At 36.5% G+C, this 144,179-nt stretch overlaps 1 protein-coding gene across 1 annotated transcript; it reads right to left on the bottom strand.

Annotated features, from left to right (window-relative positions):
- Positions 1-100,306: 100,306 nt before the first annotated feature.
- On the bottom strand, positions 100,307-102,402 carry LOC131875989 (uncharacterized). Its single transcript, XM_059220742.1, has 2 exons — positions 101,695-102,402; positions 100,307-101,434 (listed from the first exon to the last, which is right to left on the bottom strand). The coding sequence occupies exons 1-2, from the start codon at positions 102,400-102,402 to the stop codon at positions 100,307-100,309; spliced, it is 1,836 nt and encodes a 611-aa protein (XP_059076725.1).
- Positions 102,403-144,179: the final 41,777 nt, after the last annotated feature.

Genomic DNA, 144,179 nt, shown 5'->3' with positions numbered 1-144,179 from the left:
TCTAAGTTTGTAGATGAAAATGAATATAGATCATTGATTGAAAAATTACACTATGTTGTTCACAGTCGATCGGATATTGCCCGTGCAGTTGGTATAGTTGCTAGATTTTAGAAAAATCCAAAGGAAGCACATCTGATAGAAAATAAGAGAATTTTTAGATATCTGAAAGGTACAGTTGACTATGGGTTATGGTATCCATATGGAGGAAACTTTGATTTGAATCCATACACTGATGCTCATTGGGCAGGAAATATTGATGATTGGAAGAGTACTACTGGTGGAGCATTATTTATAGGAGGAAGGCTAGTTTCATGTAGTAAGAAGCAAAGTTGTACTTCATAATCTATTGCTGAAGCTGAGTATGTTGTAGCTTACATGAATTGCACACAAGCAATTTGGATGAGGTACATTTTGGAAGGTTTTAAGATGAAGATATCAAAACCTATAAAGATTTTTTGTGATAATACAAGTGCAATAAATATTTATAAGAATCCTATTTTGCATGCAAGGACTAAGCACATTGAATTGAAATATCACTTTTTGAGGGAAAAAGTTTAAAGTAAAGATGTTATCTTAGAGCATGTTTCTACCCAGGAGCAATTTGCATATATCTTTAACAAACCTCTGCCTAAGACCACTTTTGAGTAAATTAGAAGTCAGTTGGGGGTTGTCCCTCTTCATGAAGTCAGTTGAAAATGATGCTGATTGCATCAGTCCCTGAATTACTTGTAGAATCTTACATGGATTGATTATTTTGGAAGTGGACGTATTCCACAGGGGGAGCATCAAGTCGCATTATGTTGATGCATAGTGACAACTTGGAATTACATGTTTTACTTTCAATTTGGCGTTGTTGTCAAAGGGGGAGAAGAATTATGTGATTGAGGAGAAGAATTATGTGTCTGATTAACTGAACCAGTGACAGACAGAAGACAGAAAAAGCATGGTGAATACTTGGTAATGTAAACTAGGATCCCTATTCACCAATCCACAACAACAATTAGAGGTGTTGATATTTGTATTGCCATCAATGCCAAAGGGGGAGATTGTTGTCATTTTGCATATAGATTGCATTAATGATATATTGTCATTGATGTCAATTGAACCGGTAAATGATATTCATGATATTTCTAATGTTATTGTTGTTATTGTTATTGTCTTGTAACCGATATGATAAACTTTAAGGAAGATGTTGGAAACCGGTATATGGTAGTTTGTAAGTTGAACTGGTGTAAAGGGTTAAACCTTTCTATGTTATGTAACTGGTAAAACCTACCAGTTGTTTTTTGTTAAACCCTAACCGATCAAGTTTGTTGATTTAAGATCTAGTGTTGATCGATAATGACGGAGACATGTGTGATCATTGTATGAGGATTTGTTCATATTGTTTTGGCATGTTTGTTATCTTGGAAAGGAGTAAAGTGGACTGCATCTAATGCATAGAGTGTGATGAGTTACAAAGTCTGATGAAGTGGTGATCATGGAGTGGTTGGAATTTTCTTGATTAATATGAAGAGATTGTTATGATTTCTAATGGTCAGGATTGTACTGACTTGTTTGTAATCTCGATGATGAGAGTTAGGTTTTGGCTGTGTTATGGACCTAGTTGATTTGTATTTAATTTAGATGATATTGTTTTGTTAAGTGTTGGCAAAAACTAGTTGAGTGTGTGGTTGCCTAGCCAGTAGATGGATCTGCAATTTGAGTAAAGGCAGATTGAAGCTTAAGAAGGATCTGATCAAGCAGATGTAATGCTATTCAAACATATCAAGAAAAGTTGTTGTTTTCTCACAATTACAACAAAAATTGAAATCCCCTAACCGGGTAAGCTCTAACAAGATTGGTTACTTTCTAAATCCTCTAACACGGTAGTCCATTAGTTTGGATTCTCAAATCCTCCAACGAGGTTACTCCTAATAGGGTATTGTGCTTTTCATCAAGGCATATTTGTAAATCCCTTAACCGGGTGATTCCTAACTAAAATTAGTTCTTAACAAGACTTATTGTAAAAGCTTTAATAGGTTTGGCTCCTAATAGGGTGAACTTTAGAAGAGTTTAGATAGGTATCCTTGTGAGTCTAATCTCATCATGGTTTTTACCTATTTGTGTTTTCCACGTATAAATATTTGTGTCAAGTGGTGAATGCTTTCGTGGTTATGATATTATTTATTGATTTGATTAACTACTAAACTATTCTGATAGGGCATGATAATTGAAAGCATTGAGAGATGAATATGTTGACTTATGATTAAGCATTTTTTATGTTTACAAGATTGAAGTTGTTTACTATTTAGTTGTCATAATAGTCAAACCGGTTGATGTTGGTTGATGTTGAGTATTGATCTTGATAAGTGAAAGTTTACTTTGTGAGTTTAAATTTGAGTTTGGGAGTTTATATTAATTTTTAAGTATACTTATTCACCCCCCCCCCTCTTAGTATTCTACCAGATACTTATTCTTTCATCATACCATCAAGATCCAAGCAGGATAGTCTCCAACTGGGATACAATGTTGACATCAATGACAACACTTAACCAAATCCAGCATATTGCTAATAGTTCTTATCAGATACTGTCACTTGGTGTAATTTGGTAAGATGACTATGGACAAAAAATAATGTGATTGATATAATGGATGATGTAGATTGTGAAGGATCTCAAGTGTGAATTGAGAAGATGTTTTATGTCCATCCTATTAATGTGGATATCTAGCATACTATGGTGACATGTTGACAATACTAATACTCGGATACTATTTTGCCAGTTATGTATTATAAAAATCGATGCTCTGCAAAAAGGGTTAGAAAATCTGTTCGATGACAACACGCACACAAGAGAAAAACATTAGTGTTAGCAACAAAAGATTATTCTAAATAGGCATACCAAAAGAGATACCAAAAACATGAGAGAATATTTAACTAGGAAGGTAAATATGATGAGACATCTCCAAATGCCTCCTAACATTCTCTTAGCTCCTTCTCCTTTGTTCCTCTCCTCTCCAAGTTCCAAACTAGTGTAGCTCTCAACACCTTTTTGCACTATGGATGCTTATGGAGGTTTGAGAATGAAGTATTTACTCTAAATGTGAATAAAAAGCTAATACTAGATGCTATGATGCTAAAATGATTTATTTTAAACCAAAATGACAAGATATTAGTGATTTATGCTAAATGCTCTCTAAAATTCTCTATAACTTAGATGCATACAAGTTTTCAGGATCTGGATTATGAAGAAATGGGCTCTATTTATAGGAAAAATGGAGCAATGGATGGTTGAGATTGAGTAATCTCAACAAGGGTCAGGATTGAATGATATTCAATTCATGTGATGGCTTTCAACCCAATCCTAGGATGACAAATGTTAGTGTGAGATAGGTTGAGAGGAGAGGGAATAAGCATTAAATGCTTGACATGACCTGAGAGTTAACTTGGGAGTTAAGGTCAAGGTTGGGTTGAATGAATAAATTCTTTATTCAAAGAATAAAGCTTTTATCCAATGGATAAACTCTTGTGCAAAGGCAAAAGGGATAACCATGGTCAAAGCAATAAATGCTTGAGGAAACACATGAGTACAAGTTGAAATAATCATAAATGGTTATGTAAGAGCCATAAATGGTCATGTAAGAGCCATTAGTGGTTTTGGAAGACTTTGGAGGTTAAATTGTTGAACACACAAAGCATTTAATGCTTTTCAAAGACTTTGAAGTCTTTGAGAAGTGACTTCAAGTTGCTTAGGATTGTGACAATAATTAGGGGATGGATTGGGCTAATTAGGAAGGGGTTAGAAGAATCTAGAAGGGGATTTAGAAATGCAAGTGGATTTGGTGGGTGAGGGAAAGTAGGATTTTTATTTAAAATAAATTTTATTTATTTCAATAAATGTGTGTAAGTTGCATTTGTAGGAAAATACAAGTGGGGGGGATTTATGATTTAAATAAATGTTTTATTTAATTTATTTAAAAGAGGAAAAGGGGATTAAAATGAAATAAATATGATTTATTCATTTAATTGATTTGTGAATTTGGTATAATGAATGAATTAAAATAAATTGAATAATTTATTTAATTAATAAGAGAATGTTTGAAAGTGAATTAATTAAATATTAATTTAATTAACTGATGGCTAGTGGATTTTTAATCAAATAAATAGGGAATATTCATTTAATTAAATTGGACAGATTTATGTGACTACAAAAATAATTGATGAAGATACTTGTTCTTGTGATGATGAGTTTTGCCTTGTTTCTTATGTGGTAATATAGAGATAACAAAATACTATTTTTATTGATTGTTTACCATTAGTTTGGTGTATTATAAATCAATGATTGAAATTTTTGAGGTTGCGATAATGAGATTGTTGTAAGTTAAGTAGCAAAACAACTTTGTACACTAACCTTGAGAGGAGGGTAATGTAAAAACTTATAAATCTTTCCAATAGTTACTAAAACTTAACATAAATAAATATAAATAACATGCATACTACAACATAGTAACTTACATAGGGAAAACCCTTTCGAGAGAGAAAACTGCACACTCCAAAAACCACCCAATATATTATTCAGAAAACAACATATTATAATATACTTGTAGAGAAAGCTTCTCATAGGAGTATCACCAATAGATATCCAAAGGTAGCTCAACAACTATCAAACTCTTCAAATACATCACAATACATAGCCAAAATACAATGCCCCCATAAAATAGGGTTACCTTCTAGGACACACGAAGTGCTAAAAATAAACATAATTAGATCTATGATCTAATGACAAATGGTCAAGATTTACAATGATAAATTGTAAGTGAAATTTTGTTTTAGGGTATTGCCCCCAAAATTCCTTGTTGAGATGCACCAAACCTTGGAACGCTAGTTGATGACAAGACTGGAGCCAACAAAAAGGGAACTCCTTGCAACCCCTAAGTTGAGGGTGCTTCCCTGGAACCCCCATTGCTAACGTATCAACAATAACCTTTTATTATTGCATGGTTGAGACACCATTTTCCTAACAATTGTATTAATTACTAGTTGTCAATTGTCATCATGATTTGCATGACTGGTATGAAGAGGTTGATGTAAAGAACAAAAGGATATTGGTTGCAAATGATCTATGGATGTCCACCTTCTTGGTGTTTGATCTCTACAATAAATATGTTGTACTAATAATATTAATGTTGCTTACAATATGGTTAATGATAGTGATTACATGATTAAGTTTAGATGGTTTGAGATATTAAGATGAGGATTACATTAATGACAAAATAATGAGGATGATGTACCAATAGATAAGATGCTTTTTTCTGGATAGGTTGGTCCCTAGAAGACTGATAAGGAAAGTTGGTACATAAGTATATATTGATGCTTTTCTAGAAGAATTCTCCCTATTCGTCTACATCTATAGAAATGGTCTTACAAACTTGGATATAATTTTTATGTTTTGTGGATATTGCACTCTTATCTTTTTAGGTCCTTTATGTTGCAACTGATGTAATTAAGGATTGGAGTTGAGTGACAGTCTATTTCTCTATCAAAATTGGTTTAGAAAATTCTCTGCATTGATTTTTCATATGTTATGGCTTAGAGGACATGTTTACAATGTTTGTGTCTTGTCTCAGTTCAATAGTCAAATGCTAATGTCATCTACAAGTAGTGATATTGTGTTATGTGCTTGACTGGCTATTCAGAATGAAGTATTTAACATCGATTATGTTGTGCCAATATGAATTTGATGTGGAGAGGTGAAAGAAGGATTTGACAATGTTGTTGAATGTTCATGAAACATCATGATGTGCTTCACATGATGTTAGAAGTCCTATATGATGGTGCATTGTGATTGAAAAATTATATGTTCTTTTGGCTAAGTGCTCTAGTTCTATAGATTGGTATTGTTCCTTGAATTGCAATGAATCCTTGGATGTCTTGGCTTGCTTATAAGTTTGTATTAAATTGATTTTGGGTCCTATTCTAGTGTGTGAGTATCCACATTTGGATTTTTCATCTAAAAGACATGTTTTAAGACAACTTCTAGTGTGCTTCTTTGTGTATCTACATATTACCGTTTTGTTGACCTTTGGAAGATGTATGATAGCATGTGGATTGATTCTAACTTCTTAGAAAGAAATTTAATGTTATTTTTATGTCTGATCTATCTCCTAGATTGGACTATTTTAACCATAATTAAGTGTTGGTGGATGACTTGATAGGACTTCTGCTTGTCTCATGTTCTAGTTGACCTTATTGATGTTTACAATGATGAAGATGGTATATATAGAAGATCTTATTAATGTATATGATGTAGATGAGTGAGTGGATTAATGTGTGAACTATTCCTATATGATTATATTATTTACAAAATTTATTAATGCAAAGTTGTGATAGAGAAAGTTTGTGGTGACTATTATGAAGTTGGTTTCTTGAAGTAGAGATTCAAGGACAACTTCATATCAAGAGATTGTTGGAGGTAATTTTTTTAAGGCCTATTTGTTTTTTATTCATATATTCTTTGTATCTTGCTCTGAAGAAGTATTTTTTAGACTATAAGCATTGTATTTGACCCTAGAATAGTGTGCTCTAGCCTACAAGTCTTTCAAGGACTAGTGTGCTTCCTTGGTAATGAATCTAAAATAATATTGTAATCATTTCATATATTGCGAGCTGACTTTCACCGTGGTTTTTATTTATTTAGGTTTTTCATTTAAATCTGGTGTTCTCTTGTGCATGCTAATTCTTTGTTATATATTTCATTGTTGCTAAGAAGAATAAGGTTAAATAAATTATGGATTGAGCAATAAATTTCAAGTATTAGGTCTGGACTTCACCTTCCCCCTCTCAATCTTAAGGCAAGTTTAATAAAAGCATGTATGAAGGATTTGAGAAATGACTTGAAGTAGGAAAAATGTTTGGAACTCTCATATTGAAATACATTAAAGTTTGTATGAATGAATGCAAGCAACATTAAATGAAAACAAGATATTATTGAACACATGATTTTGATCAAAATAATCAACGAGTAATGTAATCACATGTGAAATTAAAAACCAATTAGATTTTTTGATTTCTATTATGAAAAATCAAGTCTAAAAAACCAAATCAGAAATATGTAAGATGTTGAAAGTGCTGGGTTCACCAAAATGTAAGGTGCTGAAATAGAGATTCACTAGTTTAGCTATTGTAAACAAGGAATGAACCTATTTCACACAATGATTGCCTTAAAGGGAGACAAAATTAGTATATTCACTCCCTAAGGATGAATGTTGATTGATTTCAGGTGGTCTCTTTATTTGAGTTGAATTGGATACTCTAAAAATGTAAAGTGAATGCTAGATCTAGAGCTAAAGATGGAAAATTGAGATAAATTTACAAAAATACATAGTTGTAGATTTGATAAGAGTATGTAAACACTTATATAGAGTGAGGAAGATGAACATAACCTATGATTGGAATTTGAGTCTGAAAAAGAAGGACAATGATGCTTTGGGTGACCCTTTCCTTGGAATGTCAAATGAAAATAAAATAAACCTTTCTAGAACTAAAATGCCACTCAAAATCTATCACAAAAGTTTTGCCAAAAAATTGTTAGACACAGGTGTGTGGGGTGGCCCTCTCCAACACTTTTTGTACTTGAAAAGTTGGATCTGGTCATTTCTATCTACTCTGCCTAATTCCAGATTTACAACTCCTTAACCTATAAATGGAATATGCAAAAGAGAGAAAGATGTAGGGATTTTCCTAGATCAAACCCCATGTTGGAATTTACCCTTGAAATGAATTAAAATATTGAATTAAATGATGAATATTATACCTCAAATATTTTGTAGACAATTGTAAGTTGATGTTACAATGCTCTTTGAATGTCATCACAAGTGTTGATGCAATAACATGATATTACATGACAAGAAATAAATGACCTAATCATAAACACATTGATTGCATGAAGATTGATGTAATTTTTATACTCCATGATGTGTAGATCTTGAAGAATGTTTGAATGATATAGTGAGATGAAAATTTTCCTTGATGCTCAATGAATGATTGATGATGATAGTGTTTGATAAGAATTCATGTGATTGATGAATTGTAGATGCCTTGTAATGTGAAAATAAATTATAAGAATGCTCTTATATAGGGTTTTGAAGGTATTTTATTGATTAGGCTGACCTCCAATGATCAAATTGAGACATTGTGGTCCAGAACCAACTAGTGGGAAATGTGCATTAGGATATTCAAATTTGTCCCTGGTTTGGGGTGTTTAGGGCACCCCAAGTGCCACTATCTAGGACAAGGGTGCCTCAGACGCTATTATCCACCAAAAACAAGGTGAACAAGCCAATGATTTGGTGTACATAACCCAAGACAGAGGTTCATACAACCATGTGAAAAAATGGGACTACTTTCAAGGTAAAAGGTTAGAAATAGGCTTGGATGAGAGATAAAATGGGTCACAGTAAGGTAGGGCATAAAAAGTGATGTAAATTGTATAGAGTTACAATTTACAATACTATAATAAGAAATAAAAATTTGAGCGTAGCTAGTCAGGACCCTTTGTCATTATATCTAGTTATGAATTTGGAGTTTATAGAATTTCTACACTTGAGGGGGAACCTTTGGATTATCCTATCAATAGTATCCATCTTAATAAATTTAATGTGTGAGCCTTAAGGTACCCTAGTAGCCTTGTACTTAGTAGGTTCACTCCATCTCCATAAAATAAATCACCCATTAGTAAAACCTTTCAAGTTTATTGCCAAGGGCTATCAAAAATAGACAAGCATGTAATCCAAGCTAATCCATTCCTTAATAAAAATCCCTTTTACAATTCAAAAGTCCTAAATCTAACACCATAATACACTTCATTGCCAATCAATCCCTCTCTAGAGAGTCTAGTTCAAAATATATTCCTATCATGCCAGTATGATAAAGATATTCATGAATCCTGCATACACATCTGAATTCATACCCCAAAATCAGAATTAAATCCTTTTAAAGAGGATAATCCAAATCATGAAGAAACAACTCCTTAAATGAGTCAAGATCAAGATACCAAAAATCTCCAATCCCATCCAGTTTTGAGAAAATCCCATCATTCTAAAATCTCATGATAATCCCATCATCCCTTTTCACTCCACTAAGATGATCCATTTCTATATGAAGAGAAACTTATCCCTTTAGGTCCCATTCAAATCAATATCATAAGAAAGATCATTATATTCCTTCTATTCCATTCAAAATCAAGAAAAACACACATTGTCCACTCTATCCAATAATTGCTTTCTAAGTCAAGATCAAATTATCCCTTCATATCCATATCATAACCCTCTATTTCCACCTCAATATCCTAACATCCCTCATAATACCCCTCATGATCCCAATCATCCTCAAAATCCCATCTCCTCTATTGAAGTTGTTCATGAACACCTTACTTATCAAATGCGTTCCTCCACTTTGATCCAATCTAATTTATTTCATTCCTTCCTTACCATAGCTCCTCAAAATATATTCAATGTTGGCATTGTGTTGTTATTGATGTCAACCGGTATAGGATGACAACAAATATGGGAGTTTGATGAGCAGTATTGTCATTGATGCATACCGAAAATGGTGTCATTGATGTCAACTAGCATAGAAGGTCACTAATAAGGAAGAGAATGTCATCCAGCATAATGGTCATTGGAGTCACCATTACACAAGTTAGTGTTCACTTGTGTTGAAGACATGTATTGGAGATCGGTATGGTATAACAACCGGTAAGTGATATGTTGGTAGTGCATTGTTGCCAACTGGCAAGTGACCAAGTAGGGTGAGCTAATGAAGAAGTGGCAACCGGTATGTTGTTGGATGTTTGGATGTGAAACATTAGGAGTCAGGACTCCCATCGCATAAAGATGCAGTCACCAAATGAAGAATATCATTGGAAGAAAAGAAGACTAACCAAGAGTGTGCCCAATAGGATTATATGTGGATGTTTGAAGATATCCCTACTCAAATAGAGAAGCCATATTGGTGCAATGTTAGATGCAGATGACAAGGATCCACCCCAACCGGTAAGTAGATCTTATCTCCTATTATGCATGGATTGCATCATAGTCCTTTGAGATAAGAGAGAAGAGTAGAAGGCAAGTGATTGAAGGCTTACACCGGATCAACCAGTGAAACACTAAGTTGCCTTACGTGCATGAAATTAGTGTTATGCACCAGATCAAGTAGGTAGGCATGTTGAGCTACCAGGACGAAGAAGGAAGAGTAAAGGAGTGATGGGTTTGTCATGTTGAAAAACCAGTTGAGATTATGTCTGAGCTGATGAAGATAAAGGCAATGGTGAACAACTTCAGATAAAAGAGGTTTCCAGAATGAAGATGTAGTTTGGTGCCACTGTTGTGCATGATATCTTACTAGTATATATGCATAAGATATTATCGATATAGTTGTCCACCGATAAAGCTAACAAAGATACCAATGAATATCTCTTGTCTGATGAAGTTGAGTATGTTGTTGTTTGGCATGTGAAGTGACCGGATTAGGTGTTCTATTGGAAGAGCAACAAAGTACAAGTTTGAAGGCAGACCAGTTAGGGTATAACCAGCAGGGTTCGAGAACCAGATAATGGACCCAGTTGTGTGGTTTCTCATTGATTTGGTCCAGACTGATACAAGACTTAGTAGAGGTGGATTCCAACAATATTGACATGCAAGAGACAGGTGTCATGCATGTTGTAGTTGGTGAAGTGTTGTCGGTGAGGTGGGTGGTGACTAGTCGACATTAATGTTGATAACATAAATCATGGGTCGAGAGAAAAAGGGTGTGGCTTAAGTGTTGCAAGGGAACTCAAAGGTGTGCTATCATCTTTTCACCATGTGTTTAAATGAAACATATTGTGTTTCCTTGAAGGTTTCTTGTGTAGGTCCTAAATGGATATGGTAGGTCCAATGCTATCAGTGCTATGTAATAAGCCCTAAGGCTCCAAAGTTGTATACTTGGTCACAAGTCTTGTATGGGCATTTTATTTATGTTTTTGGTGTTTAGAGGACCTAGAGATGTTGTGTGTCCACTTTGTAACCTTTGATATGAAGGAAAGTGTGTGATGCCATAATTTGTCAAAAGTTGTTATATTGTCATAGGCAATTTTGCAAATTTTTGAGTTGCAGTTGCCCAATGGCTAGTTGGTTGCATTTGTACATTGGGAAGTGGTTAGAAGGATTCCATGGCCTTATTCAAGCTCGAGGAATGATTCCCAAAGGTTAGATTGAGACTTTGAATGAAATTTATGCTTCCTAACAATCTGAAATTGTCATTTTTACTGCTTTTTCTTGTGTTCTTGGATTTGGTATGGATTTGTACAAACTATTGGAAGGTCTAATGCCTCAAATCAATTGTAGCAGTGAATCACCTTTCATTTGATGTAGGTTTGAGATCTTAAAGTTCTGTGGTCGAGGAGTAATTGGTTTTTCTTTCTCGCTGCTTGGTAAAACCCCAAAAATAAGGGTTTGGATGCAAAAGGAGCCACCATTCAACATTCCTCAATGGGAAAGGTTTGAAACCCTAGAGAATGTTGGATTACCATGTATACTAGGTGAATTTCTTAGTTTCAGGAGCAGAAGGTCTCGCCTTGTACTATTGGAGTGATGCCCTAGACTTGACATTTTCTATGTGGAAAGTCTGTGCAGTGAAGGATTGATTGAATCCTTGGAACATTGGACATAATGATTGTAAAAATATGCATGGAGGGGACCCTTAGACATGTGCAGACCCTCTCCAAGAGCCCTAAATTCATTTCCATCTGACTGGTGAAGGTTTTGAGGCCTAAAACCCTATACCAGCTAATTAGACCAAAATAGGCCCAATAGGGTTTGAACACTTGCATTCAAAACCCAGATACAGAAGTTTGAAATAGTTTAGAGTGTCTAAAAGGGTATTTGAATATAAATTTTTTTCAGGGGGTTGTTCAGATAATTTGGTAGATAATGTGGGAAAATTCCAAACGGAGACCTAATTTCTTTTAGCCCTATTTCCTAGGTCCCTAAGGACAAAAGGAACAAAGGACTTGTAAATACCAACCAAAGGGGTCAAGGTCAATGAAAATACCATGTAAAGCATGTATAAACACCCACAAATGATAAATTCCACCATTTGAGAAAAAGGACTTGTTGGCAAAGGGCTTGGGGTTGTGAGGTGTCTTGGTTTAGGGGTTGAGTACATAGGAGTAGGAGTCTCCTAGAGAAACTAAGTTGTCTTGAGTAGATTGATCCTTGGGAAGGATCAATGACAAGCTTAAGAACCTTTGGAAGGTTGGAGAGATGACCATTGGATGGTACCAAGTGTTGACCCTTAAAAAGAAACCAAATAATTTGCTCATTAACACTAAACCCTCTGCATCATAGTGGTATTAGAGCTATACCAAGGGTGGAATAGTGTATGTCAAACTCATAATTTGGAGAAGAGGCTAATACAATGCCTCCTAAGGCAATGAACCCAGAGGCCATCAAGAAGATGGTAGAGGAGTTGCTTGAAGAGAAACTCCAAGAGACTGGACAGACCAAGGGAAAGGACAAAACTTGTGATGATGAATCAGAGGAGGAGAATGAAGAGAAGGAGGCCATCCCTAAGAATATGACACCTGATCAAAGATGTTCTTGGATGCATTGAAATCAGTAAACAGGGACAATATGGAAATTTTACCTATTTATAGTGGTAGCTTGAATGGAGAAGAGGTTCTTGAATGGATAGAAGCACTCAATAACCACTTTAAGTACAAAGAAGTTCCGTGGGAGAAAAGAGTGAGTTTGGAAAAGTCTAGACTCAAGGGGTCTGCCTTGTTGTGGTGGACAGTGTTGCAAGAAGAAAGGATGAATATAGGGAAGAAGAAGATATCCTCTTGGGAGAGGATGAAGAGAAAAATCAAAGATCAATTCCTACCAATAGACTATGAGGTTCAAATGTACAAAAAGATGTAAAATCTCAGACAGAGGGAGTTGGATGTGAATGCATATACTAAATAATTTCACAAACTAAGTCGTAGGTCAAAGAATCATGAATAAGAGGTGGAGAAGGTGGCTAGATATCTGAATGGGTTAAGGCAAAACATTCAAGATGAGATCAGCATCATGGCTCTAGACACTATGCACAAATGTTTCCAATTGGCATTGAGAGTGGAAGATAAGATAAGGAGAAGAGGAGAGAAAAAAAATAGAGGAAGGGGAGGTAGGAATTTCAGAGGTAGAGGTGGCTATGGAGGAAGAAATACTCTTTTCAAAAATGGTGACACTAACCAACAAGAGTCCAATGGAGAGTTCAACAACAAGAATGGAGGATTTAGAGGAGGAATAAGACCTTTTGGTAGGGGTAGGCAAGGAAGTCAAGGCAGAGGTCCTTTTGTTTTCACTGGTAAATGTTACAATTGCAACCAAGTGGGTGACACCATGAGTAGATGCACGGAGAAAGCTTCTAGCTCACATGGACAAGAAAGAAGGAATCAACTTGTGCAAGAGAATGATGGACAAAGTGTCAATTCACCCATGGGAAATGCATGTCCCACCTTGGATGGAGAAAGCCTCATGCTAAGGAGGACATTTATTGAAGGTACCCCAATGCAAAGAACCACCACAAAGAAAGTCACTCTTCAAGACTACTTGTAAGTCTCATGGTAAGGTTTGTAAGGTGATTGTAGATTCTGGATCCACTGAGAATATTGTTTCTTTGGAAATGGTAGAGAAGTTAAAATTTAAAAGGCTACCACATGTGAGTCCTTATAGGGTGTCTTGGCTTAACAAGGGGCAACATGTAGTGGTAGATGAACAAACTTGGGTGGATTTTGAACTAGGAGACTATAAGGATAGGATCTTGTGTGAAATCCTTCCTATGGATGCTTGTCACTTGTTGTTAGGCTGCCCTTGGCAGTATGATGTTAAAGCCCAACATGATGGGGAAAAAAATGTGTATTTCATCTCTAAGAATGGTAAGCAATTTAGGATGGGACCCTTACCTGATTAAGGGGAATAGAAGATTGTTAGCCCAAGTGTCATGATGATTAGTGGGAAAGAGTTTTCAAATGTCCTTAAGCAAGAGGAGACCCAAGGCTATGCTTTAGTATTATACCCAAAGGATAGACCTCAACAAGAGAATGGTGCCAAGAGAGAGGTTCCTAGTGAACTACAAGCCATGTTGGATAGATATGGAGTTGTAGCCAAAGATATGCTTGATAACTTGCCTCCAATCAGAGAAATCTGTCATCAAATTGATTTGATCCCTGGTGTAACCTTACCCAACAAATCTTCCTACAAGATGACTCCCAAACAAAATGAGGAGATATAAAGACAAGTACAAGAACTATTGGACAAGGGTTTGATTAGGAAGATTTTAAGCCCATGTGATGTACCTATTATGTTGGCACCAAAAAAAGATGGAAAATGAAGAATGTGCACTGATTCTAGAGCCATTAACAAGATCACAATTAAGTACCAGTTTCCTATGCCTAGGATTGAAGACCTAATGGACTATCCTGGGGGATATTGTTACTTTTCAAAGATTTATTTGAAATCAGGTTACCATCATATTAGAATCAGACTTGTTGATGAGTGGAAGACTGTCTTTAAGACAAATGAGGGTTTATATGAATGGTTGTGTGTAGGGGAAAAGTGAGACTAGGTTAATCATGCCCTAATCCTACCTTTTGACACACATTACGGAATACGAAAGAGCCTAGAGATATCGCACAATTGGCTACTTCTTTTGGTGAAAGAGAGAGCCACGAGATATCTATTAGGATTTCTATTCCCTTGTTGAAATTATAAAATCAAGTAATGCAAGTTCAAACCCTAATCCCAAAATGCAAGTATGCACTAATAACAAGATTGCAGAATTGAGATTAAACAATGAACAACTGTAAGTACAAGGATGAAATAAATATGCAGATATGTACCCGAAGTCAAAATCGGACTGAAAATGTTTAGGATGGGGGCGTGGGCGCCACTGTCCTGAAAACTGCACCGAAAACCACTGTTCTGCACTCTGAAACACTGTATGGAAATTGTCTGTACACTGTCTGTCCGGAGGACTAGGGCACCCAGCGCCTATGTCCCAGGGACCAGGGTGCCCAGCGCCCCTGTCCTGATCTTCTGATCTACAATTTCACACAGGGTTCTCTCTCAGCTTTCTCTCTCCGAATCTGTATCCCGTGGCGTCGTCCGAATCTTGAAACCTGCAATAATATCTGAAAAGGGGGAGGGGCGGCTATATAGGGTTTTGCCTTAGTCAAACCCCTGCTTCGGTGATTTCCACCTCCACAAATAGCCAAGTTGTTTTGTAAAATGTATTGTGTGTGCAGACCTAGTGTGTGTGCAAGGTCCAAAATGCAAGAAAGCAAACTAGAGCAACCTAGAAAGTAAACCCTAATTGCTTGTAAATGATAATGTAAATGCTCTAAATCAAGATGCAATGTGATCTAAAGCATGAATAAATGATGTATCGAAGCTTATGCAAAGACATGAAAACAATACGAAATCATACCCAACCCTCAAGGGAGGAGTACAAGCCAATCTTCAGTCAGTAATCTCCTATCGTTCTTCAATGTCTTCCAAGCCCTAAGTGGATGAATGAATTTGATAGATGCTTGATAGAATGATGTTGAATGTTGTTGAAGTCCTCAAAGATCTGCTCTTTCACTGCATATGAAGTTCCTGGAAACAAAAATCCGATCCTTCCAAATGAAGAAAGAGAGCTCTTATGTATGAAACCCTAGGTCATAAATTCGTATTTTGGCTGACCTAGAGATTGAATATCCCGCCAATTTCTTGGGGTTAAGCCTTATTTTATGATTGGATCGCGCTCCTAAAATTTTGGGAAAAATGTTCGGGACCATGTGCACGGGCGCCATGGTCCCGACAACTTTTCACCAAATTTTCAGGGCCGTCGGATATGATGATTTTAGAGAGAATCTTGAAGTTACAGGTGATTTCGAGATGTTTTGGCCCCGAAACCAAGCCCCCAAGTTCGGAATAGGACTTAATTAGGGTTTTTGATTAAGTGATGTATTGGAGGAATAAAATGCGAAGGGCGCGCTTTAGTGAAAGGGCCCAACTTTATGATGTAGAGAATGATGAAATAGGAACCTTAGACCTAATTAATTTGATTAATTAAGTGCTTAAAGAGAAATGCAATGCAGAATGCAAAATGCACTAAGGCGGATGCTAAACTAGGTGTGAAATTGTACCACCCTAGCGAGTGCGTACAATTTACGACGCTACATTTAGCCCCCACTTTAGCGGTCATATGAGTACTACGTGCATATGCAAGCTAAAGTACAGAAAAGTAAACCTCATTTGAAAAAGGATATATCCATAAGTTGTCGGACGAAGCCCCCAGTGGTATCTGCAGTACACAGTTAGGAACCGCACCCTACAAAACAAACGTTAGATCACAAAATCACCTAATGCTTACTAGGGAAAGTGATGAAATTTGTGAGTAGCTGTATGCCCCCCCATGTTTCGACTTGCTTATTAGGGAGGTGAAACAGGGTAGCATGTTTACTTGCGACAAATTGTGTAATATAGTATTGATGAGGGGTGTTCACTAAATAGGCTTCAGCAGAGCACTTTTTGGAACATCCTGAAAGTAGGAGAAGGAAAATACAATTCCAACGCAACAAATCGTTCGAAAATCGCATCTCCCAAACTCAAGTTATGATAAAATGAATGATAGAGGAGAATTAGGTTTTCAAAAGGCAAGAATAAACAAACAAGAGTATATACTTTGAAAGTGACACTTGTATTCATCACTTTGTTGATTTCAAGATACTATTCAGTGCAGCGGAGCCCACATAGCCATCATCATGCCTTCATGACGATCGGAGCGTCCCACGAGGATCGAGATCCTGCGCCAGGCCGTGATCGACAACGAGCCACTGGACGAGGTGAGTTGACTGAATGTTTGACTTTTGATTTTTCGCATGTTTGACTTTTCCGTGATCGTATGCAGGCCTTGAAGGCTGACTAGGGCCCACCCAGGGCGCCATGGTCCCTGAGGGGCACCCTGGTCCCTGACAGAGCGCCATGGTCCCTAACAGGGGTGCCATGATCCCTGCAGGGCACCATGGTCCCCAATCAGGGCCTGGCGAGAGGTTCCGGGGCTAGCATACGATGTGCGACAGTTTGCATTTGCGATTTTGATGATCGAGTACTGATTATTGTCATGTTTTCATGTTACAGGGTCTCCCGTACATGAGAGAGCACACAGCGGGACATATTCTTCGCACTTTGCGAGATCAGATTCCGCAGCTGACCCAGTCAGAGAGAGACACACTATCGATTGTAGGACTGTGGTACGTGATTTTGATGTCGGCCATTCGATTTCATCCTGCGATGCTGATGGCATTGATGGAGCGATGGGATCCTGACACGTGCACCTTTCACCTTCCAGTAGGAGAGCTGACGGTCACACTCGAGGATGTGTACCGTATACTTCATCTTCCTATCAGAGGAGCGACAGTTACATACGCGACCGATCGGTCAGCAGAGGATCATCAGAGAGAGCAGGTGTATTGCATAGGGAGAGCCATGCCGAGCGAGACGAGAGGTCGCATCATGGTCAGCTGGCTCTTACATCCTACAGGGGAGATACCACTTCTGAGACACCTTATGATAGCCATCATAGCACTAGCCGTCTGCCCTAATGGGCGAGGGACACACATGCATGGGGGTCTCACATGGTGTATCAGAGTGATGGAGAGACACAAGAGAGTGTATGCTTGGGGTCAGAGTATGCTTGCGCATCTCTATCACGACCTTGAGGAGTATGTATTCGGACAGGGTTGTAGTTTGATGACATGCACACTTCTACAGGTGTGGATTTTAGAGCACTTCACATGCACCAGGCCCGTCGGCTTTCCACTGAGTACAGTGAGCGAGCGACCTAGGGTGTTCGCTTATCCACTTACCAGAGAGTGGAGATTTGGAGATTTATTGTATTGGAGAGTGATTATTGACAGACTGACATCCGAGGTGATAGTGTGGAGACCCTACCTACTGATGCACAGATGGGATGGTATGGAGAGACAGTTAGCATGTCTATAGAGGAACCGCCTATTGCGAGGACGATATGCACACATCATAGTCCCTTTCTACATTGACTGAGTACGGGGGCAGTTCGGACTAGAGCAGTGTGTTCCAGCCAATGTGCCCATCTATACTCAACACTCACGGGTCCTTCCCAGACCTGGAGCAGTAGCGAGACCGATGGTAGATGATATTGAGATGACATATTTAGAGGGATCTGATCAGGATGTAGTCACTGACTATTCTGCAGAGCCTGGAGTTTTCATGGTTCATGAGATCATATCCAGGTCCTATCTTTCCACCAGATCATCCGACAGGCTATCCAGGCCCATGGAGACATGGAGACCGAGACAAGGATGAGGGATCCAGGTCAGAGGAGCCAGAGGAGGGAGAGGATCATGAGGAGGTGGGAGATCCTGATCCACCTACAGGCGATCAGCCCAGTGACGAGGAGGAGGAGGACGAGGATGCAGATAGAGAGGAGGATGAGGAGGATGCAGGTGATGACGCGGATGAGGACGAGGATGATAGAGATGATGAGGAGGAGTCAGATGCAGCTCCCCATCATTCAGGAGATGATACCATAGCTCTAGATCCACCTCCTATTCTCCAACAGGGGGAACAGGAGGCGATACAAAGACCTGTCACGAGTACCATCCAGCCTACACCCATCGTGGATAGAGTATATGAGCGAGGGGAGCCTAGCGGTTCTCAGTCACAGATACTACCATATCATGATCCCTACTGGCACGAGGGAGATCCAGGTATAGTAGGTTTATATTGATTGATTAATGTTTTGATGATAAAGAATGGTACTAACAAAGATCTATTCCACTGCCACAGCTAATGTGCAGGAATGGCGTTCCTTGATTCAGCAGGCAATGACAGACATTTCCATGATAGCACAGATCCCTAGTTCCTCACAGATTGCCTATAGGCCTCAGGGGAACACAGGTCGGCATGAGAATTTGTTTTTCCCATTCCGAGTACAGGTAGATATATGGAGGGAGAGAGAGAGAGTCCTATCAGAGGACCTCCAGCAGGCGCGACAGAGAGAGAGAGTCCTATCAGAGGACCTCTAGCAGGCGTGGCAGAGAGAGAGAGTCCTATCAGAGGACCTCCAGCAGGTGCGGCGGGACCTAGTAGCATCTCAGACCGAGGCTACCACCTATTGTACGATCCTTATGGATAGGGATCGTAGGAGTTCCTCTCGGAGTCACTCACGATCTGTATCGCGCTACACACCCATGGGTCCACCTCCACAGCCAGATCAGGAGGGAGCATCCAGTCGACACTCTCCAGCCACTAGCCCTAGGGATAGGAGATGATTGTATGATGTAGGAGAGGTCACATTTTGGATATACAGTGACCTAGATTTGTATACGATCCACACATATATATGTATATATACATGCTTCTCTTTTGTCTCAAATGTGTTATCTCTAATGCTTAAAACAATGTATGTTTTGTTTTGATTAAATCTAATACATTTGGTAAATGTACATGTATGTTCAGAATTTAATTTCCATGTGATTGATTTCTCAATGCTCCATGATTAAATTGATACATGTGTGACTTAATTAAAATATTTAATCAAGTACGACATTGAGGATAAGGAAGAAATATGCATTAAGTCTAAGAATCATATAACTAATGTGATCTAATTTTGAACTTAAACACAACATGATACGATTCTACTTAACACATAAAGACATTGTATAATATGCTAGCATAATGAAAAAAAATGTAAATCTTTTACAATTTACATAAATGAATTCAAGACAAACTAAAAAGTAAGAAGACATGCTTGTCAGGAACGAAGCAATATAGATTAAACGACATAACATTTAATTCTTATTTTGCTTTAATTAAGAAATACTAACATATTATCCAATGTTGAAGAATTTGAAAAAGAAGATAGATAAGAAATGAAGAATTAAGCATAATATCTACGCAAGTGCATAGCATTGATAGGCTCTTTAAGAGGCGTACCGTCTACATCCGCTATTTTGTAAGCACCTGATCCATAATCCTCAATAACGATATATGGTCCAAGCCAATTAGGACTAAATTTTCCCTTTTCAGCAGGCAAGGCATTCACATTGCGCTGATTCTCATAAAGGACTAAGTCACCTACTGAGAAGGAACGTTGAATAACCTTGTCATTATAGCTTCGTTGTAGAGTTTTGTGATACGCTTGAATATGCTCAAGAGTGTTTATGCGTTGTTCATCAAGCATCTCTAGCTGTTGAAGTCGTTGTTCTCTATAAGAGTCATCATCTACTATAACTTTGAGAGAAACCCTAAGTGATGGAATCTCTAACTCTAAGGGCATAATAGCATTAGCACCATAAACAAGATTATAAGGATTAGTTCCCATAGCAATTCGTACACTCATTCGGTAGGCCCAAAGAGCATAGATCAGCTGGTTACTCCAATCCTTACCATGCTTATTCACGGTTTTATGAAGAATTTGTTCAATTATCTTATTGGATGATTCTGCTTGGCCATTTGATTGAGGATAATATGGCATAGAAAATCAATGTTTGATATGATACTTCTCAAGGAATTTCTTCACATCCTTGTTTTTAAACGATGTCCCATTATCTGAGATAATAGTGGAAGGTATCCCAAATCGAGAAATGATGTTTTCTAGAAGAAATTGACAAATCACTTCAGCAGTAGTAGAGCGAAGAGGAATAGCTTCTACCCACTTCGTAAAGTAATCTGTTGCAGTTATAATGAAGGTGTGTCCTTGAGATGAAGGAGGAGAAATTTTTCCAATAAGATCCAAACCCCATGCGGAGAAAGGCCAAGAAGCTACTTGAGAACGAAGTTCTTGGGCAGGAGCATGAATCAGATTATTATGTTGTTGACATTGATGACATTTTTTAACAAATGAAAAGGCATCCTTCTGCATAGTTTGCCAATAGTATCCCATACGGAGCAACCTATGAACCAGGGATTTGCCCCCAAAATGCCCCCCACAGGCACCTGAATGTGCCTCTTCAAGAGCAACGGGGATTTCCGACTTGTTAAGACAACGAAGGAGAAGACCATCATAACCCCTTCGATAAAGGACATTAGAAAGGATGATATATCTAGCAGACAGCTTGCGGATTCTAGCCCTAGTGTTCCTATTAGAGGAATTAGGAAAGGTACCATCGGTCAAATATCTTATGATATGCGAGAACCATTCATCTGAGTCTACAAAGTCACAACATGTTACCAAGCTAGAATCGTCTACAATAGCTGGAGAAATAAGGTTGTGAATAACGAAATTAAGATCGACCATAGGGTCCTCTAAAGATACTAGAGAAGCCACACATGCCATTGCATCCGCATGTCGATTATCTTTTCAAGGAACGGGTTCCATGGTATAAGAATCAAAATTTTGTAATAAAGAGATAGCAAGGTCTTTATATTGTGATAGTTTGTCTTGTTTTGCTTGATATATTCCTGTTACTTGTCTTATAATCAATTGCGAATCTCCATAGATATGTATGTGTTTTATATTCAGAGCTAAGGCTGCTTTTATTCCCGCTATAAGAGCCTCATACTCAGCAATGTTATTGGTACACAGGAAATTTAGACGATATGATAAAGGAATAGACTTCTTTGTAGGAGAAATCAAAACAACACCTGCCCCCGATCCCGTACGACACTTAGAGCCATCAAAGTATAACTCCCAAGTTTCATCTTTCTCTATAGAAAGAATGAAGTCATCAGGAAAGGATTTGGGGTTTGGGAAGGAGAAAGGTGAAGGGGCCTCAACCAAGTGATCGGTCAACGCTTGTCCTTTAATTGCTCTTTGTGAAACAAATTTAAGGTCAAATTTAGTTAACATCATAACCCACTTAGCTAGACGTCCTAATAAATCAGTTTTAGAGAAAAGATGTTTCAGAGGATCAAACTTTACCATGACGTGGACTTCTGAATTTAAAAGATAATGTCTCAATTTCTGAGTCGCAAACACCAAGGCCAAGCATTGTCTTTCTATCGCAGAATATCGAGTCTCATAATCGAGTAAGGTACGACTTATGTAATAAACCGGACATTCCTTACCATCTTTATCATGTTGGGCCAACAATGCTGTGAGAGCATGAGAGGAAGCAGCTATATACAGAAGGAAGGGTTTAGAAGGTTCGGCAGGTTGAAGAATAGGAGGACTAGCCAAATACACTTTTAAATCTTCAAATGCTTGCTGACAATCCTCATTCCATTGAAAAATGATATCCTTTTTAAGAAGTTGAGTAAAAGGAAAGGTACGATCCGCAAGCTGAGACATGAACCTACGAATAGCTTGAATCTTTCCTTGTAAGCTTTTAAGTTGAGACACATTTCGAGGAGGTGGCATGTTAACAATAGCATCTATTTTCTTAGTGTCCACCTCAATCCCACGATGCGAAACTATGAATCCTAATAGTTTTCCACTATCCACACCAAAAACACATTTTCGAGGATTCAAGCGCATGTGATACTTATGAATTCTTTCAAAAATTTGTCGAAGGATTTTAACATGATCCATGCGAAGAAAAGATTTGGCCAAAATATCATCAACATAATCCTCTAAAATCTTATGCATATAATCATGAAAGATAAGGGTCATCGCTCGTTGATAAGTTGCACTGGCATTTTTAAGTCCAAAAGGCATCATTATCCAACAAAACGTACCCCAAGGAGTGGTGAAAGCAGTTTTGAATTGATCCTGAGGGTTAATAAAAATTTGATTGTAACCTGAAAAACCATCCATGAAGGATAACAAGGCATGTCCTGCCGTAGAATCAACTATCATGTCAATGTTTGGAAGAGGGAAATCATCTTTCAAGGAAGCTTTATTCAAATCTCGAAAGTCAGTACACATTCTTATTTTGTTGTCTGGTTTAGCCACAGCGACAATATTTGAAATCCATGGGGAATAGTCAATAGGGCGGATAAATCCAGCCTCCAATAATTTTTCAATCTCAGCCTTAACAAGCAGAGCCACCTTAGGATTCATTTTTCAAATCTTTTGTTTCATGGGCTTAGCGTCAGGAACCAAGACAATATTATGAGTAACGATCTTAGGATCTATACCAGGCATGTCAGAATATGCCCAAGCAAAGATCTTAGGGAATTCATGCAATAACTCTTCATATTGTTTCTGTTCTTCTTCATCCAAACATTTCCCAATTTTAATGACTTTTTCTTTGTTGCAAGGATCCATCTTAACATCAAGGGTATCACTTATGAGAAGATTACTTTGTTGAGGAGTATCCTTTAACTGAGGGAATTCTTTCACAATCTTATCGTTAGCAATCTCCTTTCCAAAATAGGCTTCGGTGTTCAAACAATAAGGGAGTCCCCTATTGTGATGATAACGAGGAAGAGTGTCATAGGCTCCCAAGAACTCAGCTAAAGCATCGTCGGTAGGGAAGATATCCAAAGCACATTCACCCAAAGAATCCTCATCAATATACTCAAGGTGTTGTATTGATAGAGATGTAGAAATAGCATTAACACTAATGCATGGTCTTTTAGCAGCTTTAGTACGTCTGCAGGGATTATAGCCAAGTCCAAAGGTATAATTGTGAAAATTAGTCTCTAGAGGAACTCTTATCCCTTGTTCATTAGCACCACAACCTTTTCTATGATACCCATGCTTAGCGAAAATGCGAAAACCACGACCATAACGATCAGCCATTTCAGGAAGAGAAGGTGGTTTTTTATAAGACAAAGAATCAAACTTTTCATAATTATAGATGTGAGGAGAAGAAGTTTGAGAAGCGGCCACAAAATTATTACTCATAGATTCAGGTAAGGTTGATTGACTTTTAGCTTCTTCTTTCTTTTCAACTTTATGATTTTCAGCTTCTTCCTTCTTTCCAACTCTAGAAGGAACCTTATATTCACCTACAAAGGTAGGGTTAAAATCAAGAGATCCCCAATCATCTTCTACGAGAACCTTCTCAGGATCAAAATCCTTTTTATGTGTAGTTTCAAGTCGAGAAGGATCTTCTCCAGGAGTTCCAAACTCATCCGAAGGATTTTGATCATCAGAAAGCGAAGACTCATCGATAGGTTTCTTGTTTAAAGAGTCATCACTAGACGAGGATGGCTTAGAAGAATCTCCTTTAGAATTAGATGTTTGTAGACAAGCTTGAAAATTAGTATCACCCATCAAGGTGTATGTCTTATTGTTATAAACGAATTTAACTTGTCTATGCAATGTAGAGGGGACAGCTTGCATGCTGTGAATCCAAGGCCTCCCTAATAACAAGTTATATGTTAAATTTCCAGGCATAACATGGATAGGAGTAGGCAAAGTAACAGGTCCCACTGTGAGAGGTAAAGTGATGATACCCAATGAAGTCTTAGCCACATTGTCAAAGCCACGAATGGAATGAGAGTCAGGCTCCATAAGAGAAGTATCCACATTCATCTTATGCAATAGATTGATGCTACACACATTAAGGCCAGAGCCATTATCTACTAGTGTTCATATTATAGCAGTGTCTTTCATGACAACCACAATCATCAAGGGATCATATTGTTGTTGGACTTCACTAGTAGGCAACTCATCTTGCGTAAACACAATTTGAGGTTTAGGATTCATCACAGAGTTAACAAAAGATGCTATATTACTAGATGTATTCGATGGAGGAACATTCAAATCTTTCAAGGCATCTTGTAACATTCCATGATGAGCGGAAGAAGTTTGAATCAAATCCCAAAGGGATATTTTAGCAGGGGTAGCTTTGAGTTGTTCTATGAGATCATATTCCTTACCCATAACTTGCGAAATACGGGGAGCTTGAGGAAGAATTGGTTGAGGATTAGGAAGAGAGACTGGAATAATAGGAGGAGGATTAGGTTGCCTATTATTTCTGGTATGATAGGTATGGGCAACCGCATGATAACTCTCTCTAGTTATTTGCTTAGCATAATTGTAAGGACTTATAGGTTTTCTTCCTTGCACAGTGATGATTGGTTTATTCGGGGTACGAAAGGAATCATGATCATACCTTCCTTGGATAGTAAGGAGAGGAGTTTTAGGAATTTGAAAGGTGGGAGAAGGATAAGCACCTTGGACTTCAAAGAGAGGCTTGTTATATTCATTCAAATTTATCATGTTAACCAATTTAGAGGTCTTGTTTTTGTTTATAGGTTTCGACAAAGCCACAAAGTCATCAAGAGCATCATCCAACAAAGCATGATCATATCGGTTAAAAGGTTTGTCTTTTGATTCAAAAGGAGACATCTCCTCATAGAGGGGATTATTGAAAACAACCATGTTACTAGATTCAGGGGAAGAGTGGATAGGAATGTATCCTTGGGAGGAATCATTCGACTTATCTTTCTCATCACACCTAAATGACATAGTAACAAGGTTTATGAGTTTTTGGTAAAATGAAGGTTTGGCATCCTTAGGGTTTAAAAACTCATCTAAGGCTTTATCTAATTCATCTTGGCTATACTCATAATAATCATCAAAAGCATGAACGTTTTGCAAATAAAAATCTGACATTTTGAAAAGATTGCATAAAATTTAAACACACAATGCAAAGAAACACACTCTTCTTTTTTTTTCTTTTCTCTTTTAATGAAATGAAATGAAAACACACTAAATCTAGATCTAGATCTAATAAATGCAATGCAAGAGGAAGCAATGATAGATTCACGCCGGGTTCACCAAAATGTGTAGGGGAAAAGCGAGACTAGGTTAATCATGCCCTAATCCTACCTTTTGACACACATTACGGAATACGAAAGAGCCTAGAGATATCGCACAATTGGCTACTTCTTTTGGTGAAAGAGAGAGCCATGGGATATCTATTAGGATTTCTATTCCCTTGTTGAAATTATAAAATCAAGTAATGCAAGTTCAAACCCTAATCCCAAAATGCAAGTATGCACTAATAACAAGATTGCAGAATTGAGATTAAACAATGAACAGCTGTAAGTACAAGGATGAAATAAGAATGCAGATATGTACCCGGAGTCAAAATTGGACTGAAAATGTTCAGGATGGGGGCACGGGCGCCACTGTCCTGAAAACTGCACCGAAAACCACTGTTCTGCACTCTGAAACACTGTCTGGAAATTGTCTGTACACTGTCTATCTGGAGGACCAGGGCGCCTAGCGCCTCTGTCCCAGGGACCAGGGCGCCCAGCGCCCCTGTCCTGGTAGGACCAGGGTGCCCAGCGCCCCTGTCCCGATCTTCTGATCTGCAATTTCACACAGGGTTCTGTCTCAGCTTTCTCTCTCCGGATCTGTATCCCGTGGCGTCGTCCGAATCTCGAAACCTGCAATAATATCTGAAAAGGGGGAGGGGCGGCTATATAGGGTTTTGCCTTAGTCAAACCCCCGCTTCGGTGATTTCCACCTCCACAAATAGCCAAGTTGTTTTGTAAAATGTATTGTGTGTGCAGACCTAGTGTGTGTGCAAGGTCCAAAATGCAAGAAAGCAAACTAGAGCAACCTAGAAAGTAAACCCTAATTGCTTGTAAATGATAATGTAAATGCTCTAAATCAAGATGCAATGTGATCTAAAGCATGAATAAATGATGTATCGAAGCTTATGCAAAGACATGAAAACAATACGAAATCATACCCAACCCTCAAGGGAGGAGTACAAGCCAATCTTCAGTCGGTAATCTCCTATCGTTCTTCAATGTCTTCCAAGCCCTAAGTGGATGAATGAATTTGATAGATGCTTGATAGAATGATGTTGAATGTTGTTGAAGTCCTCAAAGATCTGCTCTTTCGCTGCATATGAAGTTCCTGGAAACAAAAATCCGATCCTTCCAAATGAAGAAAGAGAGCTCTTATGTATGAAACCCTAGGTCGTAAATTCGTATTTTGGCCGACCTAGAGATTGAATATCCCGCCAATTTCTTGGGGTTAAGCCTTATTTTATGATTGGATCGCGCTCCTAAAATTTCAGGAAAAATGTCTGGGACCATGTGCACGGGTGCCATGGTCCCGACAACTTTTCACCAAATTTTCAGGGCCGTCGGATATGATGATTTTAGAGAGAATCCCGAAGTTACAGGTGATTTCGAGATGTTTTGACCCCGAAACCAAGCCCCCAAGTTCGGAATAGGACTTAATTAGGGTTTTTGATTAAGTGATGTATTGGAGGAATAAAATGCGAAGGGCGCGCTTTAGTGAAAGGGCCCAACTTTATGATGTAGAGAATGATGAAATAGGAACCTTAGACCTAATTAATTTGATTAATTAAGTGCTTAAAGAGAAATGCAATGCAGAATGCAAAATGCACTAAGGCGGGTGCTAAACTAGGTGTGAAATTGTACCACCCTAGCAAGTGCGTACAATTTACGACGCTACAGGTTGGTGATTCCCTTTGGGCTAACAAATGCACCTAGTACCTTTATGCGCCTCATGAATGAGGTATTGGTTGAATTTATTGGCAAATTTGTTATTGTTTATCTTGATGATATCTTGGTGTTTAGCAAGTCCAAGGAGGAGCATTTAAAGCATTTGGATCAAGTTTTGAGGAGGCTTCATGTAGTACCCCTACCCTAGATAGCTTTATAAAACTGGTTTGACCTTGGTTGACTTTTTATGTGGCAATCTTGAATGGTTGAATTACCATGAGATAATTTTTAGTTAGATATTATGATTATTGTGCATATCTGTTAATGTGCTTTTGCATCGATTCTTATATAAGTTTAAATTGTCCTCCTGATTCTTGTTATTAATCTCGAGCTAACATCTTCATTAAATATATATATTTATATATCTGTGTGTGTGTGTGTATGCTTGTGTGACTCTTGGTTGTAGGAGATTGCAGGTACAGTACTGCCTAGGTGTGAGGTTCGTCTTCACCTAGATTCGTAGGGTTGAGTATTACCTCTTTCCTCCTTAGAATTTGGGTTAGGTGGTCATAAAACCCTCGGTTTACCCTAGTCATATTCAAGTGAGTGTCACCTGTGATCCGTTAGTTTCCTTTTCATTTGGGTTTGCGGTTCGGGTAATTGGTTGGCTTACTTGGTTTGTGTGCTTGGCGTGTGGTAAATGGAGTATTTAACCCTAAGTATTTATTTTGATTTAATGTGTTCATTTACGCATTAGTAATTGAGGAATTAAAATAAATAGGTTTCTTTTATGTGATTAATCATTAATTAAAAAGATCGCTCTATTTATGTTTGTAGCGAGTTTAATTTAATAGTTAATTTTAAATAAAGAATTTATTCAGTTTATGCATTTTAAAAAGGAAAGATTTAAATTTATTCGGAATAGAAATAATTTAATCTCTTTTGCTTTTTGGAATAGAAAGATTAATTTTAATTATTTAAGAAAATCAATTTTGATTAGAAAAGTGAGTTTTATTCATATTTATTTTATATAGTGTGTAAGATTGATTTTGAGAATTTAATTTAATTAAAAATATTTTACCCTCATTAATATTATGAAATGCAACTATTAGCTTTGTTAATTAAAAATTAAATGAGGGAGAAAATCATTTCTTTTAATTAACTAAATTTAGAATCTCAATGCATAAACAATTCAACTATGAGATAATTCCATTAATTAATTAATTAAATTAAGTTGCAAGCTGCATGATATTAGAAATATATTTTTATTTAAGTTTTAGTGGAAAAATAAATTAGATTAATTATATTTATTGTTCCTAGAATTTTAAATAAATAAATAAAGAATAAATAAATAAATGAATAAAAGAACTAATTGGAATTAAAGTATTGTTTTAATTCTTTATTTAGAAAATTAATTATTTTGCATGAGAAATGAGAAGAAAGAATAATGATTTAATTATTGCATGTTAGTTTATCTTTTGCATAAAATTAGAAAATAAAATAAAATTACTTTTATTCTAAATTTAGGTTTGTGAGAAAAAGCTATTGAACCTAGAATTTTAGTTTAAATAGGGAATAGGTCTTTATTTTAGGGACACAGGAACAGGTCAGGAATTTAGGTGAAGAAATTTATTGGAAGCTTATTGAAAAGATTAGGGCTCTTCTATAGATTTCTTCCAGGAAAGCTATACCAAGTTGGGTGGCTTCTTTGATTTGTTGGTTTTTAAGAAAATAATTCTATTTTTCTCTGAATGGTGTGTGTGTAAATTATTTGTCAGATCCAAAACCCTCTTTTGGTTAATTCAGGTTTTGATTTAAAATTCTTGCCTGATGTTAATTTTCTAGTTAATGGGAGTAATTTAATTTTGAGAAAATTAGGGAAATTATTATGAAAAAAATTATTCTCTCTTGTTGATTTGTTCTGATAGTCCTTTAAATAAATCTCAAATTAGTTGATTTCTTTAGAAATAAATTTAATTGTGAATTAAATTTATTGGTTTATCTAGTTTAAAGAAAAAGTAATTGGAATAAAATTCTATGAATGAATTTTATTGAGTTGGGAATTTTATTTCTATGTAAATTCTATCAAAGGGGTTTTAATGAATTTGGAAATTATTTACATGTTTTAAAAAAATGTAATAATAATTTTTTTTTAAATAATAATTAAAAAAAATAAAAATAAATAAATAATAATAATAATAAAAATATATTATAACATATTAAATTTAAAGTGGGTTTTAAAATGTTTAATTATTTTATTAAATATTAATTAATATATTTGATTATTATATGTTAATTATTAATTATTACTTAATATATATTTTAAATATATGTTAATCATGATAATTTATATATTAATATATATATATTAATTAATACTTAATTCGTTAATATTGTGTATTATTGAATTATTAATTGTTTATATTTTTGGGGATAAATAAAAAAATAATAATTAATATTTAATTTTGGTATCTGTTTTATTGAGGAAGTATCTTTTTGGGAAAAAGATAAAATATTATTTTATTTGGAAAATTGTCGAAATGAAATATATTTATTAAATTGATAATTTTTAAATAATATTTTATTCAGGAATATATTATACGATATGGTATTGGAATTATTGGAAATTTAATAATGTATCGTTTGGAAAATTGGTAAGTTAATGAGATTTTCATTTAGTAAAATAAATGGTTAGTTTATATTTTTCCTCTGTATTGAGACATAGACAAATGGACTATTGCAATTGTGGTATTGTATTCTCCTCATTATGGTGATTTTTCTGTTAATGTATTTTGAAAACTTAGATCATTTAGAAAACTTGATCGACTTTTATTGTTTAAACCAATAGGAAAGAAGATTGTCCTTTTTTGGTTATTGCCTATGCAAGTTTAATTTCTGTATTCGCTTTTGTTTAAAGTAATGGTAAGGCCTTGATATGTTTGTTTGGACCCTGTCGTTTGGTTGACTTGGGGTACCTATTTATGTCTTCGGTTTCTAGTTTGGTTGTTGCCTTGTGATGGCGTTTTAACTGGTCTTGTCCTTTATGCGAGTGTCAAGTGGTGATTTGTGGTTGGCCATGGCGGGTCAGGTCTCTAGTTAGAGTACTGTCCGGCAATGGACCTTGTATTAGCTTTTGATATGTTCACTTGGATCCGTTTCTTTGTAGGGATCATTTATGTAATTATTGACTGATGTGGTTGGTTGTTTGTTCGTATGATTCGCCTTGATGGCAGGAATGTAAATGATATGAAACTTATGTACCCTTAACTTATTTAATTATCAGAGGGGTCTTGCAGTTGAGCAAACCCGGAGATGTAGCCCTCTAGGGGTGAAGTCCAAGATCATTTTGGTGTTATGTGTTGCTTTTGTTCTTATGTTTCATTTTTTAGTGTTAGCAAGTATGGATGGCATTTTGATAGAATGTGTAAGTGGATTAGATGAAATTAATTGTAAATGCATGTATGCAGTCATCTTTTAAATGCGGTAAATTGGATCATGAAAGAATGTAGATTAGAATAATGGAATGTATTTAGTTATTGTTAAGGAAATTAAGTATGCATGGAAAGATCTCATTAGTTTATGATGACATTCAAGTGTGTTATTAAATTGGATGCATGACTAAAATTTTAATGAAAAGTATGGATGAAGGGTATGAATAAACCTTAATGGATTAACTTTATCTTGTGATCCATATTTTGTCTTGCTAAAAGAAATTATCCTTGTTTAAGAATTTTCTCATTATTAAGACAATCGGCTTATTGGATTAATTTGCGTAAGTTAAGTTAAATGTGGAATTAAGTAATCACATTGGGAAACTCTTTAGGTGATAGTTGATGTCTTCCGATGTGTAATCTGTACTTTGATATCTTATTGTATCTTTATGTTGTGTCTTATTTAAAAAAAAAAATTATTGCACTCCATTCGTGTGTTTTAGCTTTATCCCTTCGAGGTTTCCTAGTGGGGCATTACACTTCATGAGGAGAAAGTTGCAATCAACCTTGATAAGTGTGAATTGATAAAAATTGAGTTGGTGTATCTAGGCTTTGTGGTTTCTAAGGAATGTTTAAAAATGGATCCTTCAAAGTCTGAGGTTATTTTCAATTGGCATACACCTAGAATGATAGGGGATGTTAGGAGCTTTCATGGATTGGCTTCTTTTTATAGGAAATTCATCAGGGGTTTTAGTCATATTTGTGCTCCAATTCTTAACACTATAAAAGGAGGAATCAAATGCAGGTTTGAATGGACAGAGAGGACATCCCAAAGCTTTGAGATTTTGAAGAGGAAGGTTACAGAACTTTCTACCTTGAGGCTTCCTAATTTTGATCAACTTTTTATAGTTGAATGTGATGCAAGCAAACAGGCAATAGGTGCAGTTCTTAGTCAAGAAAGGCATCCAGTGACATTCTTTTCAGAGAAGTTGAATGAGGCTAAGAAGAGGTACTCAACCTATGATTTGGATCTCTATGCTATGGTACAAGCACTTAAAAAGTGGTGCCATTACCTTCTTCCAAAAGAGTTCATTGTTTATACTGATAACCATGCATTGAGTTTGCTTAATGGGCAGGAGAAGTTGAATCAAAGGCATATCAAGTGGGTTGAACAAATCCAACCTTACACTTATACTATCAAGCATAAGAAGGGTGTGTCTAATAAGGTTGAAGATGCCTTGAGTAGGAGAGTACTTACTATCCAAGAAATCCAATGTCAAAGTGTTGGTGTTGATTCTCTTAAACTCATGTATAAGGAGGATAAAGATTTTAAGGATGCTTATGATGCATGTACTAAGTTTTCTAATTCCTTTCATGTTGAGTTCCATGATTTCATGTTGCAGGATGGATTTCTCTTTAAGGGGCATCAACTATGTATTCCTCAATGCTCTATGAGGGAGAATATCATTAGGGAAAAGCACAATGGAAGCCTTAGCGGTCATTTTGGCCTGGATAAAACTTTGGAGCAGGTATCAAGGTTTTACTTTTGGCCTAAGATACAAGTAGAGGTAAGGAAATTTGTGGAGCATTACCCCATTTGTCAAAGGGAAAGGTTTTTTCTACTAATGTTGGGTTGTATCAACCTTTAACGGTTCCTACTAGGCCTTGGCGAAAATCTTTAGTATGGATTTTGTACTTGGTTTGCCCAAAACTTCTAGGGGGTTTGATAGTGTCTTTGTCATTGTTGATAGGTTCATCAAGATGGCTCATTTTGTGCCATGTAAATGCACAAATGATGCATCTCATATTGCAGGTCTCTTCTTCAAAGAAGTTGTAAGGATACATGGTCTACCTCTCAATATTGTCAGTGATAGAGACTTCAAGTTTGTGGGTCATTTTTGGAGGACTCTCTGGAAGAAATTGGGTACCAATCTATCACTTTCTTCAACATACCACCCCTAGACTGATGGCCAAACTTAGGTGGTTAATAGTTCTCTTGGACATCTTTTTAGATGTCTTACCAAGCAACATGGATAAAGTTGAGATTTAGTGATTAGACAAGCTGAATATGCATATAATGATTTAGTTAATAGAAGTACAAGGAGAAAACCATTTGAAGTTGTGTATGGCTTACATCAGAGAGGGATACTTGAACTTAGAGACCTTGGAGGTATGGAAGGAAGGAGTGCTCAGGGAGAATACTTTTCCATCACTATGAAGGGGATTCATGATCAAGTCAAGACTTCACTTCACAAAAGTGCAGAAAAATACAAACTCAGGGAAGATGTTAAGAGAAGGGATGTTTAGTTTCAGGTAGGAGATTTGGTTATGGCCTACTTAAGGAAGGAAAGGTTTCCCAAGGGCCAACCCTCTAAGATGCTCATGGAGAAGATAGGACTCTCTAGGTGGTTCATAAATTTGGTAACAATGCTTATGAGGTTGAACTTCTACCAAATTTGGAAATCTCTTCCATTTTTAATGTATGTGATTTGATAGCCTTCAAGGGTCCTTTCCCTGATGTAACACCTAGTTCATCTCTTGTGGAAGAGGATGTAGATTGGGTGAAGGATTTGCCACCAAGAAAACCATTGGAGTTGGAGAGTATCCTTGATTCCAAAGTGATCAAACAAACCAGAAGAGGGGTCTTCAAGGACTACTTGGTCAAGTGGAAGGACCTTCCTAAGTCTAAAGCTACTTGGATGTCTGAAAGTGATATCATCAAGCATGGCACCTCAGTCACCCATTTGGAAACTCATGGGACTTGATTTTTCATGTCCAGGGGAGTATGGTATAGGGGCACTCAAAGGTGTGCTAGAATATTCTCACCATGTGTTTGAATGAAACATAATGTGTTGCCTTGAAGGTTTCTTGTGTAGGTACTATTATCATTGTTTTTTATATTGTTGAAAATCTTGCCTTTTAGCTATTGGAGTCTATCAAAATTCAAAAATTTGACCTTTGTCTGCAAGTTTATGGTTCTAAGGGTTTAGGGTTTTTGGCTTTTCAAAAACATTTGAAAAAATAAACCTTTGTGTCATTTTTTCTCCAAATCTTCTATTTTCCTATTACCTTTTTCCACTTAAGTGGAAGGGTCACTGTATCGTTGAGAAGGGGGCCACTTTGTGGTCTAAGCTTAGGCAGGTTCTTTTAATTTTGAAATATGTCGCATTTTTTCCTAAGTTCTATGTTTTTTCCTATGTATGTGTTAGGTCCTAAAAAATCAAACAACTGTCTATTAGATCAATGGTTGTCATGAGATCACAACATAAAAATGTATGATGGAATATTTATCATGACCCAATGACCAAGTGGTGGGGCCCACGAGAAGAGAACTGCTCAAGCAAGGTAAAAGTTGAGCAATTCCAAGGAAATTTGGATGTTCAATAGGAAGATTTGACAGTTGTTGTGAGACTGTGACATAAAGGTGCACGATGGTTATTTCTTGCAATCCAGCGACAAACCACTAGTGGCAGGCCCAAACAGACAATTAAAGAAGAAAGTTAAAGCAGTGGCAGCTAAGTTCTGAAAGAAATTTAAAGATTGAATGGTTAGCTCAAAATGATCGATGATTGTCACGAGATCGCACCATAAAGTTGTTCGTTAGAATATCCATCGCGACCCAGTGACAAAGAAGAGCTTCATTTTGGTGGTTAGTGAGGTTGTGCTAAGGTGTTAGGGCAGGGAATCCGGAGCCAATTAGGGGGTGCCATGTGGCGACATGAGGCAGGAGAGAAGCTCAGGAAAATCAAGTTAAAGATTGAGCAGGTTCCTATTGATCTGGTGGTTGTCGTTGATCCACCACGCAAAGTTGCCCAAATATTATCCTTCGGGCATCAACAACCAAGTGGTGGGGCCTGTGAGAAAGGCAGGTCTAATGGTGCAGACATGGCGGGTGAGTTGGTGAATAGGTGGATCTGCTAGGCCAAGCCTAAGGTGACACGTGGTGGAGCAGAGGGTATAAATCATGGTGAGGTGGCAGACAAGTGGCACCCAAGTATTAATTCTAGGACTATCAATGGCTGTCGCTGTATCGTGGTTGTGAAGTGCCCAAAATGTTATTCATTGTGACTCAGTGATAGACTGCCAATAGTCCCAGTGGTTAATTTTAATCTGTCATGTGTTGGTGGATCTACTAGCCCAAGCCTAAGGTGACACGTGGTGGAGCAGAGGGTATAAATCATGGTGAGATGGCTGACAAGTGGCACCCAAGTATTAATTCTGGGACTATCAATGGCTATCATTGTACCGCGGTTGTGAAGTGCCCAAAATGTTATTCATTGCGACTCAGCGATAGACCACCAATAGTCCCGGTGGTTAATTTTAATCTGTCATGTGTTGGTGGTTAAAGTAGGCAGTTAAGTTGTGACTGTTCTTTAAAGCCGAAGTAATAATGAGAAGGTCCAACAATTTTTGCTATACTATGAAGGAAAGTTGCATGATGAATACCCTTCATAGACTAGCGACCAAATGGTGGGACCCGTTCTAAAGTGGGTGGCTCAGGTAAGTTAAAGGGCGTGCTAGTTTTGTATGATCTCACGGTTGTCATTGAACTGCTATGAGGAGAAGCTCGACTATTAGTCATCATGGATCAATGACTAAAGGAAAAGTTCTTAGAGGAAAGCTTCTCCAAATTGTTTGTGCCAAAATTTGAATTTTCAAAAGGACTAATAGCACAATTGTGCGGCTTCCCGTCTGACATTGTTTTGAAGTATAAACTTGCATAGAGGTATTGAAGGGGATTTGCGGAGAAAATAGGTGCAATTTTGTGATTTCTTTGGCAACAAGAATGGGAAATTAAGTATGTGGTGAAAGGGACATGGTGAAGGAAGAATCAACCAACACTCCAATATGCAGTAACCCTCAGGAAACTAGAAGCGGTTAGTTCTTCCAATAGTTTTTTTAAAATCACAATTCTCAAGAATCAAAGGCAGCTGGCACTTGATCTGCGAATATTGAGAAGTCAGTTGCCCTTTCTCCAGTTGGTTAATTGATTTGTTATGCTCCTTCTTTGATTGAAAACAATGTAACCTTTTTAGGGGGGATTATGGTTAGGATTTAGAATATTTGTTTTCTAGGAAAGTCCGAAGCTTGTCGCATCCATATCTCTATAAATGGATACCAGGACTACCTAGAAAATGGATGCAAATTTTGTAGCTAAACTCTGGCAAAGTTAATATAGGCCATTTTCTTAGCAATCTCTGAGTCAGATAGGATGTGCTTGTAATCTTTTGATGGAGAAAGAAAATATACAGTCCATAGAATTTTAAATTTAGACTTGTATTGTCTCTATGTCATTGTATTGGTGTTCATTTTATTTAAGTAAACAAGGATTGTTTATCTGAATGACTTGTTAGACATTTAATGAAGTTGTTTTAAGTCTTTTTCTCAAGGAGAAAATATAAACTTACTTTGAACAAAGTCATTGATATCAATATTTTGGTGTGGATCTGATAATGAAGTCTGGTGTAGAATATCACTCTGTATATGTTAGGCATATAGAGAGTTGATAGATCAATAATTTGTGACGTGTGTACGAGTTTCTTTTGTCAGGTTGTAGTCTATTGTAGATGATGCTATTGCTTGGATAAGGCACTAGTTTACCTATTAGTTTCTATTTCATTTTGTGGTCCTTTTCAGAAAGTCAAATCAACTTTCCATTTTATGTTTAGTTGTACCGGTTAGTAAGGAAAGTTTACAGGAATTTACACTGGTTTTCTGTAAACCTTTTACTATTTTTGTAAGAAAATAGTCATAAAAGGGTTCACCTGCCCAAGCTTTTATGAGCTTAAAGTGTAGGAGGTTTCCCAAATTGAAACCTTGTCTTGTTGTCTTTATTTCAAACTTTTGTTGTTCTTGTCCATTGCAACACAGAGGCAGTAACTTTCATTTTTAAAAGAGAGGGAACATAAGTTTTCAAAATGGAGAACAATAGGTACTAAATGGATATGGTAGGTCCAATGCTATGTAATAAGCCCTAAGGCTCCAAAGTTGTATACTTGGTCACAAGCCTTGTATGGGCATTTTATTAATGTTTATGGTGTCTAGGGGTCCTAGATATGTTGTGTGTCCACTTTGTAACCTTTGATATGAAGGAGAGTGTGTGATGTCATAATTTGTCAAAATTTGTTGTATGCTGAGCTTGATTGGTGTGAGAAGATGCCTTTACTCTTTCCTCTGTTGATAAAGGGTTCCTGGTAGGATCAACAAGATAAATACCCCTATGTTGTCATAGGAAATTTTGCAAATTTTTGAGTTGTGGTTGCCCAATGGCTAGTTGGTTGCATTTGTACATTGGGAAGTAGTTGGAAGGATTCCTTGGAATTATTTAAGCTTGAGGAATGATTCCCAAAGGTTAGATTAAGATTTTGAATGAAAGTTATGCTTCCTACCAATCTAAAACTGTCATTTTTACTGCTTTTTCTTGTGTTCTTGGCTTTGGTACGGATTTGTATGAACTACTAGAAGGGTTAATGCCTTGAATAAGTTGTAACAATGAATCACCTTTAATTTTATGTAGGTTTTAGGTCTTGAAGTTCTGTGGTTGAGGAGTAATTGATTTTTCTTTCTCGGTGCCTGGTAAAACCCCAAAAATCAGGGTTTGGATGCAAAAGGAGCCACCATTCAACATTCCTCAATGGGAAAGGTTTAAAACCCTAGGTAATGTTGGATTACCATGTATAATAGGTGATTTTATTGGTTTGGGGAGTAGAAGGTCTCACCTTGTACTATTGGAGTGATGGCCTAGACTTGACATTTTCCATGTGGCAAGTCTGTGTAGTGAAGAATTGTTTGAATCCTTGGAATAGTGGACACAAAAATGATCAAAAATTGTATGGAGGGGACCCTTAGACATGTACACACCCTGTACAAGATCCTTGACTTCATTTCCATCTAACTGGTGAAGGTTTTCAGGCCTAAAACCATATACTGGCTAATTAGACCAAAATAGGCCCAATAGGGTTTGAACACTTGCACTCAAAACCCAGATGCAAAAGTTTGAAATATTTTAGTGTGTCCAAAAGGGTATTTGAATATAAAAACTTTTTAGGAGTTTGTTTAGATAACTTGGTAGATAAATTGGGAAAAGTACAAACGGAGGCCTAATTGCTTGTAGCCCTATTTCCTAGGTCCCTAAGGACAAAAGACACAAAGGGCTTGTAAATACTAACCAAAGGGGTCAAGGTCAATGAAAATAACATTTAAAACATGTACAAACACCCACACATGATAAATTACACCATTTGAGCAAAATTTCCTATTGGCAAAGGGCTTGGGGTTGTGTACATAGGAGTAGGTGTCTCCTAGAGAAAATAAGTTGTCCTGAGTAGATTGATACTCAAGAAGGATCAAGAACATGCTTAAGAACCTTTGGAAGGTTGGATAGATTGGACCATTGGATGGTGTCAAGTGGTGACCCTTAAAAGATACCAAATAATTTTCTCATTAACACCAAACCCTCTGCATCATGTCGAGATTGATCGGAGGACAAAGATCTGATTTAGTGGCTTCATGATCAAGGTCGAGTGTCCAGGTGTTGATTAGGGTAGATGAATCTATCTGCATGATTGCTTCATAGGTGTTTGACAAGTGCAGACTGAAAGAGGAGTTGTGTTTTTCAAATATGGCAAACGTGTTCTGGATGTTGTGTGATTGAAGGTGATAGTTGATTTGTTGCAAGTGGTTGATCTTTGGAAGGAGATCTGATTGGATTTGGTTTGACTTGAGGTCGATGAAGGAACCCTAGCATGCTAGAAGTTTGAATGTCGTCATGATGGGAAAACTCAGGTATAAATACAGATCAAAGACTAGAGCTAGCTACTGCACATGAGAGAGTGAGGTCGGTAAAGGGAGTGAAAACAGGTAGATAATCAGTCAAGTGCTCATCAAAAATCATATAGGAGACCGAGTGTGTGAGAGAGAACCAGTTAGAAGAGTCCAACTAGCAAGGGTAAGGTAGTCATTAGACTGTCATTGAGTCTAACAGTGAAGTGCATCGGTGGTGATTGAATCGATAAAGAAGATTGCAAGGAAGAGAAGAGTAGAGTGAGAATCTATGAAGATCTGGTAAGCTGAGAACCTATAGTGATCAAATAGCAGAGAATTGGTAGAGAGAAGTGTACTGATAGAGAAGAGGTAGAGGTTGATCTGGTAAGGTTGGAGCAAAGAAGAAAGATTGCATAGGTTACAGAACTCATTTGTAACTTGGAGATTACTTTTGTATTTATTATATGATCTTGTAATCACTGAGTTGGAGCTCAGTGCAGGGGTTGGTTCTCCTTGGGTTGGTGCCCTAAAATCAAGGGTTGTTGCTCCTTGGGTTGGTGCGCTAAAGAAAGAGTGGAGTTCCTTGGGTTGGTGCCCTAAATGTTGTAACCGAATGTTTCTTTGTGAGGTTGGATTGGAGCAGTAGAATCCAACAACATTTCTCACCGAGGTTTTTCCCATGTTGGGTTTTCCTCATACATCTGTTGTTATGTTATGTCCCTTTTGTGTGTGGTTGAATTTGTGTCATCCTCCTATCTAACCAATATTTTTTCTTTATGTTATACCTGCTAACCGATGTACACACATAGGATAGAAAAGGGAAAAGTTTAGAAACCACCAATTCACCCCCCAGCCCCCTTCTTAATGGCATCTCCTGTTCAACAATTGGTATCAAAGCCTAGGTTCCCGATTGATAAGTTTTTTCCAGCTTGGGTAGATTCTGGTATTTGAACACAATGGTTTGTTTAGTGTCAATCCCTACTCTTGTATTTGATGGTTCAATCTATTCTATTTGGAGTTGTAGGATGGAAGTCTACCTATCCTCCCTTGGGTTTGATGTATGGATGTTTGTAATAAATATATGACCTAGTAAAGTCAGTCCTTCCACTAATTTAGTTGCAGAAAGAAGACACCAGTGTAATGATGTAGTAATGAAGGTTATACTCTATGGGTTATTAGATGATGTTTCTTCACATGTGGATAGATGCAAGTCAGCAAAGAGTTTATGGGATAGATTGAAGAAGTTCTATGAAATTGAGCCTACCACTGCAGAACCGATTTGTGAAGATAAGATGATAAATGTGTGCATATGAAGATAGATTTGTTAGCAGCAACAATAATGATGAAGAAGGAACCCACCTCTTCATGGCTCAAGAGTTAGAGAATGAGAGGCACACATCTAAGAATGATCATGCAGATCATTCCTACTGGCAAGATGTGTTTGGCAGTGATAGTGAAAATGAAGAAGAAGATGAAGTAGAAGTAGATCTTGAAGGAGAACTTGTAAGTTCTCTTGATGAACTTAGCAAAGTAAGAAATAAATACAAGTTATTAAAGAATACTACAGTTGTGGAACAAAACTGGTTGATCAGATGCCTTGAAGAATCTAAGAAATGCATCTTAGAGTTGAAGACTCAATAAGAATACTCCAAGAAGTGCAGGTGCAAGGATCTAGAGTCAGGGCTAGAAGTAAAGGATAAAGAGTGTCAGAATCTAGAAGGAGATATGTAGAATCTCCAAAGTGACCTTGAGAAGTGTCAGGATGAGCTCAAGGTAAGAATCTGGTATTATGGCAGATGTGATGCCTTGGAAAAAATATTGAAGAAGCAAAAGCATTCCAAGGATACCAGAGGCTTAGGTTGTGGTGCTAGTGAATGCTCCACCAACAAGAATGTCTCCCATAAGGACATTTTGTTTGTCTCCTCAAATGGAGATAACAAAGGACATACCTTCACTATTCAGAATACTCCCTGGAAGAAGGTTGATCTAACCACAACCAGTGAAGACATGAGGTTAAGGATGAAGATCGGTACTGCAAGAAGGAGCAACAATGAAGATCCAAAATGAAAAGGAAAGATGGGAGAAGGAAGCTTCACCAAAAGCAAGAATAGAAGAAGACCTCATACTAGTAGAAGACAAGGAAATTATACCACCCACAAGACAAAGCAAGTGTGGGAAAAGAAGGGATTAGAAGGAAGAACTGTAGAGAATGGACAATCTTAGATCCACTCTAGGAGAAGCAGATATGGAGATGCCAAACTAGTAAGATCTCCACAAGTATGGCAAAAAAAATCTATAAGTTATGTGTCCCCTTTCCTTGGTTACTTCTTCTCTTGTAAAGATTATGGTCATAGGACAGATGAATACATAAAGAGGTCTAGAAAAAAGAATGTAGTCTATCCAAGAAGTAATGCATGTGGCCATAGTATGTCAAGATGCAGAAACATGCATAGATCTGCTCCTATGCATAATAAGAAAAGTCCATTTGTTGCCTCAATAAATGTAAGCTATACATGTTATAATTGTAGCAGACTTGACCATAGATGTCATGAATGCAGAAATAGGAAATTTTAGTCACATGACAACTGGTGTAGCAGCTATGCTCAACATAGAAATGGATATAGAGAATATGAGAGACAAAGTGTTGCATGGAACAAAAGAAGAAGAGATTTTGTTCCTACAAGATCAACAAGTCCACCAGTTCTAGTAGCATGACCAGAAGAAGATGGTCCAACCGATTTGATAGGAGGTCCTCCAATCATGGGATTGGCATGAACATAATTTGCTTCTACAACAATTTGTTCTAATCATGATGAAAAATATGAAAGAGAAAGGACCAATTCGCAGAAGAAGGTAAGACCTGATCCCAAGACAGAAAATGGGAAGAAGAATGAGACCAAGCAGGTATGGAGGAAGAAGCAAGAAGATGCAACCATGGACCGACATTGTGAATTCAATGCATAGGTGATATCTTCTAAGGCTTAAAGGAGATGTGGGACCTTAGGGGGAGTTACTCATTGATCACATTATTCACCCCCTTAGTGAAAATGGGTAGATGAAAGGATTATTTTCTGCTAGTATAAATGAAGGAAATGAGATGGCAAGCATGTGCAGTTGCTGCCTTGGCTACACACCTACAAATGAGAGATAGATCACTACTGCATGTATCAATGGATAGCTAATTTGCATTTAGGATTAGAAGCAATTGACACAAAAAATAGGAGTTAGAGAAAGATGCTCCAGTAGAGATCACTCTAGTTGCAAGGATTGAAGTAATTATGTCTCGGGCAGTATTGGAAAAGACTTGACAGATATATGTTAGCCTGATAGTTGATTATATATGCATGCATCCTTTTTGGGCTAACCGGTTTGATATTTTTGCATGATAGTAATGTGGTATGGCATCATGTTCATAGAAAATCATGTCTTGAGCTGTAATGGATGTCATGAAGCTAAAAGATCATCAGATGGATCACATATGCATAGATCAACTCATATAAGGTGCATTTTGGAAAGTTGGTTTAGAACCTGACAGACAAAGATGACCTGAGATCTATGACTCAGGGGGAGTTCACAACCATGTTTTATGATTTGTATCAGACTTGCTAGACATAGAGGGAGAGCATGTGTCTATGCTTGTACTGGTATGATTGTATCTTTGGAAGTACTCATCGGTCTGAGGTTGTGAGATATTTCAATGTCTATCCAATTTGTACTCTGAAATCACAACTGGACCACCACCAGAGTTGTCTACAAAGAGGAAGAGTTACCTGCACATGAGAACATGCATTTGGTATCAGAGAAGATACAATTGGTATCAATGTCATCTTCTACACTGGATATCAACAAGTTAGGGTCAGAATGACTTCTGCATATCAAAGGGGAGATGATGCAATCTGACCGACAGGTAAGTTGTATTCACTAATACATGTTCCTTCAATTGGTATCAGACTTGTATATGCACCAGGTATCCAATTTGTATATACATTTGGTTGTTGAGAAATTGGTGTTAGTTGGTGTCTAAGACCTTCATCTCAAGTGTTGTAGATTGAGAGGATGCAAAGTATGATGGTCAAAGGAGGAGAAGCATCCAATAGAAAAAAAGGGGGAGAGAAAATTATGTCTGTGCATGGTAGAGACAAGGAGGAGAGAATCCTTGTTAGACCCTTTTTCATTATTGTCAAAGGGGGAGAAATAATCTATAGTATACCAGATACTACATGTGTTGACAATCTGTAGTATACCAGATACTACATGTGTTGACATTAATGCCAAAGGGGGAGATTGTTGGCATTGTGTTGTCATTGATGTCAATCGATATAGGATGGCAACCAGTATGGGAGTTTGATGAACAATGATGTCATTGATGCATATTGGAAATGGTGTCATTAATGTCAACTAGCATAACACATCACTAGTAAGGAAGAGAATGTCATCCAGCATAATGGTCATTGGAGTCACCATTACACAAGTTAGTGTTGAATTGTGTTGAAGACATGTATTAGAGACTGATATGGTATAACAACTGGTAAGTGATATGTTGGTAGTGCATTGTTCCCAACCAGCAAATGAGCAAGTAGGGTGAGCTAATGTAGAAGTGTCAATCCGTATGCGGTTGGATGTTTGGATGTGAAACAACAAGACTCCCATCGGATAAAGATGCAGTCACCAAATGAAGAAGATATCACAGTTTGAAAAGAAGACTGATAGAGAGTGTGCCCAATAGGATTATATGTTGTTGTTTGAAGATATGCCTACTCAAATAGGGAAGCCATATTGGTGCAATGTCAGATGTAGATGACAAGGATCCACTCTCATTGGTAAGTGGAGCTTATCTCTTATTATGCATGGATTGCATCATAGTCCTTTGAGATAAGACAAAAGAGTAGAACCTAGGTGATTGAAGGCTCACACTAGATCAAATTGTGAAACCCTAAGTTTCCTTAGGTGCATGAAATCAATGTTATGCACTGGATCAGCTAGGTAGGAATGTTGAGCTACTGGGCCAAAGGAGGAGTAAAGGAGTTATGGGTTTGTCATGTTGACAAACCAATTGAGATGATGTCTAGTATGATGAAGATAAAGGCAATGGTGAATATTTGTAGATAGAGGATGTTGACGAAATGAAGATGTAGTTTGGTGCCACTGGTGTGCATGTTATCTTACTAGTATACATACATAAGATATTACTAGTATAGTTGTCCATCGGTAAAGATGACAAAGAGATAAGTGAAGAGCTCTTGTCTATCAAAGTTGAGTATGTTCTGGTTTGGCATGTAAAGTGATTAGTTTAGGTGTTCCACTAGAAGAGAAGCAAAGAAAAAGTTTGAAGGTAGATTGATTAGGGTATAACCAATAGGGTTAAAGAACTAATTGATGGACCCAGTTGTGTGGTTGGTCGGTGATCTGGTCTGGACCAACACAGAAGACTTAGTAGAGGTGTATGCCAATAATGTTGACACATAGGTACAAGTGTCATGCATGATGTGGTCGATGAAGTGTTGTCAGTGAGGTAGGTGGTCTTTGGTCGACATTAATGTCAATAGCATGAATCATGGGTCGAGAACAAAAAGATGTGGGTTGAGACTAATCAGAGGAAAAAGATTTGATTTAGTGGATTCATGATTGAGGCCAAGTGTCTAGGTTCTAATCAGTGTAGGTGAAGCTATCTGCATGATAGCTTCATAGGTGTTTGACAAGTGTAGACCGAAAGAGGTGTCATTTTTGCCAAATATGGAAAACATGTTCTAGATTTTGTGTGATTGGAAGTGATAGGTGATCCATTGCAAGTGGTTGATCTCTTGAAGGAGATTTGATTTGATTTGGTTTGCCTTGAGGTCGATGAAGGAACCCTAGTATGCCAGAAGTTTGAATTTTGTCATGGTGAAAAAACTCAGGTATAAATATGCAGATCAAAGACCAGAGCTGGTTGCTACATAAGAGAGAGTGAGGTCGGTAAAGGGAGTGAGACCAGATAGATAATTAGTCAAGTGTTCATTGACAATCATAGAGGAGACTCAGTGTGTGAGAGAGAACTGGTTAGAAGAGTCCAACTAGTGAGGGTAAGCTAATTGTTCGACTGTCATTGAGTCTAACAGTGAAGTGCACTGGTGGTGATTGAATAGACAAAGAAGATTGCAAAGAAGAGAAGAGTAGAGTGAGAATCTGTGAAGATCTGGTAAGATGAGAACCTACAGTGATCAAATAGTAGAGAATCGAAAGAGAGAAGAGTACCGATAGAGAATAGGTAGAGGCTGAACCAATAAGGTTGGAGCAAATAAGAAAGATTGCAGAGATTACAAAACTCATTTGTAACTGGGAGATTACTTTTGTATTTATTATATGATCTTGTAATCACTGAGTTGGATCTTAGTGCAGGGTTTGGTGCTCCTTGGGTTGGTGCCCTAAATGTTGTAATTGAATATTTCTTTGTGAGGCTAGATTGGAGCAGTATAATCCAGAAACATTTCTCACCGAGGTTTTTCCCATGTTGGGGTTTCCTCGTACATAGAATTTTATGTGATTTCCCCTTTGTGTGTGGTTGAATTTGTGTCATCCTACTATCTAACCGATATGTTTGCTTTATGTTAGATCTGCTAACCAATGTACAGACATAGGATAGAAAAGGGAAAAGTTTGGAAACCACTGATTCACCCCCCACCCCCCTCTTAGTGGCATCTTGCGTCCAAAATTCACATCTTGTTTGAAAGGTAATAAGTATCCCATTTGTAAAAACATTTATCAAAATATACATTATACAAGTTGAAAATTATCCCAAGGGTCGTGACATAGGCAAAATTGTTGGCTATGAAGGAAAAATTATTGGTGTACATGAGCATGGAACCTTAGATCTTTTACAACAAATAGATAATCCATAATGTCAAGGGCTTGGGTATGAACCACCTAGTATTGTGTATTATAAGCCTAAATGCAAACCACCTATAGTTATGAAAGAAAATCTTGATATCAATAGCACCAAGAGTGATTCCTTCAAAGAATTTATCAAATATATTTATTAATTATTTTTGAAGACTCCCATATATCCAACATTTCATTAATTATTTCTAGTTCAAATTATCTCCTAGACTTGGATTAATTATACTTATAAAAGCCCTTATTCAATGGAGGTCTATAATCAAGCTTTGGAAAGAAAAATCGAAAAATCAATAATAAAGAAAAGTCGCCTATCCCAAATCAAAATCAAAATCTATTGGGGAACACAAAAAAAGAAATGTCAAAGATTCAAAATATTATGAATAAAAAAGTGTAGAGGTCAATGTCTCCTAATACCTAAAGAACTGGGGGCATGAATTCCAAAAATCATAAGTCAAAAGGCATACTTGTTGATCCCAAGTCTTCATCAGATCATCCCATTTTCACTTCTTTCCATACTCACGAAACTCCATCTTACATTCATCCATCACTTACATCCATCTCCCTTGGAGATATATCATATCAATGGAGATCTAATGGAATTTCCTTGCAGTTGTTTAACCCGAAAGTTGCCCAAAATCCTTTAAAGTTTAGGTGATATGTTGGGCCTATGTAGTTTACACAATAGTAATTCTAATTTAGCCTTAGCTCCCTCATCAAGTAGGAAAATAAATGAAGCTAAACATCATTCTATCTAGGATTGTTCACTGCATATGGATTTGATTTCATCACCAGACCATGGATATACCAATTGTTTAAAAAAAAAAATCAAAATTAAAAAGAAATGATTTGTTCTACACTAAAAACCACTTTAGTGACACCTTGGGAAGCTACCATGATGAAAACTCGATAAACAAACATCTTGTGTAATACATGATCCTTTTTCACTCTACACATGTGGGAAATTTCCATCCATGCTATCCTACTTATCACATCCTCTATTATCCCTAATCCCCTATCCATCATCATATGAACACCTATCTTCCCTTTTTCCACCTTTGATCTTGACAAGACTAAGGATCTCCATAAGCATCATGCATCCTATTTACTTCACCTTTTTCACACCCTTCAACCCCTATTTCATGTCTTATCTATTTCATATTTATATCATCCATTAATCACCTTTGATATTTATTATCCTACCCATATCCTATCTCCATCGTATCCAAATCCATCTCTTGATCTTAATCAAAATCTAGGGCATATATTATTGAAACACCTTCTATTGGCAAACTCTTGATATGTCTATGTCGTTGGACCATATACATTGTCATGAACCATTAAATTACCTACATAGCCATATGCCTAATCCCTTACCTTGGATACAACATGTTATCTCTTTGTGAGCTAGTCCTTGGAGATTAAAAAATCCAAAAAAACCAAAAACTCAAAAAATAAAATATTTCAAAAATTCAAAAAAGTTAAAAAAAATAAAATCCAAAAATGAAATATATATCCAAAAAAGCCAACTATTCCAAAAAAACCAAGAAAATAAAAAAATTCTAAAAATCAAAAAAATCAACTATTCCAAAAATCCAAAAAAATCAAATATTCCAAAAATTTTAAAAAATCAAATATTATAAAAATTCAAAAAATCCCAAAAATCAAATATTTCAAAATTCCCTAGGGGCACCATATTTTTTACCTTGTTTAGGGTTACATCTATTAGAGCATTTTAACAACTAGTTATGTTTTTTTGCATGATCTCACTTAGTTGTGCTTCTATTTTAGCTAGAGTTGAGCTTTTTTTAGCTTCTCATGCTTGCACTTTAGTTCTCCCAAATTTAGCTTAGGTCATCTTTATGTTTTCTTTATAAGCACTTCATTGTAGAATTAATTCCTTATTTAATCTTTTCTTTTGAGGAATATAGCTTTGTTTTGCTACTCATTTGTAGAAGGTGTTCTTTATTTGCCATTTGATCTTGCAGGTGCTTGTGTTGCAAAATTCATAATGGTATCAAAGCAAAGTTTTGGCAAACCCCTTCTCAATCCTTGACGGTTTCTTTTTTTGGGAATATTGTAGGGTCAAAGATTTGTTTTTTGTCGATTTGGTGGTAAGAAATTTTTTAATTAGTTTTTGGAGCAAAACGAGCCTCACCATTGCATTTGCAACATCCAAAAAACCTAAGAACAACGGTCATTTTGCCAAAACCTAAGTAGTTAATTTTTTTGGTCAATTTGGCTGAGTGCACAAAACTTGAGGCAAAATTTGGGGGTAGATGAAAAATATGGGCACTTTAGAGAAAAGAGGAGGTCACCATCGCACTCAAAAGGCTTGAGAATGCTAAAAATGTCTGTGAAATTTTCAAAATTGGAGGTCATTGAATTTTTTGTAAAAATTTTTAGGGCACAAAATTTCATATTGCATCATACAAATCCATACCCCAGTGGCATCATCCCTTCCACATATGTCAATGTTTTTCCCCGTCACCTTTTTTATATTAAAAAAAATCATAAAATTTGAAAAAGTTGGCATCAGTTTTTAGGTCAAATCAAATCTCTTGTTTGTAGAAAAGCTACATATGTACCTACTAGCTTGTGTAGGCCCTCTAATAGGTGACATCAATATTTTGTAGCACCATTTGACTTCAGTTTTGGTATACTTTTCTATATTTAGAGCCACCCACTAAATTTAGCATCATCTCTATTTTTAGCAAAGGAGCATATTTTGATTTGGTAGAGAATATTATAGGTGGGGAGGCATTGTTTGGCAAAGAAAATTTTATTGTGAATATTCGTTGACATCAACATAATGTCAACATCATACAAACAACCTTGCATACCACTCGAGGCCCTAGTTTTCCCTATTTGAACTCCTTGTGGTTTTCTTCTAATAACTCGAGCATATAAGGTTGAAAAAGCATAAATCATATATCATTGGAAAGCTGGTTTTGACATCAATTTGAATTTGTAGGTTTTTTGGCTAGATTATGCCCCGATTTTTCACACTAGGCCTCCAAACTCAACCTTTAGTTTTGCAATTCCTGGGCCATATCTTGCATATGTAAACTTTATTTTTCAACTTCCACATATCGTTGGAAATCTATTAGAGTTCTCTATATAGATATACATGTATTCTTTTCAAATTTTTACTCAAATTCTCAGTGTTTTTAGTTGAAGTGATTTCTTATTTTTAGTTTTCCTCATCATTTTGGTTACACTAGGGTTTGTGTTTTCTTGTTGTGGGGGGGTCAATTTATCTTTTCATATCCTCTTCACATCTTATCCCTATGGTAGAATTTTTTGTTCATCTCACACCCTATAATTATCATACCTAAATGGATTGGATAACTAGATTACTCATATCTAGAGGTTTGTAGTTTACTTTGGATGAGACTCAAGTTACCTTTGAGTTGTCACTATTGATCTTGACTTGTTCGTCCAACCTACCCGTCTCAATCTGGAACACTCCAACTGAGTCTGAATTCAATCTGACTTGGTGGATCTCACCTAAGACAGATGTCTAGGTGCGTAATGACCTAGAATTAATTTGAAGTCCACATCTCAACATTTGGATTTCTTGTCCGACTTGGCTATGACATTTCTCTAGATTTTGTGGAGGAATGTCCCCTTTAATGTTACACGACTCCTTTAGTGCGACCAGGAGAGTTAGCCAAGCACTGCGATCTGACTTTGATTGTGATTGGCTTCCCTCCTGAGCTATTTGATGGTCTAGACAAGAAGGTGGATGATATAGAAGGATGTCTTCTTCTTGAAGCGTCGTGGGATTCTTTAAAAGAAGGTGATTCTTAACATTATTCATCATAGTTTTGAGTTGTAATTCTAAGCAAGTTTTCTGAGTATGGATTCTAAGTGCAAGTTGATTGCTTTTGTAAATAGCTAGGTGGGGATTTATTGAGTGAGGGTTCTTCTTTGGAATTCAAGTCAAATGACTTGTGACATAAAATGTAGGAAATACTTAATTCCACCATGGGGGTAGAATAATGTATAGGTTTTTTTTTGTCTGTATGCAAGCATTTTTTGCAGAGCCCAACTTGCATAATTGGGATGATGACTTTGTAAATTTTGTGTGTTGGATTTTGAAAATAGAACCATCTTTTTCCCCAATATTCTATGTTATTGTTCTTTCTATGCATTTTTGCTTTAATTTTGTAAGAATTCATATTTTAAGATGGTTTTTGTTAATTTTATAGCATTCTTTGTTTTATTGTGCAAAGTGCAAATTATTTTCCTATGTGCTACGTAATTGGAGGAATAGTTAGAATTGTACACTCCTAGCAACCTCACTAGGTGAGAAAAGCCATAAGGTTTGTGCCAAAGGTGGGTTGAAAGCTTAACCCCCTTACAATTGGTATTAGAGCTTGAAAGTAGAGAGTTTTTTGTAGTTGACTTGCAAGATGTTTAACACTAATGAGGAGCCATCTAAGAATAGAGAGGAAGATACTCCAAATTGTGAGACATGTATGGGAGTGTGTTCTGGGTGAGGCACTTAGACACATCATCCCAAGACTTGCTCCTAGTTTCATGACCTCAAGAAAATAATGCAGGATTTGGAATGTGTGGATCTTGATAATCACACAACAAATCTTGAGTCCACCTACAACAACATTACTAATAGCACAAATGATGCATTGGAAGCTATTACCAAACTTCACAAAGAAATTTAGTTCTTAAAAGACATCCATGTAGGATAAAGCTCAAGCCACCTCAGAATCAACTCTACTGGTCAAGCCTTATGATGAGAAAAGAGATGATAAAGCATTAGACAACTTCTTTTGGGACATTCAGGAAATTTTCTCAAACCTACCTAGCTTATCTGATGAACCTCAACTCAAGAAGGCGATCACACTCCTCATAGGAGGTGCAAAACTATGGTGGAGAGTGTGTGTTGCTAGAAAGGTGGTCATAGAAATAAAATAGTGGCAAGATCTCAATGTCACAATTCAAGTGCAATTTTGACCTAGGAACTCACATTGGGTGGTTCGAGCCCAATTCAATGAGCTAAATCATACTAGAAAAAATAGAGACTATGCTTGTTCTTTTCAAATTCTTGATCTTGAGGCCCCTAAGCTTTCTAATTTTGAGAACCTTTATCTGTTCATGTGAAATATGCAATAGTGGGTGCAAACTAAGTTGCAACAACAAAATATACAAACATTGGCAGAGGCTATCTCTATTGCAAAGTGCCTTCTTGATTACATGGGGGACACAATGAATGAGTTTCACATATTGAAGTTAGATGGTGCACATGGGGGACACCGTAAATGGGTTTTGTGGATTGAAGTTGGATAGCATAGAGAAGCACAAGAATTTTCTCCCCAAGAACTAGGATCATTGAAATGCTCCTTAATTCAAGAAGCGCAAGTCTAATGGTGCCAAGAAGTTGAATCCTTCTTCTCAGAAGTCAGTTCACCCTGAACTGAAGGACAAGAAGGAGAAATAAATAAATTGTTTCATATGTGGTCGACCTGATCATTGGGCTAGGGAATGTCCAAAAAGACGAAGGGTGAATATTTTACTCACGCAAGATTTGACCATGCTGGAAGTTGGAATTATTTAGATGCTCAATGAAATCCATGAAGTGCCTTCTAGAAGTGTTGTTTAAGATTACATTACTTGGCATGAACTTTTCTTCATGGAGTCTTTCTTTTTCTCCTCAAAGGTGGTCGCAATGGTGGATACCAAAGAGACTCACAATTATCTTTCCACCTAGAAAGAGAATTTGTTGAAGGAACCTATGAAGGATGGTATGTGATCTTTCAAATCTGTAAATGATTTTTCTCATAAATGCATGGGAGATGTGCACAATGTTTCAATGTGTGTTCTTGCATGGAAAGGGTTAGTCAATTTGGTTGCCATTGAAATGTCATAATTTAGTTTGATTCTTGGGCAAGAATCAAATTAAATTATGACACAATGTACCATTGAGAGGGGGAGGGGGTGAATTAGTGGTTCTCAAAACTTTTCCCTATAGCTATCCTTTGTGAGCATACCGGTTTATGGATCAAACACAATGAAAACTTACCAGTTATAGAGGAGACTATCTTAAATGCAAACACACTCACAAGGAGACATCACATAACACCACCATATATGAGGAAAACCTAAGATGGGAAAAACCTTGGTGAGCAATGTTGCTGGAGTCTACTGCTCCAATCCAACCCCACAACAAAACATAGCTACAAAGTTTAGGGTACCAACCCAAGGAGCTACAACCCCTATCAAATTTATGGGCTACAGCCCAAAGGAGCACCAACCCCTACATTGAGCTACAACTCAGTGTTCACAATGTAAAATTCAAATACATAAGTTGTTATCATGTTACAAGTGAATCTTGTAACCTTATTAAATGTCTTACTCTATCAGTGAAGTACCTTCTCTCCTTTACTGACTCACTCTTCTTCCTGCTTTGGACCTATTGCTTCTCTACTGGATCTACACCTCACTCTCTGCACATCACCGATATCACACTCTGTCAGTATAAGAACTACCAGTTCTTCTCTCCAACAAGTTGAAAGATTCAACTAGGTTCACTCTCACTCCCACTCTCTTTTTGATGCTCGTTGAGCACTTGGCTGATCTTGTTCTTACTTGTAGAAGTCTACCACTTCACAACAACACAATATTCTCCTGTTCAGCAACAACATTCTTCTTCTTCTATCATATATTTATAGACTAGTTTTCCCTCCAAAAACCAATTCAAAAACTAGGTTGTTAGGGTTTCCTCACCATTCTCGAGGCAAACCAAATCCAATCAGATGTTGCAAGATCTGATCTTTCTGACATCTCAATGCACAACTCTACCATGGTCGCATCTCCTGGATCATGCCTACCCTTTCTGGTGACTTTCTTCTTACCCTCATAGCAAATCCCTCGGTCAATCTCAAAAGATATGTTGTGTCATTCATTTATCACCTCGATCTTCTCAATCTCTCTTAGCTGACTCGTAGTTGTTTTCTAGACCTTGAGCCTCGAACCCCTGCAATAGCTCTGTGACATGTCCCGTGACTTGGGTGACTTTTCATTAAAGTTGACCAGCCCTGCAACAACCCTGTCATTGTACATTCTATCTTTATCCAAATGTGGGTTTGCCATGTTGACTCCATGTCGACTATCTGCAAGCTTGGCACTTCAAGTCAGTCCAAGTAGGATCACCGACCAACCACTCTACCAATTCCTTACTTCTTCTGGTTTCAACCATTCTACAGTTTACCTTATCATATAAGCTCTCATCTTGACATGTCAATGGAACACACAAACTAGTCTCCAGACTAGTAAATCCAAAGTATGCTCATTCTGACAAAATGAGAAATCTTTTGTAACTTCACCTTGCTTATATAACCAATGGACTCATATACTGGTCATCACTCATGATGACACCATTTCATCAACCTTCACAAGACTCCTATCTTCTTCCAGTGAGGTCAGATTCCTCTGTTTACACCTACTCAACCTTTCTTCGTGGTCAATTTTGTTTCTTCCTCTACTGGTTTGTCAAGGTGACAAACACTTCAAACTTCCTCTAACTCTTCTCATGATGGCTGCATCTTCAACTAGTAGGAGTCCTATTGTTCTGCAACCTCACAACATACCAGTTCATTCTTCTCTTCCAGTATTGAAGTGATTCAGGTAACATTCTACCTCTTCATCACAAGCAACCGCTCAAAACACTTCTCCATATCATCACACAAGTCAAGCACTAACTTGTGTACTGATGACCTCTGAGGTCATCTTCCTTACCTTTGCCAGTGTTCAACAACACAAGGTGATATCCAAGCTATCACATCCTGCATATCAATTTTGTACATACATCTTTTCTACCGGTGGTCATCCCACACCAGTTGACATCAATGACAACACAATGCCAACAATCTCCCCATTTGGCATTGATGTCAACACATGTAGTATCTAACATAATACATAATTCTTCTCGCCTTTGACACAATGACAAAGGGAACTGCCAGGATATTATTTCTCTTGGTATGTACCGGTCACTGATAGAATACTTTCTCCCCCTTTGTCTTCATTGGATGTAACACTTCCTTTGATGCCACTTATTATCTTATCACCAGTTGTTACATCTTTACAAGTCACAACACTTGAGGTGGGGAACATAACCATCAACTAACACCAATATGCAAGTCTAATGCTATTGGAACTCAATTTGAAGAAAGATTGATAACAATTATTGATGTGTTAGTGAATACTACTCACCTATCAGTCAACCTGCAACACTTCTGCAATTTCCATCTCTTGCAGTTTGGGCAGTCAGTATCCTTGCAAGTTCGGGCATGCTTGCACTACACCCTGAATACTTGAACTCCTCCCGAGTCATACAACTCAGGTTCTCATTACCGGTTAGGTCCAATACTAGAAATCCATTCTTCACCATAGATCAGTTGAGCTATGCATGAGTGGTCACCTAAAGATCCTTCTACTCCATTGTATCCACCAAGACTCATGACATGATCCTGAATATTCACAATGTCAGACAGTGACACTTCCATGCCATGAAACAAACTAGTTAGCCCAAAAACATGTAAGCCTACATGATCAACCATGGGGCCAACATATGTCATTCAGGGCATTTCCAATACCACCTGAGACATAAAATCAACATTCCATGCTACCAAGGTTATTAGAATTATTTCCAACATCATTGTCTTGCATAATCTATTTTGCATTCATGTTGGTAACATCCTGCATATATCGGTCAACACCTGATACCAATTGGTAACCTTACTAATTGAATCATGCAGTAGTGATCCATCACTGATATGAAGGTGTGTAGTCAAGGAAACACCTACACACTCTTGTCATCTTCTTCCTTTATTGCGGCAACAACATGGTTTTCCATGTTGCCTTCATTACTGAGGGGGGTGAATGATAAATTCGATGTGTTACTCCCCTTAAGATCCTGCATCTCCTTTAGGCCTTAGGAGATATTACCTATCTATTGAATGCATAGTGTCAGTTCATGGTCCTCTTCCTCCATACCTACTTAATCTCATTCTTCTTCCCACCTTCAGACTTGGGAGAAGGGTTTGCCTTCTTTTGCTGATGAGCCCTTTCTTTTTTGGTCTCTTCATTACAACCCTAAATAGTGCTATAGTAGCACACAACATCGATACTAACCTCCTGACAAGGGAACCTTCTAATGTACTAGTTCACTCTTCTTCTTCTTGTCATGTCATTGCAGCGATCACCCAGTCTCCTTGGATACCTTGCTAGAGGAGGAACACCACTCATCTTGCTCCATGTAGGTCTTTTCTTTCCATATGCTCTGTTTTCACTTTTCTACAAAGCATGGCCATTTTGTCAGCCTCCATGTGACTACAGGTACCTCTTCCTGCACTTAACCTCTCTATGGCCAGATCCATTGTAGTTATGACACACAATCTTTGCATAGCTTGGAGAAAGGACATGCATATATCTACTTCTGGATACATCATTCCCGTAAGCATGATTTATATGAAATCCTACATTATCCTTTCTAGATCTCATTCTACACTCCCTTTCCTTATGGCCATAATCATTACATGTAAAACAATAACCAGTAAAAGATGACATATGACCTACATATTTGTTCTACCATGCATGAGAGGATCTTGTCGGTTTTGTATCCCCATCTTTTCCTTTTTGAGAATGGACCCTTGGTCGTCCATTCTGAGCACCTCTTTCATCTGATCTCTTCTTCTTCTCTCACACTTGCTTCACCCTGTGGGTGGTAGTATTTCTTTGCCCTCTATTGGTGGAGGGTCTCCTTTGCTGCTTCCTCATCTTCCTACTTTTGATGAGGTTATCTTCTCCCATCTCCCTCTTACCTCTAGGATTTGTATGAAGATTCCTTCTTGTAGCATTGATCTTTACTTTTGTCTACAAGTCCACACCAATTGTGGTTAGGTCAATCTTCTTTTGAGGAGCACATCTAACTGGAGAGCTCTGGCCTTTATTTTCTTCAAGCAGCCACTGAAGTTTTTTGTCTTTTATCTCTAACTGAGAGGTTAGATCTTCACACCCGCATACCTTGGTGTCTTTTTCCTAAGTCTTCAACTTTGAGATGCATTTCTTCGATTCTTCAAGGCATTTGACTAACTAGTTCTACTCCACAATAGCAACATTCTTGAATAGCTTGTATTCTCTTTTAACTCTATTGAGCTCTTCAAGTGTATTTACAAGCTCTCCTTCAAGGTCAACTTCAGCTTCAACCTCTTCTTCCCCTTCCTCATCACTGCCAAGCACATCTTGCCAATGGGGACCCTTTGTCCTCACACATTCAGATGTGTGCCTTTTTCCTTCTTCAGATTCTGGAGATGTGAAGAGATGGGAACCTTCCCAATCACTACTGTAGCTTCTAGCAGACCTATCTTCATCCCCATAAATATGAGATGTATTTCTCATATTTCCTTCAAATGCAAGTTCTACAATTGAGGGTTCATTTCCATATAGCTTCTTCAATCTTTCGCATAAGCTCTTTGTTGTTTTACACCTGTCCACCTGTGAAGAGACATCACTAGTGAGTCCACTAAAAATAGCCTTCATGGCTTCTTCATTGAACTAGTTTCTTCTTTCTTCCACAAATCCGGTAGGAAGACTGACCTTTCTAGGGGGACCATCAACTACTAACATCCATACATCAAACCCTAAAGAGGATAGGAAAACTTCCATTCTACAACTCCAGATAGAAAAATTTGAACCATCAAATACCGTAACAGAGATAGATACTAAACAAACCATTGTGTCCTTAAGCCAGAATCTAAGCAAGTTGGAGAACACTCTTCTAACTTGGAACCTATGCTCTGATGCCAATTGTTAGACACAATGTACCACTGAGAGGGGGAGGGGGTGAATTAGTGGTTCTCAAAACTTTTCCCTTTAGCTATCCTTTGTGAGTATACTAGTTTATGGATCAAACACAATGCAGACTTACTAGTTATAGAGGAGACTATCTTAAATACAAACACACTCACAAGGAGACATCACATAACACCAGCATATATGAGGAAAACCTACGATGGGAAAAACCTTGTTGAGCAATGTTTCTAGAGTCTACTGCTCCAATCCAACCCCACAACAAAACACAGTTACAAAGTTTAGGGCACCAATCCAAGGAGCTACAACCCCTATCAGATTTATGGGCTACAACCCAAAGGAGCACCAACCCCTGCACTGAGCTAAAACTCAGTGATCACAATGTAAACTTCAGAAACATAAGTTGTTACCATGTTACAAGTGAATCTTGTAACCTTATCAAATGTCTTACTCTATCGGTGAAGTACCTTCTCTCCTTTATTGACTCACTTTTCTTCCTGCTCTACACCTAGTGCTTCTCTGTTGGATCTACACCTCACTCTCTGCACATCACTGGTATCACACTCTGCCAGTATAAGAACAACTGGTTCTTCTCTCCAACAGGTTGAAAGCTTCAACTAGGTTCACTCTCACTCCCACTCTTCTTTAGATGCTCATTGAGAACTCAACTGATCTTGTTCTTACTTGCAGAAGTCTACCACTTCACAACAACACAATATTCTCCTATTCAACAACAACATTCTTCTTCTTCTGTCATATATTTAGACTGGTTTTCCCTCCAAAAACCAATTAAAAAACTAGGTGGTTAGGGTTTCCTCACCATTCTTGAGGCAAACCAAATCCAATCAGATCTTGCAAGATCTAATCTTTCTGACATCTGAATGCACAACTTTGTCATGGTCGCATCTCCTAGGTCACGCCTTCCCTTTCTAGTGACTTGATTTTTACCCTCATAGCTAATCCCTCGGTCAATCTCAAAATATCTGTCGTGTTATTTCCTTCATCACCTCGATCTTCTCAATCTCTCTTAGCTGACTCATAGTTGTTTTCCAGATCTCATGCTTCAAACCCCTGCAATATCTCTGTGACATGTCCTATGATTTGGGTGAATTTTCATTAAAGTTGACCAACCTTGCAACAACTTTGTTGTTGTACATTCTATCTTTATCCAAACATGGGTTTTTCATGTTGACTCCATGTCGACTATCTGCCAGCTTGGCACTTCAAGTTGGTCCAAGTAGGATCACCGACCAACCACTCTACTGATTCCTTACTTCTTTCAGTTTCAACCATTTTACCGGTTCCCTTATCATATATTCTCTCATCTTGACATGTTGATGGAACACACAAACCAGTCACCAAACTGGTAAATCCAAAGTATGCTCTCCTTCCCACAAAATGAGAAATCTTTTGCAACTTCACGTTTCTTATATAACTGATGGACTCATATGCTGGTCACCACTCATCATGACACCATGTCATCAACCTTCACAAGACTCCTATCTTCTTCTAGTGAGGTTAGATTCCTTTGTTTACACCTACTCAGCTTTCCTTCCTAGCCGATGTTGTTTCTTCCTCTACCAGTTTGTCAAGGTGACAAACACTTCAAACTTCCTCTAACTCTTCTCATGATGACTGCATCTTCAACCAGTGGGACTCCTGCTATTCCGCAACCCCACAACATACTGGTTCATTCTTCTCTTCTAGTGTTGAAGTGATTAAGGTAATATTCTACCACTTCATCACAAGCAACTGCTCAAAACACTTCTCCATCTCATCACACGGGTCAAGCGCTAACTTGTGTACTGATGACCTCTAAGCTCATCTTCCTTACCTTTACTGGTGTTCAGCAACACAAGGTGATATCCAAGCTATCACATCCTGCATATCAATGTTGCATATACGTCTTTTCTATCGGTGGTCATCCCATACTAGTTGACATCAATGACAACACAATACCAACAATACATGGGTTGTGTTCTTTTCTTAGACCCATGCAGATCCAATGTGGTTCCTACTATGAGACTAGATCAAGAAAATTCATTTCTAAGTGTCTTGAGTCTGGGTCATTCTACTTGCAAAGACTCAAATGATATTTACATGCTTGCTTTGTTGGGTGAGTGGGACAATGAAGGAGAAGCTAAGTCTTTTGACCTCAAAGCAGTGAACCAAGTAATCAAGGCTTACCAAGATTTGCTATCGAGAATCTTCTAGAACAACTTCCTATTGACATGAGACATTGCATTGATGATCTGATGTTGTCATTAATGGAAATTGGCAACTGGTGTGTCAGACATCCAATCCACAGTTCATGATTCCTTCATTCTAGAAGATTGATTGAGGTCCAGTGAAGTTCGGTAAGAAGAATAGTGTATCTCGCAGAGTGTGTAGTTTGGTGGTCAATGAATGATTTTGGTTGAGTATTTTTCCTTGTGAATCTGAGAAATGTATTGTGGATATGCAAATTGCCTTATTCTAGGTTTGTGGCCTTCGATGTTAATTTTGATGTTCATTATAAGATTCGGTAGATAGTTTTTCTGGTAAGATTGGTTCTGTGGATCATGCAGAGTAATTTTGATGGTTGTTTGTGTTCAAGGTTGATGAGCTGACATATGGGAAGCATGTGGACATCTTATTTTGGTCCAGTTAGTTGTTTTTGGATTGGATTGAGCTAACTTGGGTAACATGTTTCATGTTGCATGTTATGTAGTTTTAGGCTGACATGGAATTGATCTAATTTGATGGTGTAGATATATTAGTCTAATATATATACTCATTTGGCAAGTCAGTGATGATGCATGAAGAAAGTATGAGCGATTGTGCATAGTTTCACGTGCATGATTGAGTTATTTTTGCTCTGATATTTTATAGAGTAGAGAAGAACAGAGCAGTGAGACAGAACAATGGAAGAAGACTACGTTTGCTTAACCAGAACTACATTTTGGCATTTGTAGATGCTATCCATCAGTTTATTCAATCAACTATCTTTTACAATATTTTGTAGGACAATGAGTCCTCTAGGGTTGTAGCCCTTTCTTTGTAATTGAGCAGTGTGTCTGAATGCAGGTGCATTCCTCTCTATAATATTATTATACTCTTGATCATAGTATTATAATATTGTGGGTCTCAATCCCACCATGGTTTTTCCCTTAACCGGATTTCCATGTAAAAATCTTGGTGTTATGGTGTTGCTAATCTTGGCTTTGTGTTTCTGCATTTACTTTACTTTATTTACATAAAGTGGTTGATAGATCAAATTATTAATTAAAGTTAAATTTGATGAACATTGACTCATCCCCCTCTCAGTGTTCCCTTGATTCCAACATTTGGTATCAGAGCTAAGCTCCTTAGAAGGAGCCTAACAACTTGAAGGAGATCTGATAAGGTGTCTTAATGGATTCCAGTGGTTTTAGATAATAGTTGCTTGTTGCAATTGATGATCTTGATCAGTCCAAAGTTAAAGTTTAAGAATTGAAAATAAATCTCAAGGATTCTGAAAATTTCATTCAAATATTGAAGGAGAAACTAAATAAGTCCAAGGAAAACAGAGAGGAGCTTGTTGACCAACTTCAGGAGAAATAAAGTCAAAGCATTGATGAAGAAGCCCTAAAAGAAAAGACAGAAGAATGCGATAGACTTGCAAGAGTTAATGCACTTCAGAAGAATGAGATGGAAGCCATTGTGATGAAATTGACAAAGGATATTGAAGACTAGAAGAAGAATGAGGAAAGCTTGACTTAGTCATTAAAGGATAGATATGATAAGTGTTGTAGACTAAATCATGAAAATGACCTACTAAAGCTTGAATTGATACAATCCAAAAATAATGAGAAAGAGATTGAAAGACAAATCATAATTCTGAGAAATGAACTTACCACTACCAATGAATATAAAGAGAAATTCATTGCTAGCTCAGCTAAGCTGGATGAAATGTTACAAAGTCAAAAGAATAAAGGTGATATGGGAGGACTTAGATTTGAAAAAGAAGAAATCTCTGAATTTGGTCAAAGCAATCAACAAAAGAACAAGAGATCTCTGGTAAGATAACCTAATGATTATAAATTCAATGATAAATGCTTTTTTTGCATTAAATTTGGTCATATGGCAAGTCAGTATACAAATAGAGTAAATCAGAATAATTCATCATTCATCAATAAATGTTTCTATTGCAATAAATTTGGTCATAATTCAATTGAATGTAGAAGTATGGTAAATAAGAGAAGTATAAGATTCTATGCTAGTGGAAGATTTGGACATATTGCTAACCAATGCTAATGAAAGGGAAATCAAACTAATTTCAGGCCGAATCAGAGAAAAAATATTACTTGCTATGCTTGCAACAAATCTATGTTGGCATTTGACTAAACCAATAAAGACTATTGGTGATATGCAACCATTAAATGATTGATTGGTGAATGTGATGAAGAGATTGAGATTCATGTTTGATGACTAAGTCTTGTATTTTCATTGATGGAAACAATGTTTTTGTAGTCATCTAAGTCTTGGAAGCCAACCGGTAAGGTATTACTGGTACAGAAGACACTTTAACAGAGAATCAACAAATAGGTCTTCAACCGGTAAACAAAGATAGAGTTGCATTCATGCAACTGGTAAAGGTGATTGATGAATAGTTGAATGATGTGGTTTTACAGGAGTAATGGAGACAAGTATTTGGAGCTATGTTCATGACCACATTGGTAGATTCAATCAGACAAGCAATAGTTGATGTACAGATCAGGCATTCTGATGAACACTTAGCCGAAAGTAATAAAGTCAGTTAAATCGGTAAACCAACACAATTTTTGTTTTATTTTTAGTTTGTTATGTATGTGGCTGACATAAGTTCGGCGTGCAATGTAAGTTTGTCTAGATTCATTGAACCTAGGAAATTACTCCAAGGTTGTACTAGCTGACTAAGTTGATGTCTATAAAAAGTGTGATGAGTTATGAGATAGACATGTGTATGTTGATGAGATCAAAAGTGAATATTGAGATTTTGATTGTGTGGTGATTAGTGAAGTGTTGTATTGATGTGTTGTTGAAGTTTTGAGGATCTAAAGCAGATCTTATTAGACATAGAGGTGTTATATGAAGATAATTTGAATTGTTGTTATCCTGATAGTTACAGTAGAAAAATCCCTTAACTGGGTAGGTCCTAACATGCCTTACAATGTAAATCCCCTAACCTGGTAGCTCTATATCAGAGTCTTAAATCCTCTTGTGAGATTGATCCTAATAGGTCAAAGCTCCTAATAGGGCTCATCATTTAAATCCCTTAACCGAGTGATTCCTAATTGGGTCTGCTCCTAATAGGGTATATTTGTAAGACCTTAACCGGTCAAGATTTCTATTTTGCAGATAGTGAATCTTGTGGGTATTAAGTCCCACTGTGATTTTTCCCTTTTGGCTTCCCACGTATAAATCTCTTATTCTATGTGGAATTTATTTTATTGGGCATTAGCTTATGTGGTGATATTCCTCTTATGCTTGTTGAGTTTTTAGTTGTTTAAGTTGGTGATTAGATTCATATTGTTTATACTTGCACTAATTCATCTCCCCCTCTCAGTGACTTGTAAGTTTATCAATTGGTATCAGAGCTAAACTTCTTTGAGGCTTAACTGCTTGAGAATGATTCCTAAGGAAGACATGGGGGATATGAGTTATAGAGAGATGTCTAATAAACTTGCAGAAACTAAGGAAGCCCTAGAAACATTGAGAGGAAAGTATAAAGCTTCACTTGCTAAGAGAAGAGAGATAACTGAACAATTGTTGGAGGTTTCTGAGAGTAGTTCTTCTGATGAAGTAAATATAGGTGCATTAGTTGATGAAGTGGAGAAATTGAATAATGAGAAGGATAACTTGAGGAGAGAGATAGAAGCCCTAACAATCCGAATGAGTCAAGAACTTGAGGCAAGGAGGGTAGCAAAAGAGAAGATCAAAGAAAAAGAACATGATATCTTTAAGATAAATCAGGAAAATGGCACTCTATATGTACATTGACATGAGGAAAAACAAGAGATAAAGGCAGAACTAGATATGGCAATGTCTCTTAGAGAGACTCTTATGAAAAAGAATGAAGACCTTACATAAGAACTTGCTAATGCTAATGAGAAGCTTGCAAAGTTTAACAAAAGTTCTATCATGCTTGATGAACAAATCCAATCTCAAAGGATGAATCATGATACAACTAGATTGGGTTACAATACATTTGAGAAATGTGAGCATTCTGTTACAAAGGACAACATGCATGAAAGTAAATCTGTGCCTAAGATTCAGAAACCCACCAATAAGAAATCTTATAAACTTGTTTGTTTCAATTGTCATAAGCTAGGACATACTGCTAATGTTTGTAGAACTAGATCTGATGTTACTAATGGTTATAGACCTAATACATATCAAGGGTATAAGCCTAGAACCTTTAATGGTTATTGTTACACTTGTAACATGCATGGACATAGAGCTGTTGAGTGTAGGTATGGAGCAAATAATCTGGCACCTCACATAAGTTAGAGGTCTGGTGGTGGTTGGCAAAGAACCTTTAATGATTGAATGATTCCTAATTGGCAGAGACTCTATGCTAATCGGTCTAGTCCCTATGAGATGGAAAAGATGGTGAATGTGGTTTGCACAATCTGTCATAACTATGGTCATGTAGCTATGAACTGTAGATGAAAGACTGGTAGAGGAAATGCTAGACCTTGGAGAATATTTGGTATGGATGGTTATCATTGTCATAAACCAGGACATATTGCAAATTTTTGCAGAGCAAAGGTGAACCAACTAGTAAATCAATCTGTTGACCGAAAAGGGGAGATTAAAGTTTATGTGGAGGAGACTAGAGCTGAAATGAACAAAAACTGGAAAAAGAAGGATGATGAGAAAAACAAAGCCAAACCATTTGAAGATCCTAATTCTTCACCTAGTGTGGAGCCCTTCACCAGCAAACTAAGCTATTAAAAATCTTAGGGGGGGGCTTAATGTTAGATCTATTTCAGAACCCCCTAAAGGACCATGAGGTATGTTGAATCTGCATACTTTGATGTATTATGATATTGTGAAGTGATTTTGTGATCAACCAGTACGTTTGATGTGTTATGAGAACTGGTAGTGTGTTATAAGATATTTTAGTGTTTTACCGATAATGATATTTAATGCGGTAGATTATGGGCAAATAAAAGGAACTTTTTGACCATCATCTGTCACATTGCAATCTTGTGGGCATTCAGAGAGAGAATAGAGTAGACAAGAGTTTGTGTTTGGAACATTGACTGAGATTTGAAGTGATCTAGTCTGATTTGTGATTGACAATCGGTGAGAAATATTTGTTGGTGTTTGGAACCCTAGTGCTGAAGCAGTAAAAGGTATTTATCCAGAAATCTTTTTATCTACTTATCTTTCTAAATCATTGAAGATGGCCACCCCACATCTAGTTGATGTTACCGATAAACCCCATCCTAAATTCAAGAGGCACCCATTTAAGTCTAAGGCAATTGATCCCACCAGAGCCCTATCTGGAGTTCCTTATGGTGTCTTACATGTTGAAGATGTTAGATCTTTCTATCATTGCAAACTTGAGGATCTAGGTATTATTGTTATTTTTTATTAGTATAAAGCATTGTGTGATAAGAATGAAGTGATAAAGGAAAAATTCAAAAGGAATACCGAGAAAGGGTTTCACCATGCCCTGAATTTCATTAATGATTTTGATGATGAACTTATGAGATATGTGCTTAGTAGAATTCATGACCAGTTTATGTGGCTCGATCAACCACATAAAATTTCTAAGGGAGCTATTCACGCAGTCACTGGACTTTGTGCCACTAGTGAGGTTCCTATACTCAGATCCATTCCTAAGAATGATGTAAAAAAATTAATAGGTTCTAAATGGGATGAAAAAGAAATGACGGTGAATAATATCAATGATCCAGTAGTAAAATAGCCTCAATGGTTATCGATTATTGGATCTATTACTCTAGTAGGGTGAATAACATCCATGTTGCTTCTATCCACACTGGCCACTAGATGATAAAAGAGGATGTTGATTATGCCTTGTTAGAGGCGTTGATAAGTCAACTAATGTTGAACCTCGAATCCATCAAGAAGGATAAGAGGTTAAGGTTTAAGTTTGGACAACTAATTCTTGGTCTATTCTTTTATTTTCAAAAATGTTTCCCTGATATTGGTGATATCCAATGGATAGATGGCACTCTAGCATTGGTATAAATGAAAAATAGCATAAGAATGCTTGGTAATGGTTTTGACAAGATTGCATGGGGTTTTTTTAAAGATTTTCAGAAGAAAATGCATGCAAGGGAAAGGATACAGATAGAGGTTATCAACCAGTATGAAAACACAATTTGCTTTATGGTTGATATAGATACTTGCATTATGGAGGTAGTTGTGCCCCAAACTATATGGGTTATGCCCATGAGATATGAAGTGGACAAGGATCTTCTGATTGCATATGCTGATCATTTGCTTGCCCAACCGATAGATAAAACAACATAATTTTTTGACACTTACAAGGATAAATCCCTTCAAGTGCATTCAAAACTTAATAGATCAGTAATAGAAAAGAAAGTTAGAAAAGAAGTTGAAACATTTGCAGAGCAAGCGAGATTCACAAAGGAAGCCATTGCAGAAGCAAGAGAAAGACATGTTGCTCAATAGGCTGGAACATCAAGTGCACCAATCAGTACCCCCACCAGTGTGAAGACAAGAGTTGGAAAGGAGAAAGTTGTAGAGAAAGAAAAACCAGCAGTTGCGAAGAAGGAGAAACCATTAAAGATTTAGTTCCAGAGAAAAGGTAAGATTGTTGAACCACCTAGTGCACTGGTTAAGACTGGTAAAAGGAAAAAGAAACAAGTAGAGAAACTAGTAGATGTTGTTGAAGAAGAGACTGAGTCTGAAGGAGAAAAGAAAGCCCTAAGGGCCAGCAGAAAAAGGTCTAAGGGTGTTGGTACTTCAACTGTGAAATATTTAAGAAAACTGGCAACCAAGCTCACACCTCTTGAAAATTTAATAATAATCATTAAAGAGTATGGTTTATTGACTGGTGTGAAGAAACTCTATGATAAGTTTAGTGAGGATGAATAAAGGCAGATAGAGGATGCAATATTTTTTATGATGAATAAATATAGTAAAGCCTAATTGAATTGCAAGGGTAGATTCCTAATTCTTTATATAATAAGATTGATGCTAAATGGCAGACAACCATGAAACAAGATAGAGAATACATTGAATTTATTCTAAAAAAATTGCAACCTGAAGCTACTAAGGAGGAGATATATGAAATTCTTTCTAAGGTAAAGTCATCTTCTAGGTCAAAGAAAAGGTTGACAAGAATGCTAATTGGTGAGACCCAATCGGTCCATGAGGAGACTGAACAAATTTTGAAGAAGGTACTGGGTCTAGTTCTAGATGAAGAGGAAGAAGTTAAGGAAGATGAACTAGAGAGGTTTGAGGCTGAAGATCTTCTTGAAGGATTCAAGATAATTGATTTTGAGCTTGATGAAATAGTGATGGGAGATCAACCGGTGAACATACAAATTGAACCTGTGATTATCCCTGATGATGATGATATTGGTAATAATGATAATGTTGATGCTACTAACAATGTAGATGTATAGGATGTTTATGTTCAAATGACTGAGAAACATGAACATGAACAGGGATAGGAAGAAAAGAAAGATGAAGAAGAAAAGAAGGATGAGGAGCCACTGGTAGTAACTCAAACAGTTGATACACAACTGCCACTGGTACAAGACATTGGAAAGGATAACAAAAGTGAAAATAAAGAGGAAGTGATAGAAGATAAGACTGAAGATGCAAATAGAAGAAAAAGAAAAGGAAAAGGAAGAGGAGAAAACTAAAGATAAAGATGAAACAAAGGAGAAGAAGTTAGAGAAGACTGAACCTAAAGTGACACCTTTGTCACTTGATTCTAAAAATAAAATTGTAGATTATGATGATGATGATGATGATGATGCTATAAGTATCAAAGGACCACTAGACATGGACAATTTAAGCTCAACTAAGTTGATGGAGATTGCAACTGCCATGCAATCCCAAGCTAAGAAGAATAGGATGAAATAACAACAGAAGGAGGTAGAAATAATAAAGAATGTTGTAGAGATTTTGTCTAGTCTCCTACTGGAGACTGATACTGATAATTTTGTTACTCCTATTGACAAGCTTGGTCAACTTGTTAATGATGCCAGAGAACAGATGGAACCTTTTGAGGATACAGCTTATGCTTGTGTTGAGAAAGATTACAAGAATAAGAGAACATAGCACTTAATGATTGAAATTGATAAAGAGAAAGTTTCTCTTACTGTCAATAAGGACTATTTGAAAGAAGGACTTGAAACCGAAGGTAAAATCCTCTCAACTGTTTCTAAATTTTTATTGTTTTGTGTTGATTTGAAGAAGAAGAATGAGGAAGTTGAGAAAGAACTTGAAGTTCTTAGTGATTCATCTAATCCCCTTAATGACTCTGCTATCAATTTTGGAAGATTGGATGTAGAACTTCAGCATAAGCTGAAAGTTTATGAAAATGAATAGGTTAAGAGGATCAAATCATTGCAGAAATTACAGAAACAGTTGATACCGAAGGTGGAAATATTGCAGAGAACTTATAAGGAATTTGAAGCTATCCTTGCAACATCGAAGATGAGTACCATAGATGCCATGGAGGATTTTGCTAGATAGATAAAGACACATGTGGAGATAACCAACACTATTTTGGAGACCTGGCATAATGATCTGAAGTAGTTGAAATATCATTTTAGTGATGCTTTTTCTAAGATTGCATTGTAAAGACATTCATATATGCTAATGCAATTTTGATGCAAATTTTGATGTAACATGTATTTATTTTTCATGTTTTTACTTCTTTGTTTGGCATTGTTGTCAAAGAGGGAGTAATAGTTGAAGAGTCAATCAAAATTTTGTATGTAAAAGTAAAGGGGGAGTAGTAGTCTAAGTATTTTAATAGCACGCAATTGCTAAGGGGGAGTATATGTCATGAAGTCAATTTTTGTATTGCACACTTAGTTGAATTTTTTTTTCCTAAGTGTTGCCATCAATGCCAAAGGGGGAGAATGTTGGCATTTGACTGAATCGGTAAAGACTGTTGGTGATATGCAACCGATAAATGATTGATTGGTGAATGTGATGAAGAGATTGAGATTCATGTTTGATGACTAAGTCTTGTGTTGTCATTGATGGCAACAATTTTTTTGTAGTCATCTATGTCGTGGAAGACAATCGGTAAGGTATAACTGGTATAGAAGACAGTTTAACAGAGAACTGTCAAATAGGTCTTCAACTAGTAAACAAAGACAGAGTTGCATTCGTGCAACTGGTAAAGGAGATTGATGAAGAGTTGGACGATGCAATTTTACAGGAGTGATGGAGACAAATATTTGGAGTTATGTTCATGACTACATTGGAAGACTCAACCGGGCAAGCGAGAGTTGATGTACAAAGTAGGCATTCTGATGAACACTTAACCGGTAGTGATAAAGTCACTTAAATTGGTAAAATGACACAATTTTTGTTGTATTTTTAGTTTGTTATGTTGGTTGCTGACATAAGTTTGGTGTGCAATGTAAGTTTGTCTAGATTAATTGAACCTAGGAAATTGTTCCAAGGTTGTAGCCAACTAAGCTGATGTCTATAAAAAATATGATGAGTTATGAGATAGACATGCGTATGTTGATGAGATCAAAGGCGAATATTGAGATGCTAATTGTGTGGTGATTAGTGAAGCTCTGTATTGATGTGTTGTTGAAGTTTTGAGGATCTAAAGTAGATATTATTAGAAATAGAGGTGTTATATAAAGATCAGTTGAATTGTTGTTATCCTAACAGTTATAACAGAAAAATCCCTTAACCGGGTAGGTCCTAACATGCCTTACATTGTAAATCCCTTAACCAGGTACCTCTATATCAGAGTCATAAATACTCTTATGAGATTGATCCTAATAGGTCAAAGCTCCTAACAAGACTGATCATTTAAATCCCTTAACCAGGTGACTCCTAATCGGGTCTTCTCCTAACAAGGCATATTTGTAAGACCTTAACTGGTCAAGATTTCTATTCTACAGATAGTGAATCTTATGGGTATTAACTCACACCGTGGTTTTTCCCTTTTGGTTTTCCACATATAAATCTCTTGTGTTATGTGGAATTTTTTTTATTTGGTATTAGTTTATGTGGTGATATTCCTCTTATGCTTGTTAAATTTTAAGTTGTTTAAGTTGGCGATCAGATTCATATTGTTTTTGCTTGCACTAATTCACCCTCACCTCTCAGTGCCTTATAAGTTTATCAATCCGGTCACATTGCAAAATACTATAGAAGCAAGAACATGAAGAATGCTCTAGTGGACAAGAACAAGCTTGATGATAAGGGAAAATAAAAGGTTGAAGAAATCAGAGTAGTACAAGAAGAAATGGGTCAAGAAGAGTGACTCTGAGGCAAGAAATGGGTCTGCACCTGATTTCAGTGATGGAACCTCATCCAAAAACTAAGCTAAGGCATTTGGTCTTGGGGGATGCACTCATGAAAATCCTTCAAACCCCCTATTTGAGATAGGTGCCTAATTTTGGCAAGTTATAGAGGTGCATATGATGATTGCAGATATCTATGATAGTTTTTTGGAAAATATGAAGGTTTGTAGATGATCTTTGTGAAATGTAGGGTGTCTGGAAGTATTAAGGTTAAGTGCATTTATTCTAGTAAAAATTTAAGTATGCAATGAATAAAAGGCGAGTTAACCATTCATTCGAAGAAGAAGAGAAGAAAAGTTTAGTAAAAGATATTTTGTAGAGATTCTAAAGCGATATCCAGATTTGGTGTGCAATCTTGAGTCTGGTTGAAATGTATTTAACAGTGAAACCCCTTTTTTAGTTGAAGTTTGAAATTTGAATTTTTTAAGATGGTTGCATCTAGTATTGCAACTCCTTTGGTTGTTCAAATAATTGAGCATGCACGTCTGAACTTCAAGAAACAACCATTCATTTTGATGGAAGATGATCTCGGAAGCATGTTTTAATCTACGCCCTATAGAGTGTAGCATATTAAAAATATTAGGGTATATACGCATTGTCCCAATAAGGAATTGGGTAGCACACAAATGCTAAATTTGTACAACAATTAGCTAGCCGACAAGAGTTTGGTATTGAAACTAGAATTTCAACATTTGGAGAACAAGGGTTTTGCATAGTTCATCAGATTTCTGATGTTTTATGAACAAGAATAGATCTGGTACATCTTGAGCCAAGTTCATGACAAATTTGTCTAGTTGGATAAGCCCCACAAAATCATCCAGTTAGTCATTCAGGCCATAATAGGATTATGTGCAATCAAAGAACTACCATCCCTAAAACTTGTGAAGAATGAAATTGTGACCAATGCAACAGGATCAAAATTTGATAAACGAGCGATGACAATCAATGATATTTTGGAACACAACCTCAAGTTTGCATCAATGGTCATTGGGTAAGAAAATTACTTTTCTAGCAGAGAAAATTATGTTTCCATTATTGCCATTTATACTGCATATTTGATGGTGAGAGAAAATAAGAAATATGATCTTTGTGAATCGCTCCAAAGTGAGCTTATAAAAAATATTAAGAAGATCAAAGAAAATAAGAAACATCCTTTCATGTTTGCAACACTTCTTCTATGTCTATTTTTCTTGTTTATGAAAGAGATTCTGGGTGTTGGTCTAGTAGAATGGGCATTTGATTGACCTATAGGAGTTCAAATCTGGGAACACCTGTACAATTCCGATGACTCCAAGGTTTGAAGCAAGAATCTATGGGGTTATTTCAAGAACTTTCAGAAGGAAATGCATGATAAGGAAAGGATACCTAAGTCTATTGTAAAGAAATATCAATATACCATTTTCTTCATGGTAGATACTAATCAATGTTTGATAGAAGTTGTAGAGCCCTAGACCATATGGATCATGCCTATGGGCTATAAGGACAAATATTTTTTTTTGGAACTGTATGCACAACATATGTTGAGTAAATCGATGGACCTTAATGAGGAAAGTTTAAAACTTCATCAATAGTTTAAGAAACTAATAATTCAAAAGAAGGTTCAAAAAGAAGTAGAGGCTTTTGTAGAGAGTGTGGGAATAACAAAGGAAGCTATCTAAAAAGATAGAGAAGAAAATATTCTCTGAGGATCAATCTGTGAAAAAGGAAGCAAAACTAGAAGTATCTAAGCCTAAGCCAGGACAACTTAGAAGCACAACTCTCTTCTTCAGTACTGCAATGTCTATAAGCAATCCTAAATCTTTAGTCAAGCCATCTAGTGGTGAAAAGAAGAGGAAGACAATAATATTTGTGATTGTGGATGAAGAAGAGATAGAATCTGATGAAGCTGTGAAGGAAGTGAAGGCCCAAACTCCTAAAGTTACAAAGATCTCAAAAGAGAAGCCTACCAGTAGAACAAGATCTGGTAACAAATATAATGCATATGAGTTTGATGAAACTTTGAAATAAGGAGAATTTACTATTGTTCCTCCTATAACATTTGAGCAGATTGTAAATGAAGTTGTTAAGAATGGTAATTTGAAACCACTATCTGAGCGGTATGACAATTTTGATTACTTTGGTAAGAGGTCTCTAGAAGAGGGTGCTATAGAATATCTTAATGTGTATAGTAAAGAATTGATCGAATTAATGTCAGTCATAGCCAAGAGATTGTATGACATTTTGGAAGCCAAAAGACAAACCACTAGCAAGGAAGATGAGAGACTGAAGGAATATGTGTTGGTCAACCTATGTTTAGTCATCACTACAGAGGAGATAGATAGATAGTTGAAACTAACAAAGGATGAATTTAGAAGTAAACATAGGGTAAACAAAATCATGTTAGGGAAGAGATGAATTTGTCAAGGAAACTAAAAATATTTTGATAAAAATTTTGTTCGACAATCGGTATTAGGTAAATAAGGCTAAAGGGTAGGAAGAACTTCATCCGAAAGAACAAAACATAACTTTACAAGTCAATCTGGAAGCCGAGTAGACAATAGCTAACACTTATGAGTATGCAAAAGTTAGTGTGCAAGAAGTTAAAAAAGAGGATACATGGATATCTGAGGAAGGAAAGGACAAGGTTGAGAATCCTTTGGCTGTTGCAGTTGACCCTCCAGTTTTGGAGAAGAATGCAAAAAAAGAAAAGGTAGAGGTCAAGGTTGAAGTCAAGACTGACGCAACAAATATTGTAGAGGAAGTAAAGGGAAAGACAATCATTGATGATCTAGAATTCATTCAACTTCCCCAATTCAAAAGATTCAACTTACATCATTTGCTCAAGACAAAGCCAACAAATAAATTTTCAAGTTCCATGCTAAGGATAATATGTTGCTAAAATTGGAAACCAATGTTTTTGATAAATTGATGCGCTCCTTTCAAAAGGATATTTTAGATACTCCATTCGGGTGATTAAAGAGTTTGATTAATTATGTAGAAAAAAGTTTTAAGTCTTTTAAAAGGTCAGCTGAAGAAAAAGTCCTAAATGAATTTAATGCAAAAAGGATTCAAAATTTTAAAAGAATGATTGTTAAAGATAAAGCCACATTAGGAGAATGTGTGAAGAGAATGGAAGATGCATTGTTCACAAGTGGAAACTTGTACAAATCATGTCTATCCTTGAACAATTTTATTGCAGATATTGAGTAGAAGACTAAGGTGCATGAGAATGAGCTTGAACACATATCTCAGTTAGTTGATTCCTTGACAACATCATTGAGTTGTCATGAGAATTAGGTAACATCTCTACTTGAGAAAATCAGAAGCCTGAACCATGATCAAGAGAAAATAATTGGGAGAGTTAGTGAAGTAAGGGTTCTTATTACTCCTAAGCTAGACTTATATAGATTTCTTTCAAAGATGCTCAAGATGCTCTGGCTAGTGGTGATTCGAATGATGTAAAGATAGCTGAGGCACAAGCTTATTTTCTTAGTGGGTTCAAAACTATACTGGAGAATCTACAAAAAGGTTTGGACAACCACTTGGATGCATTAAAGAACTCTTATGCTAATATATTCAAATTTTTGTGAGTGTAAAAGGACGGTGTGTACATATGTAAATAATTTTTTTGATTTCCGGAGCTCTACATTTACCATTGATGTCAAAGGGGGAGATTCTTGATTCTTTGATTCTTTTGAGTTTAGCTATTTGATTTTAGTTTTGATTCAACATTTAATCATTTTTTACTAAGTGTTGTAATCAATGACAAAGGGGGAGATTGTTGGCATGAGACACTATGTTGATGATCTGATGTTGTGATTGATGGCAACTAGAAATTGGTGATTCAAATATCCAATCCACATTTTCAGATTCCTTCATTCTAGAAGATTGATTGAGGTCTAGTGAAGTCAGGTAAGAAGAGGAGTGTATCTGGCAGAGTGTGCATTTTGGTGGTCAGTGGATTATTTTGATTGAATATTTTTCCTTATAGATTTGGGAAATGTATTGTGGATATGCAATTTAACTTATTCCAGGTTTGTGGCCTTCAGTGTTAAGTTTTATGTTGGTTAGAAGATCCAGTAGATAGTTTTTCTGGTATAACAATATTTTAGTGCAGTAGTGTGTGAATATTGGTTGTGCAAAGTAATTTTGATGGATGTTTGTGTGTTCGAGGTTGATGAGATGATATATGGGAAGCATGTGGACATCTTATTTTTGTGTAGTTAGTTGTTTTTGGATCGGATTGAGCTGACTTGGGTAGCACATTTCATGGTGCATGTTATGCGGTTCAAGGCTGACATGGAATTGATCTAATTTGATGGTACAAAAATATTAGTCCAATTGATATGATCATTTGGCAGGTCGATGATGATGTAGGAAGCAAGTTTGAATGATTATGCATAGTTTCATGTGCACGGTTGAGAGATTTATGCTTCGGTATTTTATAGAGCAATGTAGAACAGAGCAATGAGATGGAATAGTGAAACAAGACTATTTGTGCTTAACCAGAACTGCATTTTGGCATTTGTAGATGCTATCCATTAGTTCATTCAATCAGTTATCCCTTGTAATCTTTTGTAGGACAGTGAGTCCTTTGGGGTTGTAACCCTTTCTTTGTAGTTGAGCTGTGAGCTCTAGGCAGTGTGCTTGAATGCATGTGCATTCCCCTATGTAATATTATTACACTCCTAATCATAGTATTATAATATTGTAGGTCTCAATCCCACCACATTTTTTCCCTTAACTAGGTTTCCACATAAAAAACTTGGTATTATGGTGTTGCTAATCTTGGCTTTGTGTTTTTTAATTTACTTTACTTCATTTGCATAAAGTGGTTGATAGATCATATTATTAATTAAAGTTAATTTTGATGAACACTAATTCACCCCTCCTCTTAGTTTTCCCTTGATTCCAACACTTCTTCCTCATCATCATGTTGATCATATAATAGAACTAAAGCTTGGATCCTGCCCTATTGCCCATCCCCCTTACATATTCTCAGGTCCAAAAATGCAAGAATTGAAGAAGCAGCTGGTGGAGCTCACCATGGCAGGATATATTCATTCCTCCTGTTCTCCTTATGTGACCCGACTACTCTTCCAAATAAAGCAATATGGTTCCCTATGCCTATGTGTGGATTAAAAAGTGCTTAACAAGCTCACTATAAAGAATAAGTATCTACTCCTCCTCATAGCAGAAATTTTTGACCACTTCGTTGAGGCAAGATATTTTGTGAAGCTAGATTTGCACCAAGGTTACTATCAGATCCAAATTGCTATTGGTGATGAGGAAAAGAGTGCCATTACAACTCGATATAGATTGTATGAGTATCTTGTGATGACTTTTGGGCCCTCAAATACCCCTGCAACATTCAATACTCTTATGAATGATGTCTTTTGCATTTTTCTAGACCAATGCATTATTGTCTATCTTAACAACATCTTGGTTTATAGCAACTCACTAGAAGAGCATCATAGGCATTTGGCAGAGGTATTTGAGTTACTAGAGAAGAATTCATGGTATGTGATGAAGGAAAAGTGTTCTTTCATCTAGACTGAGGTGTAGTTCTTGGGCCATATCATGGTCATGGTTTATTGAAGCTAGATCCTGAGAAGATCTATATGATTCAGGAGTGGGAGCCCCTGCAGAACGTTCACGAAGTGTGCCAGTTCCTTTGTTTGGTGAATTAATATAAAAAATTTGTTTCTAGCTACTCCAAGATTTCAAGTCCCCTCACCAACTTGTTATAGAAGGATCATGGATGGATGTTGGGAAAGACGTAGCAAGAAGCCTTTGATATGCTCAAAGGAAAGCTAGTAGCCAAGCCTGTCTTGGTTTTTTCAAAGTTTGGTGAATCTTTTGAAGTCTAGACAAATGCTTGAGATTTTTTCATTGGCAGATTTCTAATGTAGAATGGACATCCAATAGCTTTTGAGAACCAGAAGATGAATGACAAAGAGCACAATTATTTTTCCCATGAAAAGGAGATGAAAATGATTGTGGATTGCTTAAGGGTTTCGAGGCATTACCTATTGGGAACTAACTTTGTCATCAATATTTACCATGTGAGTTCAACCTACTTCAAGTCTTAAGATAAGTTGACTTTTAAGTAGGCTAGGTGGCAAGAATACTTGGTGAAGTTCAAATTTGATCTAGTTTACAACTTGAAAAGCATAAAATGGTTGCCGATGTGCTAAGCTGCAAGACTCAACTTCATGCTATCCAAGATCCATCCCAAGCTAAAACTTCATAAGTTGGATTAGCAGAGCATGTCCCAGAGTGTATCAAGGAAGGTATTGATAATGATTCACAGGCTCATCAAATCAGCCTCCATGTGAAGTTGGGATGCACTCATTGATTCTATCTATAGGATGGGGTGCTCTACTTCATGGATAATAGAGTTTATGTGCTAATATGGAAAGAGCTTTGAAGGGAATTGCTGGTGGGGTGTCATGACTTGCCTTGGGTGGGTCACCCTGGGCAAAAGCAGATGGTAGCCTTATTGGAGCAAGGGTTTTATTGGCCAAATAGGAGGGATGATGTTGAGTCCTACATACACACCTTCATTATCTGCCAACAAGATAAAGTGGTGACCCAACTCCTAGGTGGTCTTCTTGAGCCTCTTCCTATTTTAGTGTGTCCATGGGCAAGTGTAAGCATGGACTTCATTATTCAATTGCTAGAAGTGGATGGATTCTCAAGTATTATGGTGGTGGTTGATGGGTTTTCTAAGTATGTAGTCTTTGTTCCATGCAAGTCACCTTGTACTATAGAAGTCATCATTGAACTTTTCCTTAAGAATCTGATGAAGTATTGGGGAATACCACTTAGTATTGTGTTTGATCATGATCCAAGATTTACATCCAATTTTTGGTCTGAGTTGTTTCAGTTGGTTGGAACAAAACTCCTCATTTCCATGAGCTACCATCCTCAAATGGATGGATAGACTGAAAGGATCAACTCCATTTTGGAAGACTACTTGCGCCATTTTATGAATGTGGATCAAAACAACTAGCCAAACCTATTAGATGCAGCACAATATATCTACAATTTGCAAAAGTATAGATCAAGTTAGTTCTCTCCATTAGAGCTGGCCATAGGTCAATATCCCCTTGCACCGCACAACATTTTGAGTGGATATCATGGTCTGAATTGGGAAGTTGTAGATTTCATCAAGCAGTTTCCTAAGATAATTGACTTGGCTTGGTATCATCTCACCAAGATGGACGATCAAATAAAGTATGTTGATGAAGGCCATCAACTAGTTGAGTTCAATGTAGGTGATCAGTTTCTTCTAAGGGCTTGAGTGGCTCCATGATTAGAATGTGGAATGGACCTCTTGAGGTAGTGTAAAAGATTGGAAAAGTTGCCTATAAGTTGAATTTGTCGCTACATCTAAAGGTGCATCCAGTCTTTCATGTCAGACAACTAAGGCCACACCATGTTGACCTAGATGACCCAGTCCACAATATACCATTGCATGGCCCAACCAATGTGGTATATTGACTCAACTTGGAGGTTGACAAAGTGTTAGCTATGTGGAGTTGAGGCTATGGAGCTAAGGTGTACAATAAGTTCATGGTATGGTGGAAGGGTAAGCCGAAGGATGAAGCCACATGGGAATATGCAAAATCTGTTTGGTTTCATGAGGAGAAGGTTCTCAAGTTACTCTAGAGGAGCTCAACCTGTTGTCTAAGTCAATTAGACTTAGCCCTGTAAGGGGGCTAAGCTTTCAACCTGCCTTTGGCATAGACCTTGTGGTTTTGCTCACCTAGTGAGGTTGTGAGAAGTGCACAATTTTGACTATGCCTCCAATTCTGTAGTGCATAGGAAATCAAGAATTCAGCTTTACACATTTAAACAAAGAATTCTATAGAATTCACAGAGACCATCTTAAGATCTAGCTTCTTACAAAATTAAAGCAACAATACATAGAAAGAACAAGAACACAAAATATCGGATCAAAAAATGATTCTATTGTAAAAATATGATGCACAAAATTTACAATGCCATCATCCTAGTGATGCAAGTCAGGATCTATTGAAAATGCTTGCATACACATAGAAAAACCTATACATTATTCTACCCCCACGGTGGCATCAATCCTTTCCTACATTCCATGTCGCAAGTCACTTGGCTTGAATTCTCAAGAAGAACACTCACTCAGGAAATTTCCACCTAGCTATTTACAAAAGCACTCAACTCACACTTAGCATTCATACTTAGAAAACTCACTCAAAATTACAACTAAAAATTATGATGAACAGTGCTAAGAATCACCTTCTTTAAAATAATCCCACGAAGCTTCAAGAAGAAGACATCCTTTTGCATCACCTGCTTTCTTATCGAGACCATCAGATGGCTCAGGAGGGTGGCTGAGTTTGGAAATCTCAACGTCCAATCAAAAGTCGGATCACAAAAGTCACCCAACTCTCCTGGTTGCACTAAAGGGGCCATGTAAAATTAAAGAGGATTTTCCTTCACAAAATCCAGAGTGGTGTTGTGACCAAGTTGGACAAGGAATCCAAAAGCTAAATCATGACCATCAATCCACCTTCGGGAGGATTTTGCTCAAGCTCAATCGAAATAGGGACTTCGGATTAATTATGGGTCATTGTGCACCCAAAGATATTCCTTAGGTGATATCTGCCAAGTTGAGTTGAATTCGGAATAAGTAGGATCATTTTGGACTCAGATGGGTAGGTTGAATAGGTTGGTCAAGTTTAACGAACAAGTCAAGATCAATGATGGAAACTCATAGGCTTCTCAAACCAACACCTCCCCTTATACTCTCCTCCATTTAATTCAGGAGATCCATCATGACCCAAAACTAGATTAATAATTTTTACCTTAAATTATACATTTACATATGATAAAATTTTGATATTTTGATGATATTTGCATTATCTGATGACATTATGGTTCTATTAACAACATTTAATTTGATGATTGACATTTTAATGTAATGTTAATTACATGATGATATTAATTTAATTATTATTATGATTCTATTGAATGATATACTTTCTATCATGATGATCTGATGACTTTGTCTATTGGCCATTTGGAGGAATTGATTATGTGTTGCATTGATGTTTTGTCATTGGTGTCAACACTATTTGTTTTGGATGCTTTATTAGCATCCTTTTGGTCCCAGTAGGTTGTTTGGTTTCTGGTTGGTTTAGATCTGGCATGATCCGGTATGTTTGGGTTATGGAATTGGCTTATTCAAGCTATTCATATTCATGTTCAGTCAGTTGGTTTTGTTATGGTGATCAGATGCTATCCTGTTTTCTTGGAAGCTTGGTTTGTGGTTTTGGCGAGGGTTTTACTGGCAGAGCTTTGTTGAAGATCTTTGATGAATTGCATAAGTGGTGTTGGTGCAACTTCTGGTGAAGATTTAGGATGCTGATGGTGATCATGCTTAAGACTTAGTTGATTGGAATTATTTCTGTAGCATGTATGGACCTAAATTGGGTCCCAGTGTATCTAGGTTATGGATCGACTTAATGTAATGTGTGGATTGGACCTCTCAATGTGTTTCCAGGATGTCTTATGGGTTGGATATTATTTGTTTGGCCTAAGGCTGACATGTTTTGTAATAGTGTAATTGGTTTATCATCTGGTGGCTGACCTGATTGTTTATGGTCGAGGGTTTGTATATATATATATTGTAAGATCTCATTGTAGATCATATCATGGTCATAGGAAAGGGATGTGAATGTGCAAATAATGTAATAATCATTCAGGTAGAGGATTTGGTCGATCATTGCTGATCAAGTTGGGTTTACATAAGAGGATTTAGTCCTCCGGTATTGAGCTTAACCGAAACTCTACTTAGGCATATGAGATGCTACCTTTGCAGTTCATTCATTTCTCCAGATTGTACTATGGATTTCTATGTAGTTAGTGAGACTCCTTTTGTGATGAGCATTGCACTCTAGGCTGTTGGCCTTCCTACAAGTGCAAGACCCTCAATTGTAATTCTCATACTTACTGCATAAGTATTATCTGATGGTGGGTAGGATTCCCACCATGGTTTTTTCCTTTACTGGGTTTTCCAAGTACAAATTTTAGTGTCATGTGGATGGTATTTATTCTCTGATTGTTGGTTATGCTTAATTGGTTTAATTACTATTTTAGTATTTGGTTTAAGCATTTTGGTATTAATGTTTTGGGTTCCGTTATTAAAGTTTTAAGTTGCTTAAGGTTCCGGTAATCTATGACAACTGATTCACCCCCCCCCTCTCAGTTGTCTTTCGGTTATTTGAACTGTCTAAAAATTGGTATTAGAGCTCTACTCCACTCTACAGAAAGCTTAACCGCTTGGGGAGGATCCTATGGCAACTAACAGTTGAAGTTCATCTAGTTCATTTGGAGATATATTTCGAAGAGATATTCCTAGGCTTGATGGAAAAAAGTTACACAATATGGAAGAAATTACACAATATGGAAGATTCAGATGGAGACTCATCTAAGATGTCTCGGTAAGGAGATTTGGGATATCACACAAAATGGTGTTACACCTCATAATCCGGCCTCTAGAAACCCTCCTCTAGAAAACTTGGATAGGGAGCTTGAGAATGATTGTAGAGAAAGAGAAGCCCTCTCTTGTGCACTTTCTGATCAATAAATAATGGGATTAACTAACAAATCATCTACAAAGGCTATATGGGACAAGTTGGAGACTCTTAATGAAGGTGACCCTACTGTGAAGATTTCTAAACTTGATGGTTACCAGGCGAGATATGAAAACTTGAAGATGGAAGAAGATGAAAGGATTACTGCATTCATGGAAAGGGTAAATGAGATTGTGCTGGGAATTCAATGTTGTTGTGGAACTCTATGTGAAGATGAAATAGTTTATAAAGTTCTGAGAGCTTTTCCATCAGCTTAAAAGATGAAGGCTACTACTATTAATGAATTGAGAACAATGGCTAATACTTATATCAATAGAGATACATTGGTTGGGAAATTATCTACTTTTGAGCTTGAAGAATTTGGACCTTCTGGAGCTGTGAAGTCTGAACCTACTTTTCATTCATCTGCATCATCAACCGATAAGCAAGACTGAAAAGCTTTATGTGCAAAGGAATTGGATGATATGAAGAGAGAAGATGAAGAATTTGAGAAACTTGAAGCACTATTTGCTAGAAGAGTACCTAAGGGACCGAGACAAAATGTTTTGCATGTAATAAGATTGGTCATTTTGCATCTAGATGTCCTAAAAGGAATTCAAGATTTAAAGAGAGAGAAAGAAGATCTTTTAAGCGTAACCCTGGATATCAGGACAAGTATAAGTACATGAAAAATAGAGATAAATAATGCTACATAGTAGATGAGGAAGGTGTGACTGATTCTGATGATGAACCAGAAGAAGACTCTGCTAGTAGTTCTGGGAATGGAAAGGAATGGGTGTTCCTAGCTATCAAGGAAGATGTTCTAGCACTAGAGGAGATTGTACCTAAAGATAAGGCACTTGTTGCTAAAATTTAAGACTAGGATGAATGGGTAATTGGCAGTGGATGTTCATATCATATGACTGGAGATAAAAGGAAGTTTCTATCTTTGCAAGAATTTGATGGCGGTCTGCTAGATTTGGAGATGCCAAAGCATGTATGATCAAGGGAAAAAGGAACTATAGCATTGGATGGTAAGAACAATACTGATAATGTTTATTATGTTGAAGGTTTAAGGCATAATATTTTGAGTGTAGGAAAATTAGTGGATAAGGGATTTCAATTACAGTTCAAGGATGAAAAATGCAAAATTATTAATAAATCTGGTTTGGAGATTGCAACCAGTACACAAACAAAAGGTAAAATATTTCATTTGAATTTTGGTGAGAAGACATGTTTGATAGCACAAATTGATGAAAGTTGGCTATGGCATAAAAGGCTATGTTATGTGAATTTTGATTGCATTGTAAAGATCAATTCAACTAAGGCAGTTAGAGATATACCTAAGATTGTGAAGCCCTATAATCCGGTATGTAAAGAATGTCAAATGGGAAAACAGGTCAATGTCTCTTTAAAGAGTATAAAAGATAAATCTAATGATGTTCTTGATCTTATTCATATTGATTTGTGTGGTCCTGATAGAGTTAAAAGTTTTCAAGGTGAGATATTTCATGCTAATCATTGATGATTATTCTAGAATGATGTGGGTTACTTTTCTAAGGGAGAAATCTGAGGCTTTTGAAAAGTTTAAAATATTTAAAGCTAAAGTTGAGATAGAGACATGATTGAAGATTAAGTTCTTAAGGTCAGATCATGGTGGAGAACTTACATCTAGTGAGTTTAATAACTTTTTTGAAAAGCATGGCATAAGGAGACAATTTTCTGCTTCCCAGACACCTCAACAGAATGGAGTTGTGGAAAGAAAGAACAAAACTATCTTGGATGCTGCTAGAACCATGATGATGGAAGCTAATCTACCTCATATATATTGGAGAGAAGCAGTGAACACAACAATCTATACATTCAATAGAGTACATATCAAAGGAGAAACCAGTAAGATGCCTTATGAGCTATGGTTTGGCAATACACCTATAGTTAAGTATTTTAGAATCTTTGGTAGTAAATGTTATATCAGGAGAGGTGATATCATTGGAAAACTTAATCCTAGATGTGATGAAGGAATTTTTCTTGGTTATTCTATTGAAAGCAAAGCGTATAGATGTTATAACAAGAGATTGCAGAGAATTGTGGAGAGTGCTAATGTCAAGGTGGATGAGGTGAATAAAGGTCAAATCAGAGTTTATGAGCAAGAACCAGTAGTGGAAATTATTATATCTGAACTGGTAGCATCTTTACTGGAATAGAATGTTGAACCAGTTACTCTGGTAGTATCAGAAAATTCAACAGTAACTGAAGAACTAAGAAGAGGAACAGAGAGTTAGAAGACTCCTAGGTATTTGAGATTGAATCATTCAGAAGATTAGTATAGGGGATTAAATTCTTCCTATGGAGAGCTCCCTTTTGTCTTTTTCCTTCCACATAGCAGCAAGGTGACTTGGTTTTTTTTTTGTTGCCTTCTTATTTCCTTTCTATAGATTGAATCTTGTCGATTTTCTTAGACTAGTTAATGTTTGGTCTTGTAGGGTATACTCTTATTGGTATCGCCTTCCCCCATCTTCCTTTGTTTCTATTGCATTCAGTTTGAATCAATTTAATCATGCCTTCTCCACTCTCATTTTGCAAAGTTATTATGAATTGATTTGTTTGTTTTTTATTCCATAAGTTTAGTGGATCATTCTGTACTATTTTTAATAATCCATCTTGCTGTGTAAATCGCCCACACCTTTTCTTCTCTCCACGTGTTGCAAGATCGACCAAACTCCCTTGGTCATTGACTTGGATGGTAGGTCAAACTGCTGTTAATAAGTCCCAGTTGTGCCCCATTCTCCTCATTGGTTGCAAGGGATAGATTGTGGTTACAAGGTGATCTAGAATGGATACCATTAATTCTTCCTTTGGTTTTAGTTGTTTTCTTTAGTAAATATAAATGGCCAATCTGTTTATTTCCTTATATTTATGGTTCGATTTTGTTGAGTCCACTCCCTGGTGTGTATAACATATCCATATCTCTTTACAATCTTTGAGACCCCATGTATATATATATATGATTCAAATTTAGCAAACTATTACATCTAATTATTGTATTCTCTGTTTATTTAATTGATGTTTCGATCTGCATTATAAGTTGGGATTTATAATTTGTTGCTGAAAATCTTCCCTACTTACCCCTTTGCATGGATCAATCTGCATTATTTATAGATGTCCACTATTATTTTATTTTATTAGGTGGGCAAGCCAATGCCCAAGTCAATTTTTTAGGGAGAAAAAGTGGATTAAAGGTGCAATAGACCACTCTATCTACTCACTCCCTCTTTGTCTCTGTTTTTTTGATCTTGATAGAAATAATAGGAAGGAAATTTTTATTGTTTGAATTTCCCTTACCCACCGCATAACTGGCCATATTGTTGCATAAGATTGAAATCAATATTTTCTTTTGGCTTCTTCAAATTGCATTCTATCTCCATTGATTTGATTGCAAAATAATTTATCAGATCCATGACACCCACATTTGGGTAAAATCAATGTATGCATTGATTTCCTAGAGAATTTGGAGTTTAGCAATTTTCCCATCTTATCTCCATGGGAACATATCTCATGCTTATTACTTATATCTTGCAGACTTTCATACTAATTCTTTTATACATATATGTAGAAGGTATTAATTCTTGAAGTTTTATGGTGTACAATCCCATAAGTGGGTATAACTATAAGAGGAATAACAAACATGATATAATAAAACAGTAATTGTAAATATAAAGAAAAAAATATATACCCAGGAGGGGTAATTTTTTATCTTTGTCTATGAGGGATGTATAATGGACAGGGTTCTTGATTATGGGTCAAACATGGAAGGGTGTTTTCACCTACCCCAATAGGGTTAAAATTGGCCAGTAACTTTATTAATTTTCTACCCACCATATCACATGTAGATAAGTTCAACAGGTTTTATGTTAGATGCTACATGCATGCACAGGTCCAATCTAGAAAGTTGATGCTGGCTTGCTAGGACACTCCATCGTGAGGAATGAGAGCTTGTCATGAGAACAAGGAAATGAAAGCTTCAATTGATTGGGTGGATAAAACACATGGGTTATTTGTTTGTCTTTCAGATCGTAGATGGAGGTGAGTTTGATGACGAGGAATACACTACATCTAGAGATAGAGAATTATGTATCATTGCAAATCTTTTATAATATTGTATGATTAATGATTTCTTGTAATAGACCAATGTGGTCTCATAATTAAGCTAAGAAAGCTATGATCAAACTATGTAAGCTATGTGAAGGGGCTATGAAGCCTACTATCAAAATTGCAATAGGAAGTCACCAAGAGAATGTAACTAACAAAAAATAAGGAAAACTACTAACTGCTTACCCACTAACATATGTCCTACTTGTGTGTGATTATGGTATGCATGTTTTCATGCTTAGTTTTTCTTCATATCATGAATGTTTGTTTAAGTTGTTCACAATAATCACATGCATGAACCATTACATAAACATTTCTCTTTGATGAGTTTTTTCTTGAATGCATGATGCTCGTGTTAGATGCTCATTGTATTTCATAATTTTTATATACTTTTGGTTATCTTAACTCTTTCGTATATTCACTAACTAATTGGCTAGATCATCTAATTTGTCCATTTTTCATAGCTTATAGATCTTACTTTCTTTGCATTGAATGTAGTATTTTCACTTGTATTAATGGAAATGTGTATTCATTTGTTTAAATGCATGATAGTTAACTCAGGACGTGCATTTATGTAAATAAAAATTCACTTAGATTTAATTAGGAATCCATTATTCTAGTTTTTTTAAGGTTACAACTAGCAAGTCCTTACATGATGCCCCTGACACTGGTGCTCATCTCCTGCTCTTAGCAAAAGCTTCTTCGTATTGGGGCTAAGTCCACTTGACTTAAGTAGAGCAGGTTGAGCTCCACTGAAGGAAATCAAGAATATTCTCCTCATGATGCCAAAGAGATTTTGTACATTCCCATGTGTCTTCGTCCTTCAGCTTACCCTTCAACCACATCATGAACTCCTTGTATGCCTTATCTCCATAGCCTCGACTCTAGTAGATAACACTTACTCAACCTCCAAGTCGGGTTGGTCTACCTTGTTGGTTGGGCCATGTAGTGGTATATTGTGGACTGGGTCATTCAAGTCCACATGGTATGGATTTAGATGGTTGACATGAAAGAATGGATGCACCTTTAGATGAAGTGGTAGTGTAATGGTGAAAAATTAGGGTTTCCACCCTAAGAAGGATGAAAACTACTCATTTTTGCTTAGGTACCAATTACATTCAAAAGAAGCTTAGAATCCAATAGATTTAGTTACAACTCAGTGAGGATTAAGACTGCATACTAATTGGATAAAAGGGATGAATTTATTTAACCTCTTTTGCGAGTTGAAATACTAAAATTAGGGAAAAGTGCTAGAAATGAAGGTAAAAGAATGTGGAAAGAGTGACCTATAGGTGTGGGATTTTTAGGTGCACCTAGATCTAAGCAGTATATGTAGATTCAGATTGGATCCTCGAACAAGCTCTAAAAATCTTGGGACCGTGGTAGTGGTCGCCTTGATCATTCAACTTTTTCACACGTCAAAGAGGGTTGTTTTGTCTATGCAAATAAAGCTTATTCTAAATATTGTAGCTCTATACCTATTTCCTACATAGAGAAAAGAAGGGAAATAGGTTGGGAATATGGGCTTGCCTAAGTTAAACCCCAATTTAGGAATTAACCTTGATTGAAATATTGCAAATACATAAATAAATAATGGAAAGATATACCTAAGATCTACAATGACTACTAATAATGTTTTGCTTCTTGAAATCACATACGTTGTATGAAATGGAATGAGCATGACAAAACCTTAATCACACACACATGCTTCCAAATTAATGATGTAATGATGCTCCACAATTGATGAATGAAGAATATGCAGCCTTGAAGACCTCTAGAAATGCTTGATGATGAATACTTCAATGCTTGAATGCTTTATTGCTTAGATATAACTCTCCCAATACCTATTTTATGTTCAAATAAGAAGAGAAAGTCTCCATATATACTTTCTCATCATCAAACATGTTAATTTTCCAACATAGGCCAATGCAGGGAAAGGTTCCTTGCTCAAATTGGAGATAAGGCCAAGGGTTTAAATTAGGGCCCAATTGAGGAGGACCATGGTGTAGTGCCATGGTCTCGGTGAAGACCAAGGTGCCATGCCCTGGTCCTACCCCAATTTAGGGCCAGGACAACTGGTCCAGACAAGGTAAAATGTGATATTGATATTATTATTTCATTTTACAAGCATAAGCGAGTCCTAGTCAAGCATAGGGATGAAAACACTATAGTGAGAGACCCAAATGTGGCCTAAATTGCAAAGGGTTCAATTTTAGGATGCTACATTAGCCCCCACTTTAGCGAGAGTATGAGCCTACACAAATACTCATGGTAAAGTAGAAGAAAGAGAGATGAAGAAGATGAGGAATGTAGAGAAAAATCACAAGGAGTATAATATATCACTAATTTCAAGGTACCAAGCCCCCAATATTAGGATCTTAACTATCTCAAAAATATGCAAGGGCACACAAAAACAAGAAAAAAAAAAAAAGACAAACCAAGACAAAAAAGGAAAACAAAGGAAAAAGACAAAATGACACACCACAAAAGCTAAGAACCAAAAACTAGACCTCAAGTCAACTAGCCGAAGAGACCTTGATATCAAACTGTCTCAACAACAAATATCATTCTTGAAAAATGTCATCTCACGAACACAAGTGATCACAAAAAAGAGAAAAGAAAACATCATCCATGAACTATCAATAGTAAAACTATGAGTTCATGAGAGGAAGAAGAGATATCATGAATACATGCTATAAGTTTTTATCTAGGTGATCCATGAGAAGAATGATGAAAAAGAGAACATAGATACCTCGCCCCTAGATGTTTGCATCTAGGTGATCCATGTTGGAGAGGAATAGTCTAGCCCTATTCTGCTAGTTCCAGTCATCCTCATGCATCGATGCAAGTGATGTCTGGTTTCAAGTGTATATCACCCCATATAAAAGTTTGTTTCCTTTGGTTTTGAGTGTTCTTCAACCTATTTAAGATATGTAATGATGCATATAATGAGGATGAAGAATGAGGATGCAACTAAAGACGTGCAGACATGAGAAGGGATGAAATGGTTAGATAAAACAAGAAAAAAACATAAGCACATAAATTACCAACACCAAGTATACCATCCCAAGCTTGACACCTTCCTTGGATTGAGACTTGGATGAAGTGGAGGCACCCTTGTGCTCTACCTGATTGGATTGGCTCCTTTGATGTGGATGTGGATTTCTATCCTTTGCTCAACAAGATTGGGTTATTGATTGGATATGGATTTACATTTGGGATTATGATGGATTTGGTAGATTTAGATAGGAAAATTAAAGGATTATGAGGGCATTATGATGGTATGATAGGAAGAAGATAGAGAAATGGGCAACATAAGATTAGAAGAATGATGTTGTTCTCTTTGGTGAGGAAATCATCCTCCACTTTATGGATTGGAGGAGGCCAATAGAGGGCCAAGATTGATTTGATCATGAAGGGCTAGGATTGTTTTGATGTATTGAGCATGGATCAAGGATACCTTGAAGGAATAAAAAAGGAATATAAAATTCCTTTGGGATAGGGGGGGAAGGAATTTGAAATTTAAAAATGAGGATGCATAGGGGGGTTCAAAGAAATTTGAATTTATTTGAGAGGCTCAATGTTGATGTGACATGAGTGGGGAATTTAAAATTGGAGAATGATGATAAGTTATGAGAGATTCTAGAAGAATTAATTAGGCTAAGTGGGATTAGGAAAAGTGATTTGTAGGAATCACATGACTAGGTTAATTAATTAAAATTAATTAACTAAGTGGGTTTAGAGGAAATAATTATTGGAGGGAATTTAGAAGAATAAGAGAATAATTAATTTATTTTATAAATTAATTATTGGACAATAGTGACAGGATTATTTAAATTAGATTTAATTAATGGTGAGAGGAATAAGGATAACACAATTAAATCTATTAATTATGTTGATGGGCTTAAATTGATTAAATATTGATTTAATTAATTTTTCAGTGTCTACATTTTTCGCCTCTTTGATATAGCATCATGAAGCGATGTTATATCAAAGAAGAATAAAACATAGTGGAAGAAAAAGATAAGGACTAGTAGCATGATGCCTCTGTCAAAAGATGAGTAAGAATGACAAGGAGGAAGGATGATGAGGAAGTAGTTGTATGCCCCCTCGAGAGGACATGCGGGTTCGAAGAACATGGGTGTGCTCTCGAAATCGATTAGAAGACTAGATAATGAAAGGATGAAGATGATGAAATAGGTAATTAAATAAAGAAATGATAAATGGGTCCGATTTCTTGTTGAGCAAATATAGAGAGAAAACCTAGGTTTGATATTGCCATGGATAGTCTACACCACTAATTATAAGAACTAGGATGATATGAAGATCTGAGGCATGGGCTTACTCTCAGTCAAATAGGTATGCCTTGCACACAATCATGAAAGTGTTGATAAACACTAATGTAGGGTTGCCGGTTCGTACAAGGAAAACCTTCAAACACACCATATAATGAAAATTATGCCCCATTATACACCAACAAATACATACCAAGATGTAGGATGATCAAGGCAGTCATGAGAAAGTATAGTCCTGGGACACAAGATAAAAATCAAAGAAGAAAGATCAAGCATGAAAACAACATGCACATGACCAATTGACATCTCTTGCTAAGAGTAGGACATCGATTTGGATACACTGCCAAACTAGGGAAGGATGCATCCCGATGGGTAGGTGATGGATTTGGATAAACTGCCAGACATGAGAAGGATTCATCCCAATGGGTAGGGTGTGGATAGATTGATGGATGACAAAAGACAAGTTGGATGTGCAAGGTCTACAGATGAGAGGATTGTTTCTTGGATTATATTATCAAAGTATGGATGGGTGTTTGGATTAGGGAGAAGTCAGTGTGAGCTCAGTTAGTTGGGAAAAGCTCATTTTGATGGATTGGATAGGATGAAAAAGGGGTATGGATGATTGAGTAGGATTGGATTGGGGATGGGATTAATGATTGAATTGGAATAGATGGAGAATATTATTGGATGAGATAGGATTGAATTAAAAATATAATTGGCTAGGATGGGGTAGATTGGTGGATAGGATTTGATTGACCAGAACCAATGACAAGGGAGAACTAAGGATTGGTAAGAGAATGGATGAATGGATGGAGGGAGATATTGTTTGGATAGGAGATAGATGGATTGAGTAGATGGATATGGATAAGAAATGGAGGAATAAAGGATGGCGGGGAGGATAATGGAGACCCAAGGACTATGTTGCAAAGGAGTGCAATGCCCCACACTAGAGGTAGTTGAATTAAGGATGGGAAAGATTGTCGATAATAATGTATAAGGTGGAAGGATAATGTGTAATGGATATAGATGGATAGAGGTATTGAGGCTTGTGTGTTCCAAAGCATGCATGCATATACATTATTTTGCCTCTACATGATCAAGACCAAAGATGAAAATGGAGGATTGCATTTGGATAGAATGAGGGATATGAGATGGAGGGTGTGGATAGGATAGTCAAGATCAAAGATAGGAAAGGAGGATGGACTTTGATAGGATGCAAATAGAAGATAAGGAATGTGGATGGTAGGATTTCATGGATGAAGCTTGCCCCCAAGTGTAGAGTACAAGAGGATGAGGGGATTACACATGACACTTGTTTTCCAATTTCTCATCATGGTACTTACCCAAGGCACCACAAGAAATGGTTTTCACCATTGGATGAAATGATTTTTCTTTATTTTTTCTGATTTTGATTTTTTGCTTTTTTTCTGTATTTTTCTTTATTTTTTGATTTTTTTGAATTTTTGGAATAGTCTAGATGGATAAGGATGAGGATGAGTGGATATGGAAGATAGTGGATGCGTGAAGGAGGAAGGGAGGACTCAAACATCTATCTCCATGGATGGTATCCCTTAGTATTGCTTTGAACTGGAGGTATGCTCATAGATATTGGCAAGAATAATTGGGGAGATGAAATAGATAGGGGGTGGAAGATAAGGATTTGCAAAGGATTGGACTAACAAAATGAGATTGTGAAAAATGGATAGGGTTATAAAAAATTTGTGGAAGATCAACATTGGCACACACCTTGAAGGGTGGTGGAGTAGTGGAGGAGAGGGTTTTGAACTAGATGGAGGATAAAGTGTGGATTTTGGGACATGAAAACCCAAACTAGAAGGGGATGGTGGATTTTGGGACATAAGGACCCAAAATGGATTTTGAAGATGGAGGAGTACTAGATGGAGGATTGGAGGACTTATGAATGGATGGAGCTTTTGGATTAGCAAGTTTGGATGCCAATTTTGATTTTACTTTGAGATGCATTGCTTCTTTGAGTAGTTTGGGAATCCACATAGTTTTTGAATTTTTCTTTTGGGGCCTTTGTGGCCTTTTTTATTTATCTTTATTTCGGATCATATTTTTCTTTTCAGCATGTTGTTTTGATGGGACATGTTGATCCTTTGATTTTTGTGTATTTTGAGCTTTATTCTTTTTAGATTGGGCATCCAAATTGCTTCCAATAGCAATGGAATGGGTGCATGAGGATGAAAGGTTGATGGATTTTATAGATGGGATGGTGGAGGGAGAATGTTGGAGGAGATTCAAGGATGTGTGCCTTTGTTGATCTTGCTTAGAGATTATTTGAGGTGATGGGGTAGTGGATGGAGGGATGTAAGGACCCAAAATGGATGGAAGGAATGGAGGATTGAGCTCTAGTATATAGGGTCCCAAAATGGATGTAGATGATAGGGGATGATGAGATTTTGATTTGGATGAAGGATATTTGGATTTAGGAGGAATAGGAGTTGTACCAACATCCTGAGTGTTTATTTTACCAATAGGATACTTATTATTTTGGAAACGAGATGTGAGTCTATTTTGAGGGGGGTGGGGGTTGGAAGGAGTTGTACGCGCTAGAAGACAATCGGCTTGGATGGGAGTGATGGGATCTAGAGGAGGATTAGGTTCATGTGGGGGATCGAGATTATGCGAAGTATTGGGATTATGTGGAGGATCAAGAGTGTGAGATGGATTGGGATCATGACATGGAGATGAAGGGATTCTTTGATCTTGACTAAGGAGGCTATCATGAGATGGAAGAGGATTGTGCAATGGAGGGAGAGGGTTGGATAGAGGAATCATATGATAATGAGAGGAGGTGGAGGGGATGTGATCATTAGATGGAGTGGAGGGAGATGCATTATGAGATGAAGAGGATTCTATGCTATCATGCTTTGGAACAAGATTTTGACATGTTTGGAGTTGTGAGCATTATGTGATGGAGGAGGATATGGAAGCTTTGATGTGAGTAGATGGAGGAATGGGGGTATCATGAAGTGTGGGGGATTGGGATTTTTTTTGAGGTGGAGGTGACGGAGGTGGATGGAGCACTTGAGGAGATGGGGCAACTTGATTTTGAGGTGGGGATTTTATCTCCTTTGCTAGCATGTCTTGGATAAGATTATAGATGATGGACTTGGAGGATGTGGCTAATACGGATTTTGGAGGATTAAGACTAGATGGATTGGGATAATTGATTGGGGGATTAGGATTAATTCTTGGAGGATTGTAGAGTAAAGGATTTGGATGGGTAATAGAGGTAATGGATGTGTTGTAAAAGGATGGTGATCGTGAAATGGATGGGAGGGGAGATGAAGGTATACATGCAGATGAGGGATAATATGGAGATAAAGATGGGGAATAAGATGGATTTCCCTTGTCAAAGGTAGAGCAAGGATAAGAGATATGATATAGTGTGTTGGGATGAAATGGATGGGAGGTTATGGGATCGACTTGGTAGGAAGGCTAAGGTGGTTCATGAACTTCCATTAGCATCTACTCATACCAATCTTTGAAATTCTAGGTAGCCATGTTGAGAATGAGGGACTAGATTTGAATTGGATGAATATGTTTTGGAGGAGAAAGATGATGAAGATGAGGATTAGGAATTGGCTTCCGATGATGATGGATTGGATTTTATTGTATTTGGATTTGATTTGATTGGATTGATCCTTGGATCAGGACTTGATTGGATTGGATTGGATTTGATTGGATTGAATTGGATTTGATACAGGATTGATTTGGATTAGGATGACACCTTATCCTTTAGATTAGGACTTAGATGGGAATTGATGACAGATTGGATTTGATTGGATTAAAGGATTAGATTATTGATTGATGAGGGATTGGATAACCAAATTAGAAAGATGGATTGATTGATTGATTGGAATTTTGGAGATTTGATTGGATTAAAAGGAGAATTATTATGGAAGAATGGATAGATAATAGGAAGAAGAAAGGGGAAGGCTACCCAAAGTTAGATGAATGATCTAGACAAAAAGGCTGGTTGAGGAAGGATGATTGTTTGGATGGATGAAAGTGGATTGGGGATTGAAGAATTTCTTAGATAGATAGCAGTGGATTAGGGATTTGATGATGACAAGATGGAATTTGGAAAGAGGAAGGATTGATTGGTTGGAGGAAGGATGGACTTGGCAAGAGATATCAAGCAATGAACACACATTGACCACACATCGCACTATCCTAGGAAGTTGGACGAGGAGGAAAACCTTTGCTTGTTGATTCAATTATACACCCAATAGCTAATTAGAATACAACCACTAAGTCTCACACAATGGATTCTCAATTCCATATTAACCAACTCCAAATGCTAATGGGGGAATGATATAGCAAGTCTCTTGGGGGAGTCACTATCTCCCTTGCACAAAGATTATCCCCCTTTCAGAGGTGAACTGAGTAGTTTCTATTCCCAGGGTTCTTGGCAAGGATTTCCATTTGAAGACTACCCTTTGTAGTCGCGTGAGCGCAATTGAGGCCTATAGCCCTGCAAATTACCAATCACAATGGTAGTCACACAAGCATTATTTAAACCTCAAGGGGCCCTACAAAGTGCTCAATATGAGTATAAACTCAAATAGCTCCATCCTTCGAGATTTTCATCTCAAAAGGCCTATTTATTATAGTGAGTTGGAATGCTTGGGTTTTAGTCATACTGACTTGGGTCGTTCTCCTCTCACCAAATCGGGAGGGCAAGCCTGCTATGGGTATACACACAACAAACTAAATAAGTTTCAAGTGTCTAGATTTCTAATCAAGCTTATATAGATAAGAGCCTACTCTCCTACCTCTACACTTATCTCAAACACATCGAGCAAGTTATTTTTTTACCCCTAATTAGATCTAAGTGCCTAAGAAAATGATTAAAAAGACACAATGTTTTCTTGTGTCTCCTTAGGCAACCTACACGAATGATGGATTAGTAGTTTAAGCACTAGATTCTTTGACAAGCAAAATTTGTAGACACTTCTAAGGCTGTCAAAAAGATTAAAAAATAGAGAACAAGGAGAGGTTAGCATTAGCATTAGCAAATTGATATCAGAAAACCCCTAAAACTCCCCTTTGTTTTTTATACGAGCGAGCAGAAACAACTTGTACGATCTTTCTCACCTACCCATACAAGTTTTCTCACCTAACCATTTGAGATTTCTCACACATCCATACGAGCCAAGATAGAATCGTATGAGTTTCTCATGCACCCATACGATAAAGAACATAGACCATACAATGAAGAATAAAAACTCATATGACATCATAAAGAAACTCGTATGAGTATTAGCAGAAAGAAGTAAGACAAAAGATAGACTCTTATGAGCATCCACACATGACTGTACGATGATTAGTAGATGCTCATACGAGTAATGAAATAGAGTCATTCTACATACAATATAAATTCATATGATCTTTCATGCTGGAAACACAACTTGCAACATTTCAAAACACAAAAAATTGAGAAAACATCAAATTATGGACATGGGTCCCACCGAGCATGCCAGAATGAAGACGTGCAAATGTGAGAAGGAAAACAAGAAATAAACATAAGCACACAAATTACCAAAACAAAGTATACCTTCCCAATCTTAACACCTTCCTCGGATCGAGCCTTGGATGAAGTGGAGGAGCCCTTGTGCTCCACCTGATTGGATTGGCTCCTTTGATGTGGATGTGGATTGCTCTCCTTTGCTCAACAATATCAAGGGTTATTGATTGGATATGGATTTGAGTTTAGGATTATGATGGATTTGGATAGATTTAGATTGGAAAATTGAAGGATTATGAGGGCATTATGATGGTATGATAGGAAGAAGATAGAGAAATGGGCAGCATAAGATTAAAAGAATGATGTTGTTCTCTTTGGTGAGGAAATGATCCTCCAATTATAGATTGGAGGAGACCAATGGAGGGACAAGATTGATTTGATCATGAAGGGCTAGGATTGGTTTGAGGTAGTGGGAATGGATCAAGGATACCTTGAAGGAATAAAAATGAATATTAAATTCCTTGGAAAAAGGTGGGGGGAAAGGAATTTGAAATTTCAAAATGGGGATGCATAGGGGGATTCAAATAAATTTGAATTTCTTTGAGAGGGTCAATATTTTTTATTAAGGTAAAAGTAGGTTTTGAAGGGGCCCCGAAACCCTTTACAAGAAGAACTTAAGTGGCAAAAGCAATGAGATACAAAAAGGAACAGTCCATCGAAAAGCCAACAGAAAACCAAAGAAAACCGGAAAAAGCCCCACAAAGCCAGTAGGCCATTCAGACTCCAGAAGAGAAACTAGTTGATTTTTTCCAAGGCATTCGCTAGGGTGTTGCCAATTTCATGCAACTCTTTGATGTTATCCCTGAGATTAGGGAGATCCTTTGTAGAAGTAGTCACAACTTTCTTGACACTAACCCTCATCCTCTTCGTAGCACCACCAGCCAGAGTAGCTTCACCACTACCAGTCTGGATAGTCTCTTTATCCAAGTCAAGTTCCACAATCGGTTTTGGAGAGCTGGTATGATGAAAGACCTTAGAAATATCCTCTAGGTTTTTAGTGATAGTTGAAAGGATACTTGAGATAATGCACATCATATTTTTCATCTCCTCTCTCCCTTCTTCTAGTGATTTAACCTTATCCTCCATATTCTACTTCCATTTTATCTGCTCTTTGTTGTCATCCTCCCTCTTCTCATCCATGTTTTCCCCTTTTTTTCCATGTCCTTCAAGAGCTTATAGGTCCATCTGTCATAATACATTCTCACCTCAAAGAGTTTCTTGAGGTTATCCAAGAGTAACCCTTTACCCACACTTTCCTTATCCTCACTAACCCTGTCCTTAGTCAGGTCCTTCTCAGAGTCTTTGTTCATTTCCCTCTCGAGATTCACCTCAGTTTCCTCATTATCCTTGAAATCCACTTCCTCCATCAGATGGTTGTTGTCCTTACCAGGGCAATCACTAAGGATAGGGCTTTCATTACCAGGCTCATTATCACCACTTTCTTCCTCATCATTCCAGCTATCTTCACCATTGGAGTCATTTGTCTCTATTTTGCTACTTTTCTTTTCAATTTCCTCCGTTTCCATCCTAGGGGCACTTTTTCTTTTTTTGCTAGAGGATGCCTTCTCCTTGCTGGAGTCTCCTCCTTCCATATTTCTCTTACCCGGAGAGGCAAAAATCCTCTTGTTTTCCAGCAGAGCGAGGGTTTTGCAATGCTCATAGATGAGCAGCAAAAGCCCATAGTAGAGAATCAGGCTAGAAGGGTTTTTACTATGTTTATTTAGGGACCTAGAGAGGGACCTAAAAAGGTAGTAGGGTAGAGATACCTTTTTGTTGTGTCTGAAATGGTTTAAGAGAACAAAGTGGTAGGTGTGGGCCCTGGAGAATCGGCCTTCAACTATGATGTATTCCATAATTGCATTCAGAACCCAGCCCCAAAGTTTCTTGATATTAGCAGCTTCGTAGTAGCCCCCAGTGGCTTTGCTAATTCTAACCCTCTCTTTCTCTTTCCGCAGGAACAGATTGACCGCATTGTTGCAGACTTTAAGGTCTTGAAAGAAATTAAACCTAGTGTGGGGCATGCTAGTCACTGTAGATATGATCCCAGCGTCTAGCTTGAACTTAACTCCATAGATTTTAAAGGAGCCATTAGACCAGTTTTCAGAAATCTTGGAAATGGCTAGGTTTACCCTACCTTTATCATAGTCCACGAGCTTCTCCATGAAGCTTGTGAGAGAACCCTTTTCCAGTTTCTCCCACACTTTCGGCATCACTTTCCAAGTCGATGTATTGTCTTGTTCCTCCCTCCTTAGGTCTCCTCCCATCTTTGGATTCAGGCTATCTACTCTATTTCTCTACAAACTAAGCCTTCCTTTCCTGATGTTGCTCGAGATTTTGAACTGAGTTACCCACAAAGCATGTGGAAAATTATTAAAGATTCTTGGGGGTCTGCTGCTTTGCCAAGTAATGATGACCTTTCCATCAAGGCATAAATTATTCATAATCCCTATCATGATTGTGCTGTCCTTCTCTCCCCATATGACGGTCCTTTCTAAGGAGCTCTTTAATGTTTAAATTGAGATCTTCCTCATGCCAAATCAATTGGGTGTCAGAATTAACCCCTATATTCGCTAGACAATCCACCACACATTTTGCTCTTTGAAGGCATGTTGAATAATAATTTCTTTAAAACTTGCAATGATCTCCCTAGCTTTCATGATGATATTTTCAATTGACCAAGAAGGCTCCAACTCCCCCTTCAGACGCTTACTAATATTAAGTGAATCTCCCTTGAGCCATAATTTATCATAATTAAGACTTTTGGCTATAATTAAGGTGTTTAGGGTAGCTGAGGCTTCAACAAAGTTGAGAGGCTCAATGTTGATGTGACATGAGTGGAGAATTTAAAATTGGAGAAAAATGAGAAGTGGGATTATGAGAGATTATAGAAGAATTAATTAGGCTAAGTGGGATTCAAAAAAGTGATTTGTAGGAATCACGTGACTAGGTTAATTAATTAAAATTAATTAATTGAGTGGGTTTAGAGGAAATAATTATTGGAAGGACTTTAGACGAAAAGGGGAATAATTAATTTATCAAATAAATTAATTATTGGACAATAGTGATAGGATTAAATAAATTATATTTAATTAACATCGAGAGGAATAAGGATAACACAATTTTAAATCTATTAATTATGTTGACAGGCTTAAATTGATTAGAGGAGATCCTTAATAAAGATGAAAACCTTGAAAGATACAAGGACTAAGAATACACACATTTTCCAATGTTTAGGAAAAAAATGGATTCTTAGGACTGCATACTTTCACTAAGAAGAGATTATTCATAAGAGATGCACCATTTCAAACAAGGACTGCACACACACTCGTAAGAAATGACATCAAGTTCTGAGAGAGAGAGAGAGAGAGAGAGAGAGAGAGAGAGAGAGAGAGAGAGAGAGAGAGAGAGAGAGAGAGAGAGAGAGAGAGAGAGAGAGAGAGAGAGAGAGAGAGAGAGAGTTGAAACATTATTCTTGTCCCCCAAGCATGGAGGCAAGGACACCAAAGAGAGATCATTTATAAAAGAAACACTCTTCTAAAATAAGTGAAAGATCCTCAATAAGGATGCATATCACAATATAGAAGGGTTCACTATAAAAGATATCACTCAATAAAGAGAATAATTTGATGAATGATTATAGACTTTCAACACTAAGGAAGAGGTCCAATTAAGGATATACACTTATAAGGAAAGGATAAGATCTTCATTAGAGATACTTGTTCCAATAAGAGGAAGGAGATCCTCAACAAGGATATACACCTCCACACATCAATAAGAGATCCTTAATAAAGGTCCTACTTCACAAAGGGAAAGTGAGTCCCTATAAAGAAAGGATGATTGGAAGGCTATTCTTGCCCCCAAAGCATGGAGACAAGAATACAAATACTATTATGTTGCTAGCAAAGTATGATTGCACTTGAAATTGTACCACCAAGAATGACAATGAGCCCCCAATAAGAAAGCTACCAATGTCACATAATGAGGAGCAACATAATAGGAACTTAAATGTTATGTCAAAGAAAAAATATGAGAGTCCAAATCATTATCATCTAGTATTTGAATGGTACCAAGTACAATATGTTGTTGAATTTTATCTACTAAATCATGACATTCATTAGTGGCATGGCCAAGGATTTGATGATACTTGCAAAAAGAAGAATCATGTTGATTTTTCTTATGATTGTTTTTTTGATTCTTTAAAGGGAGATTAATCGAGTTGGATTTAAGAATCTCATACAAAATAATCTCTTGTTGTGATGAGAAGTTGTAAGAAGACATGGACGTACTAGACAATGGTGAAGGGGATTTCAACAAAGGAGGTCTTTGGAAACCTATATTTTCTTGGGAAAAGTGTGGTGTAGATTTCTCATGACCATCAAAACTTTGTTGCATACATCTCAAACCATACCCATTGTATCCATGCCTAGAATCAAATATATGTGTTGTAATATCTAGAGGAGAGGGTTCATTCTAGGTGTTAAAGTCTAAAGAGCCCTCATCGTCATCAAGACATGTGTTGGAAGGAGAGGTGAGATTTGATTTAAAAGAAGTTTGGATAAATGACATAGAAGTCTCCTTCAAGGCTTCCTCCTTAGATTGAGGGATTTTATACCCATTTATGGAGGCATAAAGTTTAATGTACCCCAATTCTTTGTTAATGAAACATAATTGATAGGAGATTTTGTTATTGAAGGAATCATAGTATTTAAGAGAGAGAAGCATCCTACTTCATCATGAAAAACATAATAAGGATAAGGTTCAACTCTGATTGTGTGAATTTCATTGTTATATATGAATTTGGTTGTGCGATGAAGATTAAAAGGTACTGCTTTCATAGTATGAATCCATGGTCTACCTAGAAGAAGGTTATAATTAAGATGGTTGGGCATGATATAAATTGGAGTAGGTAAAGTCACATGTCCTACTTTGAATATAGGTAATATGACTATACCAAGTTTCTCTCTAGGAACATTATCAAAGTCATGGACACAAAGAGGATCGGGTTGAATAAAAGAATGATCCTAATTTATCTTATCTAATAACTCAACAAAAATAAATGTTAAATTCTGGCCCATTATCAATTAAGGTACCTCTTATGTTGTGTTCATAAATACAAGGAGTAATCATAAGGTTATCATCTCTATTTATAGCCTCTATAGAAGGAAATTCATCTTGTGAGAATGTGATATCATTTGGTTTAGAAGGATGATGATGAACCAATTTATGAAAGGCTTCTTGGATCAACCTATGGTATGAAGGGGAAGTTTGAATCAAGTCCCAAAGGGAAACCTTTGCTAAGATACCATGGATTTTCTCAACAAGATTGGTGCAAAGTGCACACAACAGGAAGTGTCAAATAGGCTCACAGTCTTTTAGACTAAAAAAGGTGACTATTCCAACCTAGTCTACCTTACCCACACTTGGTAAGGAAGTGTAAGACCACCCTCACACAACCTTAATACCTATCTAAGGCCAAACCCAATCCCTTAAGGGTTACTCAACTTTGACACAAAAGTAGCTTCAGGGACTCAATCCCTTAATGAGGCTCAAACAAGGAAAATGCCTCAAATCTATTGTCTGATGCTAAACAGTAGTAGGGACACCTTCTATGACCCTAACCAACCCAAAATCCAACCACTAAGTGGCTGCCCCAAACCTTACTATGCCAACTTTACCTTTTGGGCTTACTCGGCTACTAGGTCTGTCAGCAAGGAACCGATCAATACAAGACAAACTTTACAAAGGACATGGTACTATTTTTGTTGACTTGGAACCTCCAACATATGGTTAAATATTCCCAAAGAGGACAAAGCCTCACCTTACTCCTGCACTATCAATCTCTCACTTGGTTCACAGGCCTAATTGGCCAATTCGGGCTTGGAACACCAGCAAGCACTTGATGATGGGTTCATAAGGCTTGGAAAGAGTCTTGGGAAGTTTTTTCAACTTGTTTTCTTTCCTTTCAATAGCTTTCACTAGCCCCTTGGTCCTTCTACTGATCGGCACACTTCAAACATCAAAATGCAGGCTAAATACATGAGGATATTTAGCCTAGGGCTTGCACAAACACCAAGAAATATTCTTCACCAGGTCTTGAGTGTTTAGGATGTTATATTACACCATCATACCTTGAAAATTCCAAAGGGACTTGAATTGACACCCCTATAATTGCAAGATATGTGCCATTTAGCAGTAAAACCCCAAAGCCCTAGGGTTTGCAGCAATTTAGAGGAAAAATTTGATAACTTTCTCAATTCAACACCAAAATATATCAAACTAGAACCAAATGAAAGGTCTTTCACATGTTCATACAACCATGGGCCTATTTCAGGCTTTCAAATCCGTACAGAACCGTACAGTTATGAGTTTGCTTAGAAAACTGGTTTTTTTATCAAAATTTTGTGCAATTTTACATCTCAATCACTTCCAACCCTTTGGAAGTTGAATTAAAAGCCTAAATAGGCTCAACTGAACCAAGGTGGTTGGGAACCAATGGAGCCTTTGTTTAACTAAATTTCAAAAGTTGCACAAAACTGTCGAAAGTTGTCAATGCCATTTTTGACAGTTTTTGCATTTTTTGCAATTTCAACATTTATGACCCCTAACCATTCCAAAATGGTTCTAACATGACCATATGGACTAAAAAACATCAAAATAAACCTCCTAATGCCAAAAATAATCACTAAAAGAAAAAAATGACTGCTAGACCTAATAGGATCCAAGTGGACTAAGGCAACTCTAGGTTTATAGAATGACCTAAGAGTCCCTTGACCACACAAAAAAGGATCACCAAGACATGGATGGTCATCACACATCCTTATTACAAGAAAAACATGAAAAATAAAAACAAAATGCCACAAAGACAAGTCAAGGTGCCCTACACCATGCTCCACAGGTTCAAAAGAACTCAAGTCCCTTGAGTTGGAATGCTGTCAAACTAAAACCCTGCCTTTTCAATGGCCTCCTTACTCATCCATGTGGCTTCCTCCAGGGGTTGGTGTTTCCATTTGACCAAGTATTCATAGTACACCTTCCTTCTTGTTTGTTTAGTCACCCTCTTGTCAAGGATACTTTCAATCTCAAGTGTAGATGGCTGTGATATCTCCTTGAGTGATTCATCATGCTGCAACCTTTGCTCACCTGCAACAAAAACATCATCTATAGATCCTTTATAAGGATAAAGGTCAGCAACATTAAATATAGGTGATAAACCAATAGATGAAGGTAGATCAACTTGATGTGCATTATTCCCACACTTTTTGAGGATCTTACAAGGACCAAGCTTTTTCATCATCAACTTGGTGTACTTCTCCTTGGGAAATCTTTCCTTTTTCAGATGTACCATCACCAAATCACCCACTTGGAATTGCAAATCTCTTCTTTTCTTATCTATTGGTGCCTTATACTTTTCTGTGGTATGGTGCAGCCGGTTCCTTACTTGATCATGCACATCCTTCATTACCTTTGCAAAATCTTCAGCCAAAGCACTCTTCTTCTCCAAATGACTAACATCTCTGAGTTCCATTATTCCTCTAGGGCGTACACCATAAACAACTTGAAAAGGTGTCATACCTGTACTCCTGTTAATGGAATCATTGTAAGAAAATTCAGCTTGTGCCAAGATAGAATCCCAACTTGAATCATATTCTTGTGTTAGGCATCTCAAGAGGTTTCCAAGTGACCTATTGATAACCTCAGTTTGTCCATCTGATTGAGGGTGATATGCTGAAGATAAGGCAACATTGGTGCCAAGCTTTTTCCATAAGGTCCTCCAAAAGTGACCTATAAACCTAGGATCCCTATCTGATATGATTGACATAGGTAATCCATGAAGTCTAACTACCTCTTTAAAGAATAAACCTACAACATGTGAAGCATCATGAGTGGTTTTACAAGGAATAAAGTGAGCCATCTTGGAAAATCTGTCCACAACCACATACACACTATCATAACCAAATTTGGTTCTTGGAAGACCAAGCACAAAGTCCATACTTACTAAATCCCATGGCTTTGAAGGGATAGGTAATGGTGTATATAATCCTACATTAGATGTTTGGCCCTTGCCCTTTGACAAATAAAACAAGTCTCAACAAACTTTCTTACATCAGTCTAAAGTTTAGGCCAATAATAAAATCTTCTTACCAACTCCAATGTTTTATCTATCCCAAAGTGACCTGCTAGACTCCCACAATGCTTTTCCTTGATTATATTCTCCCTTACTGATCCTTTAGGTATACAAAGAAAACTACCTTTGAACAAAAATCCATCTTGTATCAGAAACTCAGAAAAGTCAGTATGATACCTTGCTGTCCTATCCATGCATACCTTATAGATTTCCTTGAAATCATCATCCGTAGCATACATGTCCTTTATTGTGTGTATACCTGCACTTTCCAATTGAACTTCTTGGATGGTTAAACTCCTCCTACTTAAAGCATCAGCAACTTTATTAGCAACACCTTTCTTATGTTTTATGGTAAAAGTATAATATTGTAAGAATTCCATCCATTTAACATGTCTATGATGAAGTTTCTCCTGCCTATTTAGAAAACTCAAAGCATGATTATCTGTGAACACAATAAATTCCTTAGGGGGTAGGTAGTGCCTCCATTTTCTCAAGGCTTGGACCATAGCATAGAGTTCAAGGTCATAGGTAGAGTACTTTTGTTTAGCCTCATTAGAATTTTCAGTAAAGAAGGCTACTGGCCTCCCTTCTTGGCTTAGGACTCCTCCAATAGCCCTATTGCTAGAATCACATTCTACCACAAAGACTTTATGAAAATCTAGAAGTCCAAAGGTGGGAATTTCTGCAATCTTCCTCTTCAATGTCTCAAATGACCTACTAGCTTCATTGGTCCATACAAACAAGCATTTCCTTCCACCTTTTATGGTATCTATGAGTGGAGCACAAATTCCACTAAAGTTTCCAATGAACTTTCTATAGAAACTACACAAGCCATGAAAACTTTTTACCTCAGTTGCATTGGTAGGTGCTGGCCAGCTAAGGATGGCTTCAACTTTGGATGGATCCATTTTCAAATTTCCTTTTGAGATGACAAATCCTAGGAAAACCAACTCTTCTTGCCTGAATGAACACTTCTCAAGGTTGATTTTCAGTTGCTCTTCATGGAGTTTCTTGAGGACCATGTCTAGGTGTTTGAGGTGCTCCTCCTTGCTGCTACTAAACACCAAAATATCATCCATATATACTACAACAAACTTGTTAATGAAAGGTGCTAGGACTTCATTCATCAAGCGCATAAAAGTGCTAGGAGCATTAGATAAACCAAAAGGCATTACAACCCACTCAAACAAACCTTCATTGGTTTTGAAAGCTATTTTCCATTCATCTCCTTCTTTGATCCTTATCTGATGGTATCCACTTTTGAGGTCTATCTTTGAGTAGTACTTAGCTCCTCCTAAACAATCCATGAGATCTTCCAATCTAGGCATAGGAAACTGGTATCTGATGGTTATCTTGTTGATTGCTCTAGAGTCAACACGTAATCTCCAAGTTCCTTCTTTCTTAGGTGCAAGGACTGCTGGTACAACACAGGGACTAACACTTTTCCTTATGAAACCCTTCTCCAACAATTCTTGAATCTGCCTTGCTATTTCTGCATTTTGTTCAAGGGTGAGTTTGTAAGCAGCCTTACTAGGCAAAGTGGCTCCTGGGATCAAATCTATATAATGACTGATCATCCTTTCAGGGGGTAAGACATCATTAATACCATCTGCAAGAATTCCTTTATACTGATCCAACAGATCAGTAACCTCCATGGGGTCTACATTCTTCAACAAGTTCTGATTTTTCTCTTGCTTGGGTATGCTATCCTTAGGCTTCACCACAATAGAAAAACACATTGTCTACTCCTCCTTTAGGCCTTTCATGAACTCCTTCTGTCCAACCAGCATCACACTACCAGTCGAGTTCTTTTCCTATCCATCAGTCGGTAAGGAATTCATTGTGAAATTTTCACCATTCTTCTTAATGTGATACACATTATTCTTGCCATCATGTTGAGCACTCATATCATACTGCCAAGGTCTCCCTAGAAGAAGATGGCATGCATCCATATTCACTACTTCACACAAAACTTTGTCTTCATAACCACTAATTGAAAAACTGACCCAACATTGCTCATCAACTAATGTTTGCTGCTCCTTATTCAACCATGATACTTTATAAGGGTTAGGATGGGGTATTTTCTTCAATCCCAACTTCTCAATCATCTCAGTAGAAGCCAAGTTCTCAGTAGAACCAGAATCAACTATTACTCTACATACTTTACCATTCACCAAACATTTGGTTCGGAACGAGGACTTTCTCTATGGTGGCTCCTTGTTGATTGATGCCAAAAGTGTTCTATTGAACATAATACATTCTCCATTTACTGGATCAGTAGGTCTTGACGAGGAGGTGTGATATGAAGTGGTACTTTACTGGTCATCTTCTTGGGCTAGCTGCACCCTTCTTTCTCCTTGCTGGCCTGAACTACTGCTTGCTTTCTAAGGACACCTAAATGACTGGTGACCTACTTGGTTGCATGAAAAACATCTCCCAGTGAATACATTAGGGCCTCTACCTCCAAATCTGCCCCTTCCATTGCCTCTTCCACCTCTAGGATTGCTTCTATAACTATAATCTTTCTCAACATCTTGCTGGCTGCTCTCACCTTGAGGTCTTGATGATGAACTTCTGCCTTGAAATTTGCCTCTACCCCTAAAGTTCTGCCACCCCTGTTGCTTTGCTCACCTCTCTTTCTTTATTTTTCTTCTATTTTCAATGCCATTTGATGACACCTATGGACTGATTCAGGGTTAAACAAACTTAATTCATCTTGAATACTATATTTCAATCTGTTCAAGTACCTAGCCAACTTCTGATTTTCAGTTTTAGATATTTCAATTTTCAAGGTAAGTTTGTGAAATTCCTCTGTATAGGTATTGACATCCATATCTTTTTGTTTTAGGTTATGTAGCTTCTTGTGGAGGGCAACTTCATAGTCTTCTGGTACAAATTGCTTCTTTATCTCGGCCAACATCCTCTTCCACGTGGTGATAGGTGCCTTGTTGTTCTCAACCCTCTCATTCTGTAGGAAGTTCCACCAACTCAATGTTGGACCCTTCATCTTTGATTTGGCTATCTTCACCTTTGAACTCTCAGGTGTATCATCACACTCAAAGTAGTTTTCAAGGGCTTCCACCCAATCAATGCATTCTTCTACATTCATCTTTCCCATGAACATAGAGACATCTGGTTTGCTATCCTCTCCTCTTACTCTTTCAAGAGCCTCCAAGAAATGTCTTTGGTCTGCTGGTATGTTCAACCTCTCCAACTTAGATACAGGTATCTCTTCCTCTTCTTCCTCATACTCCTCTTCTTCCCTTCTTCCTTCTTGTCTTTGCTTGAGTCTCTCCAACTCCATCTCCATCTTCTTGCTCTTTCCAAGGTGCTCCTTGAGAATTTTGGCTAACTCCTTATTGGTAACGTTTTGAGGGAATTCATCCCCATCATTGCCTTCATTTTCTGACATCTTCCATGACCTAGGATCTTAGTAGTGCTCTAATACCACTTGATGCAGAGTGCACACAATAGGAAGTGTCAAATAGGCTCACAGTCTTTTAGACTAAAAAAGGTGACTATTCCAACCTAGTCTACCTTACCCACACTTGGTAAGGAAGTGTAAGACCACCCTCACACAACCTTAAGACCTATCCAAGGCCAAACCCAATCCCTTAAGGGTTACTCAACTTTGACACAAAAGTAGCTTCAGGGACTCAATCCCTTAATGAGGCTCAAACAAGGAAAATGCCTCAAATCTATTGTCTGATGCTAAATAGCAGGGACACCTTCTATGACCCTAACCAACCCAAAATCCAACCACTAAGTGGCTGCCCCAAACCTTACTATGCCAACTTTACCTTTTGGGCTTACTCGGCTACTAGGTCTGTCAGCAAGGAACCGATCAATACAAGACAAACTTTACAAAGGACATGGTACTATTTTTGTTGACTTGGAACCTCCAACATATGGTTAAACATTCCCCAAGAGGACAGAGCCTCACCTTACTCCTGCACTATCAAACTCTCACTTGGTTCACAGGCCTAATTGGCCAATTCGGGCTTGGAACACCAGCAAGCACTTGATGATGGGTTCATAAGGCTTGGATAGAGTCTTGGGAAGTTTTTTCAACTTGTTTGCTTTCCTTTCAATAGCTTTCACCAGCCCCTTGGTCCTTCTACTGATCGACACACTTCAAACATCAAAATGCAGGCTAAATACATGAGGATATTTAGCCTAGGGCTTGCACAAACACCAAGCAATATTCTTCACTAGGTCCTAAGTGTTTAGGATGTTATAGTAAACCATCATACCTTGCAAATTCCAAAGGGACTTGAATTGACACCCCTAGAATTGCAAGATATGTGCCATTTAGCAGTAAAACCACAAAGCCCTAGGGTTTGCAGCAGTTTAGAGGAAAAATTCGATAACTTCCTCAATTCAACACCAAAATCTATCAAAATAGAACCAAATGAAAGGTATCTCACATGTTCATACAACCATGGGCCTATTTTAGGCTTTCAAATCCATACAGAACCGTACAGTTATGAGTTTGCTTAGAAAACTAGTTTTTTAATCAGAATTTTGTGCAATTTTACATCTCAATCACTTCCAACCCTTTGGAAGTTGAATTCAAAGCCTAAATATGCTTCCCCTAATAGGATAAACTGAACCAAGGTCTTTGGGAACCATTGGAGCCTTTGTTTAACTAAATTTCAAAAGTTGCACAAAACTGTCAAAAGTTGTCAATGCCATTTTTGATAGTTTTTGCATTTTTTGCAATTTCAACATTTATGACCCCTAACCATTCCAAAATGGTTCTAACATAACCATATGGACTAAAACACATCAAAATCAACCTCCTAATGCCAAAACTAATCACTAGAAGAAAAAAATGACTACTAGAACTAATAGGATCCAAGTGGACTAAGGCAACTCTAGGTTGATAGAATGACCTAAGAGTCCCTTGACCACACAAAAAAGGATCACCAAGACATGGATGGTCATCACACATCCTTATTACAAGAAAAACATGAAAAATAAAAACACAATGCCACAAAGACAAGTCAAGGTACCCTGCACCGTGCTCCACAGGTTCAAAAGAACTCAAGTATATATGTTGTCCTAACATAGTTAAATTAGGATGATTTGGAGAAGCCCATAGCTTTTTTTAGTGAAGGCCTAAAGGACTATGAGCTCAAGTATAGATATGTGGAAAAGAAAGTCATAATAGTTGTGAGAGCACTAAAAGAGTTCAGATACATGCTCTCAAACAACAAGATTCAACTCCTAGTCCCACATGCAAGTGTTAAATATTTCCTTCTCAACAAGGACATAGGTGAGAAGAGTGATGGATGGATCACTAAGGTCATGGAATATGACCATAATATTAACATTACCAGGTTAGCGAGGGTAAGAGGACTTTGTGAGAAGTTCAATTCATCTTTTGGAAAGGATTCAGAGGTCTCCCTCTTTTTGGAAGAAGAAGAACAAATTGAAAATTAGGAAAATGTGCAAACTAATTGGTTTGAGAATATGATTTCCTTCCTAAGGGATGACAACTATCCTTCTCACTTTCATACAACTAGGAGGAGACATCTTAAGTTGTGATCCATCCCCTATGCTTTGGTGCATGGGGTTCTATTCAAGAGGGACCTAAACAATGTCCTACCAAGGTGTAGTCAGGGTGATTAGACCCTTGGGCTGCTAGAAGAATTTCATAATGGACCCTTAGGTGGTCATTTTTTAGCAAGGACCACAACCATGAAGATCATTAGAGAAGGATATTATTGGCCTTACCTATTTGGTGATTCTCACAAGTGGGTCAGGAAGTGCAAGGAGTGTGCACTCTTTGCAAGCAAACAAAGATTGACAGCTCTGCCCCTTCATCCTATCTCTATTGATCAACCCTTTACATAATGGGGGCTTGATTTTATTGGCCCTATCAATCCAGTGTCAAGTGTAGGCCACAAGTGGATTTTGGCCACCATAGACTATTTCACAATGTGGATAGAAGCAATTTCTTTGAATGATATAATTAAAAAATTTAATAGTTCAATTCCTTGAGGAGATTAGTACTAGATTTGGAGCTCCCTCCACAATTATATTGGACAATGCTATCTTTTGTGGGATATCAGATCAACTTATGGTCATTCCAGCATGATTAGTTTTTGAAAATATCATCAAATGACTATCCCCAAGGCAATGGCTTGCTTGAGTCTTCCAACAAAAATCTGATTAGAATCATCATGAGAACCCTTGAAGACAATCAAAGGTCATGGCACCTCAAGTTGGGAACAACCCTATGGGCTAATAGAATCACTCCTAAAAGAGCTTTGGGAAACTCACCTTTCATGTTAGTATATGGAAGGGAAGAAAGGCTTCCCTTATCCCTTGAGTTGCCATCTCTAGACCTAGCATATTAGTTGGAGCTCTTGGAAAATGATGCCCTATCAGTAAGATATGTTGAGCTTATAGAGCTTGAAGAGGCCAGAGAAATAGCCAAGAAGATTTTGAATTTCCATCAAGGACAGGTAAAGACATACTTTGATAAGAGAGTCATTTTGAGGACCTTCCAAGTTGGAGATTTTGTACTAAAATGGGATACTAACAAAACCAGGTAGGCACTCAAAATTTGATGCCATTTAGAGTGGCCCCTATGTGGTTACAAGCTGTAAGGAGGCTAATTCTTTCAATCCATCTAGGATAAACATTAAAGACCTCCATATTGCAATCAATGGTATACACCTTAAAGTATGTGCTTAGGGTGACTTTCAGCCATTGTAAATATTGCAAATACTTGTAGTTAATTTTTCTAGCTTTCCATGAAGTTCTTGAGCACAAGTCATTCCTCCAAAATGGAAAATTTAAAAAATTGTGTAGGATGTAGTGAAGAGTTCCTTATCTTTGTTCTCCTCCCTTTTGACTCATGTCCAATGGATATCTAATACTTTTGGTATTTCCCTAAGAAGGCTTAGGGCCCCCTCTGAGTCACCAGAAATGTTGGCAATTTTTGTGCCAACCTTACAGAGATTCATTCTGAGATTTCAGTGTGACTAACATGTTGTGTTAGTCAGCGCGACTAACACATCATGTTATCAAGCACAAAAGAGTTAGTTGTTTCTTTATTATTCAAAAAGTGAATAACAAGAAGGTTATATAAAGGTAAATAACCCTCATGTTATTGACTAGTGCCTTACAGTTACACCAACATCTCATGCAAATAACTCATAATGTTATTCGCCATCTTGTGTTAGATAAGTTATGTTTTATTTGACTGCATTGGGCTAAGGTTTTGGCCGCACAGGTTTTGTAAAGAAGAATTTTATGTGTGTCCTATAGGATGGCGGAGGAAATAAAGAAAGTTGGTTCTTTTTCCCCCACACAGGTAGAGGAGAAAAGGAAAACATGGCACGAGATAGCAGGATATAGAGATTCGATTTCTTCATGTTACCCCATAAAGGAAAACCACAACAAACAAAAGTCTTGCAAGATAACAAAAAGATAGTGTGAGCAATGTTTCCCACCATCCCATAGGGTGAAAGGCATCAAGGAAAGAGTGTTGCAAGGAAACAAAAGACAAAGGCAGGATCAAGATACATGGCCCCACCATCCCACATAGTAATAAAAAGAATCAAAGGGGGCCTCGTGGGGTAAAACAAAATTAATACTAAGGAGGTTCCCTGCCATCCCACGATAGATTTTTGGGCGGGAACATGCCCTTGTAGGGTAGCAAGTACATAGTGAAACAAGGTAACAAGGTGAAACAAATGTGGTTCCCCACCACCTTAAACCAAAGAGAAAGCATATAAAAGTGGCTTGTAGGGTAAGAAAACAAAGTGAACAAGGTTCTTCCCTGCTATCCCACAAGGGATTTTGAGGAAGCAGTTAGGTCTTACGGGATAAGAAAATGTAGAGAGAATAGTGTTCCCCCCTATGCCACAAGAAATTTCAAAGGTTTGACAAGATTTTTTGTTGTAAAAAATAAATTGTGAGATGTTTGTTCCCTGCCATCTTGCGCCCAGGATACAATAGTGATATACAAAGTGAGCTTGACCCGCCATGTGCAATGCATGTGGTCATGAATTTTCACTTAGTGCCTTGATCAGATGACCATGTTTTAAAGTTTCATTGAGCCCCTTGGAGCGCTACATGGAGAGATCTCATGCATCCATCTTCAAACGAATATCTCCAATAGATGGCCAATTTTGAAACTAGAAGGGGTTATTGGGCATTTAAACCTTTGTGCATGGTAGTTGACACCTTGATGGTTGAGGCCCCATTTTCTACCCAATCGACACCCGATTTTGGATCAAATTTCATCCAACCATCGGTTTCCTTCAGTATTACTCTAGACATGACTCTTGTAGCTGATTTCAAATACTACCCATGCTCATTCAATGCAGATTGAGAAATTTTGTGCCTGCAAACGCCATCCCATTGCATTCAATCGCAAATATTTCCCCTTTTCTATGAGGATTTTTCTTTTTCAAAGGTAGAGGATGCTCTCAGAATCGGAATCAACACACCATCAAATCGTCCTTGATCTGTTCTTCCTCATCTCTAATATTTTTGTAACCTTACCCTGGCTAGGGTTAGGGTTTCTTAACTCTAGCTCAATCTAAGTTATGCCTAAGCTTTAAAGGAAATTTTGTAGCCCTGCTCTAAGGTCATTTTTTCATTTTCTCTTACAAAATTTCATGTTTTCTGTAATTGTAAAGGTTGTCTTTCCTTTGCATTAATAAAATTATCTTTATTTCCTCTTTTCAGTTTAGGTAATCTATGTAGTATGTTCTACCTCTTTATTTGAATGCATCTCTTTTTGGTTCTTTATTTTATCTGACGATGTTGATCCCTTTGTGTATGTTGATTATGAATTACTTTAATTCCTCTCTTCATCCTACAAAATTACAAAGAAACAATATCAAAGAAACATTTATTTCAAAGAAACAATATCATTAGTGCTAGACGAATTATTATGGGGGGACCCCACCCAAAAATATATATATTATCTTATTATTGATAGAATTTGGAAATTGATTCTTTCCATCAAATTTTTGTGGTAGAAGCTAAAAGTGTGTTGGACAGTATAACTATTGAAGCTATGAATAAGATAGAATAATTAAGAGCTTATGAATGGCCAACCACCAAACATATTGGTGACTTGCAAAAATAGTACTTCTCACTTGAAGAAGACCAGCTAGATGAATAATAGTCATCATCTCTATTGTTTTTGTCTGCCTTATTCTTTTTGTAGGTCTCCTTTTTGTAGGTGCATTTTGGTTGCACATCCAACATGTATCGACCTAAGACCACATTGCCTTCAACACCAAATTTTGAATTTTGGCAAGGATAGGAGTTGTAAATTTAAGACATATCAACCCCACTCCTCTCAAGCCTATGGTTCCAATCCCAAAATGTTGTTCTTCCAATTGCCTTCCCTCATGCCTACTAGAAGGATTTTTAATTGTACATAAAGTTGATGCCTTATGGAATATTCTATTGTATAAAGAAATTATTTTTTGATAGGTGTCCTATTTAGCCTGAAGCTTGTTTTTCTCCCTTGTTCTATGAAAGGAAAATCAAAGTCGATAGGAAAGGATTCTGGAATTTTGGAAAGACATTGTATTCAATGTCCAAGTACAATATAATAGTTTTTGGGTCTGCAAGTATACTATGTATTATCAATATATCAAATTTTTTAAGATTAATGAAAATAAATTAGCTTCAGGTTGTCTCCACTCTCTGTGTATGTGTTATTGAATCAATTGTTGTGTCAAAGGCACAACAATTTGTCTTCTCTAATGGGGAATGAATGTTCTTGATAATGGATCTTCTTTAATGAAGGAGTTAAATTCTATTTCAGGATCATTGTAATATATATACGCACGTGAGTGTGATATTAATAATCATTTGAACTAGTTTCATGTTAACATGATATGTAATGCATAGAATGTTATGTTAAGAATTATCATAAGAGAATATATTGTGATTTGCATAGTATATTTAAGGTGGACTTGTTTCTGGAAAGATAGGAATTGATCTTTCCTTTTGAATCATTTTAGGGTCATCCATTTTAAAGATAAAACTTCACTTCTATTTGTAGGATTATGTTTAAGAATAGTGTTAGCATAGAAATCAGTCCCAATAGCTAAGTGAAAGATGAGAAACCAAAATTGTAGCCAAGTCTAGAGTTCATAAGCTTTCCTTGGTATATTTCATTGAGATGTCTACTATAGAAAGAAATGTCCATGTGTGCAATGATATAGTTTGTTTAGACATTGTTAAGGTATACCTGCCTTGATCCTACAAAGGCAAAAGTGCTAGAAATTTCAATCCTGAGACTGAATCTCATTTGTTCACCAAATCCAACCTTGAACCTATTGATAAGAAAGTGGCTAATCCTTTGGGGTTTAAGAATATGTTGATTTTGGAACCAAAACTCTCAACAAGCCTCTCTTTATGGTTCAAGGTGGTTATAGTAATGATTCCTTTTGCACTCCTAACAATCTAGTTCTTACCATATAAGTAGAATATCCCACTAAGAGTCCTTATGAGTATGCTAATCAGATTACCCGAGAGAGTTACAATTCAGTTTCCCACACATATAATACACAAAATAATAGGCAACCTAATCTTGCTCCATTTATCTCTTCTTCACTTCCTACTTCTCGACCTATTCTTCCATCAATACCTTCTATATCACAAACTCTTGGTAAAGAGTATGGTCTTATTGAACAACTTAAAGCTACCCCTACCAAGATATCTCTGATCCTATGAAATAATATAAATCTCAAATTGTGTTCATGCAAGATGAGTTACTTTCTCATGAGATCCAACATCAATATGATCCTCTTATGATTGTTGTTCTTATCAATGGTAATGCTATAAGAAGAACCTTGGTGGACAATGGATCTAGCCTTAATATTTGTAGCATCGATTTATTGCATAAGATTAAAGTGGATCCTTCTCTTATTTAACCTAATTCTCTTTCTATTCATGGCTTTGACAATGTTTCTAAACCATCTTTAGGTACTATAACCTTGCCTATTAAGGTAGGACCTATTATTTTACCTACGCCTATCCATTTCATACCTAATAGACTTACAATATTCTATTAGGATGACCTTGGCTTCAAATTATGCCCGATAGACTTACTTACAATCTTCTATTAGGACAACCTTGGCTTCATAGTTTGCAAGTTGTCCCTTGTACTCTTCATCGTAGTGTTCAAATTAATTTATAACAACAAGATGTATACTTTATTTGTTGATGCTAATTTAAAAGCTTGTTTTAAAATGTCACTTGATTCTAAATCTTCTTCAACTAATTCTAATTCTTCTCGAAGTACTCCTACATCTTCAAGTACTCATGATTCTTCTACTCCTCAAGTTGAAACACAATCCCCTAAAGATACTTCCTCCTCTGAAGAGGTACTCTTAGAAGATGATTGGGGTTCCTTAGATTTTACACCTACCTTTATAGGAGAATATAAAATCCCCCCATGAGAACCTAAGACTAAAAATGAAGATGATTAGGTGGAAACTAAAAAGAAACCTACTTTGTATAAACAACTTAGTAACCATTTATTGGTTGCTTCTAATTCAAACAATTATTCAAAATATTCTTCTAATTCATCTAATTATGACATTGAGACCTATGAGGTCCCACCATCTCTTTTTGATCTAGCATCCCTTTATGGCCTAGGTTTTCATATCTTAGGTAAGAGTGGATATAATGGAAATGGTTGTGGTATAAATGAACAAGGGATTAAGGTTCCTTTAGAAAATAACATACATGAAGCTTCATTTGGACTTACATATAATCCTTCAAAGCCCACCAAAGAATATAAAAGACCATCACTCAATGTGAATGTTGTATTTAGTAGTGATGATGACTTCATCTCAATTAAATAAACCTCTACATCTCTCAACACTCATCCCACTCATAAGGAGCTTATGATGATTGACAAGCCTCTATGAATCTCCCCAAGAGACTGATAATCTTTTTTAAGAGGATTTACCTTTTATTCATACCCTCCCTTATATCAATAAGGCCCTACTAAATTATACTTGTCCCTCTCCTAAGATTTATTTTTTGTATATGGAAATTTGTGTGGAAGAGGAACATGACTTAAAGGCTTATCTTCTACTAGAGACCACTTTCTTGATCAAGACATTTCAATACTGATCATCTTATACATGTTTTTTCTCTCATTTATTATAGAGAATTTAACATGTTTTCCTCAAATTATTCATCCAGTCTACCATATATTTAAATAGTATTAATGGCTATTATGTTTCTCTTCACCATGTGACATTGGTATCTTACCTGTTGGGGGCTCATTGTTATTCATGATAGATCAATTTCATGTGCAATCATACTTTTGAAGCAACATAATAGCCTATTTTTTCCCATCTCTTATCTCTATGTGAGGGGGCAAGAATGATTTCAAACAAGTATCCCTATTGAGGATCTTAAGTACATATCCTTATTTGGGACCTCTTCCTTAGTGTTTGAAGTCTAATAATCATTCATTAAATCATTTTCTTCATTGAGTGGTATCTTTTATAATGAACCCTTCTATATGGTGGACATGCTTATCCTTGATGAGGATCTCTTTCCTTATTTTAGAATATTTTTTCCTTTATAAATGATCCCTCTTTGATGTCCTTCCCTATATGCTTGGCGGGAAAGGGTGATATTTAATATTCTATCCTTCTTCCAATGATTCACCTTTCCTTTGTTGAGTTGGATTTTTCATTTGATGTCATTTCTCACATATAATATGTGTGTTCCTTATTTAGGACCTATTCTCTATTTGAAATAATACATCTTTCATGAACAATATCTCCTTAGTGAAAGTGTGAAATCCTTCACCAAGAATCCTCGTTTCCTAAAATATTGGAGAAGGTGTGTATTCTTATTTTCCTTCTCTTATTTTTTAAAGATGTTATCTTTATCAAAGATCCCCTCTATTCTCAAAGGTGGATGTCATTGGATATTGATCTCTTTCTCCTTTTTATTTTTCAAAAAGATCCCTTTACACTTGTCAAGGTAATTCCTTTTCCAAACCCTAATTATGCATTTTTGCACTTAATCCTTCACATTTTAAGCTAGGGAACTCTGATTCTTGCACTATTGGTTGTGTTGGAATCGTGTTCCAATTCTCTTTATTACCAAATGATTCTTCATTAGTTTTGATCTTGTATCAAACCCCTTTTTGTGAGCATTTATCATCAATTATCTTCACAATTTGATGTGGTAAATATGATACCCTATTTCAACTCACTAATTAGCAAGCTAAAATAAGGGGTATATAGCTACCCTTGAATTTTATCACTCTTAGTAAGAATTTAGGTGATTTTGCAATTTCAACTAAGAATGTGGTTTTGTAGGATGCAGTTCCTAACATTGTACTACAGATACCACTGGGGGCTTTGTTCAACATCTTATGGACATATCTTTTTCTCCATGAATGTTTACTTTTCTATACTTTATCTTGCATATGCACCTAGTGTCATTTGACCACTAAAGTGGGGGCTAAATGTAGCACCATAAATTATACACCTTTACTTAGGGTTATCCAATTCCATGCTTAGGTTGACACCTTCCTTAGTGTGTCTCATTGTATTTCACATTTACAAAGATTCCTTTAAGCATTTAAATATTAATTAATTAAATATAAACTATCCTCTCTCAACAATTCACATATTATTAAATTGGACCCTTAACCCCAAGTGTGCCCCCCTTTTATTTTATTTCTTTCATTAATTAATTATTCTTAATAAAGTCCTATTTTGATCTTCAAAGCACATTTTCACACATTTAAGAACCCTGGATTGATGCACTAATCTGGATTTGACTTTGTAATCACGATACCTTGCATCCTTCGAAATTTGGAAAAAAGTCGACTGGACCAGAATAGTACCATCTTGGTCTTGACTTTTTCTCCCTAAATTTTAGGATCTTAATTTGGCAGGTTTATAATTTTCAAATCTTACTTCATGAAAAATTTCATCAATTCTAAGTCATCCTATGATCAAAATTAAATTTAGGGTTTCATATATATATAAAACCTTTCCTTTCCTCATTTTAAGGATCCATTCACTAGAAATTGAAGGAGATATTTAATGAAGTGAAAGTGCAAGTTTATATGTGAAGTCTTCAATTATAAAATTCATCATTCATCAAGTATTCATAAAAAAAGTTCAACATCCATGGAAGCTAAGGAGATATTGAAGAATAATAAGGAGATCATTGATTGTTGATTGGCTTGTATCTCTCTTTTAGGGTTTGGTATGGTTTCTTGTTATTTTCATATCTCTATTTGTTTTTTCAGATCTAAACATCATTCATTTTAAAATTTACATTATTTATTTAGATCCATATTGCATTTGTGATTTGAAGCATTTACATTATGTTCATTTAGGGTTTTTACTCCAAACATTGTGTAGAACTCTAGTTTGCATTTTAGCTCATTAGAATTTGACAAACACATGAGATTCTAGGGCACACACACTTTTAAATACTTTATTGGCTATTTTTGGAGGTGGAAATATTCAAAACAAGGGGTTTGACTAAGGCAAAACCCTATATAGCCACAAACACACCATTTTCTAGTTTGCAAACATAGGTAGAGGTTTTCGTCAAAGAGGGAAATTTTTGGGAGATCTCAGTAATCTGTCATAGACCCATTTCCAAAATTTGGCCCTGAATCTCAAGGACCATAGTGCCTATCACTCTATTCCTCCTCAGTCAGGTGCAGAATTTGGCAATTTTGATCTGGAGCACTTTAATCTACATACTTTCAATTTTAGGCTTAGTATAGTCACTGGGAACAGAGTGCCCAACATCCTGGTCTTGTCAATTTAGGCTCAATTTTAGTATTAGGTGCACATCAAAATTCCTCTATTAGATCTGTAATCTATGTCTTAGTTTCATTTTTGTATCCAACTATTATTTACTATTATTTTAGTTGTTCTCATTATTTATACTAGCTTAGTTAATTTGAATCTTACATTTAGCATGTTCCCTTTCATATCAGCAAAGGAATATAAACCCTAAAGGTATTCTTTGACTCTCTTTCATAAGAGGATGTTAAAGTGAATCACTTCCTTAGGCTCTTTCATATTCCAATGTATGGATGAAAGTGGGATTAGGTCCTAAACTACTCGATCCCATTTTTTACCATCATGGAAAGCAAGACAATGTTATACATTTTATTTATGATCTATCCTTTAACATAATATAAATTAAAGATGAATATTTAGATGATGAAATACTTCTTCTAATAAAGTGGATATGACTAGTAATAGCAGAAATGAGAATCTTCCTACAAAGGATATTCCTTCTTTATGTATTCATCCATTTGGCCCTTCAACAACAAATTATAATAAATATGATGACAAAAACCATCCCCTTCCTTTACCAATTATATTAACAAAACTTTGTCTTTCTATCCCTGAAGGGGAAATACCTATCCATATTGACAATGAAGAAAAAATGGGAAAGAATCTTTTGGAGACTTAAATATGATAAAAACATTACCTTTCCTTTTTAAAGATATATCAATAATTATAATAATAAGTATGGTAGTATGAATTTCCTCTTTCATTGTATTTGTTCTCATTCTATTGATAATTGTAAGGCTTTTAAAGCATTTCTTCAAGATTTATGTGATAGAGCACATATCCATATTACACCAGATCTCATACTTTTTCTCAATCTAAATATGAAGGTAGTGCAATAGCACTCCCTTTTCCTATCATGTTGCTCCTCAATATCGCATCTTAGTAGCTTACCTTTTGGGGGCTCTTTGTCATTCATGGACGTACAATTTCATGTAAAATCATACATGGTTAACAACATAATAGTTTTTATTATTCTTGTCTCCATTCTTGGGGGAAAGAATAATGTTTCAATTTTCTCTCTTTTCAAGGATTTCATTTTCCTTTGTTGAGTTGCATCTTTCATAAATTGATGGACCTTTCTTACATAGAATTATCGTCCATACATGTACATGTGTGTCCCTTGATTTAGAATTATTCCTTGCTTGAAATGGTATATATTTTATGACTAATCTCTCCTTAATGATTGTATGTAATTATTCACTAAGAAATACACTTTTCCTAGAAATAGGGAAGGTATATATTCTTAGTTTTCTTCCCTTTCCAAATATATCTTTATTAAAGGTCGCCTCTTTTTTCGGAGGTATAAATATTTAGGGAAAGATCTCTTCTCCTTTTATAATGCATCCCTCAAAAGGATCCCTTTACACTTGTTGCAAGATATTATTTCACAACTATCTATTCCTTGTGTAGTGTCCACCCTTGACTTGACCTATTTTGACTAGAGTTGACTTTTATTTCATGCTTGATAGACTTATCTAGACTATATTTGATGATTTGGATGATGATTACTCATGTGTTTCAGTTACTTATTATTGATGTTAGACACTATTGGACATATGTTATTTTGATGATCTATATGGATGCTGATACTATCATTATTGATCATGTGATTTGATGGATATATGTGCTCGATGGATTCCATATGCTTACTATATGATGGATTATTGATACATTAGATTTATCATGGTTTTGATGATGATTATGATTACACTAACCTTAATTCATGATCCCATTTGATAAGATGTGTTTGACTATTGTTTGATTATCTTCATGATAGAGACGATTCCACATCACTCATTGTGAGTGGGATGTCTCGTCGTGATTCTCTATCACTTGATTTTTCTATATATGTATATGTATATGTCATATTGTCATTTTGTGGTTGTAGGATCTTGTGGGTACTAGACATCGAATCCACATGTCTTCACAGGTTTGAGTGTGTCTTAATTCCAATGGCTTATTTGGTTCGGAGATGAGATGAGTTCCCTTCACATACTCTAGGTCTAAGTTGTTCATTGTGAGTCGTCAGCATCTTGGTGTAATTCTCCATGTTAGTTAGTGAGCTTGGTCTTGGTGTTGTGAGTATGTTAGAGATTTTTTATTTATTTTAGTATGTTTAGATTAATTATGTGACTCTTGATGTGTGGTTTTATATTTAATAGTGTTTATTTTAATGTATTTAATTTATTAGTTTTGAATATTTAATTTGGTATTTATATTTATTTAATAATTATTTTTTATTGATTTTATGATTGTTTAATATTTATTTTATATTTATGGTTTAATCTTTATTGGGGTTTGATTATTTAATTGGTATTTATTTATTTAATTTCTTATGGTTTAATATTCATTTGGTATTTAATATTTTATTTGGTTCTTTAATTTATTTATGAGCCTTTGGTTTATTTATTGTTAAAAATCCCCATTTGGATTATTTATTTATAGCTTATGTTTTATTTATATAGTTAATTATTATTTATATTTAAGTGGGTTGTATAAACACTTTAAAATAAAATAATAATATAAATCCCCCACTTGGTTGTATAAATATATTCTATATCTACCTTACCTACCCTTTACTCTTATTGGTTAAATTTGAAATGGGAGGTAAAATTATATTATATGTTGGGGTTGGTAAAATATATTTAAAATCGAATATTTTGATTGGTCGGTATGGAGGCTAGGGTTTTAGTTATTGTTTGGTTTTTATTTTCATTTCCGTGATGTTTTTCAGGTTGGCTATTCTCTGAAAAAATTTCTCTGCAAGTATTTCCCTTGAACTTTTGATTTTTCACTAGGATTTTTGCTGGAACTTGGTTGGATTTTGGCTTGGCTTTGTGGGGAGCTCTTCAACAACTACATTCCATTACACGGGTTGCAGGTTGGAGCTTTGTTCCTTTGTATTTTTTAGTTTGATGGCTTCCATGTATACTTTATGTCTACACATTGTTTGCGGGAGATGGGTTGAAATAGTATTTGCATATTTTATAGTTTTAATATAGTTTCCAAAATAATATTGGGGAGAGAACTTTATATTATATGAGCTTTATTCAGTTTGCTGCGAAAATATATTTTGGTTTCCCTGTGAATGTCATTCACGGCTCTGTATGTTTTTCTCATATTGTATTTCTCTCTGTGAATCTATTTGGTTTGTTGGGGTGTTTAAAAATCCCATTCCTGAGTGTGATTATCTTGTGTGTGTCTTTTGCTGGATTGTTTTGGAGGTTCTGTAGAGTTTTTTGGTTTTCTATGTGAGTTTTTCCGTGAGGAAAAATTTAATATATCTTGGTTTATACTTGGTTATATTTTATTTCATTTGTGCCCTCTTATTCCTTGTTTCTAGGCGACTCTTTCCATGTGATTTTCGAGCCCTTTTGTTAAAGACTTGATGTTATATTTTTGCCGAGAGTTTTTCTAAGTTTTTTTTGGAATTTTTTTAATTTATGTTGTTAGTGTAAATGCGCTAACCTATTGTGTAAATGCGTTAACTTATTGTGTAAATGTGCTAACCTATTATGTATATGTGCTAACCTATTGTGTAAATGTGCTAACCTATTGTGTGAATGCACAACCCTATCCAATTTATGTATTTTTCATAGTTTTGCTTATTTTGATTAATTTTTCCGATTGGATTTTTGTACCAAAGTCTTTATTAAGGTTTGTTGATGATTTCTAGAATTGGTCTTGATCAGATTTGATGCTTTTACATGGTTTTATGCTTATTTGTCTTCCTACATTTTTGCGGTTGTATTTGCACTCTCTCCATGTTGATATGCCATGGTTGATGAGTTGGATATATTGTTGTTTTGGACCAGTAAGTTGGCCTTGATGCAGATTTATTTTCATGATTGACAATAGATTTTATGACTTTATTATGCCCTTTTGTTGGCCAAGAGGCTCATTGTTATACTTGATGTTGTTGTAGCCTTGTGTATGTTGTAAAAGTATGTGTGGATGTTCTTGGCTGCATATGAATGTTATATTTTCATATTTCATTATGGTTTAGAGCCTCTTTTGATTTATTGTTGGGCCATGATAGGGGGAGTGGGCTTCCTTGTGATGATCGGTGTCACGAGATATAGGCTTGCATGAGGTTCCTTGTAAGGATGCATGAAGTCTAGATTGTCAGGGCACATTGGGAATTTACCATGATTTGTAAATAAGTGATAACCTAATAATTAATGGGTTGGGTAGTTAGATTCATTAATAAAGATAAAAATTGATGTGTCTGATGACTTGATCCTATGGAGGATGTTTTAGGATAAGCATGAAAAGGCCATTGCGATGGCAAGTCATTCTCCATTGATCTTTCATAGGTTGAGATGGCTCGATATGTCCATCAGGCTAGTGCCTTATGTTGTTATGTTTTGAGGATGGCATGTGATGACACTCCACCCCTACATGTGTTCCCTTGATGATTTATGATTATACCTTATTGGTTATATTTATGTCTTGTTGACCTGTACACTCTAGGAATTTATTCTTATTGTTTTGTGTTGGTCGCATGAGAGTCCTTGTGTGATTAGTCTCTTTGGTTATAGGTGCCAGGTTAGGTTTAGAGTGTTGGGATCCAAGAACACTGAGAGGGGGGGTGAATCAGTATTCTACCGAAATAAATAATTTTAACCTGATTAATATAACAACTCACCAACCGGTAAACATAAAAGTAGATAACAAGAAGTAATAATGAAACCACATAGATGAACACCATAACACCACAAATTTATATGTGGAAAACCTCAATGAGGAAAAACCAAGGTGGGATTGGAGACCCACAATATCTATCTGTTGGCATTATGTGAACCGGCATGAAGACATAATGATACTATATGTTGTCATTGATGTCAATATGTGACATGGTGTGAACCGGCACATGTGATAGGCAAAAAGAGAGAGGAACCGACATTTGTATGAACTGGTTTATATGCCAAAGTGAAGTGGCATATTTGTTCAAGATGAACCGGCATGCAGCTATGGGAACCGGCTCATGGAAGCATTATGTTACTACCGGTTGGTAGGTAGCTTCCACTTCAGGATTTCCGGTTGGAGTATCTCAAGCCTGTGTGACTCAATCAGTGATCTTTGTGTGATGAGTTAGCAATATAATGGAGAACAGATAGTGTTGCCACGTAAGCTCTGTGTGCGTGAAGGATCTTGCATGAAGAAGACTATTCCTATCTACCTCGGAAATATGTGAAGTATGTCAAATGGTGATAACACGTGATGGGTTATCAGCCATCATGAAATCGGTGGAAAATAGATGATGGAGAATGTCTTAAGATCGATTCAAGATTGTTGCATTTAATGTAGTATGATTCAACAGTCAGGATTGAACCACTTGAATTGCTTAACCTAACAGGTTTAGGATTTAGGGTTTTTGCTATTGACCTATCTATTTCCTATAAGGTTGATGTTGTGTTTCTTTCTAAGGTTGTTGGCAAAATTTGTGAATGTGTATCCAAGGGAAGTGATATGTGATTCTTCCTAGACCAAAGGAGAGAAGAGATACCTGCAAAGTGAATGTGCAGAAGGAGAAGAGAAGACTAAACGGATCTACATTAGCATTGAGTGTTGTTAATAGATCATTGTAATTCCTGCTGATCTCTAACCACTTCAACAATTGTAAAATCCCCTAATAGGGTAGCCTTACCTGGCTTGATGCAAAATCCCTTAACAGGGTGGTCTTAACAGGCTTGATTCAAATCCCTTAATCGGGTAACTTGAGGTTAATGAGTTCTGAGAAGCTATAGAACTCTAGAGATCCTTTAGCTATTGAGTTCTTGAAATCCTCTAACAAGGTAACCCTACCGGGTTTAACCCTTAAGCGAGTATTATAGACATCCCTTAACCAGGTGATCCCTAATAGGATTGGTTCCTAGCAGAACCTATTGTAATGTCTTTAATCGGATAAGGCTCCTAATAGAGTGGACTTCAAAAGAGTTCAAAAGCAACTTGTGGGTATTCATGCCCACTGTGGTTTTTCCTAGTTGGGTTTCCACATGAAAAATATGTGTGTCATGTGTGATGCTTCTATCTTGTGATGCTTTTTATTACCTGTTGAGCATATGATGGTTCTGTGTTTTATGCCTGTCTATAAAACATACTGAACTAACTGTTGTGATGATCAAATGATAGTTTACCTACTCATGCATAAAAGTGAAATGGTAGTGTTGTTTTGAGTTAAGTGAAAAGCTAAGTGATCAACCGGTCAATGCTTTTTTTAGACACTCTTGGCTTTATCGGTTATAGTCTATGTGGAACAGGTATCCCTATTTGTCAGTCATTTGGAGTATTTGCTATCAAACCAGTTTTGGACTGTATTTGTGTTTGTACTAATTTACCCCCCCCCCTCTCAGTACCAGTTTGGTACTAGTGGTTCATCATTAAGTTATCACTATCCACTAATCAGATGAATAAATATTACAATAAGGGGCCTGCACATGTAGGAATGCCAATAGCCTAGAGCGTACTGCTCATCACAAAAGGAGTCTCACTGACTACAGAAAACATCAAACAATAATCCGGAATGAAGATTGAACTGCTAAAATAGTATCTCCTATGCTTGAGTACAGTTCCAGTTTAAGCTCAATACCGAAGGTCTTAAACCTCTTACACAAACCCAATTTGATCACCTATGATTGACCAAAACCTCTACATATGATTACAACTTTATTCTCACATAGATAATTTCATAACCATGACCACAAACCATGATATACAAAGAGATCTTACATCATATTTATACCAAATCAAGACCTAAACAATTAGGTTGGCCACCTAAAATATAATACAATAAATCCATTACATAAATCTACAAACCAATGATAATCCAAGTCAGCCTAAGACCAAAAAAATATTAACCAAACAATAAATCCAACCAGTAACACATTGGCATCATCCACCAACACATTACATAAACTAGTTCAAAACCTAACAAAATAAGATCGGACCTAAAATAGGTCGCCATAAACCAAATGAAACACCAATCAACTAGAAAATGAACATGATAACCATAAGCATCCTAAAAACCTTCGAGAAGCCGCACCAACACCACTTATCAAATCCATCAAAAGATCTTCAATAAAGCTCTACCGGTAGAACCCTTACCAGTAAACAAAAGGCTTACTAGAACATATGATAGCTTTTGGATCACCAAATACCAAACCAACTGAATATGACACACATCTAAATAACATGAATGACCGAACCAGACCAATTCCACCAAATCGGAACATACTGGAGACAAATCTCCTAATCATCATCAAAATCCAACCACTCTATTGGAACCCGATAGACAGCCAAAGAAGCTAGCATTGACATGAATGACAAACATCAATGCAACATATAATCAATTCCTCCAAATTGCCAACATAGAGTGTGTGTTGGGACCTTGTGTCATCTTCTAGCATAGGGGGTGGTTCCTTTGGTTCCACATGGTTGGGTGGTTGGTTGTTTTTAGCCATTGGGATGTTCTCTTGGATTTTTCTTGTGTGGATGTGGATTCTTTTTCTTGATGATTATGGATGTACCTTGTAGCAAATTTATGTAATGAATATGATGGAATTCATGTAATGTAATATTATTGTATGTGGTAGTTGGGATCTTATAATAGGAAGATATATTCTCATAATGTATTTTAGGTAATTGTAATTTTAAGGTAGTAGCTGGAATTAAGGATTATGTCATGGATTATAATAAGACCATATGATGTATCACGTTGTACTTATAGAATGGAAGAAATTTCCTTAAGTGTATTGGTAAATGAAATGGAATGGATTTATATTATGGCTTAATTGTATTGGTTGAAATTGAATTCTATGAAATGACTAGGATGTGATTGAAATGAGAAGGAACCTTAATGAATGGATTAGTATTAATGAGAATGTTAGATAATATGATTGGATGAATGGTTCATGTAGATGCATTCATAGAAAGGAAATTTCTCAATGCGTGTAAGGGATTGTTAAGTAAGAGGATTGCATTAAGATTCTTGCATTATGCATTTGGAATTAATGTTAAAATAAATGGTCATGTTAGGGAATTAGATGCAATTGAAGTATGTTTAAATGGATTAGTAAAGATGGAATATACCTATGCATTAGGATTTCATTATCATGGAAAAGTATAAAGAGCATGTAGATAGGAATTGTTGGGTTAAAACACATTTGGATTTGGTGCATAAAATGAATGTAGATCTAAGGGGGTTAGCCTTGCATTGAAATGGTTAAATGTATCATGCTAGTTGAATGATAGATTAGTACACATATCACTTTGGATAAACATCATAGTAGGTTGCATATATCATGGTTAGGAAATGGATATAATGCATTAAGTTAGAATGGAATGTGATTATCATGTTAGTAGTATGTCATTATGATAGTTAATTAAGTAATGGCTTTGAAGTACCCTAGGGAAAAGTTAATGTTGTTTATGTTTATTTCCACTTGTGTAAATTAATGAAATGTGTAGTGTTGCATGTTCATAATGGTTAATTGGTCAATGAATGTAATTAGATGGAGATGTTACGAGTTGCATTAGTTGTTAAAGGATGTTAAATTTATTTATTTTTATCTCCATTAGTATGTTAGATCATTAGTTTCTCTAGGGTATTTTGGTGGGCATTGCACCTTGCTTCAAAAGAGTTATGCCTCTTTAGCTTGGAGTTGTGTAAATTGTTGCTTAAGGGATCTTCTTGATGTTGAAGGTGTGTATCCTTGTCTTGTATTTCTATGTTAAGACGTCAACATAGGGGTATTTCAACATCTTAAAGGGGGCTTATATGTGGTCTCATTTTTGCTTATTTTCAATTCATTTCTTGGTTATCCTTGTACAATTAATGTTGTGCATTACCTTGCATACAATACTTTTCTTGGTTTGTGGATTTCCTTGCATACAATGCTCTTCTTGGTTATCCTTTTTCAATTTATGTGGTAGATTTCCTTGCATATAATTCTTTTCTTTGTTACCCTTGTTAAATATATGGTATATGGACCTGATTTCCTTTCATATAATTCTTTGCAAGGTTATCCTTTTTCAATTCATGTTGTATATTTCCTTGCATACAATACTTTGCTTGGTTATCCTTTTTAATTTCATGTTGTGGGTTTCCTTGCTTACAATTCTTTGTTTGGTTATCCTTTTTCAATTTATGTTGTGTATTTCCTTACATACAATGCTTTACTTGGTTATCTGTATTCAATTATGGCATAATTCCTTGTAAATAATTATTTGCTTGGTTATCTATTTTTAATTTATTTTACAAGATTTTCTTACATAAAATGCTTTGTTTGGTTATCCTACTTATGGTATCCCAGCAACACCTTTATAGTTTCTTGCCTTGTGATAAGAAAAATTTGATTGGTTGAATATTTCATTTCAATTTGCATAGATCAATCACCTTGCAATAAGAAAAAAAATGGAACCTCTTTGTAGGATAAGTGGAACTAGCATAACATAGCTTGCTAGACTATTTTGACTCTTCCTTTCTACACAAATCACACAACATGACACAAATTGTTGTCCGGTCGAGAATCCATGCTCCCATGGATCACCTAACATAACACAACTTTCTATCCTGTGGAATCCATGTTCCTCCCCTCTCTCTCCCATGGATCACCAAGAATAACACATATTGCTAGCCTATGGAATCCATGTTCCCTCTCTCTCTCTCTCTACCATGGATCACCAAGCATAACACAACTTTCTAGGTTGTGCAATCAATTTTTTTTTTTTCTTCCCCATGAACCCATAGCATAAAAAAATTTGCTAGTCATTGTATCATGGCTCATCAATCAATGAATGCTCTTGATCTTTCCACGTGACCACTTGTGCTCTTGAAATAACATTTAAAGAATGATATTAGCAGTTGAGACATTTTTATTATCAAGGTCTCTTCAACTAGTTGACTTAGAGCCTTTGTTTTTTAGTACTAACCCCTATTGTGTGTCTTTTATCTTTGTTTGTTCTTGTATATGATTTTGTGAGCTAAGATTTGAAGCTCGGGGGCTTGTTACCTTGAATTCAATGATTTCTTATCTCTTTATGATCTTTCTCCTAGTTGCTCATATCTCTCTTTCTCTCTTTATTTTACTTTACCGTCAGCATGTGCATAGGATCACACTCACTAAAAAGGGGGTTAAATGTAGCATTGTAAATTATAACCTTATATAATCTACACCACTTTTTGTTCCCTTCTCTGAGTGTGACCTATTTTAGTTCTCATCCAAGTCTCTTTTTAGCCTTTTGCCTTGACACTTGTGTCATATGTTCACATGGTAGTCTAAACCTCTATCTTGGGTTGTGTACACCCTATCTTCAACATGTTTACCTTTCTCTGGGTGGGAAATGGCACCAAGGGCTTCATTGTCCTAGATAGTGGCACCCAAGGTGTCCTTGTTCACCCAAACCAAACCCAAATTTGAGTATCCCAGTGCATTTTTCTTGCCAGTTAGTTTTAGATCACAATTTCTCAATTTGACCATTGGAGGTCAGCCTAATTTGGCAAATACCTTAAGGACCCTATATAAGAGCATTCTTTTGATTCATTTTCACATCACAAGGCATCCAAAATTTATCAGTCACAACCATTCATTATCAAACACTACAATCATCAAACATTCATTGAGCATCAAGGAAACATTTCATCCCATTGTATCCTTCAAGCATTCTTCAGATCTAGACATCATGGAGTAGCAAAATACATCAAAATTCATGCAAGCAATGTGTTTATGATTCATTCATTCATGTATTGTCATGTCATGCCATGTTATTGCATAAACACATGTGATCACATTCAAAGATCACTAAGTATAATATTCAACATTTACTTCAATATTTCAAGTAATGTCAAGGATTAATTCCAAACTAGGGGTTTGACCTAAGAAAACCCCTATTCCAACATCTTCCTCTTTTTTGTATGTGTTGGTTATAGGTTCAAGATCTATAAATTTAGAATTACATAGAGTGGATAGAGACAATCATATCTAGCTTCTATAGGCATGAAAAACAAATGATACGATCACCCCACACACCTATGTCTGAATTTTTTTGATAAACATTCTGGGGTAGATTCTTAGTATCATTCTAGTTATAGAAAGGTTAATTTCATCCACATCTGACATTCTGAGGACAAGGTTTCCCAAAGTACCATTGTCCTACTTTTTTAGGCTCAAATTTTAGTTACAAGTTTTTTTCATCTTCCTCACTCTAGATTTGTGTTTATAGCTTCATATCAAATATGCAACTACCTATTTATGTCAATTTTCCATATTTAGCTCTAGATATAGCATTCACTTTAGATCTTTAGTGTCCAAGTCAACTTAAATAAAGGACTACCTAAAATAAAAAAGCAGTTATCCTTAGGGAGTGAATCTATTGATTTTGTTGGTGTAAATAATTATTCATCTTGGATATTATTACACTTACTTAAGTTTACTTAGGAAATACATTTCATAGTAGTTTGGGTATGAGACACTTGGGTGTTTGTGCCACATTGGGATAGTGTGTGTAGGAGAATTTCCACTTTTTATGGTGTTGATCTTGTTGTTACACTCCACATTCAGTGGGTGATCCACCTCATGTGGACTATTATATTGTTTCTCCTACCTACCCACACCTATTTTCTACCTACCCTTGTTTCTTATTGAGCCACATGTCATGTTTGTGTGCTCACATATCCATATAGCCTTGCCTATATAAGTAGGCTCATATTCATTGTATGTAACGATTGATGATCCAATTGATCAGTATTTTCATCTTGATAGAATATAGTTTATTTATATCATATATTTTGTCTCTCTTATTTGTGCTTTCCATTACCTCTTGATCTTGGCAAAATCTCACCTAGTATTAGAGCCATTAGAGTGTCATTGGTTTGCTAATTGAGAGAAATTTGATGCTATTTGGGGTTGTGTATTTTGGAGTTTTCTATTGCAGGTTATTATTGAAGCTTGATGGGTCAAATTTGAGGTTACCATTGGATTGAGGAGGACCAAGAAAGTTAGTTTTTCTTTTTGTTTCATCCAAATCAGACTTTGGAGGCCAAATCTAGAGGCATTTGAAGTTTGACACTGCGGCGGAAATTTTCCAGAAATTATAATTTTGCAGGCAATTTTCAAATAGCGATATCTCACTCATATGGACTCATTTTTCCAAGCAATGTTTTTTGTTTTGGGGTAGAATTTTGTGATCTGTACAGTGGTGTAGGATTTTTTTGATTTTCAGATACAGGTTTTTTCAGAAATCGTGAAATCCCGATTTTTACAACTTTGGAGGCTTCATTTGGGTTCATATGGACTCCTTTTCAAGTGTCATTTTTTTTGAGGTGCATATGTTTTCATCTACTTTCATAATCTACCATTTGTTTGCAGTGATTTTAAGTAGAAATTATACTTTCAATATTTGGCCATTTTTGGCATATTTGGTACTTGCATTTTGCTTGGATCTCAGTTTAGATCACTAGCAGTAATTGTTGAAGTCTCTTAGATCTCATTTTGAGAAGTTGTAAATTGAAATCAGAATTCCACTTTGCCTTGTTTTGCAAGTGGCCCATTGTATATGCACTAAGTATAAAGTGCCAAAATCACCATTTTGAGGGGATTTCTTGATTGAGTATTTTGGGGGGGTGTCTTGTGTGATTGTGTCTCTCTCTATCTTGTGTTTTTTTCATTTTGGTGCTATGGGTTCTCCTAAATTTCCACTTTTAACTCCTCATAGTTATGCATCATGGAAAATTAAGGCATGGAGTAAACTAATGGAAAAAGGACTCATTCATTATGTAAATGAAACTATAACAGCACCACCTAATCCTAAGGCTGATCCTACTGCTCAAATTGAATGGCTTACTAAGAATGTTATGGCACTTGGAACTCTTAGAAAGTATGTATCAGATGACCTCATTTTTCACATTGATAAGTGTACAACAATTAAAGAGGCTTGGGATATTTTTAAGAAATTGTATGGTCAAGTTGGTGAGATTAAGGGCTACAAGCTTGATAGTGACCTCACAACTTTGGATCCCAAGGATTTTGATACAATCCAAGATTATGTCACAAAAGAAACTGAGCTAAGAGCAAAGCTAAAGGATTGTGGAATTGACACAAAGGATGCTCAATTGGTTTATAACTTGTTGGACAAGCTTCCTTCAGAGTATGCAACCTTTGTATCTAGCTTTCACACCCATAGGTTAGCTCAAGGTTCCTCATACACTTCTCCCTCATTTAATTCATTCATAGAGATGTTGATACTTGAGCAATCTAAGTTGACCACAATGGGGATTCTCAAATCTTCAAAGTCACAAGCTTTGGTGGCTAACAAAGGGAATCAAAGTAATCAAGGAAAAGGCAAGAATCAAAAGCAACCTAAGTCTAAACCACAACAAGATGGAGCACAATATTCCTCTCCACAACAAGGTGATTCACCATTCTCACCTAAGAGGAAATCATATAAGGACAATCTTTTTTGTGGATATTGCAAGAAGTCAGGACATGATGAACATCATTGTTATAAGAAGGATATTGATGAGTTGAAGAATCTTCTTGAGAAGAATAGAATCAACCTACCTTCTAGAATGTCTACATCGACTTCTTCTTCCAAGGATAAAGGAAAGGATCACTCTTTTGGGATAGATAAAGGAAAGGGACAAGCTCTTTGTGCTACTACAAGTCATGATTCTGGGAGATGGCTTCTAGATTCAGGGGCTTCTCATCATATGGCATCTTCGTAGTTTACGTTTTCTACATTTGAGCTTTGCCACATGCCGTATATTTTGATGGACAATCATACATACATGGATGTGATTAGGAAAGGATCTATTGCCATTGGGGATAACTCCTTCAATGATGTGTTGTGTGTACCCCACTTGACAAATAATATTCTTTCCATCTATCAAATCACACATGGGGCAACTAGGAAACTTATGGAGTTCACACCTGATTCAGTTATCATTAGAGACTTGGAGAGTGGAGCTATCATTGTGACTGGGGTGGTTGATCATGCATCTTAGTTGTACTCTTTTTCAGATTTTGGTCCTTTTGATAAGGTTGGTTCTTCCTATGTTGATGATTCAGATTTTGAGAACTTTGGGCATTTGAACTTGGGGATTCTCACATGTGACCCCATTCTTGAGCCTTGCATTTCATCTCCTTCTATTGATATCACACCACCTATTGCACCTAATGATGCAGCTAGTGTGACAATTTTTCCTTCTTATGATTCAGTGTAGCAGGATATTTCATGTCTTCTAGCTTCAGTTGATTGGGATGCCTACTTGACAAACATTGCAGGTTTGTTTGTGGACTCCTACATTGCAGATTTGGGAGACACCATTCATGACATTCATCTTCTCTTTGATGAAGATGATCCTTCTTTGATTGTTGTGAGGGATCACTCTGACCCTCTTGTGCATTCTCTACATGATCAATCTTTAGAGGTTGACATAATTGTGGATACTTTTGTACAACACTTGGAGGAGGTCTCTTTATCTTTTGAGGAGACATATGAGTTTTTGGATATTGTTCTACATTCATCTCCACTAGATCTTGGAGTGCCTTTTTCAGTAGTGTGGCATAGTTTACCACCTTTGGAGGGGGTACCTTTCAGCATCGACATGGGGACACTTGAGCAGTTTTTAGAGATTCCTTTCATCATGAGTATTTTTGCTTCATCTTCCCTTCATGATTGGGGAGACTTCATGGATCCATATTTGGTTTTGTTTCTTCCTAAGGGGAGGAACATGGTGCAGATTTCACATGGAGGGGGGGCTTCCTAGTCTCTCTTCTTCTTCTCTCATATGGGGGGGACTTTTTCCTCACATGGGGTTTTATCCTTCACATACTTCTATGAGAGTTCTTTGTATCTAGTTTTCATCTCTCTTTTGGGGGATGGTTTTTTCCCATTGGGTTTTTCTCTCTTTCCCCACTTTGTGAGAGATTTCCTTGCATTGCTTTTCATGCATTTGCATTTGTACATGGGTACCTAACATGGCCTCATAGCCGGGACCCATCTTGCATTTCTTAGTTGCATTGTAGACTTACGTGCACTCCCCTAAGTTGCACTTAAGGGGGGTTGTTGGTGTAAATAATTATTCATCTTGGATATTATTACACTTACTTAAGTTTACTTAGGAAATGCATTTCATAGTAGTTTGGGTATGAGACACTTGGGTGTTTGTGCCACATTAGGATAGTGTGTGTAGGAGAATTTACACTTTTTATGGTGTTGATCTTGTTGTTACACTCCACATTCAGTGGGTGATCCACCTCATGTGGACTATTATATTGTTTCTCCTACCTACCCACACCTATTTTCTACCTACCCTTATTTCTTATTGAGCGACATGTCATGTTTGTGATCTCACATATCCATATAGCCTTGCCTATATAAGCAGGCTCATATTCATTATATGTAATGATTGATGATCTAGTTGATCAGTATTTTCATCTTGATAGAATACAGTTTATTTCTATCATATATTTTGTCTCTCTTATTTGTGCTTTCCATTGCCTCTTGATCTTGGCAAAATCTCACAGATTTCATCTCCCTTTAATGTAATTGCTATGTGAAAAAGGTTCATTTCTTGTTTACAATAGCTAAACTAGTGAATCCATAGTTTTCCACCTTACACTTATCTCTCTCTTGTTGATTCCTGTGATTCTCTCTCTTTTTGATCAGCAATCTCAAACTTCTTGGTTCTAATTTTCTCATTTTAACTATGACATAGGCAATTTTAATAATCTTATGTTTTGTGACGCCTCTCATCTAAAAGATCAATCTCATGCAATTTAAAAGTTTGATACTCCTCATCATCAGTTATTTTGATGATACTTGCAATGAAAGGAGCTCAACCTCAATAGGAAAAATGGTGTTGGCTCCATACAAGTCCTCCAAGCCCATAAAGAAAGATTAAGATGTAGATGGTGGCCATTGAATGTTTTATTAAATATTCTTAATATAAGCTTCTTGGAATCATTGTCTTGACCATTACCTTATGGGTAGTATGGAGTGAGAAAATGTTGTTAAATATTGAATTGTTGGCAAAGCTCATAAAAATATTTATTTTAAAAGGGTATAAATGCTATTCCTTCAAGCCCATAAAAAATATTAAGATGTATATGGTGGCCATCAAATGTTTTATTACAGATTCTCAATATAATCTTCTTAAAATCATCAGCTTGACCATTACCTTATGGGTAGTATGGAGTGGGAAAATGTTGTTAAATAAGGAATTGTTGGCAAAGCTCATGAAAATATTGATTTTAAAAGGGTCTACCATTTTTTGTGATGATGGAAAGAGGAATCCCATAATCGCAAATGAGATCATGAAGGATAAATCTCACTATTTTATTTCTAGTAGACTTTGTTAAAGGAATGAATTCTATCAACTTTATAAAATGCTTATTGGTGATAATTATAAGTATAACATCATAAATTGCACCCTATGCAATTCCACACTACGTAAACATCTTCACTTTAATCCAATTAGAGAATTCCTCTATCTTTTGTTTGCTTGCTTGATTGGATTTCCTTGTCAAATTCATTTTTGTCCTTTCCTTGATCCTATTGACTATCTAACTTGAGGATAGTAGCGCATCATGGAGATGTCCACATGTTGTGTTGGAATCTCACAAAAATGCAATCCAAGTTGGTTGTTGGAGTGTTACACCTGTTCTTTTCAGTAGTTGTAATGCCTCCTACACACACCAATGTCAGTTTCCCTTCCTAGTTTGATATGTTCCCTTTCTAGGCTTCATTTTTATTTCTTGCATTCTAGGAAGCTCTAATTGCTTTCTTGATTCTTCATATCTAGTTTTACTTTGTGCTTGAGACTCCATAAGCAATTTTGTTTTACTTTCTACCATTGTTACATATTAAGGGTTTTGTGCTTTTTCTTCACTCTAGCAAGCTCTTTCTTTTTAGGTGTTGAAGGGGATTTTATTCCCTCTATTTCATTTATTTTTCAATTATCTCCATAGCATATCAACTATCTTGATCATTTTTTATTTTATTTATTATATTATTTATTGTCTATCTTGGTTGTACGTGGAGGTGCAAACACTAAAGTAGAAGTTTGTTTATGCTAGACCTCTTTACATAGCCTCAACATATTTATCTTTATTTTGTTGTGTGCAGATTTGTCAAAGAAGAAGTAAGTTAGCTAGAAGCTTCACTCTTGGGACCTTTTATAAGCTTTTCTTTCTTTATTTGTCTCTATTTTAGTGTATTTTAGTCATGTTCCTTTTGTTTAACATTTTTTGTACCCTCCATAGTATTAAAGCACTAAAACCCAAAACCTTTCTATATATTTTGGTGTACTCTTTACAATTTATCATACATGATGATAGCACCTTGTTTTTTTGTCCAAGACCCAGATGTGCATCCTAGACAGAGAGCTTGCAGAGGTCACCAAAAGATCTTGATGAATTATTCTTTTAGGTTCAATAATTAAAACATTGTTATCTATAGGCACTTGACAGTTTTCATACTTTGTGCTTGTCCTGAGTGGAGAGGTTGATCAAGTGAGTCCTTGAGAGTTTTCCAAATCCCTTTCAAATTTATTTAACTTTTCCTTCTTTATATTTTGGTGAGCTTGGTATAAATGCTTGCCTATTTTTTAGTTGGTTTATTTTGAACTCTGTCAAAACACTTTCCTTAAACATTCATTTCAATACTTGTCTTGGGTTCCTTTGTTAAACACTTCTAGAGTTGTTGAATTGTTTTAGAGCTTATCTATGAGCTTTGCGACCCAAACAACCTTTGGCGTTGTTGTGAGGAGAACTACTAGACCAAGAATCTCTTGAAATTGTTATATCCCTACTCACCCTAGTCTAATAGTTTTGGGTATGGTGCATCCAAATGATCCTTTTGCTTCCCATCCTACTAACAATATTCTTACATGGGGCTCTTCTACATCTAGCTTATAAAAATACTCCAACACATTCTCCCCCAAGGCCTCCTTCTATTGTTGATCATGAGTATGCTCTTGCAATTATGTTTGACCATATTTAAGCTTTAGAGGAGAACTTCATGTACTTTGACAGATTTCTTGCCCAAGAAAGTGTCCTCCCCTAGGTCAATTTTTTAATTCATAATCTTAGAGATATGCTTATCTCAAACAACAAGGGCTTGGAGGTTTTAAGGTCTCTTTCTATGATCTTTAGATCTCATGTACTACCTGACAAGGCTTTCACCTAAGATGATCAATCTAGTACCGGTGGCACATAACTTGGTATCAATATCCTTGGAGTATCAGTCTACATGGTAGATACTGGACTTAGTCTTGATCCATTATCTAGTGACACTATACCTAGTATCAATGTCACTTTGTTTCCCTTGGGATATTCTGACATGTCTACTACTTCTGCTACCTCTAGTTCCACTGCGTAGGTTGCTTCTCCTAGAATAGGTGTAGGTGTTGGTACTATTCTTGGCACTAGTGCTAGGAATGGTTCTTGTTCTCATGTTGCTGCTACTCTACCCCTACCTCTTTCACCTAATAACCCTATTTTAAACACCATATTTTAAAACATGGGACAATTGTAGCAATATCTTACCGTCTTTGCATTTGTTACTAATCAATCTTTCTTTGCCTTCTTACTATCATTGAAATTCATTTAACCTGACCATATTGAACACCGTCACCCTCTAAGAGGATGGGACAATAAAAATTTGGTTTGTATAATGGAGATGGAAATCTTAATATTCACATTGATACTTTCATGACTATTTTTAGTGACTATCATAGCTTGGATTTTGTTTTGTTAAAGGTATTCTCTTGGTACCTTAAGGGAATAGTGCTAGAATTGTACAGTTCATTACCTGATTATTTTATTGAATCATTTGATCAACTCTTGGATACCTTTTGTACAAGGTTTCTATTGGTATTATGGATGACTTCATCATGTGTTGCATTGGTTTTGTCATTGATGTCAACACTTATCTTTCTTGAGGTCTACATTGTTGATTTGGTACTCTGGTTATATTGGTTTGTTGATGAATCAACACATAGTGGTCCCGATATGGATATTGGCTTATGCACAATTACCAGTATATGTTTCACCAGCAACTCAGGAAGTTGATGATGACTTGGTATCATTTGGAGATCATTTGGTTATGTCAAAGACATGGATTGGATGCTTGCATTTAGCATTTTGCATATTGAACTGATCAGGTTCACATATTTTCCTTGACTAGCAGATAGGTCCAGGTTATGAACTAGAATAAGAAAACATGTTCCAAATCAGAATGATGCATTTTGGAAATGATTTATTGATTGGATAATGTGTAAATACATTGAGGCCAACATATTGTATTCCACCAAGACATTGATTTAAATGTAATATCTTTTGGGAGTCGACCTAATGGTTAGGTCTTAGGTTTTCTATAAATAATTGTAAGATCTTATTTGGAAGAAGTGTACATATGTGTTGAGGTTATTGTGAAGAGTGAAAAAAAGCAGATCCTTGTGTGAATCATGCAGATATCATCTGAAGGATAAGGAAAGAATGTTAAAGGTCATGAAGAAGTTTAGTCCTCATGCACAAATCTTAAACTGGTACTAAACCTAGAATTGAAGATTCTAGATTGAAGTAGTACATTGATTATTGGATTTAACCATCCAACTGTGTAGTCAATGAGACTCCTAATTTTGTGATTGAGCAGTGAGCTCTAGGCAGTTGGCCTTTCTGCATGTACAGACCCCATTATTGTATTCATGTACTATCTGCAGTAGTATCATCTTATTATGGGTAAGGTTTCCCACCGTGGTTTTTCCCCTTACAGGGTTTCCACATCAAAATCTTTCTGCCATGTGTTGTGGATGTTGTTTTTCTTCCTATTTCATGCATTAAGTTGTACTGGTATTACTATAATTGTTAATCTATTTTATCGATACTGAGTTTTAAGTTGGAGTAATCTCTTTTGCATTACAATTTATTGACAACTGATTCACCCCCCCCTCTCAGTTGTCCTTCCCAATTCCTAATAGTTTCAAGTGGACATTTGAAGAAAGGTCACACTAGCAGACCTTATTCACTATAAGCAAAAACCTAATGAGAGGGTTATAGATTTCATTTCTCATTATCAATCAATCTCTACAATGATTCCCTTTGTCTTGTGAGATAGTGATTTTTAGAGGATGTTTATTGGAAATCGACATCTAACATTGAGGGAGAAGTTGTCTCTTAATTGTTATTCAAACTTTAACAACCTCTCTTCTTTACTCATTAACTACCAACATGTACTGACTTAGTTCAAAGAATATTGTTTCATCTCTTATGTTGATGCCTTCAAGTGTGTGTCTTCTTCAAGATGGTTTAAAAAGAATAAAGTTTTGGCAGATGTCATAATTGTGCCTCAAGCAATTAAGAGATCTACTTAAGAACCACAATGAAATTGTGTCTTTACCAAATTGTTTGATTCTTATGTAATTATGTTGCAAAATCTTCTAAAGGATAATCTTGTACCCCTTCCTAAAATTAGATATTTGCTCGACAATAGTGTTAGAATTAAGGATCACTAAGAAGGGGGTGGCATCAGTAATCTATCACAAATCAAATTCACAAACTTATTCTTTATCCACCAATTAGCAATATGTAACAATAAAAAACATAAACAAGCAATAAATAAACCACAGATCCACAACACCAAAATTTTTACGTGGAAACCCGGAAAGGGAAAAACCACGGTGGGGCTGGAACCCACAATATTCATATACTATGGCCAGGAGTACATAAATATTACATAGTAATAGACTTATAAAGCACTGAGAGGGGGGGGGGGGTGAATCAATGACAGCAAAAACAATACTACTTTGACTAGTTGAGACACTTAACAAGTTTACTAAACACTATGCATGCAATCCAAAATGATATTAAAGCATCCATAATAAGTAAAAAGTCCACCATAACACAAGTTTTTATAAGTGGAAAACCCAAATGGGAAAAACCATGACAAGATGGGACTCACAAGCTAACTATCTATAGTAATAGGTAACTAACCGGTTAAGGTCTACAAAAGTGCTCTTCTAGGAGCAAAACCTGTTAAAGAGGATTTCTGAATCTAAAATAATGGATCACCTTGTTAAAGGATTTGTACAATGAAGCTTGTTAGAGCTTACCCGGTTAGAGGATTTGACTGTTGTAGTGATTAGAAAACAACAGGCAATGTGACCTAAAAGTGGCACAACTTTCTTGAATAGATCCTCTTTTGCATACTCAAAACTGCATCACCAAGATTATTCTATAATGCCTTCAACAAATTAACACTTCTATCTTTGAATCAAATCATCTCATAAGAAATAGTTCATCATAATGTCATTTTATAGATATTTAGATTTCATGTCAGCTTAGAAATCATATCACAATTTCCTAGGTGCAGTGTATCTAGACAATCTAACATAACTCATCACAAATTACCGCCAAAATTTGTCAGTTAGGGGTAGCTCGTCATGACCCGTGATAACTCATCACATAATCAATGAATATCAATTGGAACACCTATATCGGTTAGAGTTAACCATTTCAACATGTAAACCGATTGTACTCCATTACTTTTTTGATAGTCTCCACTGAATCTTCAAGTTGGTTTTAGGTCATTTTCTGCATATACCGATTGTCTACATGTACTGGTTTGACACTCTCCAATCCATCATAAACTAAACTTCCAATACCAATTGCAATACAAGTAACTTTAGAAGTAATACCAGTAGACAATGTGAACATATGTGTGTGTATACATGTTCCATCAATGACAACACATGAAGTCATTCATTACAATCATCATAAAGCCAACAATCTCCCCATTTGGCATTGATGGAAACACTTAGAAAATTTTACAACTTTACAACTAAGTGTTCTTACAAAGATTGTACAAACATATTTCTACTCCCCCTTAATAATACATACAAAAATTTTCACAACACATACATATTTCTACTCCCCCTTTTACAACAATTCCAAATTGAAAAATAAAATACACACACACACACACACACACATATATATAGAAAAATTTGCATCAAATGTTTACATTAAAACTTAAAAGTCTGTATTAAGGAGTGTTCACTTCAATTTGCAAGAAAATGTCACTGAAAGTAATCTTCATCTAAGGAAAATCATTATCCCATGTTTCCAATAAGGTTTTTAGTGATCTCAATGGTTGTCATAATTTGTGTAGAAAATTCTTCCATTGCATCAATTGTACTCATCTCTGGAGTTGCCAAAATTGCATCTGCATCCTTGTAGACTCATTGTAAGATGTCCACTTTAAGTCTTAACTGGTTCTTTAGTTCTTTCAAGGATTGGAGTCTCTTAGCCTGTTCATAATCATAGACATCTAACCGATTTTTCAAATCATCCACATATTTTCCAAAAGCTAAGACTAGATCTTGTAAAGGTATGTAGGCATTACATATCTTTTCTAGATCCAGTTTTGTCTCTGTTCACTCCTTAACTAATTCAACATATAAAAATGAAACATTAGATGTGTAGGCTAGAATTCTGCCTCCTGTCTCCATAGCTTTTCTCATAAGATCTTTGTTCAAGGATAAAGTGATTTTCCCTGTATCAATATCTTTCATTATTTGTTCTCCTCTTTTATTCCTATAGTTTTTCTCAGCCATAGTCTGAGCTTCTTCCTCAAGGGACATGAGTTGATCAGAAGCATCAGCAACCAATTGTCCAAGCTTGTCAATAGGAGTTGACAAATTTCCTATAGTAGTCTTCGGTAGAAGACTTGACAAAATCTCCACAACAGTTTGGATGGTTTCTGCTTCCTTCCTCTGCTCCTTAAGCATCTTTTTTTGTGCTTTGGATTGCATCACAGTTGCAATCTCCAATAATTCCAATGCACTCATATTGTCAACATCTATAGGCCCTTTGATGCCAAAGGAGTCATCATCATCATCATCATTCTATTGTTTCACTAATGCCTTTTCTGGTTCAGCAGATTTCTCCTTCTCAGTTTTCTCTTCCTCTTGTTCTTACTCCTTTTCCTGTTCAAAGGACTTCTCTGCAACTTTTGCAATGGGTTTCTCCTGAGTAGCTTGGGAAATCGGTGGGAGTTGTGATTTCACTGGTTGATCTTTTACCAGTGGGGGTGGAATATCCACACTTGGTTGAGTTGTCGGTATATCCACTGCATTAACCTATGAATCAGTAATAACCGATGACTACATATCTGGTTCAATAATGTTCCCAGATAGATCAATGGTATCCTATATTTCATCAACAAATATCACCGGTTGGGAAGTAGTGTCATCCTTTTTCTTGATAGGATATACAATATCATCTTGCACTATTTCTTTCTCATCCATTTCTAGTCCTACTTTAGGTTCTATTTGCTCATCATAATAAGACTTTGAATGCTTATGAACCCATTGAATGTTTTGAGCTATCTGGTGAGTTTCAAATTCAATAGATTGAGCTTTCTCATTTAATAACTTCAATCTTCTTGCCTTAGAAATAAATTATCCTTTATAATTATCAAGTAAGGAAACTAATTCATCTCTAGATAATTTAGGAAAATATTGAATAAATACATTATCAATAATTTATTGATCTTTTTCAACAACAATTTGTCACTTATTTGAAATAATAGAGTACAAAGAATCAGAAATATCATCTTTAAGGTCCTGAGGTAATCAATTGTATTGACATAAATAGTTGATTACATGTTGAACACTTTGCTCCTTCTGGTCTTCATCAAATGAATCAAAACATTTTTTGACATTATCAAATCTATTCCTCCCTAATGTTATCAATGTCTTATCAAAACCAGTCATAGGCTTGTAAGATAAGACATTAATAGGAATACTTTCCTTTGGCACTTCTTGTACTAGTTTAGCTACTTTACCAGTTGCTTTAATTTTCTTGGGTTCCTCCTCAGTGTCAGTATCATCAGATTCTGCTTGAAGAATCAATTATCGGCCTCTCTTCTTTGTTGCAATCTACTTTGTAGCATTTAATTTGGGCACCTATTCCTTTTTTACTTGGACACTTCATGTCACTCTTGTATTAGTAGGTACAGAAGGTGTTGAAGGTTCTTTCTCAACCTTCTTCTGTCCTTTAACATTACTGGGCTGAGCATTAGTGGTTTTAGCTTTTGTAGTTTTCTTCTCAATAGTATCTAGTATTTTCTTCTTCTTGTCCATTGGAGATGCCAACAGGTTATTGGCATAACCAAACAATAAGTTATAATTGATTTCATAGCTCATGTCTTCCATTTTATCTTCTCTTGGTTCAATAGCTTCCATCAAACAAAAATCAATGGTGACTGTGAAAATGATGTTCTTAGCAAATTTTTTCACCACATCCTTAGGTAGCCTTACACTCATACTCATTATCTTCTAAAATTCATTGAAGTAATTGTTTATTGCAGCAGAGAAAGTGTTATTAACAACCTTAATGTTGTTCTTGATCTGAGCAGTTACTGGTAGGTCTTTAGACCATTCAATGTCACCAATTCTTGGTAGGAAATTATGAAAGTAAAAGAATAATCCAATCAATAACTAACCAAATTTGAACTTCTGACTATTGTCCTTCTTAATTGACTGTAGACTCAACATCAATTGACACCTTAGCCTCACATAGGTCATAATTTGCATTCTTAGCAATCATTTTATAGGTTGTATGTACTGTTGCAGATGGCACATTGTTCATTCTACTGGAATACAATATCCTATAGCCTATAACCATAGTAGCCAATTTAACCATTGGGTCCTTAATGTTATTAATAGAAAATGCACGTCCATCAGAGGTAGATGAGGTTAAAGTGGTTACAGTCTCTTTAGAAACTTGCCTCAGCTTGGGAACTTCATTGGTTGACCAAAAACTAGTCACAACATGGATAGCTTCCTTGGTTATAGTGTGTGTCCTTTCCAGATACATGTTTTCACCATGAACATGACTTAGAATGATTTTGATGTGTTCCTCTTCAAAATCCTCAAGAAAATAAGCTACATTATGAAAAACCTTGTCATAAACCCTGATATACTTGGGTTGGATCTTTTTGCTCTTATTGCAAAGGGATTTCAATTGAGAATAAATTGACAATGATCCTAAATCTTCCATTTTATAATCAATATAACTAGACAAATCACCTTTTACAATGACACCGTCAGGAGCTTGATATAAATCATTGTAAGACACTATTAGTTCTAATTCCACAACCTCCATAGGTTCTGATGTGATCATTAGCCTCTCTACTTGCTTAGATGATGAAGCCATTTAGATAAAATTGATTCAAAAAGGGATTTACAAAGAAATACCTTAATTCTCATGTGTTGCCTTGATTACTAGTTGATTACTCAAATGCACACTAGTTCTACCTTCACTAATCTTTGAATCACCTTCAATCATGCAATTCACGACACAAATTCATCTAAGACCAGCTAGAAAATTTTGTTTTGCTCTGCAAGTGCAAAAAGAATTCTCTTTCGAATGCATTTAGGGTAAAAATCACATAGTAAAAATTTCTTATATCCTTTTTACCTAGTGCATTAAATGCTCGATCGCTTGGGTTAAAAACCCTAATACACCGCTTGATGATACATTCAATATTAACAGGTGTAAAACTGGTTGATAAACTTTTGAAAAACTGGTTGACAAAGATATCAAGATTTCACACATAATAACTAAAAAAAGCAAGCTTTCTTACTACACATCTTTCAAGGGGCCTAGAAGTAGATTTACCACTATGCTCTCCTTAGCCTTGTTGAAAGCATCAATTCACCGATGTAGGATTCTCCACACTGGGTGAAGGATAAGGTACTTCTGCAGGTATATTAGCACTCTTCTTTTTCCAGATTTGGTTCATCTCGTCTCTGGTTTCCTCAACATTTACCTTATGCTTACCTTTCTGATCTACAAAATGATTAACTGGTTTGTTCTTTCTAGTTCTACAGAACTTCGCCATGTGTCCTGATTTATGGCAATGATAGCAAGCCATTCTAGATGATCTCCAAGGTCCTGCATTGCCTCTTCCAGTTCTCCTTCTATAATTCATAGCCACATGACCATAATTGTTACAAATGGTGCAAATGACATTAGTTACCTTTTCCATCTCAAATGGACTAAACCATTTGACATAGGGTTTTTGCCAGTTCATGTTACCCCGGTTTTCATAGGTTCTCCTCTAGTTACCATTAGGTCTTGGATTCATGTGAGGTACTGGATTATTTGCTCCATATCTACATTCAACTTATCTATGTCCATACATGTTGCATGTAAAACAATGACCTTCAAATCTCTTAGATGCATACCTAGTATTTGCATTGTAGCATGTATTCCCATTGGCTCTCTTTCTACACATATCTATAGTATGTCTAGGTTTATGATAGACAAAGCAAATAGGTTTACAAACTTTCTTACTGGTAGGCTTGTTAGCCTTAGGAGCAGTTTTGTCCTTGTGAATGTTGCTCTTTGTTCCAAAAGACTCTCATTTCTCAGATGTGTTAAAGCCTAGTCCAGATGTATCACCTTTCATCCTTTGTGATTGGATCTTCTCATCCACCATAGAAGAACTTTTATTGAAATTTTCTAGCTTTCCATTAGCCTTAGTGAGCTCTCTTGTAAGATCTTCATTGTGTTTTGTAAGAGTCTCTCTTAGGGATGATGCCATTTCAAGATCTAGTTGCAAAGGCTCTTTTTCTTCTTTTTATGAATGCCAATGCTCATGCAAAGTTGCATTCTCTTGTTTGATCTTAGCAATCTCATGATCTCTTTCTTTGACAAGGTCTTCAACTGCCCCCCTAGCTTCTAGATCTTGAATCATGTGGATAGTTAGGGCTTCTAACTCTCTTCTCAGATTTAGCTTTTCACCATTTAGTTTTTCAACTTCTTTAGCTAATGCATCAATGTTAGCTTCATCTGAAGAACTGTTATCAAATATTTCTAATAGTTGTTTAGTCGGCTCTCTCCTTTTGACTTGTGAAGCTTTAAATCTAACCCTTAGGGTTTCAAGCTCTTTCTTGGTAGCCTCAAGCACTCTAGCCATCTCAAAGTAGCTCATATCCCCCATGGTGGCTTTTGTAATGGCCCGCCAGGAACCCTAAAGGAAAACAACACAACTAGGCAACTCAAGGGTGAAATATTTTTTTTTTAAAGATTAAGTGCATTAATTATAACAATTGCACATTTAATAACATAGCGGAAGTCTAACATATGATTTCCTAAAGGTTACCAACGAAGATTAATTTTTAGATTATATTAACACCATGGTTAATCCAATTGTTCATATAATTAGATAAAGTAAATGCTTAAGTTCAAAACTACACAAACATCTAAATTCCATAATGAAAGAAATCAAAGTATTCCCAATGCATTCAATTTTCCATAAATCATTTATACATAAGATCAAAGCAACTGAATTAACATACACTCCACTGACATAATATTACAATATCCATAAACACGTGGCTTCCAATAATACCATGAATTACAAAGTTACAGTATCAAGGTTACATAAAAGTTTGATACAATGACCACAAGGTCTCAACTAAACAATGATCACGAACATGAGCTGGTATATGAACCACGAACCAAGAAACACTAGTGAAGCCTTTCCTTGCCTGAAGATACAATTCAGAACATCTGATGGGAAGTGGCACTACCACCCGACCATGTGATCCTGAAATGGGACCACCCCACCGTGCTAGGAGATAGTAGAAAACCCTCAAGCAAGAAAAGTAAGACAAGTACGAAAGAAGTACAAGACTCTACAAACATCCATGTAACTCAACTCATAAAACACTAGTGACTCTAAGGAGAGAGTGTCATCACATGTCTTACGGTGGATACCATGGTACAACCTCCATAGGTCCTGACCCCCATCCTAAGTTT

This window comes from Cryptomeria japonica, chromosome 5 (assembly GCF_030272615.1).
Source record: "Cryptomeria japonica chromosome 5, Sugi_1.0, whole genome shotgun sequence".
Classification (NCBI taxonomy): Eukaryota; Viridiplantae; Streptophyta; class Pinopsida; order Cupressales; family Cupressaceae; genus Cryptomeria; species Cryptomeria japonica.
This window is presented reverse-complemented; position numbering and strand designations above follow the sequence as displayed.

What these genes read in the sequence shown, in the direction of transcription:
- LOC131875989 (XM_059220742.1), bottom strand. Translation starts at nt 102,402, where the DNA reads ATGGATCCATCCAAAGTTGAAGCCATCCTTAGCTGGCCAGCACCTACC. An exon ending in ATTTCAAGGAAATCTATAAG is followed by an intron (nt 101,435 to 101,694) that starts GTATGCATGGAT and finishes TATTTGTCAAAG; the next exon opens with GGCAAGGGCCAAACATCTAA.